At 38.6% G+C, this 144,179-nt stretch overlaps 1 non-coding gene across 1 annotated transcript; it reads left to right on the top strand.

Moving 5' to 3' along the window:
* Positions 1-121,570: 121,570 nt before the first annotated feature.
* Positions 121,571-121,643, top strand: TRNAG-CCC. The gene has a single exon. It is a non-coding gene; the product is annotated as a tRNA-Gly (tRNA).
* The last annotated feature ends 22,536 nt before the right edge of the window (positions 121,644-144,179 follow it).

Here is a 144,179-nt window from a genome sequence, read left to right as displayed (position 1 = left end):
GGTAAGCCCTAGACATTGTCATCTTAGCCATATACACCAGCCACCCTCACCCACCTTCCTTAAAAAAAATTTTTTTTTCCATTCAAATCTGTTATTGCATACTATGGAGGCTCCCATGGCAAATCCTCGTTATCAGCTTTCTTATTCTGAGGCCTGCACCCAAGGTGAGACAGTAGATAAAAATAAGATAATCATTGTCACAATCACTGATTTTTAAATATATATTTTCTTTTTCATTTATAAAGAATTCGCACTTAAATTGGATTGATTTTTGCTATGATATCTTTCATTTACCTTAAAAATATGCAGCTTGGTACTGTGTGTATGTTATTTGATGGAGAGTATATTCCATCCTATTCAAGAATTTTAGTCCAGGGCTGGCCGGCTAGCTTTCAAGTGAAAAGTTCCATGCACTATGAGATGCTAATGTACACACTTCTATCATCCATATCTATGCTATCTAAATCTAGCTTATTTCATAGATGGCAAATATGTTAGAAATAGGAATACTCTATATTATTCATAAACAGCATACTATATGGCAAATAATTTTTCAGAGGTGAAAATGCTGGCTTATTGATCAACATCATTAATATAAGAAGACAGTCTCATTCGTAAAATTAAAGCTCTTCAGGATAGGTGCACTGACTAAAATTGTTCTAGAGGCATAGTCCTGAACAGGGTATAATAATTCAAGGAGGCCTGAAAGCTTTAGCAGTAAAAATGATGCTTAAGACTTGAGTCCTAAACAGACTGGTTCCAGCTATTGGGTAAGAGAATTTCTAGTATGTGTTTGTTTTGAGTAAATATTTCATGTGAGCTGTTCATGGAACACTTAACTGTACTAAGAGCTGGAACTTTATCAAGCTATAAAGAATTCTTGGTGTGACCTGATTTATGTCTATTTGTCATTATATTGGGGCTTCCCTGGTAGCTCAGAATCTTCCTGCAATCTGAGAGACCCAGGTTCAATTGCTGGGTCGGGAAGATCCCCTGGAGAAGGTCTATATGTGTTGCACAATTTGGTCTGTGATTTGCTTTCAACATGATCTGGTAGCCACATAATCTACCATAAAGAATCTAAGAGTTGTGCATATTGAATTGGCTTGAGTCAGTTCGTAATGGTTTATAGAGCACCTACCATGTACTTTGCATATATTATTTAACCTCTATAGTAATCTATACAATAATTCTCACTTTACTCCTTGCACAACAGTTATTGTTTGGTTTTGACATACCATCTATGTACAGGATGATATTAATCATTGTCATTATTTAGAGAAAGAGAAGCAAGCTAATTAAATCAAGTCGGACACGAGTTAGCAACTAAACTACTACTACTATAAGGTGGGCATAATTACCTATTTTACAGATAAGCAAACTATAGCCACAGAGCAGTTAAGTGACTACTCAAGGACATACAGGTAGAAAGTGGTCAATCTTGGATTTAACCTGTGCCTGAATGACTTTAAAAGCCCATCCTTCTAACCATGATGTTTTACTGCATCCTCTAATGATTTTTTCTTGTTCATAGAAGAATTTAGGGGCTAAGAAGTGAGTTAAATATTTCTGATAGTACAGTATCTACTTTGCAGAGTTTTCTCCTGGGCTCCAATGATAGAAAATAATTTGTCAAGTGTAGGGCATGCTGGATAGCTATCAGGACTCTGAGATAATTAGACACTTTTCAAAGCAAGACTCTCAGCATGGAAAATGTCCTTAAGGATTTTGATTCAAATGACTGATTTCATGACAATGAAGGGCCCCCAAAGCAAAGCAGTGTTCTTTTATGTAGAGCACAGGAAATAGGCTAGCACTGAGTCTTTTCAGGGCAAACATTGGAAGCTTAAGATTATCTGTGCTGATTTTTCCCTTAATCCACCTTATCAGGTTTCTGGATACCCGACCTTAGCATAGCTTGTACAATATCATCTCTGTAACCTTTGTGTTTGTGGGTTTATCTTGATCAACTATCAGTGCAAAGTGAGAAGCTGCCTTTTATCTGGCTTCCAATGGTGCTAACTAGGAAAAAGAGAAACTAAAAAGTTTTCATTGAGCAGAAATAAAGTAGTAAAGGTATTAAAGTACCAACAGCTAACCTAAAGAAGGCATTTTGAGGAAAGAAGGCTTCCTAGGGAGAAGGTTCACTAAAGAATATCGACAACATAGTACATGGTGAACAAAAAGAGTTGGCTAAAATCTTGATTATTTGCAGTGGTACAAAGTTTTCCTATCTGAACTTCAATAAAGAGTTTTTTGTCAATTCATCCTTACGCTGAAGCTGTTCTCCTAAATCGAATACATCAAAGATGTGGCTTTGTTAAGGAAGATAATCCTTGAACTCTTAGCAATATAAGCAGAATTGATTAAAAAAAAAACAGAAGGTATGATGCTATATAAGCCTTTTTCTCTGAAAAGGAAACAGAACACATATGACTTCTGGAGACCAGCTAAATCAGGTAGAAGAAAAAAGAGAGACTTTGTAGCCAACAATGGAGGAAAAATTGAACAAGGAAGTTATAAAGTGCAAAATGATTGATTTTATAATGTGTATTATATAAAAAGAGGACGTATATTTTGTGTCTAATGTCCTTCCTTTTACACTGTGTGGTAATGAAAAGAACATTAGCTTTGTGGTCAACAGACCTGGGATAAAATCCTGGCTTTAGTACTTTCTGCCTGGGAAATTTAGGGCAGATTCTTAAACCTCTCTGAGCCTCAGTTTCCCCATAGGTTAAATGGAACTCCCAGTATCCATCACCCAGAAATGTTGAAGCCTATATCAGTCATAAACCTTCTTTTGACTTTGGGAAACTCAGTTTTTCTGAGCCTCAGAAACTCCATCTGTAAAATGGGAATACTCATGTTTCCTGGCTCCAACCTAGAACTTTTTCAGCACAGATGGACGAAATGTATAGGACTGACTCTCTTGAAGGTTTTTTTCTCTGTCAAGTTAGAATAAAAATGACTACCTAGTAGTTGCCTTCTAAAGATCAGAGTCATACATTTCAAGTTCATAGTTCATCAATTCAGTTCAGTTGCTCAGTCATTTCCAACTCTTTGCAACCCCATGGACTGCAGCATGACAGGCTTCCCTGTCCATCACCAAGCTTCCGGAGCTTACTCAAACTTATGTTCATAGAGTCAGTGATGCCATCCAGCCATCTCATCCTCTGTCATCCCCTTCTCCTTCTGCCTTCAATCTTTCCCAGCATCAGGGTCTTTTCTAATGAATCAGTTCTTTGCATCAGGTGGCCAAAGTTTGGAGCTTCAGCATCAGTCCTTTCAATGAATATTCAGAACTGCCCAGCTCCTAGTTCATAGAAGCAGGCAATAAATGATACACAGCTGGGATGCAGTAAATTGTTTGGAGTACATTGTTAAATCCACATTAGATCTATTGGTGGGATTGGCTTACTCAATACTTGTTTTCATAGGGAAAAATATATGCCATAACAGACAACATAGGAGAAAAAAATGTCCCATATTTAAACTGTGTTCACTACTTTTTGAAGCATAATCATATCCTTGTGGAGAAGGACATATACATCATACTCTCTATTTTCCAGAAAAGAAGGCTGAGATCCAGAGAAATTTAGTGGTATTCTGCAGAAACGGTGTGATTTAGTAGGATCAAGGCTGGAATCTGGATTCCTGAATTCTGTCCCGGCAAACAATCTTTCTGTCATAAAACATTCTCACTGTCTTATTTTTCTGGTATAACTTTCAAGAAATCTTGTTGGGATAAATTGTAAGAGCAAGAAGTAAGCAATCAAGATAGGCTTTCCTCTAATGAGTTCATGATGTGTTGATGCCCTTGGCTTATCATTTCATTTTTTTAAATGGAAAAATGATGATGAATTCTCTGTAACATTTAGAGAGGAACAGAGAACACACTTTGCTAAATTGAATGGATTTGTGCCACTATCAGCTTTGAGACTTGAACTGATTTCAGACCCTTGAAAGCTGAAATAGCAAAATGTTTTGTCTTTCTTTGGGAATGTTAGGTAGGTAGAATAGGGAAAAGGAGTCCAAAATGGCGGTGGCTAAAAGACAAGGAAGGTCAAAGGAAGGTCCGAGGACCAGAGTGAAGACTTCAGGCAGAACAAACAGCACTCCTGGCTAAGCCCAATTTGCATAGGGCAGGCCCACGTGGAGGAAAAAACATGTAAAAGGAGGAGCCATAGCGCTTTCTCTTGGACTCTCTCTCCCGCGTGCGTGCACTCTTTTCTCTCTCTCTCACTCTCCTGCTATCTTCTAAATAAAATAGAGCTGTAATACTGATTTGCCTAAGAACTGTAGCACGGTTTGTCCAAGACCTGAAAGCTGTGACACGCCGAGGGCTTTAATGTCCGTTGCTCCAAATCTTTGTTGTGACGAGACAAAGAACCGAAGAACATACACTTGCGTGACAGGAAGAAATATCAAAGTTTTTAAGATCAGAAATCAAATTCCTCAACTTGAAATAGCAAAGAAAAAATTAAATATTTTGATGAATAAAGCAATTGGAATACTAACAGAATGATTACAATTTCTCTGAAACAAAAGTCTTCTTATCATACATGGTTACTGACTACATAGAGTTTAAAAGCATTGGGTTTGTAAGAATGAAGTCCAAACTAACTTAGATAACTTAAAATAGTTTATTATCCTCAGTTAACTACTTAAATACTTAATAAATTTTTTCTTTGCAATAATGAAATACTTTTATAAAGTAACAGAAATAAAAAATGTATAAATGTATATATAAAATATATATTTTGGTTCAGTTCAACTGGCAATTTAATTCAACCTACAATACTCAAAGAGAACCTATTCTCTAGGGCATGATACTGGCCCTGAGATAACACAGGTCCCTATCCTTGAGGAATTCAGCTTTACAGTAATACAATTTTAGTTGCTAACTTTTATTGATCTCTTATTATGTATCAGCCACTTTGCCAAGGGTATTGCATATGATTTCTTTTCTTTTTTTGATTTGTAAGAAGTGGATTTATTCAGATACAGAGAGAAGCACACTTCACAGACATAGTGTGGGCCATTGCAGAGGGAGAATGCAGGGGCAAAATATGGTGTGGTTAGTTTTTACGCTGGGTAATTTCATATGCTAATGAGTGGGAGGATTAGTCCAACTATTTTTGGGAAAGGGCAGAGATTTCCAGGATTTGGGCCACTGCCCATTCCTTGGTCTTTTAACAGTGCCTGGGAACCTAGAGTAACCTCAGATATGCAGATGACACCACCCTTATGGCAGAAAGAGAAGAAGAACTAAAGAGCCTCTTGATGAAAGTGAAAAAAGAGAGTGAAAAAGTTGGCTTAAAACTGAAAATTCAGAAAACTAAGATCATGGCATCTGGTCCCATCACTTCATGGCAAATAGATGGGGAAACAGTGGCTGACATTATTTTGGGGGGCTCCAAAATGACTGCAGATGGTGACTGCAGCCATGAAATTAAAAGATGCTTACTCCTTTGAAGACAAGTTATGACCAACCTAGATAGCATATTAAAAAGCAGAGATATTACTTTGCCAACAAAGGTCCGTCTAGTCAAGGCTATGGTTTTTCCAGTAGTCATGTATGGATATGAGAGTTGGACTGTGAAGAAAGCCGAGCACCGAAGAATTGATGGTTTTGAACTATGATGTTGGAGAAGACTCTTGAGAGTCCCTTGGACTGCAAGGAGATCCAACCAGTCCATTCTGAAGGAGATCAGCCCTGGGATTTCTTTGGAAGGACTGACGCTAAAGCTGAAACTCCAGTACTTTGGCCACCTCATGCGAAGAGTTGACTCATTGGAAAGGACTCTGATGCTGGGAGGGATTGGGGGTAGGAGGAGAAGGGGACGACAGAGGATGAGATGTTTGGATGGCATCACCGACTCAATGGACATGAGTTTGGGTAAACTCCAGGAGTTGGTGATGGACAGGGAGGCCTGGCGTGCTACCATCTATGGGGTAGCAAAAAGTTGGATGTGACTGAATGACTGAACTGAACTGAACGGGGAACCCAGAGACCCCACAGAAAATGAGACATAACTGTGTTTGAGTGTCTCCTGCGGAGGTAGAGGTCAGCAGTGGACTGCTGCAGAGGCAGAGGCTCTGGGAGCAGTAGACCTGGGTATGGCATAAGCCCTCTTGGAGGAGGTCACCATTACCCCACCATAGAGCCACCTCTTGGAAGGCATAAACAAAATCTTGTGCACACCAGGACCCAGGAGAAAGGAGAAGTGACCCCACAAGAGACTGACCTAGACTTGCCCATGACTGTCCAGGGGTCTCCGGGGGAGGTGTGGGTTAGTGGTGGCCTGCTGCAGGGTTGGGAGCACTTTGTGTAGCAGTGTGTGCATGGGACCTTTTGAAGGAGGTTGCCATTATCTTCATTACCTCCACCATAGTTTTGCCTCAGGACAAATAACAGGGAGGGAACACAGCTCTGCCTAGCAACAGAAAATTGGATTAAAGATTTACTGAGCATCACCACGCCTATCAGAACAGGACCCAGTTTCCCCCTCCTTCAGTCTCTCCCATCAGTAAGCTTCCATAAACCTCTTATCCTTCTCCATCAGAGGACAGACAGAATGAAAAGGACAATCACAGAAAACTAACCAATCTGATCACATGGACTACAGCCTTGTCTAACTCAATGAAACTATGAGCCATGCTGTGTAGGGCCACCCAAGACGGATGGGTCATGGTGGAGAGGTCTGACAAAATGTTGTCCACTGGAGAAGTCAATGGCAAACCTCTTTAGTATTCTTGCCTTGAGAATCTCATGAACAGTATTAAAAGGCAAAAAGATAGGACACTGAAAGACAAACTCCCCAGGTCAGTAGGTACCCAATATGCTACTGGAGATCAGTGGAGAAAGAATGAAGAGACAGAGCCAAAGCAAAAACAACACCCAGTTGTGGATATGACTGGTGATGGAAGTAAATTCAGTTCAGTTCAGTTCAGTCGCTCAGTCGTGTCTGACTCTTTGAGACCCCATGAATCGCAGCATGCCAGGGCTCCCTGTCCATCACCAACTCCCAGAGTTCACTCAGACTCACGTCCATCGTGTCAGTGATGCCATCCAGCCATCTCATCCTCTGTCATCCTCTTCTCCTCCTGCCCCCAATCCCTCCCAGCATCAGAGTCTTTTCCAATGAGTTAACTCTTCACATGAAGTGGCCAAAGTACTGGAGTTTCAGCTTTAGCATCATTCCTTCCAAAGAAATCCCAGGGCTGATCTCCTTCAGAATGGACTGGTTGGATCTCCTTGCAGTCCAAGGGACTCTCAAGAGTCTTCTCCAACACCACAGTTCAAAAGCATCAATTCTTTGGTGCTCAGCTTTCTTCACAGTCCAACTCTCATATCCATGCATGACCACAGGAAAAACCATAGCCTTGACTAGACAGACCTTTGTTGGAAGTAAAGTCTGATGCTATAAACAGCAATATTGCATAAGAAACTGGAATGTTACGTCCATGAATCAAGGCAAATTGGAAGCGGTCAAACAGGAGATAGCAAGAGTGAACATTGACATTGTAGGAATTAGCAAACTAAAATGGACTGGAATGGGTGAATTTAACTCAGATGACCATTATATCTACTACTGTGGGCAAGAATCCATTGGAAGAAATGAAGTAGCCATCACAGTCAACAAAAAACTCCAAAATGCAGTACTTGGATGTAATCTCAAAAATGACAGAATGATCTCTGTTTTTTCCAAGGCAAACCATTCAATATCACGGTAATCCAAGTCTATGTCCTGACCAGTAAGGCTAAAGAAGTTGAAGTTGAACAGTTCTATGAAGACCTACAAGACCTTCTAGAATTAACACCGAAAAAAGATGTCCTTTTCATTACAGGGGACTGGAATGCAAAAGTAGGAAGCCAAGAAATACCTGGGGGAACAGGCAAATTTGGCCTTGGAATACAAAATGAAGCAGGTCAAAAGCTAATAGAGTTTTGCCAAGAGAATACACTGGGAGCTGACTGTGGCTCAGATCATGAACTCCTTATTGCCAAATTCAGACTTAAATTGAAGAAAGTAGGGAAAGCCACTAGACCTTTCAGGTATGACCTAAATCAAATCCTTTACGATTATACAGTGGAAGTGACAAATAGATTCAAGGGATTAGATCTGATAGAGTGCCTGAAGAACTATGGACAGAGGTTTGTGACATTATACAGGAGACAGGGATCAAGACCATCCCCATGGAAAAGAAAGGCAAAATGGTTGTCTGAGGAGGCCTTACATATAGCTTTGAAAAGAAGAGAAGTGAAAAGCAAAGGAGAAAAGGAAAGATATAAGCATCTGAATGCAGAGTTCCAAAGAATAGCAAGAAGAGATAAGAAAGCCTTCCTCAGCGATCAATGCAAAGAAATAGAGGAAAACAATAGATAGGAAAAGAGTAGAGATCTCTTCAAGAAAATTAAAAATACCAAGGGAACATTTCATGCAAAGATGGGCACGATAAAGGACAGAAATGGTAAGGACCTAATAGAAGCAAAAGGTATTAAGAGGTGACAAGAATACACACACACACAAAAACTATACAAAAAAGACCTTAATGACCCAGATAACCATGATGGTGTGATCATTCACCTAGAGCCAGATAGCCTGGAATGCGAAGTCAAGTGGGCCTTAGGATGCATCACTAAGAATAAAACAAGAGGAGGTGATGGAATTCCAGTTGAGCTATTTCAAATTCTAAAACATGATGCTCTGAAAGTACTACACTCAATTTGCCAGCAAATTTTCAAAACTCAGCAGTGGCCACAGGACTGCAAAAGGTAGGTTTTCATTCCAATCCCAAAGAAAGGCAATGCCAAAGAATGCTCAAACTACTGGACAATTGCACTCATCTCACATGCTAGCAAAGTAATGCTCAAAATTCTCCAAGCCAAGCTTCAACAGCATATGAACTGTGAACTTCCAGATGTTCAAGCTGGATTTAACAAAGGCAGAGGAGCCAGAGATCAAATTGCCAACACCCATTGGATCATCAAAAAAGTGAGAGAGTTCTAGAAAAACATCTATTTCTGCTTTATTAACTATGCCAAAGCCTTTGACTGTGTGGATCACAATAAACTGTGGAAAATTCTGAAAGAGATGGGAATACCAGACCACCTGACCTGCCTCCTGAGAAATCTGTATGCAGGTAAAGAAGCAACAGTTAGAACTGGACATGGAACAACAGACTGTTTCCAAACTGGGAAAGGAGTACATCAAGGCTGTATACTGTCACCCTGTTTATTTAACTTCTATGCAGAGTACGTCATGCAAAATGCCACGCTGGATGAAGCACAAGCTGGAATCAAGATTGCCAGGAGAAATATCAATAACCTCAGATATGCAGATGACACCACTATGGCAGAAAGTGAAGAAGAACTAAAGAGCCTCTTGATGAAAGTGAGAAAGGAGAGTGAAAAAGTTGGCTTAAAATTCAACATTCAGAAAACTAAGATCATGGCATCCAGTCCTATCACTTCATGGCAAATAGATGGAGAAACAATGGAAACAGTGCAAGACTTTATTTTCTTGGGCTCCAAAATCAATGTAGATGGTGAAATTAAAAGATGAATTTAAAGGATGCTTGAAATTAAAAGATGTATGCTCCTTGGAAGAAAAGTTATGACCAACCTATGCAGCATATTAAAAAGTAGAGACATTACTTTGCCAACAAAGGTCCATCTAGTCAAAGCTTTGGTTTTTCCAGTAGTCATTTATGGATGAGAGATTGGACTATAAAGAAAGCTGAGCGCCAAAGAATTGATGCTTTTGAACTATGGTGTTTGAGAACACTCTTGAGAGTCCCTTGGACTGCAAGGAGATCCAATCAGTCCATCCTAAAGGAGATCAGTCCTGAGTGTTCACTGGAAGGACTGATGTTGAAGCTGAAACTCCAATACTTGGCCACCTGATTTGAAAAACTGACTCATTTGAAAAGACCCTGATGCTGGGAATGATTGAATGCAGATGACAGAAGGGGACCTCAGAGGATAAAATGTTTGAATGCCATCACTGACTCGATGGATATGAGTTTGAATAAGCTTTGGGATTTGGTGATGTACAGGGATGCCTGGCGTATTGCAGTCCATGGGGTTGCAGAGTTGGATCAACTGAGTGACTGAACTAAGCTGAACTGGAACTGTCATGGCACCTCTGGGTGTGTCATTTCACTTGCTGATTAAGGATCAGGATCTAGTCTTGTCTGCCATCTTGGTCCCATCTGATTCTAATCGGTTTATATTATGTGCTTGGGCTATGTCATTCTTTCAAAAGTTGTGCCCTGCCCCTTTCTCTCCTGTTACATTCCCCCCACAGAGATTTTACTCCTATATTCTTAAGGAAAGCAGAAGGGCTATCTTCTGTAATTGCTTCCAGGCTGAGTAGACGCATCGTCCCTGCCTATCAGGGAGTAAAAATCTCTGTATACCTGATCTAGGGGCCCCAGGGGCAGGGAAGCTCCTTGTTTTAGTCCACATGGGCTGAAATCCCTACATAGCCATCTTCTTGATGTAGAACTGTTGTAACTGGTTTCTTAGTCTTCTTATGTATCTTTTTGATGATGAAGCATTTTGTACCAGCACTAGGGTACAGAAATATCTATAAATGACAAAAGAGTCAAAAGTCATGGTCAAATGTCTGATTACAGTGTAAGATAAAAGTTTGGTTACAATAACCAGAATTACAAATGATCACATTTAACATAACATACCAAATAATCCTAGTTAAATATTTCTCTCTGTGATTCCTCAGTTCAGTTCAGTCGCTCAGTCATGTCCGATTCTTTGCGACCCCATGAATGGCAGCACGCCAGGCCTCCCTGTCCATCACCAACTCCCAGAGTTCACTCAGACTCACGTCCATCGAGTCGGTGATGCCATCCAGCCATCTCATCCTCTGTCGTCCCCCTTCTCCTCCTGCCCCCAATCCCTCCCAGCATCAGAGTCTTTTCCAATGAGTCAACTCTTCGCATGAGGTGGCCAAAGTACTGGAGTTTCAGCTTTAGCATCATTCCTTCCAAAGAAATCCCAGGGCTGATCTCCTTCAGAATGGACTGGTTGGGTCTCCTTGCAGTCCAAGGGACTCTCAAGAGTCTTCTCCAACACCACAGTTCAAAAGCATCAATTCTTCGGCGTTCAGTTTTCTTCACAGTCCAACTCTCACATCCTTACATGACTACTGAAAAAACCATAGCCTTGACTAGACGGGCCTTTGTTGGCAAAGCAATGTCTCTGCTTTTCAATATGCTATCTAGGTTGGTCATAACTTTCCTTCCAAGGAGCAAACATCTTTTAATTTCACGGCTGCAGTCATCATCTGCAGTGATTTTGGAGCCCAGAAAAATAAAGTCTGATACTGTTTCCACTGTTTCCCCATCTATTTCCCATGAAGTGATGGGACCAGATGCCATGATCTTCGTTTTCTGAATGTTGAGCTTTAAGCCAACTTTTTCACTCTCCACTTTCTTTCATCAAGAGGGTTTTTAGTTCCTCTTCACTTTCTGCCCTAAGGGTGGTGTCATCTGCATATCTGAGGTGATTGATATTTCTCCTGGCAATCTTGATTCCAGCTTGTGCTTCTTCCAGCCCAGCATTTCTCATGATGTACTCTGCATGAAAGTTAAATAAGCAGGGTGACAATATACAGCCTTGACATATTCCTTTTCCTATTTGCAACCAGTCTGTTGTTCCATGTTCAGTTCTAACTGTTGCTTCCTGACCTGCATACAGGTTTCTCATTCCTCAGGAGTCCTCTAAAACATCTCAAAGTTAGTTTTTAGTCAGATAAATCATAAGTCACAGGGAGACAATACTTATTCCCTACCCAAAGTTATAAAGATCTCAAAAGCAAATATAAATCACTTGCAGATGAAGAAACTCAGCTCCATTTGTTTGTCAAGAATCCTTTGAGAGAGAAACCAAATCCAGTCTTGTCTTAGCCCATTCCTAACAAAATCCATTTACCCAACTAAATTTCATCCAATCTTAGAAAATCCTGATCAGCTTCATATAAAGCCTTGATTACTTTCCACTGTTGAGCTTGTGGAATCATAATATTTAACCCCCTATTTTTAGTGCAACTTTTTTCCTTCATATAGCAAGGTTGTTGCATTTCCTCTATCAAAGCCTAGGACTTTTAAAACTGCCTGTGTTTTATCTGTTGGTATATAAGCTGCTTTCTTTGCTTCTTGGTCAACTCGGTGATTTCCCTTTCCAATTTCAGATCTGAGAATCTGAGACTGATGTCCCCTACAGTGAACTACAGCTATTTCTTGGGAATCTTGTATAGTAACCATTAGCTGAATATCTTTGGCCAGACCTGGGACCTCGGAATTCCACATTCCAGGGTCTAGTAAGTCTTCTACCTCAACTTCAGATTCAACCTGTCCCTTTCTGTTTTCTGTTAAAATCATTTGACAGTGAAGATGGTTCCTTTGCCCTTCCAGAAACAGAATGGCCCCTAACTTCCTTAATAAATCTCTTCCCATTAAAGGGATGGGACAACAAGGCATAACCAGAAATGAATGTAAAAACAACCATTAGCATTGCACAAAACAGGCTCCAGAAAATTGTGTCCCTGTTTCTTCCCTGACAACCCCATTACATATTTCTTATGATCGCGAAGGTTTCCAATCCTTTAGGTTAAGACTGAGAAGGTTGCCCCAGTGTCTATAAGAAATTTTACCAAGCAGCCAGCCACATCAATGATCACCTGAGGCTGGACATTAGTTAGGTAGATGGTATCTCCAGGCAGAGCCACTTTTGGCCTTGGGTCCTGTCAATCTTCTGACTGCAAAACCATCAATGGCTGAGGGGCCTCTGTCAGTCTCTGGCACTTGGAGTATTCCCTCTGCCAACACCCTGGCTGCCTGCAAAGGACACATTGACCACAGTCCTTCCCCCAATGCCCCTTTTGTCTACACAGGGTACACAGGCCTTGTATGAGTACCCATGAGCCTTGTGGTCTGTCAGGACCAGATTGGTGGTCTTTGAGCAGACAAAGCCATTGCAATCATTTGGGTCTCTTGTATATTTCTCTGGGTGTGTTCAGCCTTTTCAGCCATATCCTGATTATTGAAAACCAAATGAGCCAACTGGATTAAATCATTCATTGGAGTCTGAGGACCAGCAGCTGCTTTCTGAATTTTGTGCCTGATGTTTGGGGCAGACTGGGCTATGAAATGCATAGCCAAAAGCACCCGTCCCTCAGAGGAGGAGGGATCCACATTTGTATACTTTCTAAAAGCCTCCACTAATCTCCTTTGGAAAACTTCAGGATTTTCATCCACAGGCTTTACTGTAAGTTTCTTCATACCGTCTATTAAACAATTAATCATACAATCCTGTCTATCAATAGAATTCAGCTGGTCATTCCACCGTGGGTTTGCCTAAGGGACAGCGTCATTCCTTACCTGGTACACTGCATGGTCCTGTCTGGCTCAGGCTGCCAGTATTATACCCCGGTCTTCCTCAGGGGTGCAGCAATAGGATAGTAAAGCCTGTAAGTCCTCCCAGGTGAGATCAAAAGATCTCACTCACTAGTGGGGTAAATTCTTTTGTAAAACGTTCAGGATCCTCAGAAAAACTTCCCAACTTGTCCTCTCCATACTTAGATCAGATATTGAGGAAGGTACATAGACTTTAATTGTTTCTCGATTTCCATCAGGAACTTCTCTCAGAGGCAAAACTGTAGGGGCACTTGGTTGGTGACTTAGATCTTTGACAGTGCTAGCTGAGCTAAGGATGGGCCCCTTGGGTAACTCAGGGTACAAAGAAGAGGTTCCTGAATATGGGTGGGGTCACTTTTCCATCCTTAGCTGTGTCTTCCCCCGAGGCAATGGTTCCTCCCAGTAGGTGAGGAGCAGCTGTGGCTCCTCCTTGCAAAGGATTTAATCTTTGGATGGCTCTATAGAGTAAATCAGCTAAAACATCTTTTGTGTCCTTACTAGAATTATCCCTCGGAGCTACACGCATCTTAAATCCCTTGTGGATCTAATACAAAGTCTAAATACAAGGCCATGAAAATTCAAACATATGGAAGCTCACTCCATTTAAATTTCCTTCTACAATATAAATCTAGCTACAATATAGTATCATAACTCAGGGACCCATTTAGTGGCCACTTTTCTTGGCATCCTAGCTCATACTGTGGCCAAACATGATTACATAGACTAACAAATTTCATTGGTTTTAATCCCAGTAGTCTGAATCTTTCCCAATCCTGGAGGATAAGACCCAGTGGGTATTGGTTGGGATTGATGCTGCCTGACCCATTTCAGATCCAAACCAGAGATGATGTCTCTAATTCCCATTCTATTCAAAATTTACCCTTTAAGTCAGAATCCACCACTCAAATTGGTCAAGATTTGCACTTACGATTTTAGATGTTATCCCTTCCAAGGGGGTCTCCCAGCCAGTTGTTAGTACCCAAAAGCTGTCGCAAGGAAATGGCACAAAGACATCCCCAATGGTGTTGATGATGAGCTGGAGGTGGTTTAGCTATAAGTTGGGAATAAAGGGTCAACACTTGTAAGGGTCAGAGGGAGGGGAATAAAAGCAATCTTTTGAGGTTAACAGAAGAAACAGAGCAGAAATGAACAAAAACAAACAAAAAAAAAAATGTAGGAGAAAAAACCTCAGAGTCAAAGAAAGCAGTATAATTCTGTCCTGGACCTGCTGTTGGATGTGCATAAGCATTCAGAATTGACCTGCCAGTCACAAATGAGCAGACAACAGCAGAGCATTTTCCTCAGTATACCTGGCTCAGGTATTCCAGGGACCTCTTTAGAACCAAGACCTGACTTTAAACCTTTTCTTACCTTATCACCATCCCTTCGTGGTCACCAGCTGAAACCGTTTAACACAGATTGGGACTCCAACCCATGTACTGGGGCTTGAACCCAGCCAATACCCAGTTTGGGACTTGAACCCATGTGGCTGGGACTCAAACCCAGCCAAAACCCACAGTACCTGGTTTCAGGACCTAATGAAGTTCAGGTTCTTGATATCATGGCAGAAAGAATTCAATGAGAGACAAACTAATAGGTAAGAAGCAGATTTATTCAGATACAGAGAGAAGCACATTCCACAGAGAAAGTGTGGGCCATCGCAGAGGGAGAATGTGGCCATATTTTCTTATTTAATCCTCCCACGTCAATCCTTTAGAGACTGCACTTTATCCATCGATTTTTTAGATGAGGGAACAGTGTTTCAGATTTAGGAATTTATCCTAGGACACAGAGTTCATACATGCTTTATTCTATTAATTAATATGTTAATACAAATATACAACACAGACAAATAAACTCACACAAGTAAACACAAATACTTGCACATTCTATTTTTTAAAAGACTATGAATATATTTTTCCTTTTTAAAATGAAACAAAGGTGTTTGTTGTTGTTGTTTCTCCTGTCAGCTTATGCTTAAATAATGACTGTACAGGAGCAGTTCCATCCTTGTATAGAAAGGTCAATGCATTTATAGTCACACAGAGAAGTGCTTAAGTCTCTTGTGGCTATTAACTCAAGTATCAAATGCTCTGATCCCAACGCTGCACTTTGTTCATTTTTTTAAAAAAGATCAATTAAAACCAAAAGGCTATTTAAACATAGGTTCATTTCATAATTAAACTTCTTATCTTAAACTATATTTGTGCTTTTCCTAGGGAACTGTGGTAATAACATGTTTTGAATACACTTAGAACTGTCTTTTTAAAAAGGATCACAAAGGACCTTAAACATAGGTGCCCAAGTAGCACAAGTGTAGGAGGAATATTTAGGGAAACAAGTGGACTCATTGGAAAAGACCCTAATGCTGGGAAAGATTTAGGCAGGAGGAGAAGGGGACAACAGAGGATGAGATAGTTGGATGGCATCATGAACTCAATGGACATAAGTCTGAGCAAACTCTAGGAGACAGTGAAGGACAGGGAAGCCTGGCGTGCTGCAGTCCATGGAGTCAAAAAGAGTTGAACGTGACTGAGCAACTGAACAGCAACAAATGAGACTTTACAAAAGATAGACTTCTCAAAATTTTATTTAAAGTTTTTGGATAGAAAACACTTGATAGAATATTTAGAAAAATATTGAGAGATATCTAATTCTGTTCATGCATTTAAATAGTAGATTGAGTGGCTATGTTAGTTTACTAGGCTGCCATAGAACTACCACTGACTGGGTAGCTTACACAAGAGAAATGTAATTTTCTTACAGTTAAGGGGGCTGAAAGTCCATGATCACAGTGTCAGTGGGGTTGGTTCTTCTGAAACTGCTCTCCTCCCTTGCAGGTGATTACCTCTTGCTGTGTCCTCACATGGTTGTTCTTCTGTGCATTTCTGCCCTGGTTTTCTCTTTGTGTGTCCAAAACTCTCCTTATTATAAGGACTGGCTTCCCAGGTGGCTCAGTGGGTAAAGAATCCACTCACAAGCAATGCAGGGAACACAGGAGATGAGGGTACGATCCCTGGGTTGGGAAAATCCCCTGGAGGAGGGTATGGCAGTCTGCTCCAGTATTCTTGCCTGGAGAATCCCATGAACAGAGGAGACTGGTGGGCTACAGTCCATAGGGTCACAAAGAGTTTGACATGACTGAGCGACTGAGCATGTTATAAGGACAGCAGTCAGGGGTTCACCCTATTGCCCTCGTTTTAACAAGTCACCTCTCTATAGGCCCTCTTTCCAAATACGGTCACATTCTAGGTATTGGGGATTAAGCCTTCAACATATATAATATTTTGATGGAACTCAGTTCACCTCCTAAGAGTGAACTGTAGCTGCAAAGAGCTCAGAGTTCTCTCAGATCTAAGAATGCGTTTTCTTCAAAATTTTCAGTGCATGTAAATTGACCACCATTTAATTTGCTAGTATAATGTTTTTTCTCAGGAGGCAGGTGAGGTGGTCTGGTATTCCCATCTCTTGAAGAATTTTCCACAGTTTGTTGTGATCCACACAGTCAAAGGCTTTGGCATAGTCAATACAGCAGAAGTAGATGGTTTTCTGAAACTCTCTTGCTTTTTCAATGATCCAGTGGATGTTGGCAATTTGATCTTTGGCTCCTCTGCCTTTTCTAAATATAGCTTGAACATCTGGAAGTTCACAGTTCATGTACTGCTGAAGCCTAGCTTGGAGAATTTTGAGCATTACTTTGCTAGCATGTGAGATGAGTGCAATTGTCCAGTAGTTTGAACATTCTTTGACATTGCTTTTCTTTGGAATTGGAATGAAAACTGACCTTTTCCAGTCCTGTGGCCACTGCTGAGTTTTGAAAATTTGCTGGCAAATTGAGTGTAGCACTTTCATAGCATCATGTTTTAGGATTTGAAATAGCAAAACTGGAATTCGATCACCTCCACTTGCTTTGTTCTTAGTGATGCATCCTAAGGCCCACTTGACTTCGCATTCCAGGCTGTCTGGCTCTAGGTGAGTGATCACACCATCGTGGTTATCCAGGTCATGAAGTTCTTTTTTGTATAGTTTTTCTGTGTATTCTTGCCACTTCTTAATATCTTTTGCTTCTGTGAGGTCCATACCATTTCTGTCCTTTATTGTGCCTCCTGAGAAATCTGTATGCAGGTGAAGAAGCAACAATTAGAACTGGACATGGAACAACAGACTGGTTCCAAATTGGGAAAGGAGTATGTCAAGGCTGTATACTTTCACGCTGATTATTTAACTTATATGCAGAGTACATCATGTGAAATGCCAAGCTAGATGAAACACAAGCTGGAATCAAGATTGCTGGGAGAAATATCAATAACCTCAGATATGCAGATGACACCACCCTATGACAGAAAGTGAAGAAGAACTAAAGAGCCACTTGATGAAAGTGAAACAGGAGAGTGAAAGAGTTGGCTTAAAGCTCAACATTCAGAAAACTAAGATCATGGCATCTGGTCCCATCACTTCATGGCAAATAGATGGGGAAACAGTAACAGACTTTATTTTTTGGGGGCTCCAAAATCACTGCAGATGGTGATTGCAGCCATGAAATTAAAAGACGCTTGCTCCTTGGAAGAAAAGCTATGACCAACCTAGACAGCATATTAAAAAGCAGAGACATTACTTTACCCACAAAGGTCCATCTAGTCAAAGCTATGGTTTTTCTAGTAGTCATGTATGGATGTGAGAGTTGGACTATAAAGAAAGCTGAGCGCTGAAGAATTGATGCTTTTGAGAAAGCATCAAAGTGGTGTTGGAGAAGACTCTTGAGAGTCCCTTGGACTGCAAGGAGATCAAACCATTCAATCCTTAAGGAAATCAGTCCTGAATATTCATTGGAAGGACTGATACTGAAGCTGAAACTCCAATACTTTGGCCACCTGATGCGAAGAACTGACTCCTTGGAAAAGACCCTGAAAGACCCTGATGCTGGGAAAGATTGAAGGAAGGAGAAGAAGGGGATGACAGAGAAAAGATGATTGGATGGCACCACTGACTAGATGGACATGAGTTTGAGCATGCTCCGGGGGTTGTTGATGGACAGGGAAGCCTGGCATTCTGCAGTCCATGGGGTCGCAAAGAGTCAGACAGGACTGAGCAACTGAACTGAACTACCTGTATGTTTTTATTTATTTATTAAAATGACATTCTTACTTTTCTGCATTACCCCAAAAAGGGTCATACAGTGTTGTTCTGGGTTCCCCTTGGACGTTAAAGGAAAACAATCACAATGTTTGGAGCCCTTGCTGTCCTGCCAATGAGAAAGGAAGATATCCTTACATTGTTTGCAGAAGGAACCCACTTAGGTGGCACCAACCTTGACTACTAAGTGGTCTTTGAAAGGAAAAGTGGTGGTGTTACTTCTTGCACCTACCGAGAGACGCCTCGGCTGGCAGCTCCTGCCATAGTTGCCATGGGAAACTGGGTTGATGTCGGTGTCATATCCTCCAGGGAGACTGGCCAGCCATCTGGGCTGAAGTTTGCTACTGCCCCTGGAGCCATTTCTTTTGCTGGCTCCTTCTCTTTTGGAACTTTTCCTAACTCCATCCAGGCCTCCATCCGGAGGCAAGACTTCTAGCGGTACTGGCCCCAGGCTGATCTCAGAGGCGTCTTCTGTTAACCGGACTTCCCACCCTGACCCAGTGACTCTCCTCTGTGCTGTGTGGACAGCACCATCCCCGAGGAACAACAATGGGTCTTCGGCGGATGCCTGGTGAGAAGTTCTGCGCGTGCGTTGCGCCGACTCCCATGAGCACCCTCCAGAAGGTCAGCCTGATCTCTACTCTGCAGAGGTGATGAGTTGGCTGCTGCAGGAAAGGGTTTGACTCAGGAGGAAGTTCAGGGTGAATGGACTGCTCCAGCTCCCAAATTTACTGCTACTTGACCTGAAGTTGCAGATGGGTCTGCAGGTGCGCTCTGGGTCTATCCAGCAGTTCCTACTGAGGACTGCCGCGCTCAGCTCACCACCAAGGACAGGATTGCAGCTCCCACTGCTTAGGTCACTGAACAGGTAGGAATAACCACTGAGTGGTCTTAAGTTGCTCTTCCACAGACCCTTAAACAGGAAATGGAAATAAGACAGGCAGAAAATAAAGTTTCCTAAAAAAAAAAAAAAAAAGACATTTCTGAATTAGCTATACACACAGATACATATGTATGATAATATCCCCATGTATATAGGAGTGTGTTAAGGTAATAGAGAAATAGAGATACAGCTGTGATTACATCTACCTTTTAACTCATACATTTATACCCAAAGTGTGTACCTATATATTGACCAATTACACATGATAAAATGAATAACTAGAATCACACATTTTCACCATGTTAAAAGCATTTTGTTTAAAAATGAATTTGAATAAGTTTCTTTTTTAGATTAACCTACAATTTCATGCTACATTCAACCTGGTTTTTGGATGCGTTTGTATAGACTAAAATAAATTATGTGGGGTTGTACTCTGAGTTAAAAGTCATCCCAAGTATGTTCAATAAGAGCCCTGCTGTTGTAGATTGTATTTTCCAAAAATGGCTGCAAGAACATTTCCAATCCTACAGACTTTGGCAATTTCCCAGTCCAGAGGTGGAGTCTGTGTCTCTCTCCACTGCAGTCCTCCTCTTTAAAACTTGGTGGGCCCTTCTGACTGCCTCCATAAATAGAAAGCAGTAGAAAAATTACTATGGGACTTCTGAGAACAGGTCATAAAAGGCAACGTGGCGGGTTTTTTTTAATTTGCTTAGTTAACTATTTATAGATGGTTTTCAAATATATGTTTAATCTTTTAAATGATGCATATAGTTGAAAATTTACTTAATTTCTTGAAAATGACTCATATAGTAAATATTGTTACTGTTATGTAATACATTAGTTTGCCTTTCCATAAAGATATTTCTCTGTTTTTATTGTGGAAATAATGTCTCATAAATCTAGAATTATTCTGTCTACTGCCTGAAATTATGAAAAGTTAATTAGTAGTCTTAGGTTGGCTGTTTTTAACCATCAGTATTTTACTTCTCCAGAGAATTTTCCTCATTTATTACAAAATAGAAGGTTGTACTAAACCAGTATTTTCCAGATTGTATGACTATGAAATTACCTAAGACGTTTATTATAATGTTCCAGGTCTTTCCTTGTGAAGATTCAGTAGGTCTGCTTAAGACCTTTTTTTTTTTTTTTTTTTTAACAACACCCTGATATGACTCTTATGTTTAAGCAAGTTTGTAGGAAGATATCAAACTAAGTAGAACTACATTTAATTCATGACCATCATAAATAATGGGAGCAGGATGTTAATAATTCAAAGGAGTGTATAATTCCCAGGGTTTGCACTTTTGAATTCCAAATAAGTTCTGCATTATTTTTCCTACTGTTATACTGTCCTAATTATTCTTTCTCATCAAGATATAACAATTAGTATTAATTACAACCATATGCAATCATATACAGTTCCATCAAAACATTTAAATTACAGGGCAGAGTTCTTGAGGCACTAGCCTACTGTGTTCCCCCTTTGCCTAGCAAAGTAACAAAGCCAGTTTTTTTCTCTTAAAAAAAAATCTGATGATACAATAAAATCTGTATTTTAGAAAATAATATGGCAGCAAAATGTAGGAGAAATTGAAGGAAAGAAAAAAAATATATATATATATTCAGCTCCAGAAATGGTCCACCTATGTTGTCAAAAGATGCTTTAAAAAATACCACTTGAAGATTTTATATTTAATTAGCGTGTGTCTTCACTTCTACGACTTTCTTGGGGCCACAATTCAGCACTCTAAAATTGGGCTATGTACATTGTAATCTCCGTGAACATTTCACGTCGCATTTTTCTTTATTAGTGATGCCATGGAAGTTATTAGAAATAGGATGGGTGGTTGATGAGCTAATGACTCTGCAATCCACCTGTACACTCACTTTTACATACTCTGAAGCCAGATCATACTGTAGATGAGAGGGCTATTTATCTCCCCTGCCATGGTAACTTTTGGCAGAGTATAGTCCTATGCTAAGACATGGGCACCAGCAGGATAGGGTAAGTTAAAAGGGGTTGAGACTAAGAACTCACAGTCAGAAAGGATCATGTGGGCATGGTGATACATCCATGGACTTTAGATACAGCAGGGATCTGCATGCAAGTTTTCCAGGTTAAACCAAGCAGTGGATTGGCAACGACAGTGGGGAATGCAGGAGTAGGGAAGGAGAAGAGAATTTGTAGCTTGTTCCAATTTCCCTGGTATAAATACTCCTTCCAAAACTATTTTTAAGCTACCAAAATGAGATAAATGGATTTGCAAAGTTTTTGAACTTTTAACACCTCTTTGGTATGAGCTAGTATGAGTCAGCTCCAGCACACTAGCATTTATAACTCTGGATAATGGACCAGGAATCAGTGACTAGGCAAAGAGATTGCGTGAGAAGCTGTCTGAATCCAGGCAAATCATCTGGGTGATATGTACCAGTATCATCATCAAGAAAAACCTAGCAATGTCATTGAAAAATCACCTGAGCCATGGCCTCCTTATATTCTTCTTCTTCCTCTTAAAAAAAAAAAAAAAAAAAAAATTCCTGTGGGGGTAGGTTGGAGGCAGGTGGAAGCAGGTTAGAGTATCTACCAGAGTAGAGACCATATGGCAGTCCTTGCCTTCTTTCTCCCAGGTAGATAGGCTGGGTTATTAGTGTTGCTGAGTCCAGAATCAAAGCTTGTACTGCTCATGGGCCCAATAGGCTGGTAAATCGAGAGATGAATTGTTGGGGGCAAAGAAGAGTGACTTTATTAGACAGAGAATGCCCAAGACTGAGAAGATGGACTAGCACCTCAGGTCCAAGCCTCTCTGATAAAGTACCTGATCCTCTTCTTCAAAGCTCCCTGTGAGGCCCAAGGGCTTCAAGCCTTTCCTCTCTTATAAAGTCCAGAGGCTCTCCCAAGTATGAACTTATGACTCTAGGCCCAGATTGACAACACTTCTGTCCTGCTCCTTAGAAATCCACACCACGTGGATGTGTGGTAGAGGCCTCTTTGTCCCTCTCTCCCCGCTTGTTTTTTTTTTTTTTTCTGAGAAAGAGCTAGGAAAGTAGTTTGGTATCCTCTTTTCTTGACTTTTGTAGGAAGTCATCCCTGGAGTACAAATTAGAATTATGCCTCCCTAAGCGATCCCATGGATGGAGGAGCCTGGTAGGCTGCAGTCCATGGGGTCGCTAAGAGTCGGACACGACTGAGCGACTTCACTTTCACTTTTTCACTTTCATGCATTGGAGAAGGAAATGGCAACCCACTCCAGTGTTCTTGCCTGGAGAATCCCAGGGACGGGGGAGCCTGGTGGGTTGCCGTCTATGGGGTCACACAGAGTCGGACATGACTGAAGCGACTTAGCAGTAGCAGCAGTAAACCATTTCTTGACCTCTCTATATAGATTGTCCCCACTTAAAACTTCAGCCATACTCTCAACATTTTTTCCCTTTTCAGCTTTATTTTCATCCCTAATATTCATCACTGACTGGAATGCCATACATTCTACTTCTATACTCGTCTATAGTTTTTTTTTTCCCCACTAGAATGTAAATCACAAGAAATCAGTGCTTCTGTCAGTCTTGTTCATTGCTGTCTCCCTGGCACCTTGACTCATGGCACACCACAGGTACTAAACAGTCATTGAATATGTGAACACGTAAAAGAATGAATGAACACATTCTGGACGGCAGGGCTCAGAGCTGGTAATAGGGTTCAAACCTGTGGTTTTCTAGTGTCTGGCATCATGAGAAAGAAGCTGAAGGTTATTTCCATGGATGGCTATTATTTATGTTTTATTTATTCATCCATTCAGTTTGTTGAGAGCCTTTTATATACAAAGCACGGTTCTATGTACTGGAATTTGGTACAGAATTCCAGGATAGCAGGTTTATTAGGGTCAAGAGGGTTTAGAAATGATATTACTATACACAGTTATGAGTGTTTACTTACATGCTGGCTGAAACACTATGTGAGCAAATGCTAGAGTAAGTGTCCTGTTAGAGGTAGGTGCATAGTGGGACCCAGAGAAAGATCTGAGTGCCTTGAAGGAGATGGTGGACTGGTGTTACTGGGCATGGATTTACAGAGGAGAAAACATTTATTTTATGGACTAAAGGAGTTGTTGGCAGACTTTACTCTGGGTTGAGAGAACTGAATGACCAAAACAGATGAGGAAGCTTATGGCATTTTGAGGGAATTGCTGAGTTATTTGTGACCAGGGACAAGGCTGGGAATATAGATTGGGACAGGATTTGAAAATACGTTAAGGATTTTAAATTTATATCCAGTAGGTTATGGGAAACTATTTAAGGTTATTAAGTGGAGAGTGCCATATATGTTATATATTTCAGAAACATGAACTTTTTTGGTGCAAAATGTCTGGAATTGGAGGAAGAAAGGGATTTCATACAGAGATGCCTGCTAGGAAGCCATGACTTTGGTCCAAGTGGAGATGATGAGGACAAGGGTAACAGTAATGGGAGCAGAGTGCAGACGATAGAATATATAGATATTCTGGAGGTGGAATCCATAGGATTTGATGAAAAGAATAAGATAAAGGGAGGAATGACAAACAGTGAATGGCGTTTCTGATTCAGGAACTGATATATTGTTTTATCATTAACTGATAGGAGTAATATATAGGGTAGAGATGAGGCTGGTGGAAAGATGGGGATGGAGACACCAATTTGCAGTTAGACATGCCATATTTGAATTGCAGATGCTCTTCAGAAGGTGATCCCTGGGCTCAGTATAAAATGGGACTGTAGATGAAAATCTGGGGGTCATTGCTGAGGCTGTGAGCACCATCAGAAGATATAGAATCAGCATAAAAGTTATGACCAACCTAGATAGCATATTCAAAAGCAGAGACATTACTTTGCCAACAAAGGTCCGTCTAGTCAAGGCTATGGTTTTTCCTGTGGTCATGTGTGGATGTGAGAGTTGGACTGTGAAGAAAGCTGAGCACCGAAGAATTGATGCTTTTGAACTGCGGTGTTGGAGAAGACTCTTGAGAGTCCCTTGGACTGCAAGGAGATCCAACCAGTCCATTCTGAAGGAGATCAGCCCTGGGATTTCTTTGGAAGGAATGATGCTAAAGCTGAAACTCTAGTACTTTGGCCACCTCATGCGAAGAGTTGACTCATTGGAAAATACTCTGATGCTGGGAGGGATTGGGGGCAGGAGGAAAAGGGGACGACAGAGGACGAGATGGCTGGATGGCATCACTGACTCGATGGACGTGAGTTTGAGTGAACTCTGGGAGTTGGTGATGGACAGGGAGGCCTGGTGTGCTGTGATTCATGGGGTCGCAAAGAGTTGAACACGACTGAGCGACTAAACTGAACTGAAAAGCACTCCTAGGATAGAATCCTGAGGTATATTAAGATTTTTGTAAAAATTGCTGAAGATGGACAGTGAATACTCTTGTTTCACTGGAACCAGAGGAGAGATAAGGTAGAAATGGTTAAATAAAAAATGCTGCAGAAGTCAAGAGAATAAGGTTCAGCAGTTCGGTGTCCTGAGCGACCTTAACAAGAGCCATTTCAGTTGGATGCTGAGAGTGACAATTGCATTGTGGGATTTAGAAGGTAGGAAAGCAGACAATGCTTACATTTTGTATGAATGCACAGCAGCACTCACTTTACGTCCTTGACCCTACCCCAAGCCACCCTTCTCACAGAAGCAGATCCTCAGTCATGCAGGACTTGCAACCAGTTGAATTAATTTAGCACCTCTTGTTCGCATGAGAACTCTATAATAGTATTCACACGTTTACACAGTGTGATTGCCCGCCCTTTCCTCTTCCTTTAGCATCCTCACAGATTTTTTTATAACTGAGGAACACTACTTACTGACCAAAATGTATTTGAGGAGGTGAGTGAGGTCCAGGAAGCCTTCATTTTTAGAACGATCAAGGAATGATGCTGTTATTACCACTAGCAGTCATGTATCTTGAGATGTCCTTGATTTAAGCTTTGTATCCACTGTCATCTATATAATAAAAGAAACAATTGCTGAGATCATTCTCCAAGCAGAACTTTCCAAATAAGGGCAAAAAGCACACACACGCACACTTATGTATTTATGTGTGTAAATGTATAGAAAAATCTGAAGGGTACACATCCAACTGCAGTAAGTAACTTTGGGGAGAGGAGTGAGATTAGGGGAGGGATAAAGGAAGAACCTTTAATTTACAGTCTTCCGCACTGTTTAAATTTTTCAATGAGCATATATGCATGCGTTACTTGAGCAATTCTTTATGTGGGAGATTGTCCTTTCTACACCTACCCCAACATAATACTACATGGAGTTTTAAAGCACTGAGGGTTTAAACATGAGTTCTGCTTGTTGACAAGTTAGTCATGAGCTCATTGGCAAAGGAAGAATTATGAGAGGTGAACCAAGAAATGAATAAAATGTGTATAAATATCATGAGCAAACTTTGGTGGTCTTCTCAGCAGCTGTTGTACGCTGTCCCCGAGTGGGGTCCACTTGCATTTGAATCACAAAGGGGAGCTCAGTAGAAATATATTCTCAGATTCCATGCCATCTACCAACCAGGATGCTCTGAGGATGAGACCTAGGAGCTTGGCATTTTTCAAGAGCACTGCTGGTGATCCCAAGACATACAAACATTTGAGGATCACTGGTACGTATAAAAGAGTACTAACTAGGAATCTGAGGACCTTATTTTTAGTCCTAATGCTTACCATCAGCTGTGGCCTTTCCACACAAGGCTTATGCTCTGAGTCTCACTTTCTTTTCTTTTCCTTTTTATTTATTTTAATTGGAGGATGATTACAATATTGTGATGGGTTTTGCGGTTCATCAGTATGAGTCAGCCATGGGTATCCATGTGTCTCCCGTCCTGACCCCCTCCCTCCTCCAGCCCTGTCCTTCCAGTTGTCATAGAGCACTGGCATTGGGTGTTCTGCTTCATGCATCAAGCTCACACTGACATATGGTAATGTATTTGTTTCAATGGTATTCTCTCAAAGCATCCCACCCTCTCTTTTTCCTGCTGAGTCCAGAAGTCTGTTCTTTACATCTGTGTCTCTTTTGCTGCCCTGTATGTAGGATCATCAGTGCCGTCTTTCTAGATTCCATATGTCTGCCTAAATATACAGTATTTGTCCCTTTCTGACTTACTTCACTCTCTACAGTAGGCTTCAGGTTCATCCACCTCATTCGAACTGGGAATCTCACTTTCTAACCTGAACATGGAGCAGCCCCTTCCAGTTCCAGGATACTCTGACTGTAAGCACAACACGGCACTGTGAAGAGGAAACTTTCCTCCAGAGAAATCTTCTCATCATCATGTATGTGTTGGTGCCTGGTCCTCCCAAGTAAGAAGAAGGCTTTAATGAAATCATGTTTATTGTTGCAAACTTTTGAAATCGGAGGTTATCAAGCCCACAGGTGCTTATCTCTGGCAGGAATTCCTGCTGCTAATGGTCATGGGGATCCATTATGGGGCAGGTCCTTGACAATGTGGTATTAGAGCGGTCATGAAAATTTATCCTGTTTCTTCCTCATTGGCAAGTATTTGGATGTAAAGTGTCTGGAACTGGCTGGGGCAGGAGATGAGGTTGGTGGAAGAGGTGTGGGGACTAGAGGGAGTATTGTAAACGTAAAGAAGTTTAATTCCTTTTTAACACGGAGGTCAAGAAAACGCTAAGTTGCCTTTAGTGTGGGTGTGGTACTCTGACCTTACTATGTTTAGTGACTGGATAATGAGGTCTCCTGCCAGCTTGCTTTCCTCCTGTTCTGGCACTTTGGACCAGTTTCCCCGTTTGCTGGCCATGCAGTGCTAGAGGGTTAACTTGGTGAAATGGCCTTGGAGTTGTACCGTAATATAAGAAAGTAGGAGCAAGTAGTTGTTTAAAATTACATTAATTACATTTGTTTAAAATTACAATTGTTAAGGACATACAAATGTGGTTTCGCTGTTGTGTGTAATACTCTACTGAATTCAGTCTAGGCTGGTATATCATAACCACAAGGAAAATAACCACATTCTTGTGCACACGCGGACACAATGTACCCTGGAACTTCATGATAGTATTAGGATATCGAAGTCCCAGTTGTATTTTGTAAGACATTGTGGCCCTTTGCTGTGTTTCCTTTTCTTTTCCAGCCCTAGAACTATCACCCTCCCTTTTCTTTCCCTCTCTCCATCCTTCTCTCTCTTTCTTCTTCCTTTGAAAAGTGACATGACTTACTCATGTGAGCCCCCAAAACACTTTTTCATAGACTACAATGATTTGATACATTCAGAGGGCCAATATTATAAAAAAGCAACTATTTATGAATTCTATCATGGTGGGGGAGCAGGATTCAGTTTTGAGTGGTGACTCCTTTTGTTTGTAAAAAAAAAAAACAAAAAAAACACCTTAACAGGATTATTGCTTATGCAAAAAGCAAGTCCAAAGCATGGACTCTGATGAGAGAGGTTTGCAGAAAGAACAAAGAAAATGCTGTGTGAGACAGTGAAAAGGACACTGTTCAATGAGTAAGCAGGCAATTCTGAGAGGTTGTTAAGCTAACATTTTTTAAATGTCCTTAAGTTTAGCAATATCCTATTGAAAGTGATTTCATTAACTACCCTGTGTGAGGCTATGGGGGTTAAATCTTATCCAGACATATAAGACCACAATAGGATGGCAATGAAAAAGATGGATATATTGGTGAGATTGGCCTCTTTAGAGGTCATCTAACTTTGAAAAGATAAATGGAGTCCACTTGATTGACAAATCTCATAAAAGAGAATTTTGATGGAAAAACAATCTGACTCTGTAATCAGTCACAGTGTGGTTTTTCACTATCATCCTGGAATTCTGCCACTGATACAATGCCTGTTTTGCAATCTGTTTTTTCTTAGTCACTGCTTTATTCTCCAAAATTCTCGTCATTAAGAAGTACAAAGCCACACTCAGTAACAGTGATTCACAAATAAAAAATTCTTGATCCATAGTCCTTCTACAGCTCTCATTTTTTTTTTTTCCTCTTGAGCTTTTCAGTTTAAAAATAGAGATGCTTCTGGGACAATTTAGTTTGTGTTAAAACTGTTGTCATCAAGTTAAAAATCATTCAATTCATATTGGTTCATTCTATCCCAAACAGTGAGGGTTTTATAGATAATGTTCATTAACATTAGTTAATGTTAATCTTTGAGGGAAAAAAGAATCTCTACTGCTAGTCAATAGTCCAATGACTGGGATTAGAAGGTGAGTGTGGGTATTAATTGTGGTTGACACTGCACGCCCTACATCAGTGATTATATCAGGAGTCAGGGGCCATAAAGGGAGATATAAATTGGTGCCACAGACCTGGCGCCAGGCACAGACAGGGCCTGGCTCTTAGTCATGACGATGTTGGGCTGTCAAAGTGATTTCTGGATGTTGTGACCTATTACCAGCTCCCCTGCCCTGAGATGCACAGACAGTATTGAATAAACTTGCTACTAATTTGTCTTTCTGCTTTTGTGCTCCCTTAATTTTCTGGCTTCCCTTAGTTCATTTTACTTCATCAGTGGTTAAGGGACTGTCATCTGGAAAGTAACTCTTGAGAAGCAGGCTTGAGGGGCTTTGATTGAGATCATGAAGCAGCTCAACCTCAGAAAATATGGACCTTAGCATCTTAGGAGGAGGAAGGTATCCAGGAAGAAAGCTTGAGAGAGGAGGGCTTTCCTCACAGGATGTCAGGACAAAAAGGGATAACGTGGGTGTCACCTGGCAAAGGGAAAAGTCAAAGGGAGGGAGTCAAGCTGAGAAGGAAAAGAAGTGGGGAAGAACTGAGTAGAAAGAGTTAAGAAAAAAATCAAGAGGTTCGGACAGAAAGCAGGAGTACACTTGAGAAAGAATCATGTGCTGAAGACACTAAGAGTCTCCTCTAGCTGAAGGTGGACACGTGCTTTCCTTACCTCGGAACTTTTCTACAATCTAACAGCCTTCAAAACAGCAGTGTTCCCATCAAATAATTAAATGTCTATAAAGATATATATTATGAAAGTTCATAAAAATAAATGTAATTATTAGATGTGAAAATTCAATTTCCTTTTCTTCCTTATCTAGTCTTCAGAATCTAATGGAGAAGGGCCTCAGAGGATTTCTCTTAAGTTGTTATTAAAAAAATTCTGTCTTCTTTTCTGTCATGAAAGCCTTGCATGGCAGGAGCCCAAAGTACATTAGAGTTATTACAGGGGAGATGTTAGTGAGGAAACTTATAGTAAAGGGGAGAAGAATGTTTCTACTCCTCTGTTCTGGTGGGTTTTAGTTTAGTAAACTTATCAGCAACATTTTTTTTTAAAGCTGGATTTTCTGTGCATATTCAATTTAAAATTAACTGCACAGGATTTATTTACTGCATGGACTGTCTCAGAATCCTTTTAAACTTAATATCCGAATATTTAAAAAATAATTTTATTGATGTATTCATTCATTTTTGGTTGTGCTGGGTTTTCATTGTTGTGCAGGCTTTCCTCTGGTTGAGGTGAGTGGGGGATGCTCTACAGTTGCAGAGCCCGGGCTTCTCATTATGGTGGTTTCTCTTGTGGCATGGGCTTTAACGTGCTCAGGCTTCAGTAGTTGAGCTGGTGGGTTCAGTAGCTGCTGCTCCTGGGTTCTAGAGCACAGGCTCAATGTTGTGGCGCAGGGGCTTAGTCACTCCACAGCATGTAGGATCTTTCCAGACGAGGGATCAAAGCCGTGTCTTCTGCTTTGGCAGATGCATTGTTTACCACTGAGCCATGGAACAGACTGGTTCCAAATTGGGAAAGGAGTACGTCAAGGCTGTATATTGTCATCCTGCTTATTTAACTTATATGCAGAGTACATCATGAGAAACGCTGGGCCGGATGAAGCACAAGTTGGAATCAAGATTACTGGGAGAAATATCAATAACCTCAGATATGCAGATGACATTACCCTATGACAGAAAGCAAAGAACTAAAGAGCCGCTTGATGAAAGTGAAAGAGGAGAGTGAAAGAGTTGGCTTAAAACTCAACATTCAGAAAACTAAGATCATGGCATCTGGTCCCATCACTTCACGGGAAATAGATGGGGAAACAGTTGAAATAGTGTGAGACTTTATTTTTTGGGGCTCCAAAATCACTGCAGATGGTGACTGCAGCCATGAAATTAAAAGATGCTTACTCCTTGGAAGAAAAGTTATGACCAAGCTAGACAGCATATTAAAAAGCAGAAACATTACTTTGCCAGCAAAGGTCCATCTAATCTAAGCTATAGTTTATCCAGTAGTCGTGTATGGATGTGAGAGTTGGACTATAAAGAGAGCTGAGCGCCGAAGAATTGATGCTTTTGAACTGTGGTTTTGAAAGACTCTTGAGAGTCCCTTGGACTGCAAGGAGATCCAACCAGTCCATCCTAAAGGAAATCAGTCCTGAATATTCCTTGGAAGGTCTGATGCTGAAGCTGAAACTCCAATACTTTGTCCACCTGGTGTGAGGAACTGACTCCTTGGAAAAGACCCTGATGCTGGGAAAGATTGAGGGCAGGAGGAGAAGGGGACAACAGAAGATGAGATGGTTAGATGGCATCACTGACTCAATGGACATGAGTTTGAGTAAATTCCGGGAGTTGTTGGCATATAGGGAGGCCTGGTGTGCTGCAGTCCATGCGGTCGCAGAGTCAGAAATGACTGAGCGACTGAACTGACTGAACTGAGCCACCATCGAAGCCCTTAGGGGTTACCCAAAATCAATTAGAGGTTTAGAGTCAGAATTTCCTCCCATTGTGCTGTTGATACGTAACCATGAAGAAGGCTATGGTGTGTGTCAGCAAAACACTTGGAATTTTAATGTAAAAAAGAAAGAGAAAAACTCACAGAACATATAAAATCAAATAGGTTGTTCATGATTTGAAATTGCTGTTGAAATGGATAACTGACAGTTGACCAAATTCCAGTGCTTGGAATTCATAGATAAACAAGAAAACTATCAAATACCAAAAAACACTGATAGGTGCATTCTTAGATGACCAAACATTTGTAGTTTTTTAGAATCACCCTTGATCTCATTTTAAAATCCAAGCAATAGTTTAAAAAAATTTGTTCTTTCAACACTTTCTAGTTTTCCATACTTATGATACAGTGGGTCAGATTATTACATACACATTTTTGTAAAAATTAGATCACTTATGCCAAGATAAATATTGTGTAACTTCAAAACTGTCATAATGGCCTCAGAAGTAAACTTAAAACAAATAAAAGGAAAACAACTCTTTGCAAAAAGCATGATCAGCAAGGCAGACACTGCAATGTATATTCTTGATAGAGCTTCAATGCGTACATTATCTTAAATATGAAAAGAAAATACTTTTGCTTATATTTTAGAATAAGATCTAAGAACAGCTAATACTTTGGGTTGTTTAGTTTGCTCGTGGTAGAGAGGAATGGTGTAATGTCATTATGGCCATTTGACTGCTTTTGTTAACTGTATCTATAAAAATTAGCAATAGTGTTTAAAGTTTTTTTTAATGTTCTCTGGGCTATGGTTGGGTTAACCATAGTTTCCTTGGTCTTTCTTCCACTAGAAGTTATTGTGTTGGTTAACTTTATATGTCAACTTGACTAGGCCGCTTGACTGCGCCATGGGATACCCAGATATTTGGTTCAACATTATTCTGGATATGTCTGTGAGGGTGTTTCTCGATGAGATCAGCATTTAAATTGGCAGACCAAGTAAAACAGATTGCTTTCCTCAATGTGGGTAGGCCTTACCCAGTTGCTTGAAGGCCTCAATAGGATAAAATTGCTGAGTAAGGAAGAATTTTCTCTCTGCCTGACTGTCTTTGGGCGGGACATCAGTCATTTCTTGCCCTTTGAGTCAAATTCAGACCAAAACTTACATGATCTGGTTCACAGGCTTTCAGATTCAGACCGAAACTATTCCTTTGTCTCTCCTGAGTCCCCAGTTTGCTGATGGTAAACTTCTCAGCCTAATAATTGCAATAGCTAGTTCTTCATAATAAACTTCTGTATATATACCTTTTTGTTTCTCTTTTTCTGGAGAACTCTGACTACTACAGTCACCTGTTTAGTTTTCTCATGAGATCATCAATAAGAGCCATGCTGGCCTAAACAAACACAAGTTTCAAACAACTGTACCTCCCTTCCTTCAAAGTCTGTTCAAAGACAGAGCCGTAAGAGGGGAAGTGAAGAAGAGCCATTCTCTTTCATGGGCCTAGAAACAGTCCTAGGTAACCTGTTTAAACAGATCATCAGAGCAGGGAAGTGGCGCTCTGAACCTCCCACCTTGGACTTATTTCATGTAGCTTTATTTGCCTCTGGCTTGGAGTCCCAGAAGCTTTTAACATCTGGCAGTCACTCGCTCAGTTCCCAGCTGCTTTGCTAGGCTGCTGGAAGACTCCCTCCGCCTCTGAAAGTCATCTTTGCTGTTGTTAATACTAAAGCCCCTCAATATGGTTGCTTTGCGAGCTGCTTCTGACTTCCTCAGGGGTCTTTATCCTCATAGGAGGGGATGGGCTTCTGGAAACTCATGACATTAAAAAAAGTACATACATGTCTTTTTTTGGGAAATGGATCACATATATTCTTTGTATTTTTTCCCATCAGGTTTTCAAAAGATCCCAGTACCCCAAAAAAGTCCATTGTCCTGGGGAGTTGGTAGGCTGGCAGGTTCTTTTAGGCATTCCGGTTCTGTTTTGCCCTCAGTTTAGTTCAGTCGCTCAGTCGTGTCCAACTCTTTGCGACCCCATGAATCGCAGCACACCAGGCCTCCCTGTCCATCACCAACTCCTGGAGTTCACCCAGACTCATGTGCATTGAATCGGTGACGCCATCCAGCCATCTCATCCTCTGTCGTCCCCTTCTCCTCCTGCCCCCAATCCCTCCCAGCATCAGGAGGAGACATTAACTCAGTCAAAATCACAATTTGTTTTGTTGAGCCCAAAGCAATTTACAAAACAGGGACTAGAGCCATAGATGTAGAAAACAAACTTATACTTACCAGGGGGACAGGGTGAGGTTAAAGGGGGAGGGTTAAACTGGGAGATTGGGACTGACATACATATACTGCTATATATAAAATAGATAACTGATAAGGACCCACTGTATGGTACAGGGAATTGTTTCAATATTGTGTAATGACCTCTATGGGAAAAGAATATTTTAAAAAAGTGGATATATGTATCCCTGATCCACTTTAGCCTACAGCAGAAACTAACACAACATTTAATTAATTCATTAATTAATCTATTTATTTATTTATTTATGGCCACAGCACATGTTTTGTGAGATCTTAGTTCCCTGACCAGGGATTGAAACTCAACCTTTGGCAGAGTCCTAACCACTGGACCACCATGGAATTCCATTTAAATTTTTAAATCATTTTAAACATTTTAAATCAACTCTACTCCAAAAAAAGGCTTTTTTTTAAAAAAAGCAGTTCAGCAGTTTCTTAGCACTTTAACCAGTCTTGCCCTCTTTAACTGAGGAGGAGGTTACATATACTTCTTCCTCAGAAGGACATGCATGCCTTCTCAGCCATTCTCACATTAAGTAGCTCAAAGGTTAAGAACACCTGTAGACTTTTCAAGGAAATACTCTAGTGTCTAAGCTTTCAGAGTGGGGCATACACGAGTTCACTGTTTATTCAAATTTTATACTATCTTGTTTTTTTAAAGCATACATATTAGTAAAGATACTCCCCTCCCACATGACTTCTTCTAACATGTCTCCTTCCCCTCAGACCTCTTTTTGGGGGCACTAAAGCTTAGTGTTAGGGTTTCAGTGATTTCCAACAAATACTTAACTTACTGTCTCTCTTTTTTAATGCCTAAGTGTTTACAGTTTGTAAGCTATAAGATAGAGTCGCTGCCACATTTCCCTGAGAAAAGGGGTAGATGTTGTTTCGCTAACTTGTGTCTGGCTCTTCGTGACCCCCTGGACTGCAGCAGGCACGGGTGTACTGAAAGCCATTTGCGTTCTGCCAATTTTCTGCTGTTGTACCATGAGAACTTGGACGGTTTATTCTTTGTTGGGTTTCTGTTGCCTAACAGTAGGACTGGTTTTTGATTGCCTGAACCTGTCAGTCTAGCAGGAGAAAGACTTACAGGTATGAACTGCGATAATCAAAAGTAACAATGACTATAATAATGGTGAACCACAGCCTGGAGAGCAGTGAACTCTACTGTGTATACAAGTCGGGGCAGGCTAGGGGAAGGTAGCCGGAGGGGAGAATTTTCTCCTGAGCCCTGACAGGGATGTAATTTGGCCAGGGGACCTGCAGGAAGGGAAAAGAGGGAGAGCTGATAACCAACCACTTAAAAAAGAATCTAGAGAGGCATTCTTTCCCAAACTAATGTTTGGAAAACAATTACTGTTTGAATAAGAGTCTTTAAGTGTTCTTATTAAGCAGTGTCTTTGAAATGCTTATTTAAGACCAAGGAATTTTGTGTCCATTTTTTTTTAAATAAACAGCTGTATGCATTCAATGACTTATTACTTTTAATTTTAAACAACAATTTAAATAACATTTTAAGGAGTAATTTTTCTTTTGCCTTTGAATTAAACCCATTGTTTTTTATACAGAGGCATTCTAATTTCCTTATCTGTCTAACATTTTTAAGCTGTTTTATAGACTTCATCTAATATGTACTTACTCTTTTAAGAAGAGATTTAATGTTTTCTATAAAACAGAATTGCTACTATACCATTTGATTTATTACAAGAGTTTGTAAATTAGATTCATTAACACACTCTGTACAAAAGGTCATTCTGGAAAAATTTTTCATTTAAATTTTAAAGTTGTTGTTATAATTACTGGTTAGAACGTCCTGAAACCTCTAGTGCCTTATTCAGGTAAAGTATCAAAATCCTATATTCTTTATGCCTTCATAGATTATTGCTTTTCTTGGACAGTCATTTGAGGAAATATACTTGAAAACATTTATGCACAATCATCTAGCCCCTTTTATTTAAATAAAATTTTAATGACCATACATTTTTGTTGTTTCAATGCTCTTTCCTGTAGTTAAATGTTCTCTTTAATAGAGCCTTTGCCAATTTGTTGTGTAGATATTTTTGCTGTTTCAATAGCTACCAAAACATCACTCTAAAACTACAGTTGCTTTGTGCAACTACAAGAGCCCCTGCAAAACACTATACAATGTGCTCAGTATCTGTAACATAGAGTCTTGAGGAAAAATAAGCTTGTAGACAAAGAATTATACAGTGATTGGTTAAGTGCTCTGAAAGAAGTACACATTAAGACCCACACATTATGAAGCACTGTGTTCTGTTTAGGGAGAGGTGAACTGGCCTAGAAGGGTTACAAAGGGGAGAGGATGTTTGTGAAAGATTCTAGAGAAATAAGGAGAAGAGTATTTTAGTTGAAGACAGAATCATGAGCATAGTGAGCATGAACGTCGTGGAAAAATCCCATGGGGCAGGAGGTGAGGAGGGGCATGAGGCTGGGGGCACCTTCGTAAGGGTCTGGTGTACCACTCAAGCTGGAGAGAAAAAGGCATGTACTAGAGATCACCTTGGTAACAGAAAGGAGAATGGACCCCTTCCAGAAAAAAGGGCCATGACAGGAATACCAGTTAGTAGTTAATGTGCAATGTGAGAGTCTCAAATGCAGTACTCACCATGGAAACAGACAAGACAGGTGGGGTTCAAGAACTCTTGGGGGATGGTGTACTTGACAAGAACTGGTTACCAATCAATGGGAGAGAGGAGAAGGACTAGACATGATGGAAGAGGAAGAAAGATAAAGGATTAATTTTTCAGTTTGTGGAATAGACTGAATAGTAGTATTATTAATTAATCTAGCAAAGACAGGACAAAGAATTTCAAAAGAAGCATAAGTTCTTAGTTAGGGGAAGAAATGCAATTTAGTGAAAGGAACATGGACACAGGATTCAGTCTTAGCTCTCTGCTCTACTGTTCTCTAGCTCTGTGAAACTTGGGCAAGCTCTTTAACCTCTCAGAGCCTGCTTTTTAAAGTAGAGAAAATTGTACGTACTTTCTGGAGTTGTTGAACAGAATAAACAACGAAATGTATGTCAAGTGACCATCTCATCCTCTGTTGCCCTCTTCTCCTTCTGCCTTCAATCTTTCCCAGCATCAGGGACTTTTCCAATGAGTTGGCTGTTCGAATCAGGTGGCCAAAGTATTGGAGCTTCGGCTTCAGCATCAGTCCTTCCAATGGGTATTCAAGGTTGATTTCCTTTAAGATTGACTGGTTTGATCTCCTGGCTGTTGAAGGGACTCTCAAGATGGTTGAATGGAATCACCAATTTAATGGACATAAACTTATGCAAACTCTGGGAGATAATGAGGGACAGGGAAGCCTGACCTGTTGCATGCAGGCAATAGGGTTGCAAAGAGTCTGACACGACTTGGCAGCTGAACAACAACAACACGTCAAGTGACCAGCACTTTCCTGAAATATCAGAAACATTCAGGGAGTACTGTTTTCACTTCCACATTCTTCTTCTTTGGAATCTGAAGAGCAGAAAAGATCTAAGATAATTAGTCAGTGAGGCAAGTAATGGAAAAATCCAGCCAAAGGAAAGAATTCATTGAAAGGTTCCAGAGATTTTTAAAACTAGGATAGTGGGGAAACTTACATATTTAATCCTGATCTCTAGCTACTTTATAAATACATTATATGCCAAACAACTTGTTTCTTTTGGTTTATCTGCCCAGTTAAGACAACATTCAGCTAAGGAGTATTGGGAAAATGAGAGAAACTAACATTAGCCAGAGTAGGAAATGGATTCTAGGAAGTAAATGTGTTCTGAGAGGAGAACATACAAGATGATATGTAGTTGTAATATTATTTTTTTTTAATTGTGCCTAGCAATGGGAGAGTGGGGAGGAAGAGGTGATAGCATGGTGACTGGCATGCAATTGATAATCAATAATAATTTGTTGGCTGAGATAGATTCATGTTTCATTGAGCATTTTGAAATGAGTATATGTTAGACCATTCTGTTCTTCTAAGTCATCATCCATTTAGCATTTTTTGTTACAAGTATAAAAAGTACCACCTTTCAGGATTGTCTGAATATTCTACAAATATCTCCATGTCAGATTCAGCCTTCTGAATAGATTAAGATTCTAAAAAGCTTCTACCTTTTTTTCCCTTTTATTCCCTATCGCGAGAGGGAATATATTTTATCTTCTCTTAAAAATTAATAGAAAAATATGGGGAATGTGGGCCATTTCCCATCTGTCCAGTTGTCTACCTGTTCTGAGATCTCAGAGTTAGAGAGAAGTTCCTTACCACTTCATGGCTGCCTTTGGTATGAACAAAGGTCTATTTCTAGATGTTCCCATTTAGTATCATAAATTTATTTGGTACCATCTAGAGTTTGTTTTTTAAATGTGAGTCATCTCACTACACCTAACAAAGAATATAGCTTTACCACCTGTTCTATCAAATACTTTAGTAACAGGTACTCAGACATCAAGGTGCTCCATCTCTCTATAGTTCTGCAGTTTGGTCAATATGGTTATATTCTCTCTGACATTAGAATTTAATAAGCTCACCTAAAAGACATTTTCCCCTTGGAAGAAAAGCTGTGACAAACCTAGACAGCATATTAAAAAGCAAAAACATCACTTGGCTGACAAAGATTTGTATAGTCAAAGTTATGGTTTTTCCAGTAGTCATGCAGGGATGTGAGAGTTGAACCATATAGAAAGCTGAAGGCTGAAGAATTGATGCTTTTGAACTGCGGTGCAGAAGACTCTTGAGAGTGCCTTGAACAGCAAGGAGATCAAAACAATCAATCCTAAAGGAAGTAAACCCTGAATATTCATTGGAAGAACTGATGCTGAAGCTGAAGTTCCAATATTTTGGCCACCTGGTGGGAAGAGCTGACTCATTGGAAAAGACCCTGATGCTGGTAAAGATTGAAGGCAGAAGGAAAAAGGGGTGACAGAGGATGAGATGTTTGGATGGCATCACTGACTCAGTGGACATGAGTTCGAGCAAACTTTGGGACATAGTGAAGGACAGGGAAGCCTGGCGTGCTGCAGTCCACAGGGTCGCAAAGATTTGGACAGGACTGAGTGACTATCTTTATGTTTCCTTATTGTTTTTATTTCTAGAGAAGAGACACTAAAATCCTAGGAGATCTCCACTTGTCCTATATATCTGACTCCAGAAGAAACAGGATAGGTTTCAGGATGGCTTTGGTAAGGCAGGAGAGTTAGGATTTTGTTATGTTGTCATATCAGATAACGGTTTAGTCAAAACAAACTAATTTTATTTTTCTAAACAAAATTAACTGTTATTCCTTAACTTAGAGTTAACTACATCACCTCAAAAAATGTCTGTTATCTAGGCTGGCATGGCCCATTGGAAGGCTGGTAAAGCTTTGTAACTGAGCACATAGACTTTTGGCTTCTTAGACCTTCCATGAAGCTTCTAAAGATTTGACTTTTAGGGTTTCGTTCCCCAAACATTCCATGCCCATTTACATTAGAGTTACTAGTCCCTCCCAGAATATTTTTCAGTCCCCAGAAATCTCCCCTCTCTGGAGTCAGGACATGTCTCTCTCTTTTATCCTTGTGAGACCTTCTCTTTCTAAAATAATCCTCCTCCTTTTTATTTTTTTAAGTTTTATTTTATTTTTAAACTTTACAAAATTGTATTAGTTTTGCCAAATATCGAAATGAATCTGCCACAGGTATACATGTGTTCCCCATCCTGAACCCTCCTCCCTCCTTCCTCCCCATACCATCCCTCTGGGTCGTCCCAGTGCACCAGCCCCAAGAATCCAGTATCGTGCATCGAACCTGGACTGGCAACTCGTTTCTTACATGATATTATACATGTTTCAATGCCATTCTCCAAAATCCTCCCACCCTCTCCCTCTCCCACAGAGTCCATAAGACTGATCTATACATCAGTGTCTCTTTTGCTGTCTCGTACACAGGGTTATTGTTACCATCATTCTAAATTCCATATATATGCATTAGTATACTGTATTGGTGTTTTTCTTTCTGGCTTACTTCACTCTGTATAATAGGCTCCAGTTTCATCCACCTCATTAGAACTGATTCAAATGTATTCTTTTTAATGGCTGAGTAATACTCCATTGTGTATATGTACCAAAGCTTTCTTATCCATTCATCTGCTGATGGACATCTAGGTTGCTTCCATGTCCTAGCTATTATAAACAGTGCCGCGATGAACATTGGGGTACACGTGTCTCTTTCCCTTCTGGTTTCCTCAGTGTGTATGCCCAGCAATGGGATTGCTGAATCATAAGGCAGTTCTATTTCCAGTTTTTTAAGGAATCTCCACACTGTTCTCCATAGTGGCTGTACTAGTTTGCATTCCCACCAACAGTGTAAGAGGGTTCCCTTTTCTTCACGCCCTCTCCAGCATTTATTGCTTATAGACTTTTGGATCGCAGCCATTCTGACTGGTGTGAAATGGTACCTCATTGTGGTTTTGATTTGCATTTCTCTGATAATGAGTGATGTTGAGCTCTTTTCATGTGTTTGTTAGCCATCTGTATGTCTTCTTTGGAGAAATGTCTATTTAGTTCTTCGGCCCATTTTTTGATTGGGTCATTTATTTTTCTGGAGTTGAGCTGTAGGAGTTGCTTGTATGTTTTTGAGATTAGTTGTTTGTCAGTTGCTTCATTTGCTATTATTTTCTCCCATTCTGAAGGCTGCCTTTTCACCTTGCTAATAGTTTCCTTTGATGTGCAGAAGCTTTTAAGGTTAATTAGGTCCCATTTGTTTATTTTTGCTTTTATTTCCAATATTCTGGGAGGTGGGTCATAGAGGATCCTGCTGTGATGTATGTCAGAGAGTGTTTTGCCTATGTTCTCCTCTAGGAGTTTTATAGTTTCTGGTCTTACGTTTAGATCTTTAATCCATTTTGAGTTTATTTTTGTGTATGGTGTTAGAAAGTGTTCTAGTTTCATTCTTTTACAAGTGGTTGACCAGATTTCCCAGCACCACTTGTTAAAGAGATTGTCTTTAATCCATTGTATATTCTTGCCTCCTTTGTCAAAGATAAGGTGTCCATATGTGCTTGGATTTATCTCTGGGCTTTCTATTTTGTTCCGTTGATCTATATTTCTGTCTTTGTGCCAGTACCATACTGTCTTGATAACTGTGGCTTTGTAGTAGAGCCTGAAGTCAGGCAGGTTGATTCCTCCAGTTCCATTCTTCTTTCTCAAGATCGCTCTGGCTATTTGAGGTTTTTTGTATTTCCATACAAATTGTGAAATTATTTGTTCTAGCTCTGTAAAGAATACCGTTGGTAGCTTGATAGGGATTGCATTGAATCTATAAATTGCTTTGGGTAGTATACTCATTTTCACTATATTGATTCTTTCAATCCATGAACATGGTATATTGCTCCATCTATTAGTGTCCTCTTTGATTTCTTTCACCAGTGTCTTATAGTTTTCTATATATAGGTCTTTAGTTTCTTTAGGTAGATATATTCCTAAGTATTTTATTCTTTCTGTTGCAATGGTGAATGGAATTGTTTCCTTAATTTCTCTTTCTGTTTTCTCATTATCAGTGTATAGGAATGCAAGGGATTTCTGTGTGTTGATTTTATATCCTGCAACTTTACTATAGTCATTGATTAGTTCTAGTAATTTTCTGGTGGAGTCTTTAGGGTTTTCTATGTAGAGGATCATGTCATCTGCAAATAGTGAGAGTTTTACTTCTTCTTTTCCAATTTGGATTCCTTTTATTTCTTTTTCTGCTCTGATTGCTGTGGCCAAAACTTCCAAAACTATGTTGAATAGTAATGGTGAAAGTGGACACTCTTGTCTTGTTCCTGACTTTAGAGGAAATGCTTTCAATTTTTCACCATTGAGGATAATGTTTGCTGTGGGTTTGTCATATATAGCTTTTATTATGTTGAGGTATATTCCTTCTATTCCTGCTTTCTGGAGAGCTTTTTTATCATAAATGGATGTTGAATTTTGTCAAAGGCTTTCTCTGCATCTATTGAGATAATCATATGGTTTTTATTTTTCAATTTGTTAATGTGGTGTATTACATTGATTGATTTGCGGATATTGAAGAATCCTTGCATCCCTGGGATAAAGCCCACTTGGTCATGGTGTATGATCTTTTTAATGTGTTGTTGGATTCTGATCCTGCTCCTTTTTAAATTTCATTTGAGAGCAAAAGTCTCTAGAACATAAGATGTTGCTTGCCTTTAGAGAGAGAAAGAAAAAATGATTCTTATTTTTCTCATGTGTATACAGAAAAAGTATGGTTTACTTCATCTGATTGCCCTATCATATTAGTCCTCAGCGATCAATGCAAAGAAATAGAGGAAAACAATAGAATAGGAAAGACTAGAGATATATTCAAGAAAATTAGAGGTACTGAGGGAACATTTCATGCAAAGATAGGCTCAATAAAGGACAGAAATGGTAGGGACCTAACAGAAGCAGAAGATATTAAGAAGAGGTAGCAAGAATACACAGAAGTATACAAAAAAGATCTTCATGGCCCAGATAATCACTATGGTGTGATCACTCACCTAGAGCCAGACAGCCTGGAATGTGAAGTCAAGTGGGCCTTAGAAAGCATCACTACGAACAAAGCTAGTGGAGGTGATGAAATTCCAGTTGAGCTATTTCAAATCCGAAAACATGATGCTGTGAAAGTGCTGCACTCAATATGCCAGCAAATTTGGGAAACTCAGCAGTGGACACAGGACTGGAAAAGGTCAGTTTTCATTCCAATCCCAAAAAAAGGCAATGCCAAAGAATGCTCAAACTACCGCACAATTGCACTCATCTCACACGCTAGTAAAGTGATGCTTAAAATTCTCCAAGCCAGGCTTCAGCAATACTTGAACTGTGAATATTCAGATGTTCAAGCTGGTTTTAGAAAAGGCAGAGGAACCAGAGATCAAATTGCCAGCATCTGCTGGATCATTGAAAAAGTAAGAAAAACTTTTTCTTGTTTTATATAGATGTTCTTTTTATATAGATGTTTCTTGTTTTAATAGATATTCCAGAAAAACATCTATTTCTGCTTTATTGACCATGCCAAAGCCTTTGACTGTGTGGATCACAACAAACTGTGGAAAATTATTCAAGAGATGGGAATATCAGACCACCTGACCTGCCTCTTGAGAAACCTGTATGCAGGTCAGGAAGCAACAGGTAGAACTGGACATGGAACAACAGACAGGTTCCATATTGGAAAAGGAGTACGTCAAGGCTGTATATTGTCACCCTGCTTTTTTAACTTATATGCAGAGTACATCATGAGAAATGCTGGGCTGGAGGAAGCACAAGCTGGAATCAAGATTGCTGAGAGAAATATCAATAACCTCAGATACGCAGATGACACCACCCTTATGACAGAAAGTGAAGAAGAACTAAAGAGCCTCTTGATGAAAGTGAAAGAGGAGAGTGAAAAAGTTGGCTTAAAGCTCAACATTCAGAAAACGAAGATCATGGCATCTGGTCCCATCACTTCATGGGAAATAGATGGGGAAACAGTGGAAACAGTGGCTGACTTTATTTTTCTGGGCTCCAAAATCACTGCAGATGGTGATTTCAGCCATGAAATTAAAAGACGCTTACTCCTTGGCAGGAACGTTAAGATCAACCTAGATAGCATATTAAAAAGCAGAGACATTACTTTGTCAACAAAGGTCTATCTAGTCAAGGCTATGGTTTTTCCTGTGGTCATGTATGGATGTGAAAGCTGGACTATAAAGAAAACTGTTCAGTTCAATTCATTTCAGTCGCTCAGTCGTGTCTGACTCTTTGTGACCCCATGAACCACAGCACGCCAGGCCTCCCTGTCCATCATCAACTCCTGGAGTCCGCCCAAACCCATCTCCATCGAGAAAGGTGAGTGCTGAAGAATTGCTTTTAAACTGTGGTGTTGGAGAAGACTGTTGGGAGTTCCTTGGACTGCAAGGAGATCCAGTCAGTCCATCTTAAAGGAGATCAGTCCTGGGTGTTCATTGGAAGGACTGATGTTGAAGCTGAAACTCCAATATTTTGGCCACCTGATGCGAAGAACTAACTCATTTGAAAAGACCCTGATGCTGGGAAAGATTGAGGGAAGGAGGGGAAGGGGACGGCAGAGGATAAGATGCTTGGGTGGCATCACCGACTCAATGGACATGGGTTTGGGTGGACTCTGGGAGTTGGTGATGGACAGGGAGGCCTGGTGTGCTGCAGTTCATGGGGTCGCAAAGAGTCGGATATGACCAAGTGACTGAACTGAACTGAATTGGTCTAGTAACCATTTATAACCATTTATAAGACTTCCCCTGTAGCTTAGCCTATAGGAGTCTGCCCGCAATGCAGGAGACTGGAGTTCAATTCCTGGAAAGATCCCCTGGAGAAGGAAATAGCAACCCACTCCAGTATTCTTGCCTGGAAATCCCATGGACAGAGGAGCCTGGTGGGCTACAGTTCATGGGGTCGCAAGAGTCGGACATGACTTAGTGACTAAACTACCACCACCAACCATTTAAAAGGCTCCTAAATGGATGCTTCACTATTCCTGGTATAAAAAATGAGATCTTAGAACTGGAATTTTTGTGTGTAAAAATATCTTAGGTTGAGAAAATTTGTGTGTGTGTGTGTGTGTGTATTTCTACATGTGGAAGTATCAGTAAATTTAGTTTGGGGAACGATTAAGTAGAATATCAGATACTCATCTCATAAGGGTTGTATGGCACACCATCATGTTTTAAGCAGTATGACTGTCATTGGGATTTGAGGTACAGCTCTGAACCAGAGAGACAGATCATAAGATTTTACATTCTATGAAGATTTTTTTCTTGAGTAAGATGAGGATTAAAATGATGATGGGCACTGTCATAAATTCTGTATGTAAATTTTTATTCAACATTTATAATAACCATGTGTGCAGATATAATTCTTAGTCCCATTCTATAGACAAGAAAGCTGAAGTGAAGAATACTTAAGTAATTTGTCAAAGTTTAAAATGATTGTAAGTGGTTGAGACATTAAAATCCAGGTATTCAAATCCTGTGTTTAATGCTGTGATTGTACTCAAGATAGCCATAAAGACTAGGGATATAGATTTTTTTGTTTAAATAGAGGGACTTTCTTGATACTTCTTCTAAAATATGCTTAAGGTACAGGTTTATTCAGTGAAAATTAGAGACAAGAACTGTTGTAGATTTGTGTCCTTCCCAGTTTCACATATTGAAGTCCTAATTTCCAGTACTTCAAAATGTGACCTTATTTTGAAATAGAGGTGTTGAAGATATAATTAGTAAAGATGAGATCATACTGGAGTAGGTTGAGTCCCTAACATAATATGACTGATGTCCTTATGAAAAGGGGAAATTTGGACACACACACAGATACACACAGGGAGAATGCCACGTGAATGTGAAGGCAGAGATGTGGGTTATGTGTCTACAAGCAAAGAAAAGCCAGAAATTGCCAGCAAAACCCCAGACGCTACGAGACAGGCATGAAACAGTCTTCCTTACAACCCTCAAAAGAAACTATAACTGCCAAAACCTTGATCTTGAACTTCTAATTTCCAAAACCATGAGACAATGTATTTCTTTTATTTAAGCCACCAAGGTGTGGTACTTTTTTTTACAGCACCGCTAGCAAACTGACACACAAGCCATCAGAGACAACACATCACAAATGCACGAATAGAGATTTTAAAAATTGCTCCCTACTGTGCCCTATTCACTGGTGATAAGGAGCAGCAATAAACCAGCTAGAGTGTGTGTTTATGTTGCCAGACATTATGACCACTCTGTATGTTTCCCTTAGAGAAGCTGATTCGTTACCAAAAAACAAACACACAAAAACCACTAATTAGATTTACCCATCATATACAATAAATGCTTCTTTGTTTGGTTGAGGGGTTTAACCAAAGGGGAAGGGGGAGAACCATAACATGTTTTTAAAAACAACTAAAATTATTAAAAGTGAAATCAGAAAATAATCATTCAAGATAGAGGGGTTTTCTTGATAACTTTTTCTAAAATATGCTTGTTCAATTCAGTCGCTCAGTCATGTCCAACTCTTTGCGACCCCATGGACTGCAGCATGCCAGGCTTCCTTGTTCATCACCAACTCCCAGAGCTTACTCAAATTCATGTCTATTGAGTTGGTGATGCCATCCAACCATCTCATCCTCTGTTGCCACCTTCTCCTCCCACCTTCAGTCTTTCCCAGCATCAGGGTCTTTTCAAATGAGTCAGTTCTTCACATCAGGTGGCCAAAGTATTGGAGTTTCAGCTTCACCATCAGTCCTTCCAATGAATATTCAGGACTGATTTCCTTTAGGATGGACTGGTTGGATCTCCTTGCAGTCCAAGAGACTCTCAAGAGTCTTCTCCAACACCACAGTTCAAAAGCATCAATTCTTTGGCGCTCAGCTTTCTTTATAGTCCACTCTCACATCCATAGGTTTGACTAGATGGACCTTTGTGGGCAAAGTAATGTTTCTGCTTTTCAATATGCTGTCTAGGTTGCTCATAACTTTTCTTCCAAGGGGCGAGTATCTTTTAATTTCATGGCTGCAGTCACCAACTACAATGATTTTAGAGTCCAAGAAAATAAAGTCTCTCACTGTTTCCATCGCTTCCCCATCTATTTGCTGTTAAGTGATGGGACCAGAGGCCATGATCTTAAGTTTATGAATGTTGAGTTTTAAGCCAGCTTTTTCACTCTCTTCTTTCACTTTCACAAAGAGGCTCTTTTGTTCTTCTTTCTTTTCTGTCGTAAGGATGGTGTCATCTACATATCTGAGGTTATTGATATTTCTCCCAGCAATCTTGATTCCAGCTTGTGCTTCATCCAGTCCAGCATTTCTCATGATGTATCCTGCATATAAGTTAAATAAGCAGGATGACAATATACAGCCTTGACATACTCCTTTTCCAATATGGAACCCGTCTGTTGTTCCATGTCAAGTTCTAACTGTTGCTTCTTGACCTGCATACAGATTTCTCAGGAGGCAGGTCAGGTGGTCTAGTATTCCCATCTCTTGAAGAATTTTCCACAGTTTGTTGTGATCCACACGCCTCTTGAGAAATTTGACTGAGTGACTGATCTGATCTGATCTGATAGTCAATAAAGCAGAAGTAGATGTTTTTCTAGAACTCTCTTGCTTTGATGATTCAACGGATGTTGGCTATTTGATCTCTGGTTCCTCTGCCTTTTCTAAATCCAGCTTGAACATCTGGAAGTTCACAGTTCATGTACTGCTAAAGCCTCGTTTGGAGAATTGTGGGCATTACTTTGCTAGTGTGTGAGATGAGTACAATTGTGTGGTAGTTTGAGCATTCTTTGGCATTGCCTTTTTTTGGGATTGGAATGAAAACTGACCTTTTTCAGTCCTGTGGCCACTGCTGAGTTTCCCAAATTTGCTGGCAATATTGAGTGCAGGACTTTCACAGCATCATGTTTTAGGATTTGAAATAGCTCAATTGGAATTCCATCACCTCCAATAGCTTTGTTCATAGTGATGTTTCCTAAGGCCCACTTGACTTCACATTCCAGGCTGTCTGGCTCTAGGTGAGTGATCACACCATTGTGGTTATCTGGGTTGTGAAGATCTTTTTTGTATAGTTCTTCTGTGTATTTTTGCCACCTCTTCTTAATATTTTCTGTTAGGTCCATACCATTTCTGTCCTTTTTTGTTCCCATCTTTGCATGAAATTTTCCCTTGGCATCCCTAATTTTCTTGAAGAAAATATGCTTAAGGTGCAGGGTTTTTTTCAGTGATAATTAGAGACACAAGCTGTTACGGATTTAACTGTGTTCTTCCCAATTTCACATGTTGAAGTCCTAATTTTCAGTACTTTCCTAGGTTGTGAAGCTCTGAGAGAGTTTATCATGCATCACCATTTCTCCTTTTAGCTCCTAACTTCTGTATTAATGTTGCCTTATAGCCAAGAGTGCTGTGGGAAATAAATAATATTTTATGGTAAAGTAGGTGAGAAGAGACCTGTACATAAATAACAATGGAATCAGGTAGAGAGTGATGTGTGACACAACAGAGCACATGGGAAGGAATATATTAACCCTGAATTAGGATAAAAAGTGAACATAACAAAATAAGGTTTCTGTTTGGGGGTAATGTAGAATTTTAGAATCTTGAAGTTAGTATTTTGAGTGATAAATAAATGCATATAAAACCAGAGTTCCAGGGCAAGCATTTGTTTATTTGCTTTTTTAAAGACAGAGTAAATACTTTTATTTTTTTAAAAATCTTTTAAAAATAGACTTCATTTTTTAGGACCGTTTTAGATTTATAGAAACACTGATCAGCTAGTTCGGAGAGTCTCCATAGACCATCCCCATGACATACACTCACACTGTTTTCTCCATTAACATTTTACTGTGTCCATTTATTACAATTAATGAACCAATATTGATGTATTATTATGAACTTAAGTCTATACTTTACAATTAAGTTCACTCCTTGTAGAGTTCTGTGGGTTTTGATACATATATAATATCGTGTATTCACCATTATCATGTCATTCAGATTTCACTGCTCTAAGTTTCCACTACACTTCACTTATTTATTCTTCCAACCTCCCATCCTTGCCCCAACCAAAACCTTGGCAGTCTTTGAAACTTTAGCTGTCTCTATAGCTTTGCCTTTTCCAGAATGTCATCTAGTCAGAATCATAGAGTATGTAGCATTTTCAGGCTGACTTCTTTCACTTAACAATATGAATTTAAGGTTCCTCCATATCTTTTAATTGAATATGACTTTAAAAGTAGGACTATGTTTAGCTTTGTGAGGAACTGCCAAACTCTCTTGCAAAGTGGCTGTACTATTTTACATTCCCATCAGCAATGAATGATAACTCCTTACTGTTCCTCATCCTTACCAGCATTTAGTATTTCCAGTATTCTGAATTTTGACCATTCTAATTGGCATGTAGTGATATCTCATTGTTTTAATTGCATTTCCTTGATGATGTATGCTGTGGAGCATCTTTACATATGCTTATTTTCCATCTGTATATTTTCTTTGGTAAGGTGTCTATAAACATTTTTGACCCATTTTTTAAATTGTTTTTTTTTGGTTTCCCTATCATTGATTTTTTAGAGGTCTTTGTATGTTTTGGATAATAGTTCCTTATCAAATGTGGTTTGCAAATATTTCTCTCAGTCTGTGATTTGTCTTATTCTTTTGAAATTATCTTTTGCAGAGTTAAAGGTCTTTATTTTAATAAAGTTCAGCTTATCAAGTATTTCTTTCATGGATCATGCCTTTGGTGTTGTATCTAAAAAGTTATTAGCATCCCCAAGGTCATCTAGATTTCTCTTATTTTATCTCTTAGTAGTTTTATAGTTTTGTGTTTTATATTTTAGACAGGTGATCCATTTTGAGTTAATTTTTATGAAGAGTATAAAATCTGTGTCTAGATTCATTTTTCTTTTGCATGTGGATATCTAGTTGCTCCAGCATTGTTTGTTGAAAAGACTATTTTTGCTTCATTGTATTGCCTTTGTTCCTTATTAAAGTTCAGTTCAGTTCAGTCGCTCAGTTGTGTCCGACTCTTTGCGACCCCATGAATCGCAGCACGCCAGGCCTCCCTGTCCATCACCATCTCCTGGAGTTCACTCACACTCACGTCCATCGAGTCAGTGATGCCATCCAGCCATCTCATCCTCTGTCGTCCCCTTCTCCTCCTGCCCCCAATCCCTCCCAGCATCAGGGTCTTTTCCAATGAGTCAACTCTTCACATGAGGTGGCCAAAGTACTGGAGTTTCAGCTTTAACATCATTCCTTCCAAAGAAATCCCAGGGCTGATCTCCTTCAGAATGGACTGGTTGGATCTCCTTGCAGTCCAAGGGACTCTCAAGAGTCTTCTCCAACACCACTTTGATGCTTTCTCAAAAGCATCGATTCTTCGGCACTCAGTCTTCTTCACAGTCCAACTCTCACATCCATACATGACCACAGGAAAAACCATAGCCTTGACTAGATGGACCTTTGTTGGCAAAGTAATGTCTCTGCTTTTGAATATGCTGTCTAGGTTGGTCATAACTTTCCTTCCAAGGAGTAAGCGTCTTTTAATTTGATGCCTGCAGTCACCATTTGCAGTGATTTTGGAGCCTAAAAAAATAAAGTCAGCCACCGTTTCCACTGTTTCCCCATCTATTTCCCATGAAGTGATGGGACTGGATGCCATGATTTTCATTTTCTGAATGTTGAGCTTTAAGCCAACTTTTTCACTCTCCACTTTCACTTTCACCAGGAGGCTTTTTAGTTCCTCTTCACTTTCTGCCATAAGGGTGGTGTCATCTGCATATCTGAGGTTATTGATATTTCTCCCGGCAATCTTGATTCCAGCTTGTGTTTCTTCCAGTCCAGCGTTTCTCATGATGTACTCTGCATATAAGTTAAAAAAGCAGGGTGACAATATACAGCCTTGACGTACTCCTTTTCCAATATGGAACCCATCTGTTGTTCCATGTCCAGTTCTAACTGTTGCTTCCTGACCTGCATACAGGTTTCTCAAGAGGCAGGTCAGGTGGTCTGGTATTCCCATCTCTTTCAGAATTTTCCACAGTTTGTTGTAATCCACACAGTCAAAGGCTTTGGCATAGTCAATAAAGCAGAAATAGATGTTTTTCTGGAACTCTATTGCTTTTTCGATGATCCAGCAGATGTTGGCAATTTGATCTCTGGTTCCTCTGCCTTTTCTAAAACCAGCTTGAACATCAGGAAGTTCACAGTTCATGTACTGCTGAAGCCTGGCTTGGAGAATTTTGAGCATTACTTTACTAGCATGTGAGATGAATTTATGTGGATGTCTTTCTGGTCTATATTCCTGTCCATTGATTCATTTGTCTATTCTTTGATTAATATCACATTGTCTTGATTACTTTAAGTGTATAAGTCTTGAAGTCAAAGAATGTCAGATTCTTGATTTTGGTCTTTTTTTTCAATATTGTGTTGGTTATTTTGTCTCTCTATATAAACTTTCATATAAGGTTTTGGTATACATGAAATAACTTCCTGAGATTTTGATTGAGATTGCCTTGGTCTATAGGTCAAGTTGGGAAGAACAGGCATCTTAATATGAGTCTTCCTATCCATGAATGTGCGGAGAAGGCAATGGCACCCCCATTCCAGTACTCTTGCCTGGAAAATCCCACGGACAGAGGAGCCTGGTAGGCAGCATTTCATGTGGTCGCTAAGAGTCGGATATGACTACGTGACTTCACTTTCACTTTTAACTTTCATGCATTGGAGAAGGAAATGGCAACCCACTCCAGTGTTCTTGCCTGGAGAATCCCAGGGACAAGGGAGCCTGGTGCTGCCGTCTATGGGGTCTCACAGAGTCGCACACGACTGAAGTGACTTAGCAGCAGCATCCATGAATGTGAAATATCTCCCCATTTATTTAGATCTTTGATTTCTTTCATCAGTGTTCTATAGTTTTTCTCATATAGATTCTATATGTATTTTGTTAGATTTATACCTGAGTTTTCAATTTTGGGTGTGCTAATGTGATTTGTGATATATTTTAAATTTCAATTCTACTTTCCTTGCTGATGAATAGGAATAGAATTGACTCTATCATTCAGCTTGTATCCTACAGTCTTGTTACAGTTGGGTAGCAATACCAGGAGTTTCCTTGTTGATTCTTTTGGATTTTCTACCTAGTCAATCATATCATCTGCAAATGAAGACAGTTTTGTTTTTTCTTTCCCAACCAGCAATCCTTTTTATTGTTAGAGCTTCAAGTATGGTGTTGAAAAGGAGTAGTGAGAGGGGACATCCTTGCATCTACCTGATATTAGTGGAAAAACTGCAAGTTTCTTAAAACTGAGAATGGCGTTAGCTGTTGATTTCTTGTAGAAATTCTTTATTAAGTTGAGAAAATGAATGGTTGTTGGATTTTGCCAAAAGTTTTTCTACATCTAATGACCTAATCTTTTGTCTTTTCCTCAGTAGCTCATTGAAGTGATAGATCATATTAGTTGATTCTTTCTCCATATTTACTGAGATATAATTTTCATATAGCATAAAGGTTTTATATAGCATGAAAGCGATAGAAAACCATATAAGTTTTATATAGCATAATGGTTTGACTTACATGTATTTTTGAAATGTTCATTAATTGATTTTTGAATGTCAAACCTGCCTTGTATATGTGGAATAAACCCCATTTTGTCATGTTGGATTTTCTCTTAATATATTGTTGGTTTCTATTTGCTAATGTCTTGTTGAGGATATTTACATCGAAGTTTATGAGAGCTTTTGGCCTATAATTTTCTTTTATTGTAATATCTTTAACTGGCTTTGGTATTAGGATAATTCTGGTATATAGAATAAGTTTGGAAATATTCCATCTGCTCATATTTTGTGGGAAAGATTATAGAGAATTGGTATAACTTCTTTCTTAAACGTTGGGTAGAATTTACCAGGAAAGCCATCCGGGCCTTGCTTTCTTTTTGGAATGTTATTAATTATTAATTTAATACTTTTAATAGATGTAAGTTTATTTGTACCATTTACTTCTTTTGTGTGTTTTTGTTTTTGTGTGTTGAGATTTTGTGTCTTTCAATAAATTTGTAACATTTCAACAAAGTTATTAAATTGGTGAGTGTGGACCTATGTATTGCAGAAACTGGTCTGAATTAAACAAATGCTTTCTTTTAACTTAATTCTATCAAATAAAATATACTAAACTCTTAAAAAAAATTCCTAGTACATATATCACTTAATTTAGCTGTTTAAGTGAATCTCTGTCTGACTCTAGCCGGGCACAATAGTGAGCTCAGTATCACTACCACTATAGCTGCAGCTTCCTTCTGCTCAGCCCCTCCTACTCTATAACATATTTGCAGGCCTACATTTTGAGTCCAAGGGTGTAGTTCTGTCCCTTTTCTGGATTCAGGACCTTGTGCTTCTCTTCCTGCTTGTACATTCCTCCCTTTTACAGCACATCAAGTTACCTGGTCATTGGACAATGTTCTTTTTTCTACTACTTTCAAGAATAATTTTCTGGTTCTGGTCTGTATATCTGGCATTTGCCCTCTTTTTTCTCTTCACCTCAGTCATTTGGGTGAGGAAAAGACCCTCTTTAAAAAATCGTGGAAAACAATGAACATAAGAGGTGATGTGTCCCTCTTGATGTGTCCTTAGTTTTTTCTTGAGTTTATAGTTGGAACAGAAACATGCAATCTTCACTGGAGGCTAAAACATCATTTAAAGATATAAACCTGGGAGAAAAGATAACCTCCCTGCTAAGTCACTTCAGTCGTGTCCAACTCTGTGCGACCCCATACACGGCAGCCCACCAGGCTCCCCCATCCCTGGGATTCTCCAGGCAAGAACACTGGAGTGGGTTGCCATTTCCTTCTCCAATGCATGAAAGTGAAAAGTGAAAGTGAAGTCACTCAGTCGTGTCCGACCCTTAGCGACCCCATGGACTGCAGCCTACCAGGCTCCTCCATCTGTGGGATTTTCCAGGCAAGAGTACTGGAGTGGGTTGCCATTGCCTTCTCCAAGATAACCTCCCAGTTATTACGAAATGCTAACTCATAAGTATGTTCCATTATAATAAATTATCTAGCCTTTAAAAAGCTTTAAGATTTTCAATGAGAATCATTTCTAAAGAAGAAAAAAAATATATTTTTCTTTCCACAGCATGATTACAAATCATTTCTCCTGCTGTCTAATGCTTTTCAAAATCATAATGCAGTAAAAAAAAAAAAAAAAATCCCTCTACTTCCTTTGTTGAAATAGGAAGGAACTGAAGTCATTAATGGTTCTGATGAAATTAGGAAATTCATACTCTCCCAGTCCCAAAGAGAATATGTTAAAAGTTTTAACAGCTTAAAAGTCTCTCTCAACTTCTCTGTGTTCATTAAGAAAACACATGAGAAATTCCCATATGGAAAGTATAGATTTTTCTTTCCCCTAATCACATAAAGGAGCTTCTTATCTCTCTTCTCCTTTATGCTGGAGTGCACAGAACTAAACCACAGGCTACTGTTCCTGTGCACTCTGGCCCATCTCTCCCACTGATTATCTGCCCTGTGCTCAGATACAAAGGTAATCAGCTTTTATGCTTCTAGAAATGTGTTGACCCCTTCTCTTAAGTATGTCTGCAGAGCATTTTGCTATAGTTTTGAGGCACTTTGTCAAAGATTCACCGTCAATAATGAAGATGATGGAGGCTACAAGCACTAAGAGCAAAGCCCACAGCTGCTTGGAGAAACACTGCCAAAATAAGAGCAGCTTTGGAGGCTAAACTGGGAGATTCTGTTGGCAAGCATGGCTAAGGCTTTTGGAGGGCTGGGAGTGGCTCCCCTTCCCTATAACATTGTATTACAAGTCAGGGTTTTATTCTTTCCTAATGAGTTGTTTACCTTCCCTGTGGGATTCAAAAACCTTTTCTTTCAAGAGGGTAATATTTCATTAAAAGTGTTTTGCCTTTGGGGTAAACATAGGACCTAGGAAAATCAAAGAAAATGATTTCCACAAATGTCTTTTGTTGTTGTTGTTCAGCTGCTAAATCACATCTGACTCTTTGTGACCCCGTGGACTACTGGAAAAACAAATATCTTATCTATGAGAAATTAGAAGTTGTCTATTAAAAATGAATGTTTAGATGGATTCAACATAGTCATACCATTGGATTTTTTGCAAATATTTTCCAAAGAATAACTTTTAGGCCAATAATCTGTTGTTTATGATGTCAAATAAGATCTCATTTTTATTTTCTATCATAGTTGTATTTTATTTCTTTGGAGCAGTTTCTTTTCCTAAGGTATGTAGTCCTAGGTTATAGTGTTTCTTGAATTTTTAGTTTTCTTTCATTTTCTTTATATTTTTCCTTTGTCTTTGAACCCTCCTTATAGAAATTAAATTTCAGAAGCTGGTACAGACATTGGTAGTATACAGTCATGCTAACATGTCAAATTTAAATGAATATCTAAATTCTAAACTTTACATTTGATAGTGATCTATATGATTTTCTTGTTGCAGTCTTACCTTTCCAATTGTATTTTTTATTAGGCTAATGTTAAATTATTTACCATCTGAGCCACCACAATTTCCTTTCTAAAGAATACATAGTTGGGAAATAGACATGAATATTATTCTAGAATAATACCTACACATGCTGCTGCTGCTGCTGCTGCTAAGTCGCTTCAGTCGTGTCCGACTCTGTGCGACCCCATGGACGGCAGCCCACCAGGCTCCCCCGTCCCTGGGATTCTCCAGGCAAGAACACTGGAGTGGGTTGCCATTTCCTTCTCCAATGCATGAAAGTGAAAAGTGAAAGTGAAGTCGCTCAGTCGTGTCCGACTCTTAGCGACCCCATGGACTGCAGCCTACCAGGCTCCTCGGTCCATGGGATTTTCCAGGCAAGAGTACTGGAGTGGGGTGCCATTGCCTTCTCCATACCTACACATAGTAGATGGTAAACATGTTGTGAATGAGAAAGTGAAGAGATGTTGCTGCATGAAGCCCTTCAGAAAATCAGAGTAAAAAATAAGATGTTACTAAATATAAATAATTGAGAACATAATATATTTAATGTATGTAATTGAAAATATGTCATTTTTTAAAAAATTTTTATCACCATGGCATATGACTATTTATTTTCCCACTGTGATAATGAAATATATATTCATTTTAACTTATTTTATGTTATCCATGTATGTTATATGTTATGTTCTGAGTGTTAAAAGAATATTGAATTTACCTACATAATATAAAAGAAAATAAGACTGTATTTTTCAACATTGCATATGGTATTAGTCTCTAGCTAAGTAATTTTTAAGTTTCTGTTCTAACTCAGTTTTTATACAGCTCTAATGTTCTTTGATATTGGCCTGAACTTCTGTTGAATCAGGACACAAAAAGGATGATAGGCTACTTTGGTTTGCAGGTTTAATTCCTACATTTTTCCTTTGTCAAAATATATTCATCAGAAATCTTTCTTCCTAACTGTATATTTAACAATATATAACAATTTTATCACAGGGCTTTCTAGATGGCATTAGTAGTAAAGAACCCACTTGTCAATGTAGGAAACATGAGAGATGCAGGTTTGATCCCTGGGTCAGGAAGATCCCCTGGAAGAGGACATGGCAACCCACTCAAGTATTCTTACCTAGAGAATCCTTTGGACAGAGGATCCTGGCAGGCTATAGTCTATAGGACTGCAAAGAGTCAAACATGATTGAGCGACTTGGCACGTAGGCACTATTGTTCTGCTAATGCTCTGTGCTTTACACAGCCATTCTCTACAGGTGAAAGTTAAGACTACTTTAGCTTCAATAAGCATTTTCTCTAAAATTAGTTTTTAAGAGCAGAGTTATATGGCCCAAAATACTAGTTATTTTTTTCCCTTGATGATATATTTCTGTATGTTTTCAAAATGATTGTAGGATGTTGTGTTAACTGGGCATCAGCTGTATATAATGGGCTTCACAGGTGCTACAGTGGTAAAGAATCTATCTGCCAATGCAGGAGATTCAAGAAACTTGGGTTTGATCCTGGGTTGGGAATATCCCCTGGAGAAGGAAATAGCAACCCACTGCAGTACTCTTGCCTGAAAAATCCCATGGACAGAGGTGCCTGGTGGGCTGCAGTCCATGGCCTCACAAAGACTTGGACATGACTGAGCGACTGAGCAAGCAGCAGTATATGTAAAGTTGATGCTTTAACAGTAAAATAGTAATTCTTAAGAAAGAGTTATAGAAAAAATTCATCTTATCAGAGGTTAGGCACCAACTGGAATTTAGAGTATAATGCACAGAACTAGTGGAGAAGGCAATGGCACCCCACTCCAGTACTTTTGCCTGGAAAATCCCATGGACGGAGGACCCTGGTAGGCTGCAGTCCATGGGGTCGCTAAGAGTCAGACATGATTGAGCAACTTCACTTTCACTTTTCACTTTCATGCACTGGAGAAGGAAATGGCAACCCACTCCAGTGTTCTTGCCTGGAGAATCCCAGGGATGGGGGAGCCTGGTGGGCTGCGGTCCATGGGGTCGCACAGAGTCGGACATGACTGAAGTGACTTAGCAGCAGCAGCACAGAACTAGAAGATTGTGTTCCCCAAAACCTTAAAAATGTTTCAGACACCTGCCTGTGCATGGTTGGTGAAAGTATTATGTATTTATTTGTACCCTATCTTATTCCTGAAAGTATTGCAGGGTGAATAAGTGTATCTGTAACAGTGACTCAGAACAGACCTGAAAAAGCTGAGTGGAATATACATCAAATTTCCTTCTGTCAGGGCAGTGGGTAATTTCCTCAGTTCTGTCTCATCTCAACAAAAATTTGAGGTGATGGACATTAAAGCCCTCCGCATGTCACAGCTCTCAGACAGACCATGTGTCTTGGTTCTCTTGGCTCTCGGACAGACCATGTGATAGCTCTTGGACCGATTGGTGTTACAGCTCCGTATTATTTACAGCTCAGTTTTATTTAGAAAAAAAAAGGAAAATACATCCTCGAGGCATGAGGGCATGCCTATCCAACAGATGCAAAGAGAATAGAGCCCCAGCCCTTTGGCTCCTCTTTTTATGTTTTTTTCCTCCCCCTGGGCCTGCCCTGTGTAAATTGGGCTAGCCAGGAATGCTGTTTGTTCTACCTAAGCTCCTTACTCTGGTTCTTGAACCTTTCTTGTTTATTTTCACGGGCTTTTCCCTTCCTTGTCTTTTAGTCACTGCCATTCTGGACTCCTATTTCCTATTCTAACTACCTAACACTTCCAAGCAAACACAGGAGGTAGCAAAAGCTACTTAAAAGTCCTTTAATGCCAACTTCTGTGTGGAGCTTGATCCTACTTATAGCTGAGATATAGGCAGAATTGGTCTCCTAGCATTAATTTTAAATCCATTTGGAAAGTACACCGTGAGCCATAAAACTGCCCATTCTGATTCAGTTATTTCACTTCTGAGAATCCTAAAAAATAATGTAAACATGCAAAAATAAATCTTATGAGTTAAATGTCTATCACAATATTGTTTATATAATCAAAACTTGGCAACAACTGAAATTTTTCATCCAAAAGGAAAAGCTAGATGAATAAAATTAAATCTACTTATTAGGACTATAATTCAGATATTAAAATATGATTGTTAATCACTGCAAAAATTAATGCTCAACATCACTCATTATCAGAGAAATGCAAATCAAAACCGCAATGAGGTACCATTTCATGCCAGTCAGAATGGCTACTATCCAAACATCTACAAGCAATAAGTGCTGGAGAGGGTGTGGAGAAAAGGGAGCCCTCTTACACTGTTGGTGGGAATGCAAACTAGTACAGCCACTATGGAGAACAGTGTGGAGATTCCTTAAAAAACTGGAAATAGAACTGCCTTATGATCCAGCAATCCCACTGCTGGGCATACACACTGAGGAAACCAGAAAGGAAAATGACACGTGTACCCCAGTGTTCATCACAGCACTGTTTATAATAGCCAGGACATAGAAGCAACCTAGATGTCCATCAGCAGATGAATGGATAAGAAAGCTGTGGTACATATACACAATGGAGTATTACTCAGCCATTAAAAAAATACATTTGAATCAGTTCTAATGAGGTGGATGAAACTGGAGCCTATTATACAGAGTGAAGTAAGTCAGAAAGAAAAACACCAATACAGTATACTAATGCATATATATGGAATTTAGAAAGATGGTAACAATAACCCTGTATGCGAGACAGCAAAAGAGACACAGATGTATAGAACAGTCTTATGGACTCTGTGGGAGAGGGAGAGGGTGGGATGATTTGGGAGAATGGCATTGAAACATGTATAATATCATATATGAAATGAATCACCAGTCCAGGTTCGATGCAGGATACAGGATGCTCAGGGCTGGTGTACTGGGATGACCCAGAGGGATGGTACGGGGAGGGAGGTAGGAGGGGGGCTCAGGATGGGGAGCACGTGTGCACCCGTGGCAGATTCATGTTGATGTATGGCAAAACCAATACAATATTGTAAAATAATTAGCCTCCAATTAAAATAAATAAATTTATATTTAAAAAATAATGTAATATACATTGCACTGGGACGACCCAGAGGGATGGTACGGGGAGGGAGGAGGGAGGACGGTTCAGGATAGGGAACACATGTATACCAGTGGCAGATTCATTTTGATATTTGGCAAAACTAATACAATTATGTAAAGTTTAAAAATAAAATAAAATTTAAAAATAATGTAATATAAAGTGAAAAGGAAGAGTGTGAATTAGCACGTGTCTTGTGACTGTAATTGTGTTAAAGGAGAAAAATGTCATGGTTTAAAGAAAAAAATAAAGTTAGATAGGCCAAAATGTTCATAGTCACTGTATTAATAGATGGGGAACTATGGGTGCTTTTAAAATATATTCATTTTTTTTTAACTGAAATTTTATTATGGGCTTATATTACCTTGAAATAAGTTACTTTGAGGAATAATTAAGCCTCTGTATCTATGTAATCTTGTTTTTATATGCTGATATATTTAAAAACAGGAAAAATTGCTATCAGAAAATTACCATTTGGTAAGTGTTCCAGTGTACCATGGCCTTTATCAGTCCCAAGCTAGATTGCAGTAGACAACGTGAAGTTAGGACCACTGAAATCAAAGGGAAGAACATGCTTATGTGGAGAGGGAGATGGTGGAAGCTAACATTATTCAAGAATTTGAGAAAAGCTAACAGCCACAGTCCCCAAATCAAAATGCGGCACAAGTCATGCAATCTGTATGTAAGGAGACCCTGCTGCTGCTGCTGCTAAGTCACTTCAGTTGTGTCCGACTCTGTGCAATCCCACAGACGGCAGCCCACCAGGCTCCTCTGTCCCTGGGATTCTCCAGGCAAGAACACTGGAATGGTTTGCCATTTCCCTCTCCAATGCATGAAAGTGAAGTCACTCAGTTGTGTCCGACTCCTTGTGACCCCATGGACTACAGCCTACCAGGCTCCTCTGTCCATGGGATTTTCCAGGCAAGAGAACCAAAAAGACCCTGCATTCATGGAACCAGTGAGTGTCAGAGGGAATATGCATGCCCAAATCTATGCTAGGCCATGCCAGAATTCCATCCCTTCAAAATGTGAATGCAGTTACTAAAACTTGTCTCTATTCCTTCTTATAGATGAGAAGTAGAAACAAACAGAAATAAAGTAGATGATGGCCCTAGCTAGTTGGAATGAAATCACATAGGATTCTCTTTTAACATGGTAAGAGAATTCTCTCTTTTTAATTTTTTTGGTGAACTTACTGTTTTATAAAGCCCAAATTATTGCTTTATCTGTGTTAGTTAATTTAGCTCACACAAAACCCTGTAAGTAGATAATACATTATTTTTTACAGAGATGAAACCTGGATCCCAGAAAAGTCACATATCTTACCCATGGGGCACATAGTTAGTGGTGGGCTTAGGACTTGAACACAAATCTACAAAGCTCAGATACTTCCTATTATTTCTAATAGGCCCAAGAGTGAAATGACCCAGTAGTTTAAGTCTACTGAAGTGTTACTATACTTCCACCCAGAGGCATAGAGCAGATAAAAGATGAAATGCTGTATCTCACTTACTCTGGAAAGCAATTGAGTTATCTTAACCCACTAACCTGTAAGTGATACTATAAAGACCATATTCATCCAGCTACATTCAAGATAACTGGAATATGTTCAGGTCCAGAGCAGACCTACATTCAAGGTAGTATTGATAGTGCTAATCACATTTGTAGAGAAAATCTCAGATGTTGCTTCCAGTCTTGTGACATTTAGCATCTATCTAGTGCCAGATGGATTGACTTACGTTGACAAAAGTACATCTTTCCAGAGCTCAGCAGTTTTAAATTCAATCCAGACCAACCAAGCCAAACTGAATAAATGTAACCAAAACAAAACAGCTCTTACAAACAGCTGATGACATTGTTATGCAACATGGTACTGTAGAGTTTTGGGCCAAGTAATGAAACAATCACTGACCAGACAGTTGCCTACTTAGTTATATTTATGTAAAAGAAAAATATCATACCTGGGATATGTGCTTGTGAGTAAATGTTTTATATATGTTCATTTTATTTGGTAGTTTGCATTTTGCCTTGATTACAGTTTTAAAGTCAAGAATGATCTCTTTTTCTCAAGTTATATCTATTTCACAGTCTGTTCCTGCTCTACTCCAAAAGGCTTGTCTCAGTCTTCCAATATTCCTTGGCTCCCACAAATTTTTCTAAATCCTGTATCATTGTTGTTTAGTCCCTCAGTCATGTCTGACTCTTTGTGATCCTGTGGACTGTAGCATGCTGGGCTTCCCTGTCCTTCACCATCTCCTGGAACTTGCTCAAACTCATGTCCATTGAGTCGTTGATGCCATCCAACTATCTCATCCTCTATCATCCCCTTCTCCTCCCGCATTCAATCCTCCCACATTCAATCCTTCCCAGCATCAGGGTCTTTTCTAATGAGTTGGCTCTTCGCATTAGATGGCTAAAGTAATGGACCCTCAGCTTCAGCATCAGTCCTTCCAGTGAATATTCAGGACTGATTTCCTTTAGGATTGACTGGTTTGATCTCCTTGCAGTCCAAGGGACTCTCAAGAGTCTTCTCCAGCACCACAGTTCAAAAGCATCATTTCTTCAGCACTCTGCCTTCTGTGTTGTCCAGCTCTCACATCCATACATGACTACTGGAAAAACCGTAGCTTTGACTAGATGGGCCTTTGTTGGCAAAGTAATGTCCCTGCTTTTTAATATGCTGTCTAGGTTGTCATAGCTTTTCTTCCAAGGAGCAAGCATCTTTAAATTTCATGGCTGCAGTCACCATCTGCAGTGATTTTGGAGCCCAAGAAAATAAAGTCTCTCACTGTTTCCATTGTTTCCTCATCTATTTGTCATGAAGTGATGGGACCAGATGCTGTTCCCGTTTTAGAGTCACATATTTTAAACATGCTACCCTAGTTGTGCTTTGTTATTGGTAGCTCCACTGAATATTTCACTTTTAAAAATAGCTAATCCTTAACCAGATGTCCAGTGCTTTGATAGAAGTTTCAGTTTATGTACTTAGTAGATTGAGGCCAGTTCATCTTAAAGTAGGAGATTTCAATCGACCAGTTAGTTCTCTGAAAGCAACAAAATCTAATAAGAGCTTAAATTAGAGTGACCTAGGCTGCTTTTCCTATTACTCAAAGGTAATCAACTTTAATAGACCACTGTAGTAAAAAGCTAAGAAAGCTGCCCTCCTTAAGATCATAAAAGCTGACTTCCTTAAAATGTAATAATCACACCTGAAACCAACTATCTATTCTGGAGCCATTTTCAGTTATAATTGAAATGTGAGACAGGAAAGAACTTGGAAGAGGAGAAAATAGCTCATCATTAGTAAGCTTGTCTATGTTGAAATCTAAGGTTCTATTTAATATCCAGCACGCTGAGAACTATTACAGCTTCCCTTCCTTTTTTCCCTCTCCCTTCCCCACCACTGGTTCCACCGCCTGCTCTCAAAGCCTATCTTTTCCTGAGCATGGTAAACGTGACTGTTGTGTGTCCCTACACCAGCCCAGCCCCTATGTAATTGTTCTCTGCTTTTCCTGACTCCTCATAGCTGGGTCCAATGATTCTTTTCTTCATCCCTTTTCCCGGGCCAACTTTGACTCTCCAGAAAACATAACTCTACCACTTACTACTCTTTTCTTGCTGGCCTTTGAGATTTGAAAAATAACTTACAAAGATGCCAATCTGAAAAGTCTCCATACTGTATGATTCCAACTATAAAACAGTTTGAAAAAGACAAAACTGTGGAGACAGTAAAAAGATCAGTGGTTATGAGGTGTGCAGAAGGGGAGGAATGGATAGGCAGAGCACAGAGGCTTTTTTAGGACAGTGAAAATAATCTGTACAACACATGATGATGGATACATGCCATTACACGTGTGTGTCCTGTTGCTACAGTCATGTCAGACTCTTTGTGACCCTATGGATTGTAACCTGCCAGCCTCCTGTGTCCGTGGACTCTCCAGTCAAGACTACTGGAGTGGGTTGCCCTGCCCTCCTCCAAGGAGTCTTCCCAACTCAGGAATTGGACCCATGTCTCCTGCGTTGGCAGGTGGGTTCTTTAGCACTCGTGCTACCTGGGAAGCCCACATACCAGTATACAGTTGTCCAAACCCATAGAATGTACAACACTAAGCCTGAACCATAAACTGTGGACTTTGGGTAATGATGATGTGTCAATGTAAATTCATTAAATGTAACAAATACACCTTTCTGGTGGGGGATGTTGATAATGGGAGAGGCTATGCATGTGTGGCAAACCAAAACTGTTCTAAAAAATAAAGTCTTAATAAAAGAAAAAGAATTTAAAAAAAAGATTCACCCTTCCAAAATCTAAATAAGACAAGGTTAGAATTTCTGGCCTCCCCCGATTCTACCTATCCGCATGGGTCGGAGTCACAATTCTCATTTCTTTTTACACCCCCCCCCCCACTGGTTTTGTCCACAGAACAGGCTCCTGCTTTACCACCTACTTACTCTTGCTCTTAGTGTAATCCAAGAAATAGCTGAGGGGCTTCCCAGATGGTGCAGTGGTAAAGAATCTGCCTGCCAGTGCAGCAGACGCCAGAGATGTGGGTTTGATTCCTGGGTCAGGAAGATCCCCTGGAGTAGGAAATGGCAACCCGCTCCAATATTCTTGCCTGGAAAATATCATGTACAGAGGAGTCTGGCAGGCTATCGTCCATGGGGTTGCAAAGAGTTGGGCACAACTAAGCACACACGCACACACACACACACACAATAATCAGTTGAGGAAGCCTTTGGAATTCATATGGAATGTATGAATTACACACTATTTGCTGTGGAACCCCACACCCATGCTCACCATTTCTCCAGTGGTGTTGGGGACACAATGGGATCCTAAACATTTCTGCCTCTTTACCCCTTAAATTACAGGTTTAATGCTTCAATTATAAGTCAATTTATAGGTTGTTCTGCTATTCCAGCTGTGCTACCACTTCTTACTCGTGACATGGGTTAGAGCAGGCTATGCTTGATTTCCACTGAGAAGTATCGCTCATACAAGGCAGAAATGTGCACATTCAATGTAAAACCAGCTAGGACTCTGTGGCTGGAATTCAGGCCCTATGAAAGCAAATGTCTATCTACCTTTTAGACTTCTAAACCTCCAACAGACCTTAGAACAGGTCTGAACTGTGTATTGTTTTGCCTATGAATTGTTTTCAAGAGAGTCTGTCTAAATCTGAGGCCAATGAATTGTTTTCAAGAGATTCTGTCTAAATCTGAGGCCAATGATTCCCAGAAGACATTTGAATTTTATTTATTTTATAATGGATTGAGTTCAAGAATAAGGAAATTAAAGCCTTATTGATTATGGATTTAGTTAAGAAAACTGGATGTGCAAGAGGCAATGGAATGGAAATGACTACTCATTTACTCATTCATGCATTTATCTATTCAAGTTGTGTTTACTGAATGCCTTCCTTGACCCAGAAAAAGTACAATATGCCTTGGATACACAGTTAATAAAAAAGGATATGGTTCATCTCCTTGTGGAAATTATAGTCTATAGAGAGAAGCAGATAACAAATGAGAAAACTAATGTTGCAGGAAGTCATCAAGAAGACAAGATGGAGGGTTGACTCACAAGCTGTGCCCAGGTAATTGGAGGCTCCCCCCTCCTTCCTCTGTCCTTGGAATGTACATTTTGTCCACAGTGAGAGCTGTTTTTAATGGCACAGTGTTGAGAAAGCAATGTGCTGTTGAACTTTCTTTATGGTATTAGTGACTGAAATCAAAGCCTCTATGTAAGCTTTTAGGATTCTGGCAGGTGGGTGCAGAGAGCTATTCATCTTACGGTGCCCAAGATAAGCCTCACATGTAAGTTCCCTTGTTTATTAAACCTGCCACCTACCTATCTGGAGGGGTCTGCCTGTTTCTTTGGTCTCTCCTCGTCCTCCTTGTACAGGGGCCAATTTCACATTTCACTTAGTGAGCTCCTGAGGTTTCAAACCCACAACCAGCAAGTACGTATGCTGTCTGTGCCAACTAAAAATTGGCACTTGCCTTCTCCCTCTACAAGGATTAGATCATGAGCTGCTGCAGCTGCTGACCTTCAGCACCCTGTGAAAGGAGTTAAGGATGGGGGGCAGGAATTGAGCACTTTAACTTTATGCTCTGGGAGAAACTGACAGAATAGGTCTTCAGATAGTTAGCTATTTTCAGGACATTTTATAAGCCCAATTCTTGCATCTCTTCATATCTAGAAAAGCAATAAAATGATTAATGGTGACATGGCTTGCCATGTGGTGCAGTGGTAAAGAATCTGCCTGCCAATGCAGGAGTTGCAAGAGATGTGGGTTCAATCCCTGGGTCGGGAGGATTCCCTGGAGTAGGAAATGGCAATCCACTCCATTGTTTTTTTTAATGATAGATGTACATGTAATATATAATGTATGTATGTATACAAATATATGTATAATAAATAATGTTTTAGTATAATTATAATGTATATAATTGTAGTAAAACACACACAACATAAAATTTACTGCCTTAACTATTTTAAGTGTATAATTCAGTAATGTTAAACATACATTGTTGTGCAACCAATCTCCTGAACTTTTCCATCTTCCAAAACTGAAACCGAAGCTCCAATAGTTTGGCCACCTGATGCGAAGAGGAGATTCACTGGAAAAGACCCTGATGCTAGGAAAGATTGAGGGCAAGAGGAGAAGGGGGCAACAGAGGATGAGATGACTGGATGGCATCGCTGACTCAGTGGACATGAGTTTGAGCAAGTGAAGACAGTGAAGGAGAGAGTGAGGAAGGAGAGAGGGAAGCCTGGAGGGTTGCAGTTGCAGAGTCAGACATGACTCAGTGAGGGAACATCAACAGCAAATTGTTCTCTAAAGTAGTTGTACCATTTTATATTCCCAACAGTGAGAATTCCAGTTTCCCTACATTGTCACCAACCCTTGGTGTGGTCAGGTTTTTTTTAGTATTAGCCATTCTTACAGGTATGTGGTGGTATCTTTCTGTAATTTTAATGTGCATTTCCCTAGTGACTGATTATGTTGCCACTCCCAGAGGAGCCTGGCGGGCTACAGTCCATGGGATCACAATGAGTCAGACATGACTGAGCAACTGAGTACACAGGCATTAAAAAAATGCTCCCCAAATATCTGTTGATAATGGGTTATTCTTATATTTATCAAAAGCCAAATAGTTTGCAAGTTTCCAGTACCATGATACATTTGAATATCATATATAAGCCTGACTGCTTTATGGTTATCTAATAAACATACCACCCTTATGTAAAAAACCTTTTTATAAACTTTTTGATTGTGTACCCCCTTCTATTAGTAAAATCTTTTGCACACATCCTTATATATGTATCTTGGAAAGTTTATTTATAAATTATATACCGAAAATTTTTCACTAATTTATTATACAAATGATATAAAGCACAGACATTTGAAAAGGTCAAAATAAAGAATGAACCACGTTTTAAAATGTATTATTAGAAGTGATGGCTTTATGTTATCATTAGCTAATTTTTTAAAGCATGAAACTCATGTAGAACAAGTTTCTTCATTAACGATAGTGGATATAAATCCACTGTTTAAATTATCTTGGTTATTTGAATTTCTTTGGCTAACTTATTTGGCTAACAGATGGGATTAGGGTCTCCTTGTCTTTAATATTATATTATAAATGATGAACAACCTGTTCTAGGAGTATGAGATGCATCGACTCTGTATTTTCTTTGGTTTGCTGTGCTTGTATTTGTATCATATCCTCAACTTGTAATCTGTTCACTGGAGTCTTTTTACACCACTAGTCGTTTTGTAAAGTTAGGTTTCAGTTCAGTTCAGTCGCTCAGTCGTGTCCGACTCTTTGCGACCCCATGAATCCCAGCACGCCAGGCCTCCCTGTCCATCACCAACTCCTGGAGTCCACCCAAACTCACGTCCATCGAGTCAGTGATGCCATCCAGCCATCTCATCCTCTGTCGTCCCCTTCTCCTCCTGCCCCCAATCCCTCCCAGCATCAGGGTCTTTGCCAATGAGTCAACTCTTCACATGAGGTGGCCAAAGTATTGGAGTTTCAGCTTTAGCATCATTCCTTCCAATGAACACCCAGGACTAATCTCCTTCAGAATGGACTGGTTGGATCTCCTTGCAGTCCAAGGGACTCTCAAGAGTCTTCTCCAACATCACAGTTCAAAAGCATCAATTCTTCGGCACTCAGCTTTCTTCACAGTCCAACTCACATCCATACATGACCACTGGAAAAACCATAGTCTTGACTAGATGGACATTTGTTGACAAAGTAATGTCTCTGCTTTTGAATATGCTATCTAGATTGGTCATAACTTTCCTTCCAAGGAGTAAGCGTCTTTTAATTTCATGGCTGCAGTCACCATCTACAGTCATTTTAGAGCCCCCCAAAATAAAGTCTGACACTGTTTCCACTGTTTCCCCATCTATTTCCCATGAAGTGATGGGACCAGATGCCATGATCTTTGTTTTCTGAATGTTGAGCTTTAGGCCAACTTTTTCACTCTCCTCTTTCACTTTCATCAAGAGGCTTTTGAGTTCCTCTTCACTTTTTGCCATAAGGGTGGTGTCATCTGCATGTCTGAGGTTATTGATATTTCTCCCAGCAATCTTGATTCCAGCTTGTGTTTCTTGCAGCCCAGCGTTTCTCATGATGTACTCTGCATAGAAGTTAAATAAGCAGGGTGACAACATACAGCCTTGACGTACTCCTTTTCCTATTTGGAACCAATCTATTGCATAATTCAGTCTAAATAATTTAATTTGTGACTAATTCAATGAGCCTACTTAACAGTCATAAACTTGAAGCTAACGAGTGAATGAGGGGCCCTGTATCAGAATTTCCTTCCATTCTTTCACAGGATCCCTTGCCTGTGGTCTTGATATCCAGTTATACAACATGACAAAGATAGCAAGTGATGACACTAGTTCAAGCGTTTATTAAATATTAGTTAACCTTGACTTCTTCTTAATTGTTTCAGTTTAAAGTAAGTATAAATAGACTTTGTAATTCTTTTCCCTCTCCGTCAGTCATTTTGGCAGCCTCTGATGTAAGTATTCACCACACCTTGTGAGACCAGTGGTTTAGGCTGTGTTGTTACCAAGTCCACATTACATCATTGCATTTGATTTCTCTGTTAGCCAACATGTTTCACACAAAAACTAGATAAAAAATCAAAAATAAAATGCTACAACATACTCGGTTTTATAGTTCTGTGTTCCAGCCAGCTGAATCATAATATGTGCTATTGGTCATTAAAAAAAGAGATAAATTTGGATGATCGTTGCAATCCTACAAGTTTAGGAAAAACAATGTGAAACATGTATTTCTAAGGTCACATAAAAGTTAGTACCTTCTGATTGCACAAATTATTTTACTGGGAAATTTTGATAAAACACAAACTTGTTTAAATGTGTCCAACAATTTCGTAAGTATTTCTAAATTCTTTGATACAATTTCATGGTAAAATTTCCAAAATAATTTCATGGCATGGCTCCTTTTTTTAATGTCCTTGTCATCTTCATGAGAAGCTAAGAGGTTTGAAAGTAAAGCAGCAATAGAACAAACAAACAAAAAAAGACAGAATGTAGGGATATAGGTAGTATTAAAACAGCTTCCCATTTCTATATTAAAACTAAATATAAAAACCTCCTGAGTATAGCTAGAGAAGAGTTTAGGATAAAAATAAATGGGCCCATCTTAACTAAGTTCTTTTTATCTGGGATATCTCTCCTCATACATGGGAATATTGGGCTTTGTTATCATGCAAACAAATATCCCCTTAGTGTGAAAACAGAGAACATAAGTTCTATGGGAAGTCAGGAGCCTATTATACAGAGTGAAGTAAGCCAGAAAGAAAAACACCAATACAGTATACTAATGCATATATATGGAATTTAGAAAGATGGTAACAATAACCCTGTATGCGAGACAGCAAAAGAGACACAGATGTATAGAACAGTCTTTTGAACTCTGTGGGAGAGGGAAAGGGTGGGATGATTTGGGAGAATGGCATTGAAACATGTATATTATCATATGTGAAACGAATTGCCAGTCCAGGTTTAATGCATGATACAGGAGGCTCGGGGCTTGTGCACTGGGATGACCCAGAGGGATGGTATGGGGAGGGAGGTGGGTGGGGGGGGCGGTTCAGGATGGGGAACACATGTACATCTGGGGCGGATTCATGTCCATGTATGGCAAAACCAATACAATATTGTAAAGTAATTAGCCTCGAATTAAAATAAATGAATTTATATTTAAAAAAAAAAGGAACAGATGTATCCAAACCAAGCATGGAAGCACAGAGGAGATGCTAAGCAATGCTGTTTTGCCACAGGCCTAACCAGTCCTACTTTAACTGTATCTTTTTTGACTCTGAACAATTTTCTCATTCACTTGTTGATTCCCTAGAACAGATATTGACAAACTGTGATCCACAGACCATATGAAGCACGGTTGTTGGTTGGTCAGTCACTCACTCGTGTCCACCTCTCTGCGATCCTGTGGACTGTAGCCCACCAGGCTCCTCTTTCTGTGGGATTTTTCCAGACAAGAATACTGGAGTGGGTTGCCATTTCCTCCTCCAGGGGATCTTCCCGACCCAGGGATCAAACCCACGTTTCTGTGTCTCTGACATTGGCAGGTGCATTCTTTACCACTGGGAAGCCCATATATGCTGTACAGGCATATGAAGCATGCCACATATTTTTGTAGGTCTCAAGAGTGGAGAATAATAATGGTTCATGTTTGTGACATTTGTATAAACCTGACATTTCAGCCTCCATAAATAGTTTTATTGGAACACAGCAACACTCATTGGTTTATATATTGGTAATGTCCACTTTCATACTATAACTGCAGAAGTAAGTAGTTGTAGTACTCTATGGTCCAATACTGACTATCTGAGTCTTTGTGTATAAAGTTAGCCATCCATGTTTTAGAATTTTGTCTGACCTTTCTTGTTGGCTTAAACAAACTTTATTTTCTTAGGGAGACAGGAAGAGAATTATTATTTATAAAATACTTATTTGCTAATTTATTTCATCTAGTCCTAATAACAACCCTAATTGATAGACGTTAGTGCTGCATTTCATAGATGAATGAACTGATGTTCAGAGAGTTGAAGCAATTTACAAGATTGTGTAGGTACCTATAGATTTTAGAGCCAGGTCTTACATATATGCTTTACTGTATTATGTTATTTCCCATAAAAGTAGATTTGCCCAAGAAAGTAGATTTGTTGCTGCTGCTGCTGCTGCTGCTAAGTCACTTTAGTCGTGTCCGACTCTGTGCGACCCCATAGACGGCAGCCCACCAGGCTCCCCCATCCCTGGGATTCTCCAGGCAAGAACACTGGAGTGGGTTGCCATTTCCTTCTCCAATGCATGAAAGCGAAAAGTGAAAGTGAAGTCGCCGAGTCGTGTCCAACCCTCAGGCAATCTAAAAGCAAAGATGAATAGAATTGTGGGACTGTGGGAAGGGAGTCAGCAGTTTAATGAGTAGTTTCAGAAAGACCAACTCTGATCTTATGACAGGAAGGTAGCTTCAGGTACATTTCATTATCCATGGATGCTTTCCCTATAGACCTCGTTTCTCCTAAGAGTGAAGACTCTTATCAGTAATTTATAATAAAGTATCTTTCCATACTATCTGAATAAATCTTAATTATGTGAAAGAGTATGAACCTTAAGCCACATTCAACCAATCTTCCCTGTTTTCCCATATATGATTAAAGTAGCTTAATTTAAAAGTCACTCTGTTTGTCTTTTTAAATATCTACAGATAATATAGCAGTAGCTACAGTAAAGAGAATCTACTGAAGCAAGTTATATTTTGCCATTGATTGATCTCCAAAGGCATATTTCCTTTAGAAACTTGTCTTTGAAAATTTGCGGAAAAATTTATAGTGGTTTAAATGAAAGGAGCTAAAACATGAAAGATGAGGATTATGTCTTTATGTGGTGGCTGAACTGAACTGTAATATTGCTTAAAGATTAACCGTCTCTCTGATTGATCCAAATCATCACAGCCAAATAGACATTCAGAGAAATGAACTAATACTTAACTAACTAAAAATAAATGCTGGCCATGTTGTAACCTATTCGTGTTTTTGCACGTTGATATGATCCAAATTTGATTTGGAAGAAATAAAATGTCTCTCATACAGAGAGATGCCATCAGTAGATTCCTTATCCTTACCATTATTTTTCTCAAACTGTTTTTTGGTCAACTTTCTCTCACTATTTTGCATTTCTTTCCCTGAAGAAAGAAATGTGCTAGTGCTGGTTATCTTTTGCTTACTGGCTTATTCCTGTTCCGCTTCCAGGCCTCCCCATATACAACCCACTGTGCCCTAACTCCTGTCCCACTGTATTATTCCTTAAGAAGCTAACTGTGCTGGAAGTAGCCACATTGATACAAGGGCATCTGGAAGCAGGACAAAAGCTTTAAATCTCAAAACTTTAAGGGGAAATTGTTCAAGGTCAGGTGGTAATCAGAGAGGCTGAGCTGGACACTATAAAGATGGAAGTTAGTTAGCCATCTGTATGTCTTCTTTGGAGAAATGTCTATTTAGTTCTTTGGCCCATTTTTTTGATTGGGCCATTTATTTTTCTGGAGTTGAGCTGTAGGAGTTGCTTGTATATTTTTGAGATTAGTTGTTTGTCAGTTACTTCATTTGCTATTATTTTCTCCCATTCTGAAGGCTGTCTTTTCACTTTGCTAATAGTTTCCTTTGATGTGCAGAAGCTTTTAAGGTTAATTAGGTCCCATTTGTTTATTTTTGCTTTTATTTCCAATATTCTGGGAGGTGGGTCATAGAGGATCCTGCTGTGATGTATGTCAGAGAGTGTTTTGCCTATGTTCTCCTCTAGGAGTTTTATAGTTTCTGGTCTTATGTTGAGATCTTTAATCCATTTTGAGTTTATTTTGGTGTATGGTGTTAGAAAGTGTTCATCGCAGCACTGTTTATAATAGCCAGGACATGGAAGCAAGCTAGATGTCCATCAGCAGATGAATGGATAAGAAAGCTGTGGTACATATACACAATGGAGTATTACTCAGCCATTAAAAAGAATACATTTGAATCAGTTCTAATGAGGTGGATGAAACTGGAGCCTATTATACAGAGTGAAGTAAGCCAGAAGGAAAAACACCAATACAGTATACTAATGCATATATATGGAATTTAGAAAGATGGTAACAATAACCCTGTGTATGAGACAGCAAAAGAGACACTGATGTATAGAACAGTCTTATGGACTCTGTGGGAGAGGGAGAGGGTGGGAAGATTTGGGAGAATGGCATTGAAACATGTAAAATATCATGTATGAAACGAGATGCCAGTCCAGGTTCGATGCACGATACTGGATGCTTGGGGCTAGAGCACTGGGATGACCCAGAGGGATGGTATGGGGAGGGAGGAGGGAGGAGGGTTCAGGATGGGGAACACATGTATACCTGTGGCGGATTCATTTTGATATTTGGCAAAACTAATACAATTATGTAAAGTTTAAAAATAAAATAAAATTTAAAAAAAGGAAAAAAAAAAAGATGGAAGTTATAAGGATGAAAGATTAGTCCCTGCATAGGGGTCATCAAAGAGAAGAAGTTATAAAAATAAGTCTTCTCTTTAGTGTCATATAATCTAAAGGAGCAAAACAGAAACAGTAAACAAAACAATAAAAAGTCAACATTTAGAAAATATTTGAATATTTGCACTCTGTCAACACAGGGACATTTCCTATGCGCATTAAAATGATTTTTAAGACTATGCTCAATAAACTATCACATTGAATAAGAAAACATTCATGAAATGTTGTAAGTAGAATCCTGGAGCACAAAGCAGGGTTCTTGGATTATAAAAATGCTACTGACTTGTAGAATTTAGGCAGAGAAAGAGAAAGAGAAAATGTGGGACTGAGAGGGAGAGAGGAAGTCAGGGGAGAGGGGAGGGAGAGAAGATAAGAAAGACTGAGGGACTTCCCTAGTGGTTCAGTGACTCAGACTTCACACCCCAGTACAGGGGGCCCAGGTTCAATTCTTAATCAGGGAACAAGATCCCACATGCCACAGCTAAAGATTCCATGGGCCACAGTCAAAGATCCCTAGTGCCATGACTAAGACTAGGCACAGCCAAATAATTTTTCTTTTTTATTAAGAAAGGTTGAACAACCAGGTCTCCAAAGATAGGAGAGGGGACAGTTCCATTGATCTGGAGGTCAGAAACTAATTTCAAAATACTCACTGTGTTTTGTAAGCTGAGAAGAAAGACAATAAGTACTTTTGACAAAGAAACCAAGAATGAATGAATATTTTTCACTTTTATGAAGGCTAAATCTAGAGAATTTCATTGTATTATCAGACTTTTTCTTTGAATGCCATTTGAGAGGAGCATTCTCATCATCATTTTATTAGTTGGGGAGATGGATGAATAGATACATTATTAAATTATTTTAAAAATGTTACCTCAGATATAAACACTTTCCTTCATATGTAACCTTAATAAATATGGAAGTTGAGAAATGATCTTTGTGCCACTTCAGTTTCTGTGATTGTAATCTTTCCATGAAAAACACAATCTCAGTTAAGAATAAAAACTATCACAGCTATCTAAAAAGTGAGAAACTAAAAATTGAATTTCAAAGAATAAGACATTTGGCCTCATTGATTTTTAAAAGTACCAAATTGCTGTAAAACCAGTTAAAACTTTCCAAGTTTATAACTTTTTTTTAGACTTTACATGCTTATGTAAATTTATAGATCTGTGCAATGAAATGGTAGAGATAATTGAAAATAAATATATATGCTTGCAGAATAAAATGTTTTAGGGGTATTATTACCACTCTGAATACAAATTAGAGTGTGGTTTTCTCTCATTATAAAAAAAATCATCTGAGTTGTTAACATTACTGATTATCACCACAGACTATAGTAACAGAAGGTTTTATTGGTTTTTAAAGTTACTTCTTTTTACATATAGTTATGCAGAATAATCATTCAATCCTGTTGTTACTAGTCAGTTTTTAGTGTCTGTTGATGTCAAAGATAAGCACATAGTTCATAAGCAGATACTGGTACAATGAATATCTACCCGTTTTCATGTCTCTCCGTCTCATCTCAGGAAGATCATCTACATTTGTACATAACAGAAGTTCTTCTTTTGGGCAAATTTGTGTGTGAATGTACAAATTTGTAGGAATATCTGGTGGGGTAGGTCTGGTGCTTTTCCAGGCTTGGGGGAGTGAGAGAACAACACGGCTTATGGATTAGACTCATTTATAGTCTGGGGATAGTGGACAACTTAAGTAAAAGGCAGAATGGAGATACTCAATCTCTTTGTTAGTTCCAATACAGTAAACTTTTCCTCATGCTGTTTCTTTTCTTTCTCAGTATTTATCCTAAAGTAAGAACGTGCATCACAAAATGACATGTGTGCTTATCACTGTGCACTATTTTAGGGCTAGACAGTCGACTTACATTGTAGACTTTCATGATCTAATAGCATTGCTTAAAATTCGGTAGAGAAGCATCTCAGGAAAGTGTGAGAACACTTCGAACAACGATGTTTTTATCACCTCATTTTTAAATGCTACACTCAACCAGGTTATGTTAGATTCACATTTTTGACTTTATCCTGATAAGCTCTACAGCGATAGTGATAAAGTCTTTAAAGTGCTTTTGTCTTTTATTTCTGATTTTAATTTTTAAAAATATATTTTCATATTGTTTAAACTTTTATTTTCTGTGGATTTAATCATTATTTCACTTCAGATTGTTTACTTTCCCTGTATCTCTTGCTACATGCCCTCCCCAGCTCATTCAAACTAATAAACAGATCAGGTATTTTAACAATGCATTCTTCTTAGATACATCTCTCTTGGAGCCTCTATCTTCCAGCTCAAAACACATGAATGGTATTCTTTGCTACCAAACTTCCATCCTGGGATGTTTCCCCATCATCCTGCATATTCTAATAGCCTCTTTCCTTATCCTATACTATTTCCTTAATCCCACATCTTCCTTTTACTTACTTTCTGGGTTTACATCAGGAGTATACAATCAAATCAGCCAAAATAATATTGATGTAAGTTTTGAGACATTTCAAATGTTTAACAACTCAGTGTGTATCACTTCATTTGCAACGATTGAAATCATTCTTTAAGAGGACTCCTGGGCCCATCGTACTTTAATTTGGGCAATGGTAGTAACCCACTCACCACGGATTTTGTTCCCCATGCTTTGATTGCTGGCTTTATGTTAATGGCGGACATTTTCCTTTTGTTTTCACATTTTTCCAGTGGAACTTGTAGATTTCCTTGTCCTTTTTCAGTGACACTCGATGCGGCCACTCACTCAATACTCAGGTTACCAGAGTCCTTTTCCTTGCCTCTGAATTTCCCCGTAAGAGCATAAAAATAAACCCATCCATAGATAAAAGACAAGATTCTCGAATTTTATGTGATTTTTCCTTTGTCTTTTTTTTTATGTCTTCAGGTAGCTGCCAAATCTGACTCTTCCTTCTCTATAACATCTATAGTGACTTCTCTTTTGTTTTTCTTTCCTTCCCTCAGCAACATGTGGATAAGTACGTTGGGTAACTGACTCCTGGAAATAGCCTGATTCATATTCATATAAAAGTGTAAATGGATGAAATTATGACAGTTATGGACTAACCTTTATTCTCTTCAAGTGTGGTCCCTTAGTTCATGTAGATGACCAGGCTGCTCACACCTGGGTGATTGATGTAGTCATTCGATGGGAAATTTCTTAATGTTTTAAAAATTTCTTTTGATGTATAGTTGATTTAGGTTTCCCAGGTGGCACTAGGGGTAAAGAACCGACCTGCCAGTGCAGGAGACATAAGAGACATGGGTTCGATCCCTGGGTTGGGAAGATTCCCTGGAGAAGGGCATGGCAACACACTCCAGTATTCTTGCCTGGAGAATCCCATGGACAGAGGAGCCTGGAGGGCTACGGTCCATAGGGTTGCACAGAGTCGGACACGACGGAAGTCACTTAGCACACACAGCATATAGTTGATTTACAATGTTATGTTAGCTTCAAGTGTAAAGCAAAGTGAACCAGTTATACATATACATATATCCAGGGCTTTTTCTTATTTGTTTTGTTTTGCTTTCTTGTTTTCCATTCAGCAAATATAAGGAACAAGCAGTTACTTGGCTGAGTAGGACTTATCTTAAACACACTTTGTCCACTATTATTTTTAATATTCTATTAAAATATTCTATTTTCAGAGTTACTACTGCCAGTACTGTTTAAGTACTGCTGGTTTAATCCATGCAATTACTGTTAACAAAGAACCAAGGATTTTGGTAGTGTGATGTAAGGAACTGAAAAAGAAAGTCAGTGTTTCTTATGTACCAATTATGTTTCATGCATTATGGTATGTACTTTCTTATTTCAGGCCTACTAGACTTTGTGTTTTGTTCACCACTGTATCTTGAGTGCTTTGTACAGTGCCTGGTGCTAAGTAGTTTCTGAATGAAGCAATGGATAGATGAATATGACGTCTTGTTTAATCCTGACAGTAGTCCTTTATGTCCTGTTATTAAAAAGTATAAGTAGTCTGCTTCATTCTCATAGATAACAGTAATAACTAGTAATGATAGTAATAACTAGCAGGTGGGATTCAAATTCACATTTATTTGTCTTCAAGTTTATGCTTTTAACAAATATTTCATGGACTTAATCAAAAGCTCTTTTCTGTTTAGAACTGTACCTTTCACATGGTAATCATATAACACAGGAGAATGTTGGTTAAGACACACCAAAAAGTGAAAAAATAAACAAAGAAGTGTCCCTTACATAAGTTTAGGCAGTTTTATTCATTAGTTTTCATCAAGATTCTATCTTTTGCTATGTCTTGGCACAGAACTCTTAACACAATCTACCCTATTGTCTTCCTGTGGGTCTTAGGAGAGTTGCCAAGGGTGTGGTATTCAGTGGTTAGATCTTCAGAAATCACTCATGTTGTTTACTTCAGTTTTCATTGTAATTAAATAATGGTCTGCTTTAAGCGTTCTCTCTTGACAAGCGGTATATAAAATATTGCATCTGTGTCTGATAAAATGCAGAATTCAAAAACTTCATCAATTTATTTCAGAAATGCCTGGCAGAATTTGTTTCAGTATCTCAATGGACTGAATAAGCTCAAAGGTATGGGTGTAGGTAAATCCACTCCTCTTGGCATTTGATGTGATAAAGAAGTCTTACTACTTGTGCTCCTAAAAGAAATCCTAGGTAAAGCTCCATCCTTTGGTTCTGTTTTTTCAATTACACACAGAAATTTCACTTTTGAAGGAAGTGCAGTGGTATTTTATAAAGAGCAATGAACTTGGCAAAGCTGACCTATATCTGAGTCATAGCTTGACCAACCTAATAGCTGTGAGAACTTGAACAAGTCATGCAATTTCTCTGAGCCTAAATTTATCAGTATTTGAATTTTGGACTGAAATCCATGTGCTAACTGTCCCTGGGGGCTGTTGTGAACTATAGATGTGAGAATATGTATGATGAAAGTACGTTATATATTGTAAAACATTAAACAAGTATCTTTTATTAGGTTTATAACTAACATTAGATTCATGGCAACTCTCTTGGTGAGCCATTCTCAACCTTTAAGAATGGTGCAGTTTCATACTTTTGCTATAATCAGTAATAATCCATTCTCTTCTTTTCCTTTCTCAACTTTTCCTTCCTGCCTCCTTCTGAAAACTGATTTGAGACATGTGGCAAGTAAAGTATGTGTATTATGATTAACACAGAAGAAAAGGAAAGAAATTTGAATAATAAAAAGGGAATTCAAAATTCAAATGAATAATAAGCGTTTTAGTGTTCTGTAGATAATACTAAAACTGAGAACAAAGTTTGCATTGTAGAACTTGATGTTAATAGTGTAATGACTGCTGTCTACTAGGATGATGTGGAGGTACTGACAGTTTCTAAGCAGAATTCTAATTCATCCAAAAAATGAATTCTATCCATGTTGCTTTGTGTCTTCACACATTCAGTTAATATACACTGAACAGTATGATTATGCTGTACACTGTGCTGGGCCCTGAGTAAACACTGGGAAACACAGTGGACATGCCTTGACATCAGATCAATTTGGGTGAGAAAAACAGACATGAGAAAAAAAAAAAAAAAACATCAGAGAAGGCAATGGCACCCCACTCCAGTACTCTTGCCTGGAAAATCCCATGGACAGAGAAGCCTGGTAGGCTGCAGTCCATGGGGTCGCTAAGAGTCGGACACGACTGAGCGACTTCACTTTCACTTTTCACTTTCATGCATTGGAGAAGGAAATGACAACCCACTCCAGTGTTCTTGCCTGGAGAATCCCAGGGATTGGGGAGCCTGGTGGGCTGCCGTCTATGGGGTCGCACAGAGTCGGACACGACTGAAGCAACTTAGCAGCAGCAGCATACCAAGTAATTAAAACATGTAATCTTATAAATTATGATAATTAATATGAAGGAGAAGAACTGGGTTATATTGATATAAGAAGGAATAACAGGGACAACCAATTTAAATTTTGGAAGAGGTCAGGGACATGATCTCCAAGGAAATATCTGGGTGTATTTTAAACATTTATAATTTTCCTAAAGTTGATCTTCTGCACTTTTGTTTAAAACTTGTCTTGTCATCTTCTTTCCTCTTTCCTATCAACTCCTCCCTCCTTCCATTCATGCACAAAACAGACAAGAAAAGGGCCTGAAGGAAGCCCTGGCTAGGGGAGGGTATGTTTTATGCTATAATCAAATTTGGAGTTTTGATTAATATCTAGGTAAAGACATTCTAATTATTGAATTGAGTAAAGATTCTGCCTGCAATGCAGGAGATCTAGAGTCAATCCCTGGGTCAGAAAGATTCCCTGGAGAAGGACATGGCAACCCACTCCAGTATTCTTCTTTGGAGAAGCCCATGGACAGAGGAGCCTGGTGAGCAAATAGTTGGACACAACTGATTAATTAACAGACGATATGAGATATAAACCAACAGCAGGGCCATCTATTACTTAATATGAAGCAGATATTGGCATTTCATGCAAAATTGAGCACAATAAAGGAGAGAAATGGTATGGACCTGACAGAAGCAGAAGATATTAATAAGAGGTGGCAAGAATACACAGAACAATACAAAGAAGATCTTCATGACCCAGATAACCACAGTGGTGTGATCACTCACCTAGAGCCGGACATCCTGGAATGCAAAGTCAAGCGGGCCTTAAGAAGCATCACTATGAACACAGCTAGTGGAGGTGATGGAATTCCAGTTGAGCTATTTCAAATCCTAAAACATGATGCTGTGGAAGTCCTGCACTCAATATGCCAGAAAATCTGGAAAACTCAGCCATGGCCACAGGACTGGAAAAGATCAGTTTTCATTCCAATCCCAAAGAAAGGCAATGCCAAAGAACGTTCAAACTACTGCACAATTGCACTCATCTCACACACTACAAACTAATGCTCAAAATTCTCCAAACCAGGCTTCAACAGTACGTGAACTGTGAACTTCCAGATGTTCAAGCTGGATTTAGAAAAGGCAGAGGAACCAGAGATCAAATTGCTAACATCCATTGGATCATTGAAAAAGCAAGAAAGTTCCAGGAAAACATCTACTTTTGCTTTATTAACTATGACAGAGCCTTTGACTGTGTGGATCACAACAAACTGTGGAAAATTCTTCAAGAGATGAGAATACCAGACCACCTGACCTGTCTCCTGAGAAATCTGTATGCAGGTCAAGAAGCAACAGTTAGAACTGGACATGGAACAAGAGGCTGGTTCCAAATTGGGAAAGGAGTACGTCAAGGCTGTATATTGTCACCCTGCTTATTTAACTTATATGCAGAGTACATCATGTGAAATGCTCGGCTGGAAGAAGCAGAAGCTGGAATCAAGATTGCAGGGAGAAATATCAATAACCTTAGATATGCAGATGACACCACCCTTATAGAAGAAAGTGAAGAATAACTAAAGAGCTTCTTGATGAAAGTGAAAGAGGAGAGTGAAAAAGTTGGCTTAACACCCAACATTCAGAAAACTAAGATAATGGCATCCAATCCCCTCACTTCATGGCAAATAGACGGGGAAACAATGGAAACAGTGACAGACTATTTTGGGGGGCTCCAAGATCACTGCAGATGGTGACTGCAGCCATGAAATTAAAAAACGCTTGTTCCTTGGAAGAAAAGCTATAACCAACCTACACAGCATATTAAAAAGCAGAAACATTAGTTTGCCAACAAAGGTCTGTCTAGTCAAAGCTGTAGTTTTTCCAGTAGTCATGTATGGATGTGAAAGCTGGACCACACAGAAAGCTGAGTGCTGAAGAATTGATGCTTTTGAATTGTGGTGTTGGAGAAGACTCTTGAGACTCTCTTAGACTGAAAGGAGATGCAACCAGTCCATCTTAAAGGAAATCAGTCCTGAATGTTCATTGGAATGACTGATGCCGAAGCTGAAACTCCAATACTTTGGCCACCTGATGTGAAGAACCGACTTATTTGAAAAGACCCTGATGCTGGGAAAGATTGAAGGTGGAAGCAGAAGGGGATGACAGAGAATGAGATGGTTGGATGGCATCACCAACGTGATGGACATGAGTTTGAGTAGGCTCCCAGAGTTGATGAAGGACAGGAAAGCCTGGCATGCTGCAGTCCATGGGGTTGCAAAGAGTGGGAAACGACTGAGAGACCAAACTGATCCACTGACTGACTGAGGCAGAGAAACCTTGGGATTGGTCTGGGTTTTCTCCACAAGCAGGGGAATATGCCCTGAATTAATTTTAGTTACCCATGGAAGACAAGATTAAAATTATACTTGCTTTTACCTCAGGAGTTATGAACTAGGGAGGGTTACAACAAAGTGAAGAGCCGTAAGAGGTGAGGATTGAAAGTAAGTGGGAAGTTTCTTTTCCAAATGTGCTTAAAAGAGAGGAAGTAGATTGAAAGGGAGGCAAACCATGGTGAGTTTTATTTTTAAAAATACTGGAAAAAGTTGAGCATATTTATATGATAAGGGGAAAGAGTAAATAAATATTGATAATGAAAGAGTGGATGATTTTTGTATGTGTACTAATTTTTGAGTTACCTACAACATGAGGTTAAATGTGATCCTCATTCCTGGATTTTCAATACAAGCAGCATAATCAAGAAATGTGGTTTCTTCACTTTATAAATTACCTTTCTTTCCAAAATACTCAAGTTTATTCTTTGTCATCTGCAAGTCAAAGAATTTACTATTCCTGATGAAATTAATTTAACACTAACTTGGAACTTACTGGAATCTTGGAGGATTGAACCAGCCTATAAGCTCAGGGAGGAATGATTTTATTTACTTTTACTGTGTAGATTTTATTCACTCCTGTATTCCTAGCAGCTGTAGCAGTACCTGATGTGTTATTGTTGTTTAGTTGCTAAGTCATGTCAGACTCTTTTGCGACCCTATGGACATTACCCCACCAGGCTCCTCTGTCCATGGGATTTCCCAGGCAAGAATACTGGAGTGGCTTGCCATTGCCTTCTCCAGGGGATCTTCCCAACCCAGGAATCGAACCTACATCTTGTTTCCTGCATTGGCAAGCAGATTCTTTACTGCTGAGTCACCAGGGAAACCCATGCTGTTACTGCTGCTGCTACGTTGCTTCAGTCGTGTCCGACTCTATGCGACCCCATAGACGGCAGCCCACCAGGCTCCCCCGTCCCTGGGATTCTCCAGGCAAGAACACTGGAGTGGGTTGCCATTTCCTTCTCCAATGCATGAAAATGAAAAGTGAAAGTGAAGTCGCTCAGTCGTGCCCAACTCTTAGCGACCCCATGGACTGCAGCCTACCAAGGCTTCTCCATCCGTGGGATTTTCCAGGCAAGAGTACTGGAGTGGGGTGCCATTGCCTTCTCCAAGGGAAACCCATAGCATATGCTAAAATGTATTTGGTGAATAAATAATAGCAGAAACCTAAGGGTGAATGGTGGACTTCCCTGGTATACCTCTCAGCTGGTAAAGAATCTACCTGCAGTGTAGGAGACCCCAGTTCGCTTCCTGGGTCAGGAAGATCCCCTGGAGAATGGATAGGCTACCCACTCCAGTATTCTTGGGCTTCCCTGGTGGCTCAGATGGTAAAGAATCTGCCTGCAATGCAGGAGACCTGGGTTTGATCCCTGGGTTGGGAAGATCCCCTGGAGGAGGGTATGGCAACTCACTCCAGTATTCTTGCCTGGAGAATCCCCATGGACAGAGGAGCCTGGCAGGCTACAGTCCATGGGGTCACAAAGAGTCAGACACAGCTGAGCGACTAAGCACAGCACAACACAAGGATGAATAGTAGTCAGTGAAAAGCTCTACACAGAAAATAGTAATACCAAGCCATAGCCTGTTTGTGTCAGTTTTAAAAATCGTAAATCAGTAAGCCTGAAAAAAATTGTTTAGGTGGACATTACTTCAGTATTCATTCAATATACTTCAATGTGAAAGTTAACTTAGTTATTGAATTTTTATTTATTAAAAATGAGATTGATGAGTAGGTTTATCCATACTTTGCTTTTACCAAGAACTCTAAAATAGGATAGGTAAGACAGAGAGGAAACATGTGTCTAGACTGCTGTTATTAAATTGATGGTGGGACCAACAATAAAATCCATGTTTCCAGATTCAAAGGTGTTATAAATTTCTGGAGTTACGAAATTCTTTCCGATATTTTTTTAAAGCAAAAGCTATCAACATTGCAAAAGCACTATCTCATAGTTTAGCCTAAGTGTTACTCCCTTAAATAGAAGAAATAATTTGAATTCCATCATTTCAGACCTGTGCCTATTCATTAAGTTATGCTAGAGTTTTCTCTGAGGAGGGGTTGGTTTTTTAACACATACAACTTAAGCAAGTGTGTGTTATCATGAACCATATGGATATAGAATTCTGATGGTGAAAATTATGGGCTGGTTCAACAAAGAGATCATGATTATAGCCTTTTTATTGTATACTTTCTCCCTTTGCATTTTTGGCATGTAAATGGCATCCCTATTTATTATCATCAGCTATTTTCAAAGTTGAACCACCCATTTTAATAATAATAATAATTATTATATTTATAGAAAACTGACAAAATTGATACAGCTTGCTATTCACAGAGTTACAGGTTTTCCAATAAGGAAGGTGGTAATTATGACAGTAAAACTTATATTTTGCATATGAATAAGACAGCACAAGAGTGACACGTTTTTTAAGCTTTAGTGTGACAAGTAGCTGGTTATGAGGGTCAGCTTCCATATTTTTTTTTAATTTATTTATTTTAATTGGAGGCTAATTACTTTACATTATTGTAATGGTTTTTGCCATACGTTGACATGAATCAGCCATGGGTGTACATGTGCTTCCAAATTTAAACAGCCTTTCGGTAAGAGCATCCTAATGTTTCCTGTATACTAAACAATGATTAAACAAGAATGGAAATTGTGACACATGTGTGATTAGTAGATGCTATTGTTAAATTGTTTTCTGAGACACTGCTCCTTAGGTATGTGTTCTTTGTTCTTTTGAAAGAACCGTTTTTATGTATTTGTGGTTGTGGTGGATCTTCGATACTGCACACAGGCTCTCTCTAGCTGCGGTGAGTGGGGGCTACTCTCTAGTCGCAGTGCATAGGCTTCTCATTGCAAAGATTTCCCTTCTTGCGGAGCACAGGCTCTAGGCACAGACGCTTCAGCGTGTGGGCTCAGTAGTTGTGGCTCCTGGGCTCCAGAGCACAGGCTTAATAGTCAATGGTGCACGGGCTTAGTTGTTCTGTGCCTTGTGGGATATTGCCAGACCAGGGACTAGAACCCAGGTCCACCACATTGGCAGCTGAATTCTTTACCACTGAGCCACCAGGGAAGCACCCTTAAGTAAGGTTTTAAGCAGAGATCTAATCTAGAATAGTATCTCTGAAGAAGAGATAAACTTGTTCCTCTCAGTCATTTGGTTAGTCTATTAGGCTGCAGCTTAAAATCATAGACAGGACCTTGTAAATATATGCTAAGGAACTTGAAGACTGTCTCAGGGTTTACAAATGAAAAATCATATGTGCTTTGGTTAATATTTTCAAGATCCCTCCTCTTTCTCCCCTTTAAAATTTTCCTGTAAAGTTTTTATTTTCTGAGTTTCCCTCGCTCCTACTAAGGCTTCCTGAAATCACCACCCAAATAAACTCCTTACGCTAAAATTCTTGCCCTAGGGTCTACTTTTAGGAAACCACCCTAAGACAGGGCTTCATAACTGGAACTTACATGATAATATATATGTATATATAAAGGCAAAAAGTAGTATTAGTTGCTCAGTCATGTCCGACTCTTTGTGACCCCATGAACTATAGCCTATCAGGCTCCTCTGTCCGTGGGATTTCCCAGGCAAGTATCCTGGAGTGGGTTGCCATTTCCTTCTCCAGGGGACCTTCCAGACCCAGGGATCAAACCCAGGTCTTCTGCATTGTAGTAAGATTCTTTACCATCTGACCCACCAGGGAAGCCCATAGCATTCAAATATGAAGCCATCAACTGGAAATAATAATAATAATGTTGATAAAAATTGTTGTTGTTGGTCACTTGCTAAGTCACGTCTGACCCTTTGTGACCCTATGACTGTACCGCTGCAGGCTTCCCTGTCCTTCACTGCCTTCCGGAGTTTGCTCAAATTCATGTCCATTGAGTCAGTGATGCTGTCTAACCATCTCATCCTCTGCTGCCCTCTTCTCCTTTTGCCTTCAATCTTTCATCCAGGTCTTTTCCAATGAGTTGGCTCCTGATAAAAATTACTGCTGTTTCATTGAATGCTTGTTAGGCAATCATGTAGCAATGAGTCTAAATATTTTTACATTTTAATGGTATTTTCCCAACATTTCTCCTTATGAAGTAATTGTACTATCATGCCTGTTTTATAGATGAAAATGCTGTGCATGCCAAGTCATTTCAGTTTTGCATCTCTTTGTGAACCTATGTACTGTAGCTTGCCAGGCTCCTCTGTCCATGGGGTTCTCCAGGCCAGAATACTGGAGTGGATTACCGTTCCCTCCTCCAAGAGATCTTGCCAACCTAGGCATCAAACCTGCATCTCTCATGTTTCCTGTGTTGGCAGGTAGGTTCTTTTCTGCTAGCACTACCTGGAAAGCTCATAGATGAAGATACTAAGGTTTAAAAATAGTCAAGTCCCTTTACTGAGGTTCCATAACTTGTAATTATTGAAGTCAAGACGGAAGCCAAGCCTCCTAACTATCACTCAGCAGAAAGTTCCCTCAAATTACAAATTCTTTAAAAATATCAGCCCCCCACTAGAATATGTATGTATATCCTTGAAAATATAAGTACTACTTTTATATTTCACTTGTTTAGAACCTTAATTGGTATTGGTTTGTGTTGTTGAAAGTTTCATGATAAATAGAAATAAAGGTTTTATTTCCTTTAAAAAGTAATTGAATTTTGACCACGGATAATAGTTACCATTATAAAGAATTCTCCAAAAGGACGAACGGAACTTGAAGCATGGCAGTCACATAAGTCATCCACCACTTGCACAGTTACTTTTCCTAAGAAAGAAGGCTTGAGTCCAGTAGGTTGAAATAATGAAGTGATACATTCCTTTGGAGAAGAATCTTATTTCTGGTTTGTTTTACAAGGAGGAAGTTTTTATTTTCTGTAAAATCAGAGCCAACTTGTTAAAACCTAACAAATTCAGGATTAAACTCATATTTGTGGAATAGTGAAATACTTGGCTTTTTTAGCTGGTTTAAAATTAACCAGATGAGATTGTGTAATCACTGTGACAGAAGCAGAAATATAAGGAAGGTTTTCAAGATTTTAAAAAAAGCTTCTGAAGATTCTACTGTGCTTTGTAAATATAGCAATCTTTAATCAATACTGAAAAAAAAAAAGTCTGGCACTAATCACTTGTATTTATTTTTTTTCATAGTGAACAAATGCCAGGTATCATTGTGAAGAGCTTAAGTACAAATATCTGGCAAATATTTGACTATGGTTCTCATTCTATACAGTGAGGTTAGCTTTCCATGACTCTGAAAAAAATTTTCCATTCTTATCTCTTTCCTTCCTTCCTTTCTTTCCCCTTTCCTTTTTATTTTCCTTTTCCTTCTTTCCCTTTCTTTATTCCTTTGGAAATAAATGATGTAATTCAGTTTTACTTATAGTCAAGTTACTTTTTTCCCCCACATATACCCAAAGACAGAGAGAAAACAGAAGATAACTTTTCAAAAAAGAGAGTAAAAAAAAAAAAAGGACAACTCTTCAATTTCTTTAAGTTCATTATAATTATGCCAGAAATTATCATAAAATAGAAAGTTAATATTTAAAAATTCAAACATTGTTTATTTTCTAAGGGAAAAAATAAATATCAGGGAAATAGCACACTTAGGGAAGGAGTGCTGTGCAATTATCTATATGAAATTCTGCAAGGAAATATTTTATTTAACGATTATAATGTATTTGCAAAAATAATTTGATCTTCTATAAATAGAGCAAATACATCTATCTAGTATTAATAACTCTTTTGTCATATTATTTTGCTTTGCATTACAATTAGTTACATGCATATATTCCAGCCCGACTAAATTTTGATCTTTTCAAGGGGAGGTATCATTTAATTATTCAGTGATTATTTATTGAATACTTATCCTGTGACAAATTGTGTGCTAAACCTGAGGGATAATAAGAACAATGAAACAAAGCCTCTGTCCTTATAGAACTTGGATAAACAAAATGAGAGGGAAAACGATTAAAGGGTAATCAGATTAATTGTATACAGTAGCATATACATAGTGATCTGGGTGCCCAGAGAGTAAACACGCAACCCAATCTCTCTGAAGTATTGAGAGGAAGAGTGAGAGAGTAATAGAGGGGTTGTCAGTAAGAATGTGTCAGCTGAAATGTAAACATGTACATATTTATATTAATTAAAAGATATACACATTTTGTTAATTATGAGATTCATGAAGCATAACTTGACTAGTTAGGTAATAAAACGCAAACACTGATCATCGGAACATCTTAGTGAATTTGTATGTATATAGCAAAGGTCAGTGGAACTTCTCTGGCAAATTTTATCAGAACATAAAGCTAACTGAGGCAAAAAAATATTCAGCATGGTTTATCCAATTTTGCTAAAATAATTTAAATCTCAAATTTATATCTGGTGAAATCTGTCTTTAATTACAATTTCATATTTCAAATAAAATATGCTGAAAGTAGAGAATCCAAATATTCAGCTGATCTATTTCCTTTAGAATTCTTACCAGTGCACAGGTAAGAATATGTTTTTTTGTATGTGTATTCAAATGTATAAGCTTTTGATGATCTGTGAAACAAATTCGGAACAGACAAGCCATAGGGAATCAGATGAACTCTTTGCCTTCATTCTTGGGCTGAATTCCTACAGATCAGTGTGTGCAAATGATGCATTCAAGTTAAGTTCTTACCAAGAAGGGAGGTGATTATCCATAGAATTATAGAAGAAGTAATGCAATATCACAATATGCTTCTTGTATCTAAACTTCTTGAAGGCAGGAACAGTATGCTCTGTGTATATTTATCCCCACAGCATTTAAATTTAGAAGGTACGCGCCCATCTATTTTAGACCGTCATTGAATCTGTGCTCCCCCACTATGTATATTAATATGATGTTAGTGATTTAAGTCTACCAGGTTACTGCCTGATCTCACTTCTTTTACCATCTGTAGTCCCGTCAAGTCCCATGAAAACAGAGGGTAGAGATTGTAGTTAGTATGTCCAAATTATAAGAGAATTTTGTAAATGCCATCATACCTCCCAGAATCATGAGGTTATGACTTTTGATAGCTCTAAAATCAGCTCAAGGAAGGACATTTGATGAGCCTTATAAGTTATACATCTTTTCTCTGATTAAAACAGATTTGAATCTTTTACAGTAACTCTCCACCCCCATCACCATCATAGGCATTGACAAGAAAGATGTAAGAAGCAAATGTGACTTTCATTATCAGCTAGTCCTAGAAACACTCATTTTTCTACGTAAGTCTCCAATTCTTATGACATAAAATACCTTTCCTTAAGCATTGCTAAGGTTCCAGGTGGTGTGGGGTTTTCTTCAACATCTTGGCACCAAATACTCTGTTTCGATTTTCCCTCATAAAGCAGAGATATTAGATTAGAAAAATACTGATCCATGTAAACTCTGTATGTCAAGTTTAGAGGACAATTAATGGACAATCATTTTAAAATAATAGAAAATGCCAGTGATTGCTGAGTGGTCAATATAATAAATAAAAAATTCTAGTGATAGAGAACTGAAATGGTACCAGGTATGCCAGAAGAGGAACTGAATAATATTGACAAGAGCAGATTTGAAAATCCTTGCCAGTGAAGTGAAGGATCCAGAATTGCTTCTCTAATTTCTATTGGTATCCCTCTAAAAAGCCTGTTTATTTTCTACCGTACTTCTTTTAACCATCCAAACCTGACCCCCAAATATTAAGTGGTTAGCCTTTGAGGTGGCCATTTTATTTAGAATATGATAGAGAAAACCTCAGTGCCATTCTATGCTTCCTGATATGGCCTTCAAACCCTGTTCTTTTCTTCTAAGCACTTGCATTTTGTACCAAGTGGACATTTTATTTACTAGGTTTTCAGTGAAGGTACTGCTTTGGTAATAAGAATTAGTTTGCCTCTTTCCTGGTCTTGCATCATAGTTCTGTAGAACTAATTTGAGGGCTACTTCCCAGCAGAGTTCAGAGAAACAAAGAGTAAGACAAGAAGCTGGTGCAAAGCCTGCTATGTAGCAGTGAAGACAACAGCCTGGACAGAGAAGTAGCAGGCTGATATCCAGCCTTTTACAGAAGCTAGGGGTTGAGTTGCTTTGAAAGGACAAAGTCTGGTTTGGAGCCGTCTGTTTCCAAAGACCATTTCCTTGCTCTTGAACTTGTCAGGTTTACTGAGGCCAGTCTCGGTTCATGAGGAAACCCATTTGTAATGCGGAGGCAGTCTCCAGTCACAGGTGAAAAATCTTGCAAAGAACAGGAAATACATAAAGCATACTCAATCACATTATTTGAAAGTATTTGTTAGTTCGCTTGTTCACTCATTCATTCATTTACATTTTAATAAAAAAGTAAAAAAACAAACAGCAAGAAAAGAAACCATAGCTCAGATACATTTAAGCTTCTATAGAACCACGTTCTTCCTTTTCCTCAAAATAGGAATACCTCTTATGTCACACATCATTTGAGCCATGGTCATGAAGGTGGCTGCTCATTTATTTTAGTCCCTGCCCCTTCCCAACCTGGCTTAGAAAAAGAGACCACCTTTGTCCCCTTTGAACTCAAGTAAGGCAGGCACAAGTCTGACATGGGATAACGTCTGCGAAAGAACTGATTAAATCTGTCTTTCTTCCTGAGATGAAAAGGATCTTTAAAAACAAACTGAGGTTTTATATCTGTAGGTATTAAATTCTCCCCTTGCATTTGCTTTAGTTCAATGTACCATCTGTGTGGTTTATTACATCTTTCATGTAGCAGATCTAAAACCCTCTTTGTGAGGTTGTAGATAATGGCATCGTGTGCTGTAGATTTTACAGATCCTGTTTTTAAGCCTGCAAGCCGCCCTTTACAGAGAGAAGCCGCTGTGCTGGCGTGAAACGTTTCTCTTGCTGGCTGTGGTTTAATTCTCCATTCACTTTAGGAATTGCCTCTTACAAATACAAATCTTTGATGGCTATTTTCCCCCTCTCTGTCAGGCCTAGAGCAGAAGTTGCCAAATTTAAGGATAAATAAGAACCATCTGGAATTTTACTAAAATGGTGACCTGGGATCCTGAGACACTGATATTGTGGGCATGGAAATGAAACCCAGGACTCTCTTTTACAAGTGAGCACTCAGTTGACCCTGATGAAGGAGGTCATTTAGAGAAACACTGGCCTTTTTAATTCTGGCCTTTAGTCCTAATTTAATTCTGGAACAAAGATAACATGCGAGTGTTAAACACCTTTGTTTGCATGATATTTTCAAGGTCTAGTTGATGAGTTCTCTTACTCCAGATTGTCATAAACCGAACAATAAATTATTTTTTAAAAAATGAAAAAAATTGTTTAAAAGGAAGTACAATTACCTTGCCTTCCTATCGTAGCTTTGAAACTATGCACAAACATGTAATGGAAAAGCAAATTAATTCCATTGGTTTGATTACAAAGCAGTAAAAAAAATTTCATAAAACCTGATTATATGATATGAAATCCAATTCTTAAGTGTCTTGGTGAAGACAAACCGATAGATTTTAGTGTAGATTAGTTTCATAAGTAAGATTTTGTTGTGTGTTCCAGCTTGTTGGCTGTCAAGTAAGCATATACTCCATGCAGAGATGGCAAAATGCCTCCTGTTCTATTGTAAATCTTGATATGCTCTCCACTGAGAAACCTAACACAATCCTACACCCTTTTTTCTTTTGGTTCAGTTCATGGGTTGTTAAAGGGGAAGATGATAGTGGGCCCTTTCTGAAAACACCTGGAGACCCTTTAGTGAAGCCCAAGAATGGAAAGGAGAAGAGGAAACATCCAAAGTATTCTAGTGGGCCACACAGTGATGCTGCTCAAACCCGATTGACCAGCTGCTGGCAACGTTGCCAGCTTTGAGGAACTGGCAGCCTGTCTCCAACATCTGGAGAAATGATGGACATCTACCTTTTGTAGTTCCATGTTTCATAAACAGAACTCTGGTTAATTATGTTAATTTTGATTTACACATGCTTACCTGGTTCCTAGTGTCAAAGTTCTTGGGAATTTCCAACCATGTGAAATCTAATGTTGCTAAAAAATTAACTCTTTATCTTTCAATCAATCAATAATAACTATAGGGTAGCTCAGTTGGTAAAAAAAATCCTCCTGCAATGCAGGAGACCCCAGTTCCATTCCTGGGTCGGGAAGTTCCCCTGGAGAAGGGATAGGCTCCCCACTCCATTATTCTTATGGTAGCTCAGACAGTAAAGAATCCACCTGCAATGCGGGAGACCTGGGTTTGATCCCTGGGTTGGGAAGATCCCCTGGAGGAGGGTATGGCAATCCACTCCAGTATTCTTGCCTGGAGAATCCCATGGACAGAGGGGCCTAGTGGGCTACAGTCCATTGGGTTGCAAAGAGTTGGACACAACTGAGCACCTAAGTACAGCACAGAAATTAGAGAGCACAATGGGGTGATTAACAGACTATTCTTTGGTTTAGAATGCCTAGATTAATACACTGATTCCATCAGTTTCTTCTTGTTAGTCACTGAGCATTTTGATGCAGTGACCTGTGGGTCCACTTTGTGGTGCATACAATAGAGATAGGAGTTAATCACATCTATGGTATGAAGTATTAACAATTCTTAGGAAGTCAAATCAGTTAACATGTGTGAAGAATTTATCATAGTGGGTCAGAAAGAGCAGCTGCTCAATAAACCTTGGTTTTATTATTGTTGCTGTTGCCATTGTTAGAGAAAACGGGTAGAACAGTGTCATTCTTAATTTGAAATTGTTTTTAAACTATACTGAGTTCTTTACATATAACAAAATGCACACATTTTAAGTTTATTAAAATGAAACGTATTGAGCTGTAGCTCAATAATTTTTGACTCATGACTACACCTGTGTAATCAGCATTCCAATTAATGTGCAGATTATCTCCACTGTCCCAGAAAATTCCCTGGTATGCTTTGCAATCTTTCACCCCACCCCGCCCTTATCCCAAGAAACAATCTGATTTCTATAAACACAGCTTTATTTTGTCTGTTCGAGAACTTTATATGCAAGGAATCATACAGAATGTACTCTTTTGTGTCCTGCTTTTTCCACTCCATATGATGTTTTGAAATTCATCTTTGTTGTATGTATCAGTAGTTTGATCCTTCCTATTGCTAAGGATTCCATGTTCTTAAATATTACAATCACAGGTTGACGGACCAATAGATTGTTTCATATTTATCAGTATTTTGCTACCAGCAATAAAATTGCTCAAACTTTCTTGTACACGTCTTTTTGTAAATATATCTTTTCATTTATTTGGGGTAAATGCCTAGAAATAGGATTCCTGGGAGATAGGATATATGTCTGCTTAAATTTATAAGAAACTGAAAACTACTTTTCTAAAGTGGCCATTACATTTTAGACTCCCACCATCAGTGTATGAGAGATACATTTATTCCACCTCCTCAACACTTGGTATTGTGAATTTTAATTTCAGTCATTCTAATTAGTGTGAAGTAATATCTTATTATGGTTCTAATTTGAAGTTTCTTAAAAAGTAATAATCTTGAGTATCTTCATTTATGTTTTGGAAATTCCTGTACTTTTTAAGTGTCTGGTCAAGTCTATCACTTTTTTTATTGGTTTGAACTTTTATTACTGAGTTGAACGGGTTCCTTATCTAATCTGAATATACAAAATATATTCTGAATATATTTTATAATATAAACATTTTATAAAATATTTTACAAATAAAATCTGAATATATAGAGAGTTAATTATTACTTCAGCCTTTTTAGTGTCTTAAATGATGTTTTTTTAGAAACACTAGTTTAATTTTGATTGAGTATATTGTTTTTTCTTATGGTTAGAGCTTTTTATGTCCTAAGAAATCTTTTTCCACCTGAATATTGTAAAGTTATTCTATGTTTTATTCTGGAAATTTTATAGTGTTAGCTTTATATTTAGGCAGAAGTTGAGTTTTGGTTTCTTTTCTATGTATTTCAATTTTTCCAGCATAATGTGCTAAAGAAATTATTGTTCTTGCATTGAATTACCTTGCTACTTTGTAGAAAAGATCAGTTGACCATATAGATGTTTGTCTGTTTTTGGACTCTCTATTCTTTCTTTTATCTATTTGTCTGTTTTTACACTCCTACCACATTTTCTTGACAAATACAACTTATAATATACTTTGAAAAGAGGTAGTATAGGTCCTCCAGTTTTGTAACTCTTTATCAGAAAATTTTGGATGTTTTTTTGAAAATGAGCAATAATTTAAGTGCTTCATATCCTCCTAATTATTGTAGAATCAGCTTGCTGATTTATCTAAAAATACTGAGGGAATTTTAATTGGTACTTCATTCTACCTTTACATTCCTTCAAGGATAATGGACTTCTTAACAGCATTCCAAGGAAATGGCAACCCACTCCAGTGTTCTTGCCTGGAAAATCCCAGGGACGGGGGAGCCTGGTAGGCTGCTGTCTATGGGGTTGCACAGAGTCGGACACGACTGAAGCGACTTAGCAGCAACAGCATTCCGGCCCATGAACATAGTATAACTCTCCATTTATCTGAATCTTCTTGAGGTTCTCCCAGGAATGTTTTGCCTTTTTTTTCCACCACTTGAATGGTTCACTGCAACAGTGGGAAACCAGCACCTGGTCCTGGGAAGGCATTGGGGGTGGGGGAGATCCAGGATCACCTCCTGTGGACCCCCTCACTGGTGTGATGCCAGGTATGCTTCTGAGCTCAGCAGCAGACCCCCGCCAGTGGCCCTCTAAGGCCCCTCAGCCCTCAGGCTGCAGGAGGTCAGTGCAGATCCAGGACGGGGGTGCCCCCTGTGAGCCAGGGGTGCCTGCATACATGGCCCTCAGCCCCCATCTGCTGCCAGTCTCTGTCTCTCTATGTTGTTTCGTCAGTCTAGTCAATCTAGTCTGATTCTTTTTGTGACCCTATCCCACCAGGCTCCTCTATGGGATTTACCAAGCAAGAATACTGGAGTGGCTTGCCATTTCCTTCTCCATGTTCTGCCTTTTTAATGTAGAGAACTTGCACATCTTTCATTTGATATATTTCCAACTATTTTATGTGTTTTTTTTTTGTTGTTGTTAATGTAAAACATATTTTACATTGTTTTTTTCCACCTGATCTTCTGTATTTTTCAATATGTTGTATACTGTGACTTAGCAAAATTTACTTTGTTAACGCTAAAGAATCTTTGGTAAATTTCTTAGTAAATCTTTGGTAAAAATCTCCATGAACAATGATGTCTAAAAATAGTTATACATCTTCCTTTGCAATCTTAGATGCTTTTTCTTTTTCTTCCTCTTTTTGGTTTATCATTGGCAAAGATCTCCAGTACAGTGTTATTAATAAATAGAAGTGCTGAGTTCAAATATCTAAGCCTTTCCCAATCTCAGGGGGAACAATCGCTATTAAATGTGATATTCAGTCAGTTCAGTTCAGTTCAGTTGCTCAGTCGTGTCCGTCTCTTTTCGACCCCATGAATTGCAGCATGCCAGGCCTCCCTGTCCATCACTAACTCCCAGAGTTCACTCAGACTCACTTGCATTGAGTCAGTGATGCCATCCAGCCATCTCATCCTCTGTCATCCCCTTTTCCTCCTCTATACATGACTACTGGAAAAACCATAGCCTTGATTAGATGGACCTTTGTTGGCAAAGTAATGTCTCTGCTTTTTAATATACTGTCTAGGTTGGTCATAATTTTCCTTCCAAGGAGTAAGCGTCTTTTAATTTCATGGCTGCAATCACCATCTGCTCTGATCAGAGATCCTCTTTATCAAGTTGAAGAAATCCCCTTTTCTTCCTAGCTTGCAAGGGTTTTTAGCATAAATGACTGCTGTATTGTATCAAATGACTTTCCATGTTTATTGAAATAATCATGTAAAAATTTTCTCAAATTTCCTGGAATCAATTCTACTTGGTCATGATATATATTCCTTTTAAAGTACTAGTAGATTTAATTTGCTGATAATTTGTAAGTTATGTATGTGTGTATGTCTACATTTATGAGATATATTAGTCTTCATTTTTTAATGGTAATGTTTTTGTCAGGTTTGGTAGTTCTCATAAAACAAATTGGGAAGCATCTACCTCCTCTGTTTTTTAAAAGATCTTGTGAAGATTGATATCTCTTCCTTAGATGTTTGATAGACATCAACAGTGAGGTCATCTAAACCTGGAATTTTCTTCTTCAGAAGTTGTTTAATTACATCAATTTTAAAAATAGATATAGGGCTATTCATATTTTTCATTTTTACTTGTGTCAGTTTTAGAAAGTTGTATTATTCAGGCAATGTTTTGATATACTGAAGCTATTAAATTTATTGGCATAAAGATGCTCATAATATCTGTCTATTATGATTTAATGTCTGCAGGATATATATTGATGTGCCTTCTAGCAATTCTGCCAGGTCCTTTATATCCTTACTAATAGTTTTGGCTAGTTATTCTATCAATTATTTTGAGAGGGGAATTAATTGAATTTGTCTATTTTCCCATTACTTCTGTTCTTTTATGCCTCATTCACTTTTAAGCTCTGTACTTAGATGAGCACACATTTAGAATTATGTCTTCCTGATGAATAAATCTTTTCATCATTATAAAATAACCCCCATCTCTGGTAATACTTCTTGTGTGGAAATAATCTAGTCACATTGAATTACTTATACTTAGGGATTGGATAATATATTGGATAATAAAAAAAAAATAAATATGTTTATTTACATCCTTTTTCTTTCAACTTCTGTGTGTCTTTATATTTCAATGCATCTTTTTCAAACAACATCAATTGAGTCTTAGGCTTTCAACTAGTCTGACAATTACTCTATACTTTTCTTTCTAGGATTTCATTCTAGTTCTTCTGATAGTTTTCTAGCTATAGCTCATGGTATTATTTTTTAGTGGTTTATTTAGAGATTACAAGATATGTCTTTAACTTATAAAAGTCTGTGTGAGTTAATATTATTACACCATATGTAGTGTAAGAACCTTACGACAGTATAATTCCAATTACATTTCCTCTACGCTTTGGGACTGAGTGACTAACCCTAGTACTATGCTTTAGGATATTGATGTGGTGTATTTACTTCTACATACATTTTGAGCCCTCAAATGCATTAATATTATTTTTTATCTTAGTTATCTTTTAAACAATTTTTTAAAAGAAAAAGTAATCTTGTATAATTACCCATCTGTTTCTTATTTCCATAGTTCTTCATGGCAGTGATGTTCTTCAGTGATGTTCAGATGGTGGTTTGGCTTCTTAATATCACATCTATTGAATGCACAGAAATGCTGATTTGCAAGGGTGAAGTGCTAGCTTTGGTCCAGTTCCCTAGATGAAAAGCATTAAAAAAAAAAACCAAAAAACCCCTCTAGGTCAAGTGATTTATAAGGGGAGTATTCTCAGAAGAAAGGTCCCAGTTGAAACTGGATAGGGCCAAGGGGAAAGTATGACTCTGGTTTCAGCTGGAGATTAGGTTCAATCTGATCCCACTGGGAAGATTTGGGGCACACATTGTATCATAGATTTAGTTCTATATTAAACAAGGGTGATGACATTTTGTACCCTGTATCAGTCACTCATTGGCTGACTTTCCTCCTTTCAAAAATGGAGGAGAATGTAGCCTCCTGGGCCAGGTGGCTCCTGTTGGCTGAGGGCTGTTTTCTAGTGATGGGGCCAGTGTGAATTTTTATTAGGCATGATCTGGCTGGGGCACCAAGACACCCACTGTAGGGCTATACCTTAAGATGCAGTACATTCCTTAAACCAACAACTACTATTTATTGGGCTAGTGGTAAAGAATCTACCTGCCAATGCAGGAGATGCAAGAGATGTGGGTTTGATCCTTGGGTTGGGAAGATTTCCTGGAGTAGGAAGTGGCAACTACTCCAGTATTTTTGCCTAGAGAACTCCATGGACAGAGGAGCCTGATGGGCTACAGTCTATGGAGCTGCAAAGAGTCAGACATGACTGAGTAACTGAGCACACTCTCCAGTAGATAGAATAAATATGTTCAGAAATCAAGGGGTCAAAGCAGAAGTAGTCCCATGTACTCTACCTTACAGTGAACTACTTGGGGGGAAGTTATGTTTCTTGTCACAAATTTAGGTTCAGTGGGTCTAGAGGTCTTGGCTAGTAGTGGGGATAGTAGTACCAAAGGCATATAGTTAAGAGACTGCATACATTTAAAGATGCAGCTGACATGAGTTCTCCATGCATACAGAAGGGCAGACATAAAGGGAGATGTACCAGCAGGTGTAATTGATCCTAATATTCATGAAAAGGTATGACTGCTCTTAGGTGTTGTGGCTGGTAGGATATGTGTAGTACAATGGTGAACTGGGGTATTTTGGGGTATCTTTGTGCCCCATTTTAGTTGTATATGCGCATGTAAAGCAGTCGTGGTCTGATGAGGTCAACCCCTCAGGGATGAGAATCTGGGTCACTCCACTAGGCAAGTTATTAGAAGTGCTATCCTGATCTGATGCAAAGTTAGAAGACAAGCATCAGTTTTCTCTCAGAGATCAACTGCCACAGTGGGGACCCTATTCATTCCAACAATATTTCCCTCCTAAATTTTCTCACTGGTGCAAGCAGTGGGCTGTAATAGTATTGTGGTGATTCAGAGTCCCCTCCTCAGACCCTTTTACTGGGTTGGTACTTCCATTCCATAGCTAATATGGGTTGGCTGCTAAAAGTTCAAGCTCTCTCTCTTTTCTGAGAAATGGTCCCAGTTAGAGAATTCCAGAAAAACATCTACTTCTGCTTTATTGATTATGCCAAAGCCTTTGGCTGTGTGGATCACAACAAACTGGAGAATACTTCAAGAGGTGAGAATACCTGACTACCTTATCTGCCCCCTGAGAAATCTGTATGCAGGTCAAGAAGCAACAGTTAGAACTGGACATGATACAATGCTGCTGCTGCTACTAAGTTGCTTCAGTCGTGTCCAACTCTGTGGGACCCCATAGATGGCAGCCCACCAGGCTCTCCCGTCCCTGGGATTCTCCAGGCAAGAACACTGGAGTGGGTTGCCATTGCCTTCTCTGATGAAACAATGGACTGGTTCCAAATTGGGAAAGGAGTACGTCAAGGCTGTATATTGCCACCCTGCTTATTTAACTTATATGCAGAGTACATCATGCAAAATGCCAGGCTGGATGAAGCACAAGCTGGATCAAGATTGCCAGGAGAAATATCAATAACCTCAGATATGCAGATGACACCACACTTATGGTAGAAAGTGAAGAGGAACTGAAGAGCCTCTTGAAGAAAGTGAAAGAGGAGAGTGAAAAAGTTGGCTTAAAATTCAACATTCATGGCATCTGGTCCCATCATTTCATGGCAAATAGATGGGGAAACAATGGAAACAGTGACAGACTTTATTTTCTTGGTCTCCAAAATCACTGCAGATAGTGACTGCAGACATGAAATTAAAAAACACTTGTTCCTTGGAAGAAAAGCTATGATCAACCTAGACAGCATGTTAAAAAGGAGAGACATTACTTTGCTAACAAAGGTCTATTGAGTCAAAGCTATTGTTTTTCCAGTAGTCATGTGTGGACATGAGAGCTGGACCATAAAGAAGGCTGAGCGCAAAAGAACTGATGGTTTTGAATTGTGATGTTGGAGAAACTCTTGAGCGTCTCTTGGACTGCAAGGAGATCCAACCAGTCCATCCTAAAGGAAATCAGTCCTGAATATTCATTGGAAGGACTGATGCTGAAGCTGAAACTCCAATACTTTGGCCAACTGATGCGAAGAACTGACTCAATGGAAAAGACCCTGATGCTGGGAAGGATTGAAGGCAGGAGAAGAAGGGGACAACAGAGGATGAGATGGTTGGATGGTATCACCGACTCAATGGACATGAGTTTGAGCAAGCTCCAGGAGTTGGTGATGGACAGGGAAGACTGACATGCTGCACTCCACAGGGTTGCAAAGAATCGGACATGAATGAGTAAACTGAACTGAGCTGTTCCAGTTAGGGCTGATGGGAGCTGACTCCCACGTGAGTTGACTCTATCAGCCCATAGATAATAACTGACTAATTCTGCTCTGTTCCATTGCTCAGTTGTGTCCAACTCTCTGCCACCTCATGGATTGCAGCACACCAGGATTCCTTGTCATTCACCATCTCCCAGAGTGTGCTCAAACTCATGTCCATTGAGTCAGTGACGCCATCCAGCCATCTCATCCTCTGTCATCATCCCCTTCTCCTCCTACCTTCAGTCTTTCCCAGCATCAGGGTCTTTTCTAATGAGTCGGCTCTTCACACCAGATGGCCAAAGTAGTGGAGCTTCAGATTCAGCATCAGTCCTTCTAATTAATATTCAGTGTTGATTTCCTTTAGGATTGACTGGTTTGATCTACTTGTCCAAGGGACTCTCAAGAATCTTCTCCAACATCACAGTTCAAAAGCATCAATTCTTCAGCACTCAGCCTTCTTTATGGTCTAAGTCTCACATCCATACATAACTACTGGAAAAGCCATAGCTTTGACTAGATGGACTTTGTCAATAGAATAATGTCTCGCTTTTTAATATGCTGTCTAGGTTTGTCACAGCGTTTCTTCCAAGAAGCAAACATCTTTTAATTTCAAGGCCGCAGTCACCATCTGCAGTGATTTTGAAGCCCAAGGAAGTCTCTCACTGTTTCCATTGTTTCTCCATCTATTTGCCATGAAGTAATGGAACTGGATGCCATAATCTTAGTTTTTTGATTGACTATTTCCTTTTCCATGTTGGGGAAATTGTCAACTATAATCTCTTCAAAAATTTTCTCATACCCTTTCTTTTTCTCTTCTTCTTCTGGGACCCCTATAATTCGAATGTTGGTGTTCTTCATGTTGTCCCAGAGGTCTCTGAGACTATCCTCAGTTCTTTTCTTTCTTTCTACTTTATTCTACTCTTCAGAAGTTATTTCCACCATTTTATCTTCCAGCTCACTGATTCGTCCTTCTGCTTTAGGTATTCTGCTATTGATTCAGTTCAGTTCAGTTCAGTCACTCAGTCATGTCCGACTCTTTACAACCCCATGGACTGCAGCATGCCAGGCCTCCCTGTCTATCACCAACGCCCAGAGTTTACTCAAACTCAAGTCAGTGATGCCATCCAACCATCTTATCCTCACTCATGCCCGTCTCCTCCTGTCCTCTATCTTTCCCAGCATCAGGGTCTTTTCAAATGAGTCAGCTCTTCACATCAGGTGGCCAAAGTATTGGAGTTTCAGTTTCAAAATCAGTCCTTCCAATGAACACTCAGGACTGATCTCCTTTAGGATGGACTGATTTGATCTCCTTTCAGTCCAAGGGACTCTCAAGAATCTTCTCCAACACCACAGTTCAAAAGCATCAATTCTTCGGTGCTCAGTTCTTTATATATAACTCTCACATCCATTGATTATGTCTAGAGTATTTTTAATTTCAGTAATTGGGTTGTTTGTCTCTGCATGTTTATTCTTTAATTCTTCTAGGTCTTTGCCAATTGATTCTTGCATTTTCTCCATTTTCTTTTCAAGGTTTTTTGACAATCTTTACTATCATTATTCTGAATTCTTTTTCAGGTAGTTTGCCTATTTCCTCTTCATTTATTTGGACTTCTGTGCTTCTAGTTTGTTCCTTCATTTGTGTAGTATTTCTCTTCCTTTTCATTATTATTTTTTTTTAACTTATTGTGTTTGAGGTCTCCTTTTCCCAGGTTTCAAGGTTGAATTCTTCCTTCCTTTTGCTTTCTTCCCTCCTAAGGCTGGTCCAGTGGTTTGTGTAAGTTTGGTGTAAGGTGAGATTTGTGCTGAGTTTTTGTTTGTTTGTTTGTTTGTTTTTCCTCTGATGGGCAAGGCTGAGTGAGGTGGTAATCCTGTCTGCTGGTGACTGGGTTTGTACTTTTGTTTCGTTTGTTGTTTAGATGAGGTATCCTGCACAGAGTGCTACTGGTGGTTGAGTGATGCCAGGTCTTGTATTCAAGTGGTTTCCTTTGTGTGAGTTCTCACTGTTTGATACTCCCTCTGGGGTCGCACAGAGTCAGACACGACTGAAGCAACTTAGCAGCAGCAGCAGCAGCAGGGTTAGTTCTATGGTAGTCTAGGGTCTTGGGGTCAGTGATCCCACTCCAAAGGCTCAGGGCTTGATCTCTTTAAGATGGACTCTTTAATCTTGTCAACCATGTTAGACAGCAGTATGACAGCACTCTTATATTTCTGTGAATCACAGGCCTGTTGGTGAATGTAATTCTATCTGAAGGCAATGCTATACACCCCTAAACTTAGTTCTATTACCCTTTTTCTCCTTTGCCATTAGTTCAGTTTCACCTGCTCATAGGGTGCTGCATCCATGAGTCTCTCACCCAGGACTTTAGACCACAATTCATAGAGAGAAATGGCTGCCCTACACCTCAGCTCCAGAGCTGCATCGATCTTAGTTTTTTGAATGTTAAGTTTTAAGCCAGCATTTTCACTCTCTTCTTTCACTTTCATCAAGAGGCTCTTTAGTTCCTCTTTGCTTTCTGCCATAAGGGTGATGTCATCTGCATATCTGAGGTTATTTATATTTCTCCTGGAAATCTTAATTCTAGCTTGTGCTTCATCCAGCCCAGCATTTTACATGAGGTGCTCTGCATAAGTTAAATAAGTAGGGTGACAATATGTAGCCTTGATGTACTCCTTTCCCAGTTTGGAGCCAGTCTGTTGTTCCATGTCCTGTTCTAACTGTTACTTTGACTAATACAGGGGTTCAAATATGTGGTTCACTTGCCTCGGGAGGAACAATAATGTAGCGAAATTTATGCCCCAACTTTCTTGCCATCTCTGCTCCCTGCATCAGACTAAGTCTAGACTCTAGATGAGACTATATCCAAGTATATAAGTTCTGGCCTCAGGTTCTACTTCTAGGGAATCTGAGCTAAGACAGGGTGGAAATCCATTTACCTTTTCAGGTTCTTGCTTTTGCTTTCCATTTGGTCCCTAGAGAATTCTTGATTTCTTGCCAGCATGCTAAAATATATTTTGAAAAACTTTACAAATACTTTATTCATCAGAAGGGCCAGTCTCAGTATCTAATTCCCTGTACTATTAGAAAATGTCAGTCTCATCTCTGCCTCTCTTTTATCCAGACCATTTTCTGGAAAATCTAGCACACTTTTTATAACATGCAAGCCTATATTGAGTTCCATATAAAGGGAAAAGGTTTGTAGCGTAGCTGGATTTTCTGCCATCCAAATTTTGTTTAACCCAAGAGTATTCTGTAGCCACTTGATTGCAACAAACTGTGCTTGCAGCAGTTTGGATATGTAATGGGAGTAAATATCTCACCAGAAAAATAATATTACCAAAACAATAAGATTTTTCTTGATTATTGATTATCTCCCAGCAATTTTAAAATACTATCTGTGAAAATCTTCACAGCTCTCCAAGGAAGTGTTTTTCAGATATTGAATAAATATTTGTTGAATGAATGATGAATTAAATAGAAAATAATATTTTACTAACCAATAGAAAAACAAAAACAAAAAACAACAAGAAAACACAAGCAGTAGGAGTTTAAGTCAGAACTGCTCAGGGTTGGAGAAAGTTCCTCTGATAAGAAAGAGACCTAAGCAATTCAGAATTCAGTCAGAAAGAAGGATCTGAGAGATTTCTGTAAAGAAAACTTATTCTACTGCCATCTGACTTCTCATTATTCTCTTGAAATTTTTCTTTAAAGGTCTTTAATGAGACCAGTATTTCCACTGTTTAGTCAGTTTTCAGACCTTATTTTGCTCAACACCATTTCATACAGTTAGTGATTCTCTCTTCTTTGAAACATATATATATATATATATATTTTTTTTTTTTTTTTTTTCCACTTGACCTCCAGGATATCACTCTCTTGGTTCATCGTCTATCTCCCTGCTCACTCTTGAGTCTTCTTCGTGGGCTCTCCCTTGATTTCCCACTTATGCACAGTGACATCCTGAGGCTCAGCCTGGCCCTCCTTTTCCTTCCTGCTACCTTCGTTTGCTTGGTGATCTCATCCAGCCCACATATATGTGCCCAACCTGACCATCCTCTCTGCATTCAAGACTCATGTGTCTAGCTACTTAATATTTCCTCTGGGGTCTCATTGCCACAGTCTGATTCAAGTCTAGAGTACTGCAACAAAATCTTGCTTCCATCCTTGTGGTCTTTTCTCCATACGGCAGCTAGAGTGACTTTTTAAACACATAGCTCAGATCATGTCACTTCTTTGCTCCAAACCATTCAATTGCTTCACTGATCACTTGGAATAAAATGGAAATCCTTCCCATGGCCAATAAGGCTTTGCCTGTTCTGAGCTCCACTTTGCCCCCGCCTCTCTAATCTCATCTCACTCTTCATCTTGTTTGCTTTTCTCCAACCACACTGGCTTTCTTGTTGATCTTGGAATGTGCCAAACATACTCTTTCCTCAGGACCTTTGCCCTTGTTTCTTTTGCCAGAAAAATCTCCCCTCATTTATTCATGGACTGGCCCCTCTACTTCCTTTATGTCTCTGTTTAAATGCCAGCTCCCTGGCATCTATAGAGAACAGCATGACCTCTCCCTTTTTCTTCATTTCCCTACTGTAATTCACTTTTCTTCTTCTTTTTTTAAAAACATCTTTTATTAGCAACTGAGCAGACAATAAATATGTTGCACCTTGACTTTTCTTTCTTTTTTAAAAAATATTTATTTATTGGGCTGTGCTGGGTTTTAGTGGTGGCACGTGGGATCTTCAGTCTTCATTGCAGCATGCAGGATTCTTTAGTTGTGGCAGGTGGGGTCTCGTTCCCTCACTAGGGATCGAACCTGGGTCCCCTGCACTGGGAGTGCAGAGTCTTAGCCACTGGACCATCAGGAAAGTGTCCACTTTTCTCCTTATATTTTCCTACAATATATGTAGTTCTTTGTTTACTATTTCTTTTCACCTCCATTTCCTGTGAAATGTAAGGTGTTTGGGGAGTAACAACTGTTTTATTTACTGCTGTATCCCCATTGTCGAGAATAGTGTGTGACACGTAGGAGATGCTTAATAAACATTTATTGACTCAATGAATGTATGAAAACATTTTAATTATTAAACAATGATATGTTATTAATATATGTTGCTTTACAATGAACTTTTACATGAGCTGTGTCTATAAAAACTGCTGAAGAAATTTGTGAGCATCTTGTCTATGGTCTGTCCATCTGCTTTGGAGAAATTTGTATGCCTGAGATGCAGAGTGCTGAGGAGCATGTCTACTACTCTCCCTTGGGTTAAGGTTATATCCAAGAGAGGGGAAGAATGAGTGGGAAGTATTTTCTTCTGCCTCAAAGGCAAAATAAAAATTTTATAGTGTATAATTATTTGTCATGAAGAGAGAAGCCCTTCAATGGGATGGGTGTCCTTAAGAACAAAGTCCAGACAAAGATACTTTTGCTCTTCTTCTGCAATTGTCCTGTCTGGAGTCTGTCCTTTAGTCTATAATCTATTGAACTCCTGTTTCCAATCCATTAAGTAGAGATAATAATACTGTCCCTCCCTTACAATGGTGCTTGATTAATTAGTAAAAGTTTACGAAACACTTTAACATTCTCAGATGAAAGGCACTAAAGGAGTTCAGAGTATTATTATATTTTTAACAGTGACAAAAGCTAGCATTAAAGAATGCTAATTAATGACACTTTATACTTTTATAAGATCAAAAGCCTGTATAAATGTAATTTTATATTCATTTTATTTTTAGAGAAACTGAGCTACAAAAAGGCTGAAGCCCATTTCTTGAGGTGACTCTGCAAATCAGCCATCAAATATCAAATGTGTGCTTTCTGCCCTTCTCTCGACTGTGGCTCCAATTAGTAAAGAACAATGATAAAGATATCATCACTGTACAAGTGCAATTGGGACATAAATCTTTCAGCAAAGAATAATAACAAGGAGACCCAGTTACTGAGGGAAGAATAAATGGCTCCCTTTGTGGCCAAATCAGTGGGAGAATGAAAAGATAATTTTAATAAATCAGTAGTTATGGTTCACATCACGTGGCAGAAAAACCTTCCTGTGGTCACTGATGAGAAACACATTTTTTTTTCCTGAAGATTAAATGGTGGAAAATTCTAACAATACAGAGTAAAATTACACAGTGATGAATATTATTAAATAAAAGGTAACGGGGACGCCTGGCGTGCTGCAATTCATGGGGTCGCAAAGAGTCGGAAACGACTGAGCGACTGAACTGAACTGAACTGAATAAACTTAGAAAATATTCTAAAAACATACATATAAACACCAGGAGATCTGTAGGGAGAAAAATGAAGAAATAGAGTGGTAATAATTTCATCATTAAGAAAAACTGACTGGGCTAAAAATGGATTTGAGTCTGCTCATTGGAAAATCCTCCTGTGAACCAAGAAAGAATTAATTTACAAAGTCATACACCAAGGTCTATCTTAGTGGCTTTTCACTAGATAGCCTGGAAAGAAAATCACAACTTTGTGGTATTGGGCATATCATTTGCAATACTGGATACAAGAAAACAGTGGGATTAGTTTAATAGATTACTGAGAGATTACAGTTCAAGAATCATATATCCAGCCAAGATATCATCTGTCTAACCAGCTAATGGAAAGACAAATTTCCCCAAATTCAAGAGATCAGAGAGTATACCACTTTATCCTCTGTCTGAAAAATATACTCAAATCAGTGTCCTAGCTAAAGGAAAAATCAAAGAAGAGCTTAACATATCAAGAAGAAAAAATGATACATAGTAAATTTAAGATGATGTCGTGACTATGTATTTTTAAGTCTTAAATTTGAAATAGATGATATATTTATTCTGCTATGGAAAACCCAATAATTGCCTTGAGCTAAGTTATTTGGTGTGGGAGCAGGGAGAGGGAGAATAGAAGGGAAAAACAGAGAGAGATTTAAATTCTGCTGCTAATTTCATCCTTAATTTCATTTAATAAGCAGATACCCCTGAATAAATGTGAAATGGAAGATTTCTTCCCTCAGTAGCATTTCCCACACACCTCTGACAGTGTGTGTCTTGGTTGTTGAATGACTCTAGTATTTAAAGATATATATTATTTAAACAGTACGGCTTGTAAAATCAAGACAAACACTTCATCTTGTGGTCAAGGGTAATCAAGGATAATTGTACCTGTGTGCAATTTTATGACTTAAAAATCTAAACTGAACAAACTGTACCCCTTTTATAGATTAGCAAGACCCAGGGATTAAGGAATAGTGTTCTAGAAATCGTGTGTGTGTGTGTGTGTGGAGTGGGGCAGTAAAAGAAATTTTAAAGATTCCATCTAAATGAGTTTGGATGGAAGAAAGGAAATATAACAAAAGATTTGGAAGAGATTAAGAGAACTATGAGAGAATATTACCTGCAATTCTATGGCAATAAATTTGAAAACCAAAAGGAGTTGAATGATTTTCTAATCAAAAGGAACTGGGTGATTTTTGAGTAACAAAACTAACTGAAGTAAAAATAGAAAATCTGAGTAGATAATACCTGTGGAAGAGATTTGGAAGCTAATGTAAGACATGCCATTAAAAGGATAATGTTTAAAAATTAGATAAGTATACTATTATTTAAACCATCACACATAACCACAGAAATCGTTAAGGTTTATGAGGCTGGTGTTTATTTAATAAGCTAGTACAACTTCCCACCATACATATATTTAAGAACTTAAATCTAAAATTCTAAATAATTGTTACTCAAAAAAATTGAGCAGTTTGTCAAAGAATATACCATGATTCAAGCTGAATTTACTCCAGGAGTGTAAAGACATCTAAAATCAAGAAATCTACTAATGCAATTAATTAAAGGTGAAAAAATTTATTATATCAATGTGCACCTAACAAGCATATGCTTATTGGGCCATACCATACATAATTTTGTCTCAAAATAGTGATACACATAATCCAGTTCAATGTAATATTTACTCAAATCCAAAAGAACACATCATACCACTTGATGAAATGCAGTCATAATTTCCATTAAAATGAAGAATCTCTCTTAAAATTTTTAAATTTATTTTTTAAATTGCTAGTTAAGAAAAAGCTGTGGTCATAACACATTTTGGTGCACTTCACCTTATTGTGCTTTGTGGATATTTTGGTTATTACAAATTGGAGTTCTGTGGCAACCCAGTGTCAGGCAAGTCTATCACCACCACTTTTCAAACATTTGCTTATTTTGTGTCTCTGGTCACATGTCAGTAATTCTTGCGATAATTCAAACTTTTTCATTTTTGCTATATTTGTTATGGTGATCTGTGATCAGTGATCTTAGATATTACTCTTGCAGAAAGATTACAACTCTTTCTGGAGGCTTAAATGATGGTTAGCATTTTTAGCAATAAAATATTCTTTCTATTACAGGATATATATTGTTTTCTAATCATAATGCTATTATACTCTTAATAGACTACAGTGTAGTGTAAACACAGCTCTTATATGCACTGGGAAACCAAAAATTTTGTGTGACTCTCTCTGTTGTGATATTCACTTTATTGTGGTGGTCTGAACTGAATCTGCAATTTCTCTGGGATATTTAAATTGTATTAAAATGCATTTAGAGATTGCTGTCTTCCCTTCTCTTGACCATTAATTTCTGAAATATTATTTTATTAATCATATGTTGTCAAAGCTTATAATATTTGAATTCTGCCTACAACCAAATGCATCATATTGAATTCTACAATTAAATAGATTCAGAGTTCTTTATTAGTTTATTGCCCATGGCTTCTTCCCTGAGGTCATTATGCTGAGTCATCTGTCAGTTGGCTGGTTTCATTGGCCAGTGATTTTACAAGAAGGGCTCACATGTGCTGCATTCTTTCTGGCTCTTGCATGCAGTAGGCCGCTTTGCTGGGATAAAATTGTTGCATCACTTTCTTTCCCTCAGTAATGTATGGGCGTCGTCACTGTCCTCAGATATGGAGTGTTTAGAAATGTCTGAAACCAAGATAGTGGACACTTATTGAACATCCTCTTTTCCCTTCTGAAGGGATATATTTTTCTCTTTTACCCTTAATGCTTAGTAATTTTATTAATACTGACACATCTTTGTATTTATATTTCTTTGTTTACTGAGCCAAGTGTATTTTATCTATTAAATAAATATTCCATTAAATGTTTAAACAATTTTGATATTATATAAATTCTCTCTTATAGGAATGCCAATTATATGCACATTTTCATCCATCCGACCCTTTATTACTACTGTGTATGTTTGAATGAGGCAAGTTATTTGTTAAAGAATTATTTGTGGAAGGGGCGGAGAGTGATCTGGCATAGTCTGAATCTTCAGTTTTGTCTGTCTGTCTTAAAACCTTTTATACAATCATTTATCTTGTCTTCTGTAGGGTTGTTTCCACCAGATTCAGTGTTCTGGGCTTGGCGAGTCTCACAGTAAAGGACTTCATAGGACTTCAAAGGACTTCAAAGGCTTTATGGTTTCTTCATTTAGATAATGACCTCCCTTCTCCTATTTTATCCTGCTACCCTAGTCACAGACTTCTTGCTAAGATCTAGATTAAAGGCAACATAAATAGTATGTATTCAGAATATGGGAGCAAAAGGCTTCAATAGGCATTTCTCCAAAAGAGATACAGAAATGACCACTAAGCACATGAAAAAATATTCAACATCCTTAGTCAATAGGGAAATGCAAATAAATACCACAATATGATATCACTTCAAAGCAGCTAGAATGTAAAATGAATGTATTGTGTTATAGTTACTTTGGGAAGCAGTTTGGTAGTTCTTCAAAATGTAAACACAAAGTTATATATGACCCAGTAATTCCACTCTTACCTGTATGCCTTAGAGGGAAGAGAACATATCCACACAAAACTTATACAGGAACATTCTGGCTGCATTATTCATATAGAATTATTCAACTTATAACAAGGTGTGGAAACAACTTCAGCATCCATCAGCTAATTAATGGATAAATTAAATGTAGTCTACTCATACAATAGGGTATTATTTGACAATAAAAAGGAGAATAAAGTATTGATGCATGCTATATTATAGATGGACTGTGAAGAAAGCTGAGCACCAAAGAACTGATGCTTTTGAACTGTGGTGTTGGAGAAGACTCTTGAGAGTCCCTTGGACTGCAAGGAGATCCAACCAGTCCATTCTGAAGGACATCAGCCCTGGGTGTTCTTTGGAAGGAATGATGCTAAAGCTGAAACTTCAGTACTTTGGCCACCTCATGTGAAGAGTTGACTCATTGGAAAAGACTCTGATGCTGGGAGGGATTGGGGGCAGGAGGAAAAGGGGACGACAGAGGATGAGATGGCTGGATGGCATTACTGACTCAATGGACGTGAGTTTGGGTGAACTCCAGGAGTTGGTGATGGACAGGGAGGCCTGGCGTGCTGCGATTCATGGGGTCGCAAAGAGTCGGCCACGACTGAGCGACTGAACTGAACTGAACTGATGTTATAGTTGAACCTTTTAAACATTATGCTAAGTGAGGGCAGTCAGTCACAAAAGACACATATTGTATTATTGTATGATTTAATTTGTATGAAATACCCAGAATAGACAAAGCTAAAGAAAGTAGTTTAATGGTTGCCTGGAAATGGGGAGCAGGGAAGGGCATGGGTTTTGTTTTGCGAGTGATGAAAATGTCTAAAATTAGATTGCGGTGATGATTGCACAACTCTGTGGACTTACTAGAAACTATTGAATTGTATACTTCAAAGGAGTGAATTGTATGGCATATGAATTACATCCCTATTTTTGTATCTATTTTCAGCTTTAAAAAAAAAAAAAGACTAAAGACTCTGCAATATCAGATTCAAATCCTGGCATCTAGAATTGGCCATGCGACTCTGGGCAAGTTTCCCCTCATTTTCGTGTCTCTGCATCAGGTGGATACTAATAATACCTACCTCAAACCTGGATTGTAAGGACGAAATAAGTGGATGCTCAGGACAGTATGTGGTTCATGGTAAGTGCCCAGGAAGTGTCAGTTATTTTATGAGCATTAAAAAAGAATCTCAAGAACCTTATTTTTCATTTCTAAAGTTCTATTTAGTTATTTTGCAAATCAGTTTATTCTTTCTTCATATTATTATTTTTTATGTTTTAGATTCTTTCTTTTATAGCTTTACTAATTTTAGAATTCTTATTTAAAAATATATCATGGACTTTGACTTAACTAAGTAAGTACCTGGCACAGAGAAGGTGCCCACAAATATTTGTTGAATTTATGAATGAATGCCTAGTATATAGTACTGCTTTCCTCAGTTTTCTACTATGTTTCCTTAGAGAAATTGTTTAATTCCTCTTTCTCTTGGCTTAAGTGTTTTCATTTGTAACATAGAACATCTACCTCCTAGAGTTGTTGTAGAGTCTAAATGAAATTGTGTCTACATGAATAGTTTATGGCATACATACAAAAGCTGCTTTAACTATGTTCCCTCATTTTCAGCCTCCTAATCATCTTTTGGCATGGGTTACCAAAGATTTAAACTCCACCTTCTTAGGAGTAATCTTCCCTGATGGCTCAGCAGGTAAAAAGTCCACCTGCTATGCAGGAGACACAAGAGATACAGGTTCGATCCCTGGGTCAGGAAGATCCCCTGGAGGAAGAAATGTTAACCCACTCCAGTATTCTTGCCTGTAAAATCCCATGGACAGAGGAGCCTGGAAGGCTACAGTCCAAAGGGTCATAAAGAGTCAGATATGACGGAGTGACTAAGTGCACAAAACATACTCTTAGGAGAGGCTGAGTGCTCAGTTTTTTAATGTTTCTGGTAGGGCTTCGCTACCCTCTCTGTGAATCTTTATAGAATCTGTCTCTTATTCTCACAGTTCTTTCACTGGAGCTCTTTGAGGCCACCTGTCTCCTGATGTCCTGTCTGCTTCTCTTTCATTATTTGGCTGCTCTTGCTGCCCTGGCTGCTTTAGTTGCTGAATTACATTCTACTTTCAAAATGGTAATAAATGAAAAAGCATCTTAGTGTCTACAGAGTAGAGACTCGTGCATAATGACTGAATCTTAAATAGCTCTTAAATTCTGCAACCACTTCTGATTCTGCTGCCTGTCACTCGAAGATCCCCTGGATCACCACCCCACTGAGGGTTGCAGAGTAGCTGCACTCTGGTGGATTAGAGACTGATGTGCTTCCTAACCCTGGATGGCCAGTCTAGAGGGCATCTTCTGCTGCATCTCTTGAAGTTAAAAAGGGTCTGAGCTGCTAGCAAAGGGGCATCAGTGCTACCCATTGGCAGGAAAAACCTAACAACTAAAAATCTCAAGTTTCCTCTTTATGGTACTTCTTGGTTTTGCCTATAATTTGAATTAAAAATAACCAGCTACTCTTATTATGTTATGAGGATCTATAGAGGAGCTTTTCATTGTTTATTGTCTGTTCCCTTTGGAAAGTGCTGCATAGGGTGTTCAACTAATTCTGAGTTATTGTATAAATTGCATCATTACTAAAACATAAGATGAAATTAGCTCACAGTTTGGGTACTGTCCAAACAAACATATTACTGGAAGAATACTATCAAAATGTTTCATTGACTAAAAATAGTTGTAGCCTTGATGCTATATGCCTTAGGACTAACAGTAGGTGGTTTCCATATTGTGAACAGATTTGAAGCAAGAGATAGAGGATAAAAAGAGAAATGATCTTTTGAAAGAGAAGTGAAACATTTTCAGATACTGTTCAGCCCCCCAAATGTTATTCTTCTTTCTTTATAAATTGATCTTGAGTTTTAAATCTTTTTGCAATGGAGATCAAATATTCGGTGAAGGCACTTAAAATTATTTAATGCGAGTCAGGCATCCTATGGTTTAATTCTTATGTGGGTTTGTAATATTGGGCATTTATCATTATGTTGTCTTTCCAGAATTTATTTCCTCCTATTCTGGAAGAGATCTTAACTTTCTTCATGGAAACCATCCTTTCCCTACTATTGGCCCAAGGGGCTTGAATGAAATTGATCAACATATACTGGTTTTCTGGCCAGCCACTCTAATTCATTCAGAGATAGGTGTGATATTATTTAAGTTTAAATAAGTTAAACTTATTTAAGTTTAACTATTCCTGATAAATGTTATAAACTATCATGACCTTGGAGTTGATGAGAAAATGGCCAATTATAGCTCATTGATTTTTGTTGTTGTTGTTTAGTTGCTAAGTTGTGTCCAACTCTTTTGTGACCTCTGCCAGGCTCCTGTGTCCATGGGATTTTCCAAGCATGAATACTGGAATGGATTGCCATTTCCTTCTCCTGGGGGATCTTCCTGTCCCAGGGATCAAATCCACATCTCCTGCATTGGCAAATGGGTTCTTTACCAGTGAGCCACCAGGAAAGCCCCTCATTGACTTTAGGATGCCCCATTTTCACTTACATTTTAATATCTCTGAGATTGGGGTGCATTTTACATTCTGTGTCATAAGAAACTTGTGCTATTATTTAAAGGTCAACAGTTTTTTTGTTTTTGTTTTTTTTCTTGCTGGTACATAAAGTTAATTTTTTTTCTTATAATCAGTGATGATTAGGTCCATGAAATTATAGAGCTTCTGGAAACTAAGAGCTAAGGCAGCCTAAGCATAGAGAAGACACGGGAGGAAAGCAGAGTTCAGAGATTAAGAGGAATTGAGCATTGGTGATATAACTTAAGATTCTCTTGTGTGGAGGCTACTCTGAAGTTAATGCTCAGATTTCTTTAGCCAACTAACTCCCTTCTCACTTTATACACACTTTGTTTTGAACATGGATTCATATCTCATCTTTCACTTTTAATTGTGAGCATTCTGAGTATCAAGTAAAAAAACCCTTGAGATTTTGTGAGACCAGGACATGAACACAAAGAGAACCCAACAGACATTTGCAGTCCCTTCCCTTGTTTTCTCAAAGTTAATTGAAGAGAAATAATAGAGATGGAGCAATTTGGAGCATCTGAAACATTTGACAGACATAACAAACATAAATCAGGTTAGTGACAAGCATTTGCTGTCTGGAAATCCTGAGATGCTTTATAATTCAGGGGGCAAACCTAACCCTTAGACACATTCTAAGACTTGTGAAAGAGACCAAGATTCTCAGTTGCCTCTGGAATACACTGACTTGCAGAGATTACTGTCACCAGGAGAAAGAACTTCTCACAGGCTTATCAAGATTTGGGGAATTTACAGATAAGCCCAGTCAAACATTAACAATAGATGCACTAAGTACATGATATGCAACAAATGGGGTGTGTGTGTGTGTGTGTGTGTGTGTGTGTGTGCCGGGACAGTGCAGGGAATTAACCCATCCAAAATGAAAATTATTATTTATCAAAATAAACAGTGGGACTACATTTTTGATGGTAAAAGGGTAGGGAAAATTCTAAAATTTTCTGGTATTGTTGTCATGAAACTGTAATTTGACTATAGCCTTTTCTACAAGTGACCAAAAATACTTTCTAAAATTTCAAGTTATTTGATGACCATAAATCCTTTAAATCCTTATAGGATCAGACGTATGTAGAGATACTGTCCCGTCTTGTTCAGATGCATTCTTTAAAGATAGGCAGTGCCTTTGTGCATAATTAGAATATTTTGGCATTAAGCCTTGCACCTAGTAATGCTGTTCAAGAGATTAGGACTATCTGAGAAGTGCCATAATCCCCTAGAAATGTTCTGTTTGGTTTTTCTCAGTGTTGTTATGAAAATGAGTAGGAATGTGTAAGCTGGAATTAAGGAACAATGTTTCCTACCAGTTAAGTGAACAGAACAAATGTGTATATGTTCAATCATGTTTGCTGTACCAAGGAGGGATAGAGATCATTTCTTAATTAAATTAAGTAACACCATTCCAACCCCAAGTCTTTTTATCTTTATTGTAAAACTGGCAGTATGCAGTCAACATTTGTTCTCAAACTAATTTTCCTTTAAAATCATAAAAAAGTGACAGGATCGCCTTTACATAATGAGGGTGTGGACAAGTCTTTAAGGGATTACTTGAGACTTCACAAGCAGATGGATAGAAATCAAAGCCATTCTTTTTGGTTTTATTAGATTTTCCTACTGCTTCTGTCATCAAAGTGAGCAATTTACATGATAATAATCTACTTAAGATTGCTATCTTTTTAATGCTCTATTAAAAAAAAAAGTCAAGTCAATCTCTTGAATGAACACTTGTTTATATCGAGAGAGGGGTGATTGTATAACCGAACATATTTAAATATTAAATCTGTTACTTGATCTTACATAAAGAAGGTACCAACACAACCGACTCTAGAGCCTCCACTGTTCCCTGAACACTTTGTTTACTCTTTCGTGCTTCTAAGTGTCATTTGGATTCAAGCATAACTAATACCAGTAGTAGTTGTGTTTTAAATAAGTAATAAAAACCATCATTTGTGAATTTTGATGTAGATGACATAAATGAAGTAATACATGTATTAAATAGTTAAGTTATACTTTACAAATTACAAATAGACTGTGTTTTATTGAGCATTATGATGTCAATGTGAGTAATTTTAAACACCCCAAATGTTTCCCGGTCCTAAGATACCTGTTGTAGTTTATCAACCAGAAGTTACTGGTATACCTTGGTTTTATTGTTTCATCAGAAATCTCCTGCAGTATACATTCTTGAGTAATTCTTTCCATAGCTTACTCGTTATTATTACTATATATAGGCTTTTCTGATCCCTATGCAAAGCCTTGAAAGCTTGTTTTCTCATTCTCTGAAACCTAATTTTTCTCCCTTCTTTTATTCTTAAACATTTTTTTCTCTTCTTTTTGCATCCACCACTTGATTCATTTTATATTCCTCTTCTCATGTGTCAGCCACCAGTTTTACTGTTGCCTAGCCCTCTATACTGCCTACTTTGCTTTCTGCTTGTGTTTTTGGGGAAAAGGGCCAAGAGATGAGTTGTTGTTCACTTACACATTGCTATTTTGGGAATTAGAAAAGATGGATATTTTAAAGCATTATTTATAAGACCATCCGCTCTAGTATACAAAGTAAATGTTTCTATGATGATTCCTATTTCTCTGACTTAAGGTTGTGAAAAGCAATGCAACTTACTTTACAAACAAGCTGAACAGTTGTATGGTGTGATAAGGTGTTAGCATAGTCTCAATACCCAGACTTGCTGGGAGCCTCGCTCCACAGCACCACTTCTGAGCTGGGTAACTGCTCCTTGGGAGTCCACGCCATGTGCCTATTCACTTCCGAGGGTGTTCTCTGCCTCTGCTTCTTCCTCTATCGTGGTCCTGACCTTGAATCTTCACCCTATTTTAGCCATTAAGCTCATTTTTTGTTGAAGTCTAGCTGATTTGCAGTGTTGTGCCAATCTCTGCTTCACAGTGACGCAGTTATACACATATGTAAATGCCTTTTTTTATACTTTGGACTGGGAGTTTGGAAGTGGTAGATAAAACTATTACATTTAAAATGGATGAGCAACAAGGTCCTAATGTATAGCACAGGGAACTATATTCAAGATCCTCTGATAAACCATAATGGAAAAGCTACTAAGTAACATAGAAACGATCCAGACCTTATAAGTAACCATCTATAGTGTGAATTATCAGAATTACCAATTCCACCTCCCTGGAGTTCTCTGACTTTATAACTTACTTCTGGAGTTCTCTGACTTCAACATTAAGTTTGTAAGAGCCTCTGTTCCTCTGTTTCACAATTCGTTTATTGTTTCATGTGCCTTTTACTCCTTCTCCAGCTAAATTCGTAGCCCATGACTATACTCATTTCTCTGTACAACCTCAAGTCCTTTGAACATCTCTTGCTCCATCATGATCACCTGAAAAATCTCAGCTGCTGTTCCATCAAACTTTTAGGCCACCCATACTTGGACCCTCAGAGCAGAGTATGACTTAAGAAGAGCACAGAGTCAGGCTGACTGGTCTCACTTCACATGCGTAGCTGTGAACTGGGCCTGAATCTGTGCCCATAGACTTGGCCTATTGTCCTCCTACTGTGCACGAACAAACCCTACTAAAATATACAGCAAAACTTCTCAGAAGAATCATCTGTATTCCCTGACTTCAATGATTTCATCTTCATGTTCTTTTGAAATTTTTTCCAATTAAGCTTTTTTTTTTTTTTTAATTTTATTTTATTTTTAAACTTTACATAATTGTATTAGTTTTGCCAAACATCAAAATGAATCCACCACAGGTATACTTTAACCTCATAGCTGCAACAAAAGTGATTTGGTTAAGGACACAAATGTTTCTAAATTCAATGTCAATTCTCAGTCTTTATCTAGCTTGAGTACTCAGAAGCATTGACAGAATAGTTTTCTATTTCCTACTTGAAACATCTTCTTCAATTAGCTTCCAGTTCAGTTCAGTTCAGTTGCTCAGACATGTCCGACTTTTTGCGACCCATGGACTGCAGCACGCCAGGCTCCCCTGTCCATCACCAATTCCTGCAGCTTACACAACTCATGTCCATTGAGTCGGTGATGCCATCCAACTGTCATAGTTTTTCTTCCAAGGAGCAAGCATCTTTTAATTTCATGGCTGTAGTCACCACCTGCAGTGATTTTGGACCCCCCCCAAAAATAACGTCTCTCACTGTTTCCATTGTTTCCCCCTCTATTTGCCATGAAGTGATGGGACCCAGATGCCATGATCTCAGTTTTCTGAATGTTGAGTTTTAAGCCAACTTTTTCACTCTCCTCTTTCACTTTCATCAAGAGGCTTTTTAGTTCCTCTTCACTTTCTGCCATAAGGGTGGTGTCATCTGCATATCTGAAGTTACTGATATTTCTCTCGGCAATTTTGATTCCAGCTTGTGCTTCATCCAGCCTGGCATTTCGCATGATGTACACTGCATATAAGTTAAATAAGGAGGGTGACAATATACAGCCTTGATGTACTCCTTTCCCAGTTTGGAACCAGGCTCTTGTTCCATGTCCAGTTTGAACTGTCACTTCTTGACCTGCATACAGATTCCTCACAAGGCAGGTCAGGTGGTCTGGTATTGCCATCTCTTGAAGAAGTTTTCACAGTTTGTTGTGATTCACAGAGTCAAAGGCTTTGTCATAGTCAATAAAGCAGACGTAGATGTTTTTCTGGAACTCTCTTGCTTTTTTGATGATCCAGTGGGTGTTGGCAGTTTGATCTCTGGTTCTTCTGCCTTTGTTAAATCCAGCTTGAACATCTGGAAGTTTATGGTTCTTCAGTTCAGTTCAGTTGCTCAGTCGCATATGACTCTTTGTGACCCCATGAATTGCAGCACGCCAGGCCTCCCTGTCCATCCCCAACTCCTGGAGTTTACCCAAACTCATGTCCATTGAGTTGGTGATGCCATCTAACCATCTCATCCTCTGTCATCCCCTTCTCCTGCCTTAAATATTTCCCAACATTAGGGTCTTTTCAAATGCGTCAGCTCTTCACATCAGGTGGCCAAAATATTGGAGTTTCAGCTTCTATATCAGTCCTTCCAATGAATACCCACGACTGATCTCCTTTAGGATGGACTAGTTGGATCTCCTTGTAGTCCTAGGGACTCGCAAGAGTCTTCTCCAACACGACAGTTCAAAAGCATCAATTCTTCGGCGCTCAGCTTTCTTTATATTCCAACTCTCATATCCATACATGACTACTGAAAAAACCATAGCCTTGACTAGATGGACCTTTGTTGTCAAACTAATGTCTCTGCTTTTTAATATAGTATCAAGGTTGGTCATAACTTTCCTTCCAAGGAGTAAGCGTCTCTTAATTTCATGGCTGCAATCACCATCTGCAGTGATTTTGGAGCCCAGAAAAATAAAGTCTAACACTGTTTCCACTGTTTCCCCATCTATTTGCCATGAAGTGATGGGACCAGATGCCATGATCTTAGTTTTCTGAATGTTGAGCTTTAAACCAACTTTTTCACTCTCCTCTTTCACTTTCATCAAGAGGCTCTTTAGTTCTTCTTCACTTTCTGCCATAAGGGTGCTGTCATCTGCATATCTGAGGTTATTGATATTTCTCCCAGCAATCTTGATTCCAGCTTGTGCTTCCTCCAGCCCAGCGTTTCTCATGATGTACTCTGCATATAAGTTAAATAAGCAGGGTGACAATATACAGCCTTGACGTACTCCTTTTCCTATTTGGAACCAGTCTGTTGAAACCTGACTTGGAGAAATTTGAATGCTACTTTGCTAGCATGTGCTGCTACTGCTACTGATAAGTCGCTTCAGTCGTGTCCGACTCTGTGCGACCCCATAGACAGCAGCCCACCAGGCTCCCCGTCCCTGGGATTCTCCAGGCAAGAACACTGGAGTGGGTTGCCATTTCCTTCTCCAATGCATGAAAGTGAAAAAATAAAGTGAAGTCGCTCAGTTGTGTCCGACTCCTAGCAACCCCATGGACTGCAGCCCACCAGGCCCCTCCGTCCATGGTATTTTCTAGGCAAGAGTACTGGAGTGGGGTGCCATCGCCTTCTCCGTGCTAGCATGGGAGGTGAGTGCAATTATGTGGTGGTTTGGGCATTCTTTGGCATTGCCTTTCTTTGGGATTGGAATGAAAACTGACCTTTTCCAGTCCTGTGGCCACTGCTGAGTTTTCCAAATTTTCTGGCATATTGAGTGCAACACTTTCCCAGCATCATGTTTTAGGATTTGAAATAGCTCAACTGGAATTCTATCACCTCCTCTAGCTTTGTTCATAGTCATGCTTCCTAAGGCCCACTTGACTTCACATTCCAGGATGTCTGGCTCTAGGTGAATGATCACACCATTATGGTTATCTGGGTCATGAAGATCTTTTTTGTACAGTTCTTCTGTGTATTCTTGCCACCTCTTCTTGATATCTTCTGCTTCTGTTAGGTCCACACCATTTCTGTCCTTTATTGTGCCCATCTTTGCATGAAATATTCCCTTGGTATCTCTAATTTTCTTGATGAGATCTCTAGACTTTCCCATTCTGTTTTTTCCCTCTATTTGCATTGATTGCTGAGAAAGGCTTTCTTATCTCTCCTTGGTATTCTTCGGAACTCTGCATACAAATGGGTATATCTTTCCTTTTCTCCTTTGCCTTTACCTTCTCTTCTTTTCTCAGTGATTTGTAAGGCCTCCTCAGACAACCATTTTGCCTTTTTGTATTTGTTTTACTTGGGGATTGTCTTGATCCCTGTCTGCTGTACAATGTCATGAATCTCCATCCATAGTTCTTCGGGTACTCTGTCTATCAGATCTAATCCCTTGAATCTATTTGTCACTTCCACTGGATAATCATAAGGGATTTGTTGTAGGTCATACCTGAATGGTATGTTTTCCTTACTTACTTACTTACTTACTTACTTCAATTTAAGTCTGATTTTGGCAATAAGGAGTTCATGATCTGAGCCACAGTCAGCTCCCAATCTTGTTTTTGCTGACTGTACAGAGCATCTCCATCTTTGGTTGCAAAGAATATAATCAATCTGAGTTCGGTGTTGATCATCTGGTGATGTTCATGTGTAAAGTCTTCTCTTGTTTTGTTGGAAGAGGGTGTTTGCTATGATCAGTGTGTTCTCTTGACCAAATCCTATTAGCTTTGGCCCTGCTTTATTTTGTACTCTAAGGCCATATTTGCCTGAACCCCATATCTCTTGACTTCCTACTTTTGCATTCCAGTCCCTTATGATGAAAAGGACATCTTTTTTTGGGTGTTAGTTCTAGAAGGTCTCGTAGGTCTTCATAGAATCATTCAAAAAAACCTTGTGCACAATAGGATACCCTACAGAGGCTGAGCCAGACCTGCCTTTGAGTGTTTGAGTGTCTTCTGTGGAGGTAAGGGTCAGCAGTGGCCTGCTGCAAGGGCAGGGGCTCTGGGTGCAGCAGACTTGGTGCCCTCTTGGTGAAGGTCGCCATTAAGTCCACCATAGAGCTACAAGAATTTACTCAGGACCTGGGAAACAGACTCTTGGAGGGCGCAAACAAAACCTTGTGTGCACCAGGACCCAGGAGAAAGGAGCACTGACCCCACAAGAGAATGACCCAGACGTGCCCGTGAGTGTCCAGGATTCTCCAGCGGAGGAATGGGTTGGCGATGGCCTGCTGCAGGGTTGCAAGTCCTGAGTGCGGCAGTGCATGCAGGGGACCTTTTGAAGGAGGTTTCCATTATCTTCATTACCTCCACCATAGTTTGGCCTCAGGTCAAACAACAGGGAGGGAGCGTAGTCCCACTTATCAACAGAAAATTAGCTTCCAAGACAGCATAAACGCCTGGATTTCCTAGCCACTTTATTTATTTATTTATTTTCTCATTCATCCTATTTCCCTAAACTTTAGTTGTTTACAGGCCTCAGGATTCAATCTTTAGATTGTTTTTCTAGCTGGACTCCCTTAGAGATTTTACCCTATCTCTGGACTTTTAAGCTGTGTGTAACACTGATAGCCCCCAATTTCATACCCTGAATATACCTCTCTTCACTTATTCAAACTCTTCCATCCAACTTCTTACTCAACATCTCCACTTGAATAAGCACGTTATACGTTACCTGTCCAAAGCCAAACTCTCAATCTTCCCCCTAAATCTTGTACCTCCAACAATCTCCCCCATTTCAGTAAGTGGTAGGTTTATTCTTCCCCTTGCTCACACCCAGCACCCATGTCAAAGTATAATTTTTTAAAAAGATAAATACATGGCTTGTATACAAATATACAGTGAACATGTGCCAAAAATTTCTTAGCTCATGTATTAGAGAACTGGCAGGGTGGTAAAGCTGATTCAAAAAGAAACAAAGACTCAAAAGAGGTAAAGCTGATTGAAAGGAGAAACAGATGTGTAGTCAGTCAGGAAGGCAAGCAAAATAATTTTGCTAAATTGGAGACAAAAGTGGTTAATAATCTTCAGGACAATACTATTGCTAAGGTTACCCTCTCTAATGGATGGAAAATATTTGCCTTTCTAGTGCACAAGTTTGCAAGGGAACATGTAACTTCACAGTAATGAAGTTATTTCACAATAGTAAATAGCAAATCAACATGGGTATATGCCCTGGAGAATTCAATCATCCTTGCCCAGGCCTGTGAGACAACGGTCTTTATAAAAAGGATGTGCAGTCATCCATTTGTCTTACTTCCAAGTTTTAGATAATATTTCTTAACACCTTTAGTCATCCATGATTTCTGTCTAATTTTCACACTTTACATCATCAAATCTCGTTGACCTTAACTTCAATATATAATCATAATCCTATCACTTCTCACTTCTCACAGTTACTGCTATCATTCTGGGCCAAACCATCCACATTTCTTTGCAAGACTGTTGACATTTCTCCCAACTGGTTTCCCTTACCTTTTATAGCATAGTTTCCTTTTTTTAAAAAATGTATTTATTTTTAATTTGAGGATAATTGCTTTACAATATTGTGTTGGTTTCTGCCACATATCAGCATGAATCAGCCATAGGTATACATATATCCCTTCCCTCTTGAACGTCCCTCCCACCTCCCACCCCACCCTTCTGTGTTGTCACAGAGCACCAGGTTTGAGCTCCCTGCATCTACAGCAAACTCTCACTAGTATAGCACGGTTTCAATAAAGGAAACAGAGTGATCCTAAAGGAGAAATTAGAGTGTAAGTCAGATCATGGCACTTCTCTCATTAGCATCTTCTGAATTTATATCTCACTGTCCACTCCCCTCCCCCAAATAGAAAAAGTCCTTATGTAAGTAAGAAGTCCTGTAAGGCCTTACGTAATCTGTACCTTTCCTCAAGCTTACTGTCTCTGAGTTCATCTCCTGCAGCACTCTGGTCTCTCATAATGTTTGGCCCAGACAGGCTGCCTCCCTGCTTTCTGAGCACACATAACCTATTTCACCCTCAAGGCCTTTTGCCTTTGTTCTCCCTGCTTGGAGTATTTTTTTTCCAAATACTCCCCTGGCTCATTCCCTGTTTCCACTGGGTCTTGTTCAGATATCACTTTCTGAGTGGGGGCTTCCTTGACACCCTATTAAAAATCCATCCCATTCCCCCCACATTTCTGCCCCTGGCACTCCCCTTATCCTGTTTCTCCCCATACCATTTATATTATTAATCCAGGGCAAGTATTTTTGTCTGTTTTGTGCACCAACATGTTCCAAAAGCCTAAAACAGTATTTGGCACATGAATATTCTAATGTTTTTGAATGAGTAAATGATTGAGTGCTATTTTTCCATCTATTTCTAGTATTATTTCTTATTTTCCTTTTAGATGGTCTATGTTAACTTTAAAATAAAGCTTTTATTTCTGATTTCCATCCTAATATTGTTTCTATGAAATAAAATGAAAATGAATTTTTGTCTACATAAAAGACACTAGGTTAGTCTTATGGAAGACACAAGGAAAATCAGACACAAGGATTTGAAATTTAGGGACTTCCTTGGTTGTCCAGTGGCTAAGACTCTGCACTCCCAATGCAGAGGGCCCAGGTTCGATCCCTGTTCAGGGAACTAGATCCCTCATGCCACAACTAAAGATTCCACGTGCCACAATGAAAATCAAAGATCCTGTGTGCTACAACTAAGACCTGGCACAGCCAAATAAATAAATATTTTTTTAAAAAAGGGATTTGCAATCTAATTAGGAATATAAGACTAGCAGATAAAAAGTTAAATGCTAAGGAAAGATATTAGTAACCTTTCACACCAAAAAACTGATGAAATATTAGGAGACAGAACTACTTAACTACAAAAATAATTTGCTTTCTGAGCTTCACACTTAGCTGTGGTAGACTCAGAAGTTTATATAGACAGTAAAATATTTTCCAAAATATAAGAAAGGACTGTATTTAAATGTATAAAGTACAAACCTTGCAAGAGGTTGCTAAGTAGCATTGTTTTTGTCAAAACTAACTGAGAAACTCATTGTGAGATGCAAACATTACAAAAATTGTATTTCCCTACTTCTTGAGCAATTGCATGAAGACCTATTGGGGGGTGGGAGCTGAACATCTTGTTCATGATATTTTCTTCAGTGTGGTTGCCTTCTCCTGTCCAGGATTTGTCTTTGTACAGAACCCCTAAGCCTATGCTTAGTTCTCATATGCTTTCCCCCGTTCCACCTGCCCCCAAACACAAATACATGCACACATAGACACACATTTCTCCTGATTGTGTTTATGGAATGATCAGTTCTTCTATGATTCTGATCATAGAACTTAGAGGCTCATTCACTATGTTGGGCATGTTTTAATTTCAAACCAAGACTTCTGCCAATGGGTTACCATTTTTGGTTCTCTAATCTTATCACAAAAAAGAAATATTTAAAACATATCTGCACTACCCCTCTCACCATGATCTAAGTACCTCAAACTAGTATCTAGATAAGTTGAATTCCATTATAACCAGTGCTGCTCTGAAAAGAATGTGCTTTGCTTAAGGAAAATGTTTATATTTCATTCCCTGGCTTCTTCCAAAAAAGGTTATAAGTTTCTTAGGTAAATGGAGAACAATGAAAGCAGCTTTATCAGCACAGCCTGTTTAATTTCTTTTGAAAGTAATGCTACTAACCTTTCTGCAGTATTTTGGTAGATCCAACAGAGAAGATACCATTTGTATTGTGGAGCTGCCAAGTACAGCCAAAGTCAAAAGTTAAATATAATGTGCTTATTAAGGCTGTGTACTCTTCCCATTTTGAAATTTTCTCTACCCTTAGGGCAGGCACCAAGCTGTCTACATTTGATGCAATACTGACATCTGTAATGTTGAATAAATAGGAAATAATGAATCCTCAGACTGACTGTGACAGTTAAAAGACTTGTTCTCTGTCAAAACTGATCATAAGCAACAGTTTAAGACAAATTTCCCTTTTTGAATAACCAAATCTTTAACATTTGCTTGTGCAAGAGACATTATTGATCTATAAATACTGTCAACAAATTAGAGGTTTGAAAATCTAATCATTTTCCTAATGTCTAGCAAAAATTGAATTTAAGTATTAGATATTCAGTGTGTCCAACATCTCCTCATTATTTCTGTGCTATAGAACTTCCCTTTCTAAATGTAGGTCAAATGAAAATCATGTTTCCTTTGCTTTCTTTAAAGTCATTCTTAATTTCTTTTCCTTTTTCTCTGTGCTATTTCTGCTTCCCTTGATGTTTAATGTTCCAAAGTAGTTGAAGAATGTCAAAATATATTGCCCTAGATATGTACATTGCTAATTATTATTTTGCCTGTCATCAAAGTCCTTTCAATTGTAGGAAGAAATCTGATATAAATCTTGAGAATAATTTATTGTTATCAGTTTCAAATGAATCCCATACGTTATAACAATAATCACTTAATTTTTATTACTTATGTTGTCTTTCCAAAAGTGTCAAATTTTTGTCTTAGGAAATTTATTTCTTTTAAAAAATTAGTTGATTTATTTTAATTGGAAGATAATTACTTTAAATATTGTGATGGTTTTTGCCATGCATCAGTATGAATTGGCCATAGGCATACATGTATCCCTTCCATCCTGAATCCCCCCCTCTCACGTCCCTCTACTCTGTCCTTCCAAGTTGTCACGGAGCACTGGCTTTGAACACCTCAGCAATCCCACTACTGGTCATATACCTGAGGCATCCAGAATTAAAAAAGACACACGTACCCCAATGTTCATTGCAACACTATTTACAATAGCTAGGACATGGAAGCAACCTAGATGTCCATTGGCAGATGACTGGATAGGAAGTTGTGGTACATATACACAATAGAATATTACTCATCTATAAAAAGGAACGCATTTGAGTCAGTTCTAATAACTAACTTACAAGTCTAATGAAAGTCTTGAACTGTCTTCATAATGCTGATTCCTAGAGTCATAATCACTTTGTTTATAACAAAGTGTCATTAACAATAAGTATTATTAGACCAAATATTAACATTGATAATAATCACAGCAAATTTATATTAAGTAACAACTGACCACAAAGCTCCACTACATCTTTTGTGCACATATGCCATTAATCATTGGGAAGCAGTGACATTAAAATCTTAATAAATGAGCAAGATAAAGCTTGGAAAGATCATTAAATGTGCTCTAGGTAATGCAGTGAAAGTAGGTCACACTGCCAATAAAAGAGAATAGGAATATAAACAGAGATTTGTCAGACATTTCTTGAGCAAAGAATCTCTCACTTAAGATTTTTACAAATCCTAGGAGATAAGTGTAACATTATACCAATTTTATAGATGAAGAAACTGAAGCAGTTAGGTTCTTTGCTCAAGATTACACAGCCACCAAGTAACTAACTCTATTTTATTGAATGACTCAGCCAACAAATACTTTTTGAATGATTACTATAACTGACATTGTGCTGGGCCCAAGGTTTATGAAGATGGCAAAGACACAGTCACCGTCTTATGGCGATTGACTGCCTTAGGAGAAACAAAGTAAGCGTTAGTATGGTGCTGAGTAGGCTTCCCTGATGGCTCAGCAGTAAAGAATCTGCCTGCAATGCAGGAGACGCAGGAGATGTGAACTCGAGTAAAGGAGATATTCACAAGGGCCTATGGGAGTTCAAGGAGAGCAGTGTTCCATTTCACACACGGGAGGAGTGTGGAGGTGGAAGGAAGATGCTGTTTAAACTGCATGTTGGAAGATGAGTAAAAACTAGCTGAGTGAAGAGAGGGAAGAGAGAGAGAGGATATTCTAGAAAGAGGGGCAACAAGCGAGCTCAAAGGCTAGAGATGAAAGAAAGCTTGACAACTACTAGGAGTTGCAAGTGTAACTAGCAGAATAAAATGAAGAGGTGGATGGAGAGGTGAGGCAGGGAAAATAGCAGGCATGAGACTGTGGAACTTTGGGAAGTCTATTCTCCTGTCTGGACTTTTTATTCTGAAGGCAATGAGTGTGTGTGTTTACGCTCAGGTGCTCAGTCGTGTCCATTTGTGATGCCATGGACCGTAGCCCGCCAGGCTCCTCTGTCCATGGGACTTTCCAGGCAAGAACACTGGAGTGGGTTGCCATTTCCTCCTCCAAGGTGATAGGAAGCTGCAAAAAGAACTCTTGACAGGTCAGATCAGAAATGCTCTGGCAGGTGTGGCTATTGAATTGGAGGTGAAGGCAGGAAGAGTAAGAAAGTATGAAGCCAGTGTCGTAAATGTCATGAAATGATAAATCTTAAACTAAATCATTGACTGCTGGAATTGAAGAATAAAAAGAGAGATGAAAGTAGCGAAACTGACGGTATTTGGTAAATGGATAGTCTGGGGAGGCTGAAAGAAAAATAGTGTTTTAAGTTTCTGGGAGCTTCTTATAGTTTGTAGATTTTGTGTAAAGAGCATGTCTGTGTGATATGATTGAATCAGCTACATAAACCCTTCTGATTAGCCTATTTGTCATCAAAATGTTAAGTGAAAAAACATGTAACTGTGCATATCTTTTTTTATTTTTCTGAATTGTATTTTCTATAGAAGTAGAGTAGTTCAGATGCCAATAAACGGTTTCAATGCCTGAACTAAATAAATTAGCCAAGGGATGATTCCAATTAACTCTTGTCACTAAAAATTTCACTTACTTTTAAAATTGCAAAGTTGCTGGGTGTATCTCTTCTGTACATCTTTGGTTGCTTTAGTGATTGAGCATCATACAATAATGCTGTGAAAGTGGAAAGAAAACATGTTATTATGTTGATCAAAGGAACTTTTTGAAAGCTGCCAATTCAGTTAATAAATATTTTTTTCCTTACTTAATCTTTTGCTTATTCATTCTGAAATGATGATTACATAATCTGGGAATAAAAGAAAAAATGAGTCTATCTTCCCTAATTGTGGACTGTGAATTTGTTTGGAGAATGAAAGTTAAAGATTTGGAATCCCATTAAAGTTGCCTAAAGTAAACATTGTGTCTGTTGAGGTGAACCCTCCTACACCAGAGAATTCTCTAGGGTTCTTGGGGTATGTTCCTACTACAGCTCAGGCACCATCATTTACTGGGCTAGTATAGAAGTTGTAACCAGTTTAGAGAGTTAGAGAGAGGAGATTAAACATGCAGGTATTAGTATTCAATTCACTGGGTTTCTGAGAAGTATGTATTAATCAGCCCTGCCTGAGAGAAAAGGTAGAGGTCCTGCTTCCTGTGCAGAACTGCTGGGGGCAGAGGGACTCTTAGTTGAGCATCTCAATATGGAACAGCAGTCCATGAGTAGAAACCATTTCTCTCTCTGGTAATGAAGAAATCCAATGAGTAGAGCAAAAAAGGAGCCTAAAGATGAGAGCTGGCATGCCTGATGGTGGTCCCAGAGATGCCAGGTAAGGGGGTACTGTAGCAGAGGATGAGCAGAAGTCCACCTGAGATGGGCCATGCCGATTGTGACGCTTCAGCCTTGCCTAAGCCAATGGAAGAGTTGAGAAACTGGATCCACGTCCACCAGCAGAGAAGTCAGCATGGACCAAACCTCACTCACACCCCAGAACCTCCAGAGCTTCATCACAGATAAAAAAGAAAAGGGAAGGGGGAAGAAATTCTGAGAAGAATCCTGAAGTGACTGAGTAGTTCCCCTAAAGAAATCCAGTTTAAAGTGGAAGTAACTGAGTTGTTTGGTTTTAAAGGAATTCAAGTGTAGGCTATCAAACAGAGTCAAGGCTTGAGAGCCAAGTGTGGTTATAGAAAACGAATGAGTGTAGACAGTGGGGAGAGTAACTGCAGAGTTCCTGTCAGGGTGTAGGCTGCTGGTTGCAGGTTGATGGCTGGGCGCTGAAGCATTGTGCCTGGAAGTGGAAAGGGTATGAGCCTTAGAACAGACTGATGAGATTCCTCTGCTGGGTGACCTGGGGAAAATTATTTATTTCACTTTATAACAAAATAAATTATTTTATTTCCCCCAGTAAAATGGGTTTAAAAAAGAAAAATAAACATATTTTTGCTTTGCCATCCTAGAGAATGACTGTTTCTGTACAGTGAAAAAATGCACTGGTTAGTAAGAGGCCATTGGCCTGTGTCATAACTATGCTGCCTATTCAGAAGGGAACTCTGTCTCTTCTCTGTAATATTCTGGGAAGAACTAGCTAAGATGGAAATCATCTCTTTCTTCAGAGTGTGAGATTATTTATGAATATTAGTACTGGCTCTAAAGTTTGGCTGGCGGGTCAATCTTTCCTCGTTTTGTCCCTGTGTGAACAACCTAGGCAGGCTTCATACATCATCATCAGTCAATTTTGATCTTTTTCCCAAGAAAAGCCATCCATTTCATAAGGTTTTATGTTTATTTGTAAGCATATGTAGCCAATATTCTCTGAAACATTTAAAATTTTCTTTTCAGCTTTTTCCATAGTTCCAATTTTATTTTTAAATTTTTCTATATTAGAGTTCTGAAAAGTTGGTCAATACTTTAGCTGTTTTTCTAAATACCTGTTTTATTTCCTGTTTATAATTTTTTATATTAATTACTTCATTCTGCCTTCTTTCCTTGGGCCTTTTATTCTCTTAAAATTTCCAAATTGGATATTATTTTCATTTATGTTTTTCTATTTTAAAATAACAAGCATTTAAGAATACAAATTATTCATAAGTACTATTTATTCATTTACTCAATTAATAAGGTATTTAAGGCCATGAAATTAATTATATCTGTAGTTTATTGTGTTTCTTAAATGATATTTGGCAATTTTATCTTTAGTATTCTCAAAGTTGGTGTTATTGACAAAATATTTTGAGCTTTTAAATATCTAAACAATTTGATTTTAAAATGTAGTCATATTTATGTAAAATTTCTATTTTCTAAAATATATAACTTTTTGCTACCAAGTATTTGAACAGTATTTAATTGTTCCATAGATACTTGACCTGCAAGTATATATTTTTTATTGCTAAGTAGCATGTTTGAAAATATAACAATTTCATTTTATTAATATAACACAGCTATTATTTATATCCTGATTTATGTCTTTTATTTCCTTTAGATGTTTTGACAGTGAATTGTTAAATCTTATATTACTATAGTCCTTATCTATACTACTCTTTTTTTTTTTATTTCTAGTAGTGTTTTTTTGATGTATTTTAATACCACATTCTTGTTGTTTAGATGCTAAACTGGTCCAACTCTTTGCAACCCCTTGGATTATAGCCTGCCAGGCTCCACTGTCCGTGGGATTTCCCAGGTAAGAATACTGAAGCTGGTTGCCATTTCCTTCTCTGGGGGATCTTCCTGACCCAGGGATTGAATCTACGTCTCCTGCATTGACAGATTCTTTGCCACTGAGCCATCTAGGAAGCCCTGACAGTATTATTCGCCTATAATAGTGGATCTGTTGTGCTTTAGTTTAGATGATGGCTTTTGTCAATCAAGAATGACCTTACGTGGGGCTTCCCTGGTGGTCCAGTGGGTAAGACTCTGTGCCGCATGCAGGGGGCCAGGTTCAATCCGTGGTCAGGGAACTAGATCCCACATGCTGCAGTTAAGAGTTCTCATGTCACAGCTAAAGATCCTGCGTGCTGAAGATCTTGAGAGAGCTATAACTGAGACACAGTGCAGCCAAATTAATAAATAAGTATTTTTTTAAAATGATGACCTTACTTTAAGATTTTCTACCATATGTTTGACTTTGGATAATGTTAGTGACATTATTTTCACTTTATATGAAGAATTTAATTCTTAACTGCTTTTTTTTTTTTTTTGCATATTTATGATCGTCCTTCTAAATTATACTAGAACTACTTTTCTTTTATTTTAATGAATTTTCTCCTGGCATAATCTAACTCATTATTCACTAAAGAATAAAAATGCTACCATGAGTACAAGCTTATTAAATATTTCCCCTGATTTTCTCATGCTGTGTTATTAAACACACCTTATCTGAATATATCTAGGCCATTACCCCAATTTCAGCACTTTCCCAACTGTTTTCCTTTCAGTAGTTTTCTTTTTGATTTTGATTAATTATAAGATTACTGTTGGGTGGAAACTGTTAAATTAAAATCACTCACTAGTAGAAGAACTTTGGTTCTTTTGAGTATTGTATTCTCAGTCTTGAAATAGAATAGCCTTAATGACAAGAATTCTTGCTGTTTTCTTTTCACACATCGATGAAAAATGATCATTTTGGAAGCTAAAGAACACTCAGTCCTTTGAAAAAAGAGTAAGTAAGCATGCAGGAAGGGAGAGAGGTGCCCTAGACAAACAAGAGGATTAGAACGGGAGTTAACTACTCCTTATACCCCATCTGCTTCCCAAATGTGGATCACTCCTTGAGGTCTGCATGAAACAGAAAATGTGGCTAAGGGTAGAGGTTCATGGCTGAAAAATCTTTATTACACTTGTCAGCAATAGCTGCAATCATGCTGAATATTGAGAGACTTTCTGTTTTCCTTATTCCCAGGTTGTGGTTATCCAAGGAGCTTTCTTCTTTTCAGATTTGAGATCAACAGTAATGTAATTTCTGAGTCCAAATCAATAATTTTCTGTCTCTCCCTTTCCCAACTAAATCAGAAGAAAAAATGTTATAGATCTTCTCTAACCAATTTATTTATGGAAGATTTTCTTTTCTGTACATATGCTATGCTTCGGTTTAATTTTTAATGGGTTTCACTATAAGAAGCTTCTTCGAGTGAACCAGAGGTTAAACATGATGATGAGAAAGCATTGACTCATTCTAATATTTCATCTTTTTCTGGGACATAGATTTTTATTTTGACCTTTAGTCTCTCTTGCCATATTAGTCTTAGCCAGAAGATAATTATAGCAGGATGATTTTCCTAATGGTCACAAAGGAAGTTATTATTTTTTGGGAAAATCTGTATTTTAAAAATTGACTAGTTTTCCTTATATTTGTTATACCCTAACTGTTTAAAAACCACCCTTTTAGATCCTTGTCTTAAGATAAATTTATTTGCCTTCCGCTTTTTTGGTTGTTATTGTTATGTTTTCTTATGTTTAGTTTCAGTAGCTTCTAATTACCTACAGTTGATTGTTTCCTAGGAATCTGTGAGAGCTGAAAGATGTTAAAGGAAAACATTCCTATCATTAGCAAAGCTTTATGTGTCCACTGAGGTCATGAGATGATATAGTGAGCTTCAAAGAACAGACACAAGTCACACATATAATGAGATCATGGCAAAAAAAAAAAAAGCAGTTAAAACAGCTTCAACAACATTACACTGGAAATTAGAAACATGAAACTAAAAATATTTCAGAGACCTGGAGAAAATATCAGTTCAAGGAAAATACTCCTGACACAGAACTATTGTACTTGTTATATAAATGATGAGGGAGCTTATTTGACTTTGTCTGGTTTGTTGACTATTAATGGCCTTTCCAATGTCATGGTCTCCTGTACCATGGCTTTATTTACTAGGCAGATGACTCTGGAGTAATCTGTGAAGCTCTCTAAGTCGCAGGTTCCTCAACTGTAACCTAGTGGTGATAGTCTCCTGCATCTCTGTCTCAAAGAAGTGCAAAGGGACAGGCAGGTGATGTAGTTGAATGTTCTCTTTAAAACGGAAAAATATGACATAAGCGTAAGTTACGATTAGTGCTCTTTTGGTCACACATTGCAATCTCCATTGTCTTACAAACCACATCTCGCATGCAATGATGACACATCACTTCTAGTTCCCAGGACTGTCCTGGCTTTAGTAATGAAAACTCCATTTTTCCTCTGGGGAGCCCCTCTGTTGCAGGCAAACTGAACTATTGTTCACACTATAATGTGTAGGAGGCCATAGTTCATAACGTGTACTGAATTCTCAGTTCAGTTTGTGGTTTCACTCTTCAGTAGTAGAATTAACATGTTCATTAATTTGTTCATCATAAATTTTGGAGCATCCACAATACAACAGCACTTTTCTTTAACATATTGATGATATGAAGTTAAACAAAACAGATTGGGTTTCTGCTCTCAGAGAAAAGTCCATTCTATTCTAAGAGAGAGAAAACAAACATACTAAAAAGAACATAACTGTAAGTTGGGAGAAATATGCTGAAGAAAAAAAGTAAACTTTTATGTGCTAAATTGCTTCAGTCATGTCTGACTTTCTTCAGCCCCATGGATTGTAGCCTGCCAGGCTTCTCTGTCCAGGCAAGAATACTGGAGTGGGTTGCCATGCCATTGTCTAGGGGATCTTCCCAAATCAGGGATCGAACCTGCCTGGGATCTCTTATGTCTCCTGCATTGGCAGGTGGGTTCTTTACCACTAGCACCACCTGGGGAGCCCAGAAACATCTGCTATGGTTGCCTTCTCCACAATGCTAGCCTGTTAGGTGTGCAACGGTGGTGGTTTTGTGACTAAGTTGTGTCTTATTCTTTTGCAACCCCACGAACATGTAGTCTGGCAGGCTCCTCTGTCTACGGGATTTTCCAGGCAAGAATATTGGAATGGGTTGCCATTTACTTCTTCAGGGGATCTTCCTGACCAGGGATTGAACCTGGGTCTCCTCCACTGCAGGTAGTCTACTGCATTGCAGGTGGGTTCTTTACCAACTGAGCCATCAGGGAAGCCCAAACTTCTGTAAAAGACAATAAAAGGGGAAACCATCTTTAGACTAAGAAGGGAAAGGGACTATGTGAATTACTCCTAAGGCCTGAAGGATTTGAAAGAGCCAGAGGGAGAACAGTGGAATGTGAAGGAGGGGAAGGTTTGGGTGGGAGCAACCCCAGGCAGAGGAAAGAACATTATGTGTTGGATTTATCTACTCCAGTTTTGTATCTTTGATAGAGCACAACGCCTGGCAGAAAGTAGGTAGGTACTGAAGGACAACCTGCTGAATGAACAAATGTCTCCAAGACATAATTAATAGTTAATTCTAGAGTTTCAGTCCCTTCCCTCCTTTACTGGGAGAGATCATTTGGGGGCACAGTCACCTTTCTGCTATTCCTTACATCACTCCGAGAAGGTGAGCCTCTTGTCTCAACTATCTTTAACACTGTTCATGACCATAAGATCATGGCACCCTGTCCTAAGTCATCTCTGTTGGTTGCCCACTCAAGAAATCCATGCCTAATGCCCTGTAGTCCTTTAAGACCTATTACACTGGTTACAACAAGGACTGAAGACTGAAGGCAGGAGGAGAAGGGGACGACAGAGGATGAGACGGTTGGACGGCATCACTGATTCAATGGGCATGAATTTGAGCAAGCTCTGGGAGCTGGTGATGTACAGGGAAGCCTGGTGTGCTGCAGTCCATGGGGTCACAAAGAGTCAGACACGACTGAGCGACTGAACAGGACTGAACTGAACAACTAGGTCTAGTCATAAATCTTAGGGGATTCTTGATGGCTTTTCACATTTTCATTTTAAAGAATTAACTGATTTTGTACATAGACACTTTGAAGTACTATGAATGATGTTATTGTTTTCCCTACGTTTGCCTTTTACATGAAAAGTTTTAGCTTTTCTGCTTACAAGTTTGGTTACTTGTCTACTAGGGAACATTTGTTTTAAATAAACAGAAGGTTGCTACTCAGTGTTCTGGTCTGCCTTGAAGTCCTTTCCCCTTTATCACACCCATGATAAATTACTAGAAGCCCTTTAATGACAGGTTTATTTGCAGGAAACCTAATAAGATCTCTTCAAGTGGTCATTATTTCTTTTTCTTCAGAATTTTCTAGATATTAGTTGTTTTCTTATGGTAATTGCCACTTTTAAAAAACCTTATAGTTATTTATGCACATGGCTCTGCTTGTTTGTAAGCATCTTAAGAACATGATCAGTATTATTTCTCGTTCCTGTTTAGGTTCTCCTCTCTATCTTCCCTCTCACCCTTGCTTGTGCTGTGGATGTAAGTAAGTAAGTGAAGTAAGTGAAGTCACTCAGTCGTGTCCGACTCTTTGCGACCCTGTGGACTGTAGCCTACCAGGCTTCTCTGTCCATGGGATTCTCCAGGAAAGTGTACTGGAGTGGGTTACCATTTCCTTCTCCAGGGGATCTTCCCGACCCAGGGATCGAACCTGAGTCTCCCGCATTGGAGGCAGACGCTTTAACCTCTGAGCCACCAGGGAAGATGCTGCTGTGGACATGGTGGTCCTAAATAAGTAAACATTTGTTGAATGAAAGAAAAATGCTTCTAGATGATACAAAACCAAACGGAAAACTTTTGAGAATAACTAGAAGCAAATAATTGAGGTTTGAAAAATAAAAATGGAGGGGGGGGGGTTACAGAGTGGTAGTAGACATTGTTACAGTGTGTCCTCTATCAAGATAAAGATAATTAAGCCAAAGGATGCTGGGGTCATGGATCAGTCAGCACTCTCCTTTATCAGAGGAGAAGGGAGCCAATGAATCTTGTGTTGTAAGAGGAATGATTGCAACCTGGCCAAATTGTTCCAGGACATTCTAGAGTTTTCTTGTTTGAAAGCATCAGTCTTGAAGTTAAAACTGGCAAACCCTATGGTCAAAGAAAGAGAAGGGAAGCTGTGTGGCTATGTGGTGGTGCTCTCCTTGAGTCTCCAGCTGGACTTGCCTCTCGTGGCACAGAATTGCTCTCTGCCCCGAGTGCCAGAATCGGGTATTTGGAAGGGTAGAGTTAACGAGATCATAGGCTCTAAAGTCAAGCATGGATGTCAGCAGCTGTGTTGCTTTACCTCATTTGTTCATCTAATCCCACCAACTACTGCAATCCAGTCAGATGGTTACATCTAACAGCATAGAAAATTAAATTTTAATTTTGCATTTATAGATTAAATGAAATGAAGGAATAATTCTTTTTTTGGATTACTAACTTGGCTGATGGGTGGATAAGACAGTCCTTTTGAGAGCCTCAGGTCCCCAAACTGCTCTTGCTATAGAATTAGGCCTTTCTACTGTTTTATAGAGGAATTTGCCTTTCCACAATATTCCCTTCTCTAAATTTCAAATAAAAAATAAGCCTGTATATATTTTTTACATTTTTGGAAACAATTATATTTTACACATCTTGAATATTATCCTGGATATTGACCAATTAATGTGTATGAATTACTAAGTATAAACAGAAAAAGCAGTGATTTTTAGAGAGAGAGAACTCATTATTAGAGAGTAATTTTTTAGATTAACACGTGATTCTTGATTTTTTTAGCCGTATGTTACTTTTCCCTTCTTTTGTGGAACCCACATTTAGACAAGTCTGGACATTATCAGGTAATGAAGTATTTTTCCATTTTTAAAATTTATTTCACATGTGTGAATCAGAATTTCTGGGAAGTCTGAGATATTAGAATTAAATTGCAATAATTTCAGCCACTGCAAGAAACAGTCACATGACATGTTATTGGTCAGTAATATTTGTTAAATGTCAGAGTAGAAAAGTAATGAATTGTTCATAGAAACAGTGTTAAAGTTTACTTCATGTAAAGAGCCATTCTATCTGAGCACTACTTTAATTTAAACATTACTCTTATTTCAAGTTAATACTATTTGAAAGTCCACACAGTATCAGCAGCCACTTGGATTTTCCTACGAACTAAAGACATAATGTCTTTCCCACTTATTTTTTCACACACAGCTATGTACTACTTTGTCATAATTCATGTTTATTTCTACATGTATTCATGTCTTGTTTTCCTAAAAAGAGGCTTTTGTTTTTCTTGGCAATGTATCCTTTATCCATCTAAATATTCTTCATCGGTGTTCCTGGTATTAGACACAGAGGAGTCAGTGGCAAAAGACAGCCTTTTCTTCAAGGGACTCAGAGAAGAGTTCATGGTCCCTTTACAGGAACCATGTAGTCCCTGTAAATAGTCAGTCACCTCACAGGTATCATGAAAATAAAGGAAAAGCATTGCAGATATTTGCTTGCATAAAGTTAACAACTTTAACCTGTCAACATTTTATTTATTTATCTTTCCTTACCCAGATTTGTTTTCATAAGTAGTTAAGATAAAAATGAGATTCAACAGAAACACTGAGTATCTTCTATTTGGGTCTATTGCAGAGTGGGTCTATTAAAAAAAAAAGACAGAGAGACATTCTGGTAAATATTAAACAGGTTAGTAAGCTACCTTGTACTCTAGTAAATAATTAACATTTCTCTTCAGATTTCCAGAAAGGAATATCAAAGCTCCTTTTGCAGTGGGAAGAAATCAGTCTTTACCAGTAAAAGTGACTTCTTTTTTTTTTTTCTTTTTTTTTAACTTTTTATTTTGTATTGGGGTATAGCTGATTAACAAATAATGTTGTGATCGTTTTAGGCGAACAGTGAAGGAACTCAGCCATACATATGCGTGTATCCATTCTCTCTCAAAACCCCCTCCATCCAGGCTGGCACATAACATTGAGCAGATTTCCATGTACTATAGAGTAGGTCCTTGTTGGTTATCCATTTTAAATATAGCAGTGTGCACATGAGCATCCCAGACTTCCTAATTGTCTCTTCCTTCCATCATTCCCTTCTACCCTGGCAACCATAAGCTTGTTCTCAAAGTCTATAAGTCTGTTTTGTAAGCAAGTTAATTTGTATCGTTTCTTTCTAGATTTCATGCATAAGGGATGTCATAAGATATTTCTCCTCTGACTTACTTTACTCACTATGACACTCTCTACATTCATCTATGTTGCTGCAAATAGCATTACTTCATTCTTTTTATGACTGAGTAATATTCCATTGAATATATGTACCACATCTTCTTTATCCATTCCTCTGTTCATGGATATTTACGTTGCTTCCATGTATTAGCTGTTGTAAACAGTGCTTCAGTGAACATTGATGTGCATATTTCTTTTCAGATCATGCTTTCCTCCAGATATATGCCCAGGAAGTGACTTCTTAAAACATTTCATGTATTTGAGTGAAGAGGAGCGTCATTAAGGTAAACAAAATACAGATCAATCAGAGACTCTTGCCTTTCAGTTCAGACTCATTAACTATGCATTTGTGTTCAGAAGGATGACAGGAGTGCCAAGGTTGAACTGAGGGCACGAAACGAATACCAGGTTCCATTTAAGACAGCAAGATCCAAGGTAATTTCAGGTTAAGGCCCACAACTTACGAGTGGCATTTTTCATTCAGCACTCTCCTCACCTATCTTAACTTCGAAACACTGTCAATTTGCTTTATTCATTTGTTCTTTTATGCCAGCCTAAACTGCTTTATTCAGGGAGATAAAACTCAAGATATGCAGATGATACCATTCTAATGGTAGAAAGTAAAGAGGAACTAAAGAGCCTCTCGATGAGGGTAGAAGAGGAGAGTGAAAACGCTGACTTAAAATTCAACATTCAAAAACTAAGATCATGGCCTCTGGTCCCATCACTTCATGGCAAATATAAGGGGCAAAAGTGAAGCAGTGACAGACTTTATTTTCTTTGGTTCCAAAATCACTGCGGATGGTGACTGCAGCTATGAAATTAAGACACTTACGCCTTAGAAGGAAATCTATGACAAATCTAGACAGCATATTAAAAAGCAAAGAAATCACTTTGCCAAACAAGGTCTAGATAGTCAAAGCTATGGTTTTTCCAGTAGTCGTATATGGATGTGAGAGTTGGATCAGAAAGGCTGAGTGGTGAACAATTGATGCTTTTGGAACTGCGATGCTAGAGAAGACTCCTGAGAGTCCCTTGAACAGCAAGGAGATCAAACCAGTCAATTCTAAAGGAAATCGACCCTAAATATACATTGGTAGGAGTGATGCTGAAACTGAAACTCCAATAGTTTGGCCACCTGATGTGAAGAACTGACTCACTGGAAAAGACTCTAATGCTAGGAAAGATTGAAGGCAGAAGGAGACGGGGACGACAGAGGATCAGAAGGGCGAATGGCATCATTGACTCAATGGACATGAGTTTGAGCAAGCTCGGGGAGTTGGTGATGAACAGGGAAGGCTGGTGTGCTGCAGTCCGTGGGGTTACAAAGAACTGGACAAAACTTAGTGACTGAACAGCAACGTGTGTGTGTGTGTGTGTGTGTGTGTGTGTGTATAAAAACACAAATAATTACGTATTTAAGTATATTTTAAAATTTAAATGACTTCCTGTCTTTTCTTTAAGCAGATTGCTTCAAGTATCCACCAGTATGACCTGATCTAGTCTGGAAATTAATGACAATAAATCACTTTTTGCAAGGCATTTTATGCTCAGTATACAACATGGGCTTTCCTCACAACCATCACAACTACTCTGTGTGGTTTCAGGCAGCGTATACTCATTTACAGATAAAGAAACTGAGAACAGACCAAGGTTTTAGAAGGAATATGTGATAGTGCTATGATCTGAAAAGCATTGCCATTGCTCACTTTAGCTGAAAATAACTGAAAGACACTCTTTTGTTAGTTTTATACATTACAGGTATACATTCCTGATCCTTTGGCACTTTGGTACTGCTTTCTCCACCTAGTTTGTCTTTCTGGCTAGAATGCTACGTCCTTCTAATCCTTCACCTGGCTAAATTTCTTAATGATTTTTCAAGTCTCAGCTCAGGAGTACTTCTTTGAAGAAAAAATCTGTGACAACCAAACTGGGCTGATTTTTTTCTATAGCACCTTGTATATAGCTCTTTATTAAATACTTTAAACTCTGAGAACTTGTTCAGAATTGGTCAGCTCTTAACGTGGACCTGCCATGAATTAAATATTCATTGAATGAATTCATGAATGAGTTCCCTACATATTAAATTGTTCTGAATTGGGTTAGAATGACATGTTAGGCATGCCAATTGTTGCACAAGGGTTAAAGGAGCAAAGCTATCCTAAAGAAAGAACAGGCATAGCTGGCCAATGAGGCATAATAGTTTGAGATCAAATGTACCCAAAGGAAAAGTATCTATTTAGAAAACAGAGAGAAGGCAAAGTGAGACAAACTCAACATCAAAATGCTGAGAGAATGAAGAGTAAAACAGAGACTAGAATAAGTGAAACTGGAGATACTTCCTGGAGCAAGCCTTTAATCCAGGGTTTCCCTTTCTGATACAGCTAGGTGTTTTGGAACTAATATTGATCACAGTTCAACTGTATTCTTTTTTAAAAAATGTATTTATTTTTAATTGAAGGATAATTACTTTACAATATTGTGTTGGTTTCTGCTATACATCAACATGAATCAGCCACAGATATACATACGTTCCCCTCCCTCGTGAACCTCCCTCCCACCCTATCCCACCCCTCTAGGTTGTCACAGACCTTCAGATTTGAGCTCTCTGCATCATACAGCAAATTTTCACTGGCCATCTATTTTACATATGATAATGTATATGTTTCAATACTACTCTTTCCGTTTGTCCCACCCTCTTCTTCCCCGACTGTGTCCACAAGATTATTCTTTATGTCTGTGTCTCCTTTATTGCCCTGTAAAAAGGTTCACCAGTTCCATCTTTCTAGATTCCATATATATGCATTAATATATGATGTTTGTTTTTCTCTTTCTGACTTACTTCACTCTGTATAATAGGCTCTAGATTCATCTACCTCATTAGAACTGACTCAAATGTATTCCTTTTTATAGTTGAATGCTATTCTGTTGTATATATATACCACAACTTCTTTATCCATTCATTTGTCAAAGATCATCTAAGTTGTGTCCATATTCTAGATATTGTAAATAGTGCTGTGATGAACGTTGGGGTACATGTGTTTTTTTCAGTTACGGTTTCCGCAGGATATAATTGTGTTCTTAAACTGTAGATTTAAGCCACAAGTGGATTGAATTTTTTAGTAGTATGTAAATGACTCTATAAGTATGCTAATCACTAGTTCACTAACTACTTATTTCTCCCACTTCATGAGAGATGAAAATTATCCCATTCAAAGAATCTTTCATTTCTTTGTCTACAGAGCTGATTGCTAAAGCATAGGTCTTGCTGACGTGGCAATTGATTTCAGAACAATAAGATGAAAAGCCAGCATGTTATCTAAATTATTAAATTCTTACAAAAATCAAGGTATTGGTCTGGAGTAGGGTAGAATCTTCTCTCAATTGGTCAGGAAGACATATTATTAAGGCTTTTTATACAATAACATTATGGGAAGATGCCAGGCTGGGCTCACTCTTCCCTGTCTTCCTGTCTTGGCCTACTTGATGATGAAGCAATTGGGCAAAGCAAGCTCTAAAGCTCCCTTCTCGTCTGTAATCTATGCAGTGTCCTGATGTCTTCCTTCAATTGCCTGCTCTTTAGTTATTTTCTTGGTTATCCATGTGCTCTCTATGACAAGCAAACATTTTCACATCATTAAGTATGAATTCTTGTCAATTCTTAGGTAAGAATAGTTAACAGCAGGTTTGGAGGTGGATAAATGATACATTTATTGAAGTTTGCCAAGCACTAACTATGTAACTTGAGTAAGTTTCTCAACTTCAGTAAGCTCTGCTTTCCTCATCTGTAAATTGGGGTTAATAATGGGACAATGCTCACAGGATCATGAGCTCCAAAGCATTGGCCACCTGATGTGAAAAGTCAGTTCACTGGAAAAAGCGCTGATGCTGGGAAAGGTTGAGGGTAAGAGGCGAAGGGGTGGCAGAGGATGAGATGGTTGGATTGCATCACTGACTCAATGGACATGAGTTTGAGCAAACTCGGGGAGACAGTGAAGGGCCAGGAAGCCTGGAATGCTGTAGTTCATGGGGTTGCAGAGAATTGGACATGACGATGCCGGAACAAGAACACAGGGTTGTGGAACATCTTAGATGAATTAATGCTTATAAAGTGATATTGTTGATTGATAAATATTCTTTTATTATTTTGTTACAGTTGTGGGAAAAGATGTTCAAAGTTTCAGGTATTTAAATTCTTGTGTGTGAATTTCATTTATTTACATGCTCTTTCCTATTATTCCAGCACAAAAGAAAAGGTTACTTTAAAAATAAAGTTTCATCAATGATAGTAGGGAACACTAATTGCTGTATAAGCCCTATAATGTTATTTTTTGTGCTGAGACCCCAATTAACTTCAGTTGGATACCTGTGAAATATGAGTCTCTCCCATTCTGGATAGAATAATTGGATATCTCATGAAGTATGTTGTTGAATAAATCATGTTTTCTTCCAGTAGATCAAAGACCTGGGGGAACACTATCATGAAAATGGGCAGGCATGTTGTTACTTTCCTTATAAGGTAATTCTAAGATCTTGGCCATTTGCTTTGAATGGAAAACTGTAGACATTCTCATTAATTAATGTGTGGATTTTGTCACTTTGCTAAATTATCTTTCCTACAATTGATCATTTTTCATTGTGTCTATAGCTGTTTTGTACCTTCCACTTTTTTCCCTGGAGATGGTGCCTTTTTTTTTTTTTTTTTTTTTGCATTAGCAGTCTTATGCTGCAAATGAAACTCTTTCAGGAGCCAATTATCTTTTTTATTGGTAAAGACAGCCCATGATTCTGAGACAATTTCATAGAATTAGTTTCACAGATTGTTTATTCAGGGTGATGATTTCCTAAATGGGGTATGAGACATGAAATCCTGCATAAAGCAGATAACCAAAGCCAAAAGTCTAAGTATGTCAGGGATGGGACTACTATTATGGAAATTCCTTCTGCATCCAAGGTGCTTTATGAGTGTTACTTTTCATCTACAACTACAAGGCTGGCTAGTTAGGTTGTGTATGTTTTGATTGTATAAATGCACTGAAACACAAAGAAGTGAAAATATCTTACACCAATATCATACAGGTACATGCTTGAGCAAATATTTGGACCCAAGTTAATTTTATTCCAAAACTTACAGGGTTTCCAATATATGACAATGGAAAATATTGTGCACTCATGAATAGGCACTCTACTAGATGCATACTTTTTAAAATAACTGTACAAAACAGCTATTATTATTTCTCAAAGCAAAAAGGAAAGGGAATACCAAAAGGTAAAAAGAGATACTTAATTCAAAAGTAGTTAGAAGGTTCAAAGTCAAGTTTCAAAGTAAATCAAATGATGCTCATTCAGGGAAGAAGCTTTTCAGTCATTCATTGCATAGCTTCCATTCATTTGTTGGTAATTGTATGATACAGCCTTACTCTGGTCCAAACATTGAACTAGGTTCTGGGGGTATCATAATGAGCAAAACCTAGAATGGACCTTGTACTCAAATTGCTTACAATCTTATTGAGTATAAGTATTACTAAAATAAATTTAAAATAAAATAATTACATTTTTTAAATGGGAAAATATAGGGGCCTATGAAAATTATAAGGGGATATGAACTTATTTGCTGCAAGAGAACAATTTTAAAGTCATGAAAACCCCAAAGGATTTTACCTCTTATGTACATTTGAATATTCAGATTTGTGATGATGAGTTAATGATGGTAAGATCATATAATTGAGCTTATTTTTTTTTTAATAATTTTAGTTACACAAAAAAAATTTTCCTAATTTTGTTTGTGATTTTATTAGAGTGGGATTGTGGGGAATTTTTTTCTCTTTTTGCTTTCCATTTTAAAAACATGTATTTGCATGATTTTTTAAAAAGTGGAAGCAAAATGATTTCACATACTAAAATATTTTTTAAGAATTCTAAATCTTAGGAAACACTAAGAGGGCATGTGTGTGTGTGTATGTGCATGTGTGTGCCTGTATGCGTGCATGTGTGTGTACTATGTAGTATTTTTTTTTTCTTCCTTGTTTTTTGCTAAATGAACTTTTACTCCTGATATGCCTTATCTCTAGGTTTGGAGGTAAGGGACCACAGCTGTAACTCAGCTGCTGTGATCTCATTTCCTGGTTTCTTGCTCATAGATCTGATTAAAAGGAAAATTGAAAACATATCGAACCTTGATTTAATGCCTGCAAGATTAGGGCAAGGTTATGGAACTCAGACTTCTAAGGCATTAGCTTATTTTTGCTTTTGGTAAGCTTGAATGCAAAGTGGAGATGAAAATTATTTTGTCAGTCATATATTTGCAATCCTATTAATCCAGGATCAGAAGCAATTTTGTGTTAGAAGATATTTTAAGTGATATATTTTAAATTAGATAGGGAATTTATATATGTATTATGCATATATATATAAATGTATTATATATATATACATATGCATACATACAGAGCCATATATACTTTTTCATAGTAAGCATAATACATCTTAAAGTTTTTCCTGAAGGATGTCAATCTTAAAATATATTTTAGAAAATTAATATTTGTAACATATTTACTACAGGAATTATAACAATGCATATAAGAAAAAGAGAAAACTAATAATCATCCATAATCCTATTGCATAAACTGTTTTTATTTTTGTACATGGCCTCCCACTAATATATAAATATAGATTTTAATACATATACATTTTAAGCCCAATAATATAAACATGCTTATCTTATAACTAAAACATAAATTTTTAATGAACTTATTTTCTTATAATGATATCTCAATATCTTTAAATGACTATGTAACATTTTGTTATGCCAACATCTTTATTGATCAATTAATCTCTTACTTTTTGGCCACCTGATGTGACTAATTGGAAAAAGCCAAGATGCTGGAAAAGATTGAGGGCAGGAGGAGAAAGGGGTGACAGAGGTTGAGATGGTGGGAGGGCATCATCAAATCAGCAGACATGAGTTTGAGCAAACTCTGGGAGATAGTGAAGGGCAGGGAAGCCTAGTGTGCTGCAGTCCACGGGGTTGCAAAAAGACACAACAGCGACTGAACAACAACAACAAATCTCTTAGTTTAGGACATTCGAGAGGTTTTGACTTTTTTCCTGTTGTATGCAATGCCATGATAAATGTCCTTATATGGAAATTTTGAAAATGGAGCTTTGATGTAGCTGCATAAATAGGTTAAGGAACTTCATGGCTAGAAGTTCTATTATTTCTGTTTCCTTCCCTCTTTCCATCTATGCATCCAGTTCATCCTCAAATGACTTCTTATGCAATTTAAAAAATAAGTTTAGTTATTTTAATTTGCAGTGATGATGAAATCCCAAGTGGAAATAACATAGCTATTGACTATCTGATTTGCAGGTGTATTTTATGTTACTGCAGGATATAATTTAAGTTAGCAATACAAATGAATTAATGCTGACTTGTTCATGAACGTCCCATGACTACCTTGAAATTACTATGGATACACTTGAATACTGAAAAACGAAGAGAGCAAGTAAAATGATGGAGTCTTACAGAATGTTAGCGCTACTGGATTTGTAATTATAAAGGCTTTATGAATTCGTCTCTCCTCCATCAAGTCTACATTTTCTTCTGTCTCTGTCATATTGAATGGAGCAGCATTATCAGCTGAAAAATGATAGTTACTTTTCTGTTCCTTTTTAATGACTATAGATATAAATCTGTCGTAAACTGCTCAATCTGAAAACATTGAGGGAAGAAACCAAAGTAGGTTTTTTGCTTGTTTGTTTGTTTTTGAACATGCATAACATTAAATAATGGGAAGTTGGTTAGCAGGAACTCTGTCCCATTTTGTTTACACATCTCTGATGGGGTTAATATATAGGGCCAGTGCAAATGAGTGTTATATAGCCAAGTAATGATAGCCTGCAGCAAGAGAAATAGGGAACCGACATCCTGACATTTATTTTCAAAATAGCTGAACATTTTCCAGGCACATTTTGCTGGTCTTACTGACAAAAGTCCTTTTGTTAACCATGTAGAATGAAATTCTTTTCAACATGACATAATTGAGGATCCACCTTAAAGCACTTTGAAAAATAAAGACCTTTTCAAACTCAGATTGACTTTTTGTCTCTCTTAGTTTTTACTTGGTGAAGACACTGAGCTTGCAATGAATGTAGTTCTGAATTTTAGTGAGTTTGAAAAAGTTGGAGAGTAAAAGGCCCTTCAGTGACTGTTGCTGTGTAGATTGTTTTTAAGATATTTTCATTTTTAAAACAAAATAAGTATATTAAGAAGGGGTTATTTTATTGATTTTTATGAGACTTACAATATTTAATATTTTTAATGAGATGTAGTATTTAATATCTTACACTGCTAAAGAAAAGGGCTTCCCAGGTGGCTCAGTGGTTTAAAAAAAAAAAAAAATCCACCTACCACTGCAGGAGACCCAGGTTCAATTCCTGGGTTGGGAAGATCCCCTGGAGAAGGAAATGGCAACCCACTCCAGTATTCTAGCCTGGGAAATCCCATAGACAGAGCCTGCTGGGCTACAGTTGATATTGTTGCAAACAGTCGGACACGACTGAAGTGA

Source organism: Bos indicus x Bos taurus, chromosome 5, assembly GCF_003369695.1.
Source record: "Bos indicus x Bos taurus breed Angus x Brahman F1 hybrid chromosome 5, Bos_hybrid_MaternalHap_v2.0, whole genome shotgun sequence".
Classification (NCBI taxonomy): domain Eukaryota; kingdom Metazoa; phylum Chordata; class Mammalia; order Artiodactyla; family Bovidae; genus Bos; species Bos indicus x Bos taurus.
The sequence above is the reverse complement of the archived record's forward strand: the minus strand, read 5'-3'. Positions and strand labels throughout refer to the sequence as shown.